Raw genomic sequence first — 144179 nt, forward strand, 5'->3', positions numbered from 1 at the left:
CAGATCCTAGGGCTTTTGTCTGAGCTAATTTTGTCAACCTTTTGTTTGTTGCTTATCTGAGTTTCTGTCTTGATTCAGTCTTTCTGAACTGAAGCTAGCCTCAGTTTCTGCTTGGGGCAGGGAAACTGGGACTGGTTTCTAAATAGACTGGCCCAATCTTTCTTAACCGGCACAAAATATCTGCTGGGGGCTATTAAGAAAGACTTGGGGGCTTCTTTCTGTCTTCAAGAGGACATTTCTCCTTTAGGGAAATATAATATTCTGCCTTTTTAATACGCCCCAAAATACTTCGTTCTTCTAGGTGTGGGACGTTATCACCCAGCCCTCTCCCAGAAAAAAATGAATATCCTAGGAAATATTGAAAAGGCAGAATGTTTCTTTGAATGTGAAAAGAAACATGTTTTAAAAGACAGAATAGTTGCCTGTAGCTTCCTGTCCACCCCCACTTTGTCAATAGGCCCATTAAGACTAGCCAGGCTAGCCCCACTTTACATAATAAAGACTTCAGCAGCAGCTACAGAAAGGCATGATAATATTGGCCTTTTACTCAACTCTCCACATGGCATCTGAGAACTCATACCTGGATTCAACATCCTAGAGAGTAGCCCCCTGCATGGCACCATGGGAGTCTGACAACCAATCAGAATACATTTCTTACACAGGAACAGGAAACAGAGAGGTGGGACTGAACAGGTTATAAAAAGCCTAGCAAGCCCTTCCCTCAGCCCTTCTCTTCTTCTCCACCAACATTGAAGCATGTGATCACCTTTTCTGTACAGGGTTCAAGCCATGTGGCCCTGTCCAACAATAAACCATCTTTCCAAGCAGCCTCCATGTCTCCAGTGTCTTCTTCCCCACTTGGAGCTGAACCCAGAAGGACATTTCTTTCAACACTAGGAGGGTGTGTGCTGACTTTCTACAAAAATCAATAAAAATAATTATCATATTATATCAGAATCGATATAAAGCCACTCTCAATGCATAAAAGTAAGAATTAGTTTTAACCTCAATTGAAATGCTCAGTTTTGATTGCTATAAGAGAAGGCAACAATGAGATCTGACGATAAACTATTTAAAAGGAATAGAGCACCATGTTTCTTACCTCCTTTCTGGTTTTATGCTATTGAGATAAACAACAATAATAATTCTGCAATAATAAATACTACAGCAATAGAATAAAATCAGTGAGTAATAGTATTTGTTTAAGAAAATATCTCTGAGCCAAACATTGGGTATGAAATGTATTATATTACCCTAAGTGGATGGTAAGAGATCCAGTTTGGTGTAACTAGGACACCATGCGTTCTAGCTCCATTTCAGGTAACTAGCTGGATGACTTTGGACCAGATATTTATATGTTACTTTCATAAGTGACTCTGAATGGCTCATAATATACTATTGCTTATCCTTTCCTCCCTTCCTAACTATACTCTACTATCTTATAAACATGCATTTATAAAATAAAAAATAAATACTTATTTCCTGAAATTATAGCAACACCTTTGTAAAAAGTGTGTGTACATTTTAGTTTAGCAGGGCTAACTTCACTCAATTCTACTAATTGATGTTTATTTTATGTGTGTGTGTATTTACATACATACATATTCGTAGGTTTTGTTTTCATAGATTTTGTATACACACACACACAGAGTACTGAATTTGTTAAATATGGATTTAAATTCCAGCTTAAACATTTCCAGTGCAAATTTTATTTATCAAATCAGCTTCATGGCAGAATCAGTAATCATTTCATAAACTGAGTATGTTCTTAAAGATCAACAAAGGCATCAGAAATATATTTGCCACATCTCCCTTTAAGTCTCTTATTAGAATGCAAATTATTATTTGCATTTTGGTAATATAAGTGTTCTGTGTTTGAAATAAAATTAGTTTTTTAAAAAAATCTTATAGGTTTAGGATGCCTCAAAGAACACCTTTGTATTTTTGATCATTGTTGAAAAGGTAAAGTTTAACCATAAAATTTATATAGTCCTTGACTTACACAATTGAGCCCAAAATTTCTGTTGTTAAGTGAGACATTTGTTAAGTGAGTTTTTCCCCATTTTATGACCTTTCTTGCCACAGTTGTTAAGTGAATCACAGCACTTGATAAGTTAGTAACTCGGTTAAGTGAATCTGGTTCCCGATTGACTTTGCCAAAAGGGTGCAAAAGGTAATCACATGACCTTGGGACATACCAGTGGTCATAACTATAAACCAGTTGTCAAGCACCTCAATTTTGAACACCTGTTCACGGGGAATGCTACAAAGCTTGTATTTGTACTTTGAACCTTCACTACGCCAAGTGTTGCAAGTCAACTGTATTGAACGATTCACGTAGTGGTGGTAATTGTACATCTAAGAATCCTTTCCGATATTTTCTGTATTTTTGCTGACTAAGATACTTATATAGAGGAACAACTCCGGTTTTAACTTGGCGGTGCGTAATGCGACTGTGAACAGGGTGAATCGGGATTGTATTGCTGGCGCCGCAACGCTTGTGAATTCATTGAAGTCGCTGCAAGAAAGGCGCGCGAGACCCAACTCCTCGCGCCCCTGCTCCAAGATAGGAGCGGCAGCCTAGAAACGGGCGGCGCGCCCACCGTCTCGCGCCTCCCTTGTCCCCGCCCCGTTAAGCTCAGCCTGTCAGCTGGCTCTACTGCAATCATAGTGGCGGCGGCGGCGGTGGCGGCTGCGGGGCCGGGAAGAGCGTGAGCGAAAGCGGCTGCGCTGCTTCTCTCGGGCATGGAGGAGTCCCGCGCGGGGATGGGCCAAGCAATCACCTCCCTTTGCTTTCCCTGAAGAACCGGGCGACGAACTGAGAACCATGGCGGGCATTATCAAAAAGCAGATCCTCAAGCACCTTTCCAGGTCGGTACCCTCTGGCGCTTTTCCTCAGAAGGGGCGGATTTCGGTATTCCCCCCTCCCCCTCTCAGTGCTTGGCAGGACGACTCGGCAACGGAACAAGCGGAAGGGGAGCATCCATTTTCTTCAGTCGCGAGGTTCAAAGTCCTGGGAAACGTCTGAAGGGGCCCTGCCTGGGTCACTCTTCACTCGTTTCTCGGTGGCTTTGGGAATGCTAGAAAATACAACGCTGGTTTTGAATTCGCGGGGGCGAGAGCAATGGCGCTTGGTACCAGAGAGCTGAGGGGAGAAATAATCCCGGGGGCGGGGAAGATGCCTTTCCATAAAAGTACCCACCCGTGGCTTTTCTTGCCGCAAGTCTAGAAGGCCTTCGCGGCTATTTCTACCGGCGCAGAGAGGAGGTCGAAATAAAGCTTTGGTTGCCCGAGTTATGTATCCGTAACCTGCCATTGCGACGGGGCGCCGCAATTGGAACAGCTTGTCTCTAGGACACTGTGGGTCCAGGGAAGTGCACGGGGGAGAGTGGGTGGATCGTAAATTATACTTGACACGTTGTCTGTAGGAGGAGCGAGGGCGACTTAGCTGATGTCACCATGAATATTGTCTCTTTAAGGAGAGCCTGGAGATGCCAGATTAATGTTGAGATGACCGCTAGCTAGCCGCCTGGAAAACGCGATGCCTGCTATGGGTTATGATTCAGCACTGAGCTCCCTCCCTGCTCCCTTAGTTGTAGCTGAAAGGAGGAGAATTGCTGAGCAGTTTTTATAAACCTTTAATGCTGGCTAGGCGTTTGAAGCGATCATGTTTGTTTATTAGATTTATGTGCCGTCCATCTCAATGTAGGGGTTAGCTGAGCAATGTCTCTTTACAGCAGTATAACAGTAGTGTAAGGTTCAGAGGTAGGCATGGTAGTGAGTGAGGTAATTTGAAGGTGCTTTTCGAAATACTAGGAACAGTGAGATGTACAATTATATAGCTATTTCTGCAAATTTGAAGGTGCTTTTCGAAATATTAGGAACAGTGAGATGTACAATTATATAGCTATTTCTGCAAAACTAAAATTTACCAACAAGAACTAGGTATTTCTACATTTGGTCAATTGATTTGTACTTTTGTCTTGGTTTGGTTTTTACAGAAATTTTTTGACTAAAAAACTAAAGATGGAAGTTTTGAATATGTTGTTGGTGTAGAATAGAATCCTGTATATCTGCTTAAAGATAAACCTCATGCAATTCAGAGGGACTCTTCATTTATAGAAAGAATAGCTGGTAAAATTAGAGAAAACTGAAGAATGTGCATGTGGCATAACATGGGAAGAATGATCTATTTTACTGACAAATAGTGAAATTAAGTATATTAATAGCCAATCAATATTTTGATGGGTTCATATAAACTAAACATCTGGAGAAAATAAAATAGATTTTCATTTCTGACTGAATGACTCTTTTTCCTGAATGCATCAGGTTTTTGATAAAGCAAATATCAGTATTTGAAATATCAATAAAATTATATAAATAATAGAGGTTATGATTATTTCCTAAGCATACATGCCTTTCTTAAACTGAAGCAAGATTCAGTTTCAATTCCAAGATGATCAAATGTCTTTTTCCCATGAATTATGAGTTTGGCTTGATGTATTGTACACCTAAAGACACATAGCAAAAATAAACGCATTGTCCTTATTAAATTGTTTTCAACTCAAACTTTTAAAATGAGGTTCTTTTAAAACTAATCCAAAACAGCAGTATTTTAAGAAGCATTTTTAATAAAAAGAAAACACTGAAAATTTGAAATAATTATATGTAATTGTGAAGAAGCTATATTTTTACTGTGTTTAAGGCAAAGCTGTTTAAAATATTTGGCTTCTGGGTTTGTTGAGCTTCATTGGCTTTGTCATTCTGACTATCTTAGATTAGATCATGAATTTAGTGGAGAGTTTTGCATGATCCAAGGAACTGGATGTGATGATTTTTGTTCATTCTGTTTGTTTTCCTGTGAACAATTATTTAAATAATAAAGTGAACACTATTGTAATGTTTTACTACCATGCAGGTTAAATTAAGTATTAAATGATGCTTAATAAAAAGTAACCTTTGTTCTTATGCTAAGGGTTATGCAGACTCTTACGTCATGATTTCCATAGTGAAATCAGGCAGTGACAGTTCCAAAAATGGTGTGACTACTGACCTTTACCTTTCAAGGCAGTTATAGGAATTGTTATAAATTTATTTGACTCATGATAAAGTCAAAATGTCAGTTCCCCACACCAAACACTGTACCATTTCACAGAGTTAGCCTAACTATTGCCATCTTCAAAAAATCTCTTGATATTTAAGAATGATTCTAACTTGGCATTTTTTGAGTTAAATTCTCAGGCAAGTCTTCCCCATTTTCAAATTCTGATCCTCTTGTGCAGAATTCTATAATTTATGTGGCATTTAATTTTAAAATATGGAATTATTTTCATCTTTTCCATCAACATGTTCTACTTAAAAGTGTAGCAGTACAAATATGTATCTGCTCAAATATAACGAAGATGTTCTATTTAAATTATTTTAATCTATGTCATCTACTTAGAATCACATTTGTGAGATGGGTAGCCTTATAAATTGACATAAAGATTTGCAGTGACAGCCCCAGTTAAAGGAAAAGACAAGTATGCTCTTAAGGGACTGAATATAACTAAACTATTATTGAATTTCCCAAATTACTGTTCTGCAACTGTTCAAAATAGAAAAATGAAGAACTGAGAGGACTGATATAAGGATCTATGGAAGATGTTTATGTTTGATAATGTAAGATGAATATTTTAAACACTTTTTGGAAGTCTCTGTCATTCAGTGATTAAGAATTTTTTTTCTACTTAGATGTTGACAGAAGATCTGATAACATTTAATTCAGAAAGTGCTTTTTGTTCAAATAAGCCGCTTGAATTACTATAGCTTATTTTCTTTTGGCCAATACAGCATACAAACATGCTATTTCTGAGTAAGCAGCTTTATGCAAAATGTAGATAATGAGTGATAAGTAATGAGCAGAAGAGATTGAAGATGGGAATTAGGAAAAAAAGAAATTTAACTCAATATACGGTAGTTTCATGCAACACTGTTCACCATATCTGTTAATACTTTTTATTCTTGTAAACACTAGTTTTTACAATTCCTTCACTCATTCATGCAATTTTTTGTTCATTAAACTTCTTAATTTGCTCATCTTAAAAATCACATCCGTTCCATTCAAACATGAGCCGTGGTGGCACAATGGCTAGAATTCAGTACTGCAGGCTAACTCTGCTGACTGACATCTTCCAGCACTTTGGGAGTTCATTTCTCACTGGCTCCAGGTTGACTCAGCCTTCCATACTTTCAAGGTCAGTAAAATGAGGACCCAGATTGTTGGGGGCAATATACTGACTCTGTAACAATAGCAGTAGCACTTAGATTTATATATCGCTTCAACAGTGCTTTACAGCCCTCTCTAAGCAGTTTTACAAAGTCAGCCTATTGCCCCCAATTAAGCAGTTTACTGCACTCAGTAAACTGCTTAGAGAGGGCTGTAAAGTACTATGAAGTGGTATATAGGTCTATTGCTATATCTGTATTCAGCTTTCTGTTCATCCTTTTTCAGATATTTGTTTTATGATTTGATCTTCATTCATTATTTGTAATAAAATAATAAAAAATAAAGGATTTTCCATGTGCAACAAAAAATGAATTAGGTGAAATGGTTTTGAAATGTATATCTGTTTAAAATACTAATGTAAATGTTCAATAATCATCATAATTATTTTCAATACTGTTTCAGAATGCTTATTTATAATATTCATTTGTTTGCTTGTTTACATGAATTTTCAATTCAGTACATTATTTAGGAAAGTAACTTTGGTGTCTATGTTTATTTTTAGGTTCACCAAAAATCTATCACCTGATAAAATCAACTTGAGCACATTGAAAGGTGAAGGTCAGCTAACCAATATAGAGCTTGATGAAGAAGTACTTCAGAATATGCTAGATCTTCCCACTTGGCTTGCCATCAACAAAGTATTTTGTAATAAAGCTTCTATTAGGGTGAGTAAATTACTATTCCAGTTAAGAAATTTGGACAATTTTCATTCATGTTGCTCTTAAAATACTTAGAATCCAGTATTTGAAATGATTTAAAATCTTTTTTAAGCTCAATAGGCTGTAATAAAGGAAACTCTTTTTGAAGCCTTCAATTTTGAGATATAGTCCGGGATTCTTTCAAAAGAATCAAACTACATTCTTTCTACTGTTGAAAGGAAAGGGTTCCCGGTCCGTTCCCAGCCAGGAGTCACCACCGATGCTGAAAGAAAGTTTTGTGAAGACAGCTGCCTGGAAGTTATGAGTTTTATTGAGGAAAGAAAAAAAACGGGAAGGATGAGACACAGCTCCGATGCCTTACACATTTTGGTTCTCCCTCTTATACAGTTTTTTCCCTTTCAGGCTTTTGTGTGAAATTCGGATTTACAAAGGTTCTTTTATTTTCCAGAGCAAGGAATAGGAGGATCTAGTGGATGGTATTGACACGCCCATTTGGCCACGAGACTGGGATGAAGCTGAAGACACGCCTCTGTGCTCCACCCTTCCTTCTCCACTTCATCTCAGTCCGGCTAAAGAATGAATTATATTTTTAACTTCTCCTGCGATTTCTATCTCTACTGGAACCTCCTTGCCTCTGCAGCCACCGTAGCTAGCTCTCTGCTCTAGACTGTAAGTAGCTCTACATGGTTTTCCTTTCTAACCACCAGGGAGTGTTACTTTGTATCCTTGGGATCGGAGAGACCGCTGAGGTCGCGGCAGCCATTTCTGGCTTTGCCAAGCACTTGGCGCCAATCCCTGGGGTTTTTTATGCGATCGGGAGGCTAGAAGCTAGGGATTCCCAGCCCAGAGCGCCCCCCCCCCAATCACACCAATCTACTGGAAACGGCTTCGGCGGCTGGATTCAAGCCGTGGAGAGCATGGAGCACTGGGAAGAGGTGAAGAAGTTTTTGCCTTGCAAGGTAGGCTTAGTGCCTCCCCCCCCCCCCGTTCCAGATCCCCATTGGGGGGGGTGAGTTCCAGCCTGGACTCCCTCCAGATTCCCCACACAGATTTTTTTGGGGAAAGGTCTTCTTCTCCTTCCCTTTCCCTGGAGGACCAGGATTTGGACTTGGAAGATTCCTGTGCCCACAGGTATCCTAGGGAGGATCAGGCTCTGCCCAAGTCCAGTCTAGCTCCCCAAACGGGGGTAGCTCAGAACCAGAGAATTCCGGCTGGGATTCTCTGGATGTAGATGAAAGTTTTGCAGCCAAGGGGGCTGCAAAATTTCATTGAAAGAGCAATTACCTCTGGAGTTGCGCATGGATTGCAGGAGCAGACTGCTCGGTCCTTAGCACGAGATCAAGGTGGAAATCCTAGGGCCAGCTCATCCCAGGCTTAGCCTCCATCCAATCCCATGAGCCGCCCTACCTCTCCTTCCCTCATTAGTGAAGGTTCAGTAACAGCCACAATCCTCCCAGGCGAGGGCCCGGTTCCTCTCACCCAACTTCTTGTTGTGAAGAGGTTCCTTCGCGGGGGGAGTCTCCAATCTGCACCCCCCAGTGGTGCATAGATTCCCCACGTGGAATCTTCCCACCGTGCTACAGGCTCTCATGGAGGAGCCCTTTGAGCCGTTGAGAGTTTAGCCTGAAACACTTAACCCTTAAGATGGTATTCCTAGTCGCCATCAAGTCGGCTAGAAGGGTGTCAGAGCTAGGAGCACTCTCCTATAGGGAGGACTTGTGCATGTTCCACAACAACAGGGTCGTGTTGAGATTGGACCCAGCCTTTCTTCCTAAGGTGAATTCCATATTCCACCGTTCCCAGGAACTTGTTCTCTCTGATTTCTGCCCTAATCCGGCTAGGGAACGGGAACAGCAGTGGCACTGGTTAGACGTCAGCCGGCCCTATGTATTTACCTGAAGCGGATGGCCCCCTTTCGGAGGTCAGAGGCATTCTTCCTATCTTTCCAACCGTCGTCTCTGGGTAGGGGGGTAACCCCTTCCACCATTAGCCTGTGGATGGGCTTAGCCATATCCCTAGCATACGAATCCCAGAGGTTGCCGGTGCAACACTAGACGAGGAGCGCTGCCACCTCGGTGGCTTGAGCTTCCCAGGCCCCCATAGAGAACATTTGCAGAGTGGCTACATGGGCATCCCCATCGCCGTTTATCCGACATTACAGGTTGGATGCGTTCACATTGGCTGATGCAGAGTTTGGGCGCAGGGTGCTACAACTGGTTATTGCAGAGCATGAGTTCCCCGCCCATGGCACTTAGCTTTGGTAGGTCCCATCCATTGGAGCCGGAAAATGGCAGTTGGTCTTACCTGAACTGCTATTTTCGGGGCTTGGACAGGAGGCTCCAGTTCCCTCCCTAGGTAGTATGATAGCTGGGGTGGTGGGAGTTCTCCTTTGTGCCTTGTTTTCAGGTCTGAGGGGAGCTCACTTCGATGAAGTGGAGAAGGAAGGGTGGAGCACAGAGGCGTGTCTTCAGCTTCATCCCAGTCTCGTGGCCAAATGGACGTGTCAGTACCATCCACTGGAGCCTCCTGTCCTAGTCCCGAAAATAGCAGTTCAGGTAAGACCAACTGCCATTCTGGATGATTGCTCTGATCTTGATTCTCTTATCTTCGGCTAATCCTATCATAAAGGGAGGAGAAAAGGGTTTCCTGTGCGGGTGCTCATAAGTAGGTGTCAGCTCTATGCAAATAGTTATGATGTTTGTGTTATCTTAGATTAGATTCTGTGTTTTTGTTATTCTGACCGATCATTGTTAGATTTGGGGTTTTTCCTGAGCTTTGTTATTTTTTTAATCCTTTTATACTATGTTTCCTTTGTGACCGAGTGTAAATCTTTTCCTGGCTACGTGTGTGGCTTTCTCTGGCTATGGCTCTTACCTGTGTGTGCTTATCAATTTTTGTACATGCTTTTGGGTTATATTTTCTGGTATCTTACTACACTACTTTTACCACATTTTTCTTCTTCTTTCTCTGGTAGCTTTTTATCTGCCATTTCCTTTCTCAGTCACTCAATATATCCATTGTAGACACCAAACATTTATAGAAGGAGGGCATTTAGGAACTGGAAAATGAACTATGTAATAACAGAGATATTATTGCATAGAATAAAATGAAAGCCATTTTGGTCTAGTGCAGGGTTCCCCAACCTCCGGGCCATGGCCCACTACTGGACTGCAGCCCATTCAGAACTGGTGTCCCAGTTTATTTGAAGAAAGAGTTATCTCTCTGATGGATTTTTGAATCCATTTCCCCTCACAGATCCATGAATAATATGAATATCAGCAGGTATGAAATCCCAGAAATTAGCTGAAGAGGATTTTTCCCTATTTTGTCCAAATAGAATATGTTGTTCCCAGAGATCAGATAGATTCCTTCCTTCCATGTTCCTTTTACCTCATTTTCTTTCTTTTCTGGAGGGAAAGTTCATTACTGCTTAAAATATTTTCGCTTGTATTTGTTTCCCATTATAGATACCATGGACAAAATTGAAAACACATCCAATCTGTTTGGTGAGTTTTGAATACAGCCACTGACTTTTAAAGTTCTATCTATCTATCTATCTATCTATCTATCTATCTATCTATCTATCTATCTATCTATCTAATCATTTTCTGGAAGTCACAAAAATAATTAAATGAACATTTGTGTTACAATAGCACTCTTGACCATACATTCAGCAACTGTTCAAAGTTAACAGTGGTGCTGAACAAAGGGTGGTTATGACTGGTCCTCACAGATCTGACTATCTCAGCACCCTCACCATTTGTGACCTTCCCAACCAGTCTCTCCAGAAAGGTAATGTGGAAGCCAATAGGGAAGATTGTAAAGTCGATGAGGTTAATGTCCCCCACCCACGCACTCTCACCCAGTCTCTCCTTTCATGCTACACTGGCCACTTGTGCCTTGCCATGCCTCTCTTGCATCCTCATACATGCACCCCTTTCTACCCATGCGCACCTCCTCAGATCTTGCTATATCTTGCTTGCATACACACATAGACAACTTTACCTTGCTTCTCTCGCAATTTCACACACCGTCATGCACCCGTGTGCCCTCTTCCCAACCCTTCTTGTATCTATTAGAGCCAAGGTGGCGCAGTGGTTAAATGCAGCACTGCAGGCTACTGCTAGATTAGCAGGTCAGCGGTTCAAATCTCACCGGCTCAGGGTTGACTCAGCCTTCCATCCTTCCGAGGTGGGTAAAATGAGGACCCAGATTGTTGGGGGCAATATGCTGACTCTCTGTAAACCGCTTAGAGAGGCCTGAAAGGCCTATGAAGCGGTATATAAGTCTACTGCTATTGCTATTGCTATTGCTATTGCTCCCCCACATCCTCTGCATGCTTGCACATTCCCGTGCACCCTCCGTAAGCCTTTCCACATCTCCCTCACACCTTTGCAGACCCTCTACAAGTTTTGTTACATTGTCCCTGTAGCAAGGGACAGTTACTCAATTACTGTTGTAAATCGGGGATTGCCTGTATAATTACACTAAGAAGGGAATTGTGGTCAAAATAGCTGAATAGCAGCAGTACAGATAGTCTTTAACATACAACCATGATTGGGACTGGAATTTCTCTCAATAAGTGATATGGTTGTAAAGTGCAGCTACATTGCTTAGTGATGGTAATGCAATTGCAGTTGCCACCATTTAGTGAATCCCACAGTATTAGATGGGGCAACTTCCTGTTGACATTCCACAACCAATTCAGTGGGGAAGCTGGCAAGAAATTGCAAATCCCAGTGTCTTACAAGCAGGCTGGCAAGGTAAGTGGCTGCTGCTGAGTGGGAGAAAGTGCAACAGGTTAGATGAGGGTGTAAGACTGGCACAGCAAGGTTCAGGAAAGACGCATAGGGATGTAAGAGTGTGTGACTGTGTGAGGGAGAGTAATGAAGTGTACACAAAGAATATGTGAGTGTCTAGTTTGGCATAAATGCAAAGAGGTCTGGGGAGGGTGTGCAGGCTGAGGAAACTTACACAGCAATTTGTAGCCTTCCCTGCTGGTTTCCCTACTGACTTTGCATGTGGGAGGCCAGATCAATTTTACATGAAGCTTCTCCTTTAGTATTTAAAATCACTTATTAATGCATGCAGTAGCTAAATTTTCTGTTGCTGAGACGAAAGTAAAACATAATTGGTTAAAGGCATTAATAAATGGTTTTAAATACTACTTTTGGTTTGATACATATTAACTTACAAATTGTTAGAGTGTGTATGTATATATGGGGGGAAGTGTGTATGTGTTGATATATATATATATATACACACATATATGTACACACACACACACATATATATACACACATACACACACACACACACACTTATTAATGTTTTAGATTTATCATCTGGATAACAAATGTATTAATGTAGTAATAGAAGAGTGAATGTTATTCTATGTGATTTATTTTGCTAGATGTTATTTGTTTCACTCTGTTTTCATTCTATTATATTTTGCTGATCGTTAACTGAATAAATATTATTTATTTAATTTGACTTTGCTTGTGGCAAATGGGTAGGGAAGGCCATAAATGGCAATTATGTGATCACGGGGCACTGCATCCAATCATAAGTGTGAACTGGTGGCTAAATGCCAAGATCATCATCATGGAGATACTAGAATGGCTGTAACTCCCAGGACTGGTCATAACCATCATTTGCTCAGAAATTATAAAAGTATATCTTTGTATTTGCAATTTTCTCCTTTTAGCTTGCTTCTCATTCACCTGTGTGGAAGGAAGTTGAGCCTAAATGTTTGGGGAGGGTTTCTTTTTAAACTGTAGTCTGATAAATTCCTAGATATTGCCTATTGCAATATTCTTTCTTAAAAATTAGAGTAGCTTAATGTAGTCTTACCACAGTATAGCTGCCAGATTGATGAATAGTTTGACTATACTTAGTTGCCTTAAAGTATATGTTATGACAGACTCTCAATGGCTATATGCTGAATTAGGCTTTAATTAAGATGAACAATACAATACTATTTTGGTTCATGGAATTACCATTTTATGTATCTTATATATTTTATGTATTTTTAGAAGACAAACTTTGTACCTGGTATTGCTATCAGAAATAAATTATTATAAGTGATAATATAACAGGACCCAGATAACCATTGTGTGTTTTAATGTTTCCATTCTGTATGGCATTGGCTGCATAGATGACATGCATGGAATGCAGTTTGAAACATATTTCAACTGTGGCTATTGAGCATTTCTTTAACAGAATTAATTTAACTGAAGTTAGTTTACATACAATTATTAAAAACCTAGCATGTTACTATTATAGATGGGCATACTATTGTATAAAATTTGCATGATCATGATAACCAAGTTGAAAAATTGCTATAATTAGGTTTTTTTCTTAAAATCTATTAGGTACAGTATTACATTTTTCTTGACAACCTGCTATAGTTTTATGATATAAACTTTACCCAGCCATTATACATAAATAGATTAGGTAAATTGATTAAAAAATCAAAACAATTAAATTGTTATCCCCCCCCCCCGTATTTCTCAGTCATTGGATAAAGTAATAATGGAAATGAGTACATGTGATGAACCCCGTGCCCCTAATGGACCATCACCTATAGCAACTGCATCAGGACAAAGGTAAATTATTATTAACCATTTAAGTGATTAAGGTCTAATGTATACAATATGTATGAGAAACAAACTGGTTATAATTTAAATATTATAATAGCATTTGGTCATTAAAATAGAAAAAGTTGATTATGCCTTTGAAAAAGACTGCATCAAAATTAACTAAGAAAAGATAAAAAAACAGATCATACATGCAATTGTAAGTGTTCTTGATGTGATTGCTACACATGAAGAAATCTCCAGTGTGAAGATATTGTTGTCTTCTGAGAATAGTAAATGTTTGTACTAGCTATCAGGACCATAAGGTATTTGAAAACCAATCTGTATAGAATGACTGAAAGGACTGGGTATGTTTAGTTTGTGAAAGAGAAGACTGGGGGCCCAGGGGATATGATAGTTGTCTACAAATAACTAAAAGACTGTTCCATGCAAGAGAAGACAGATTTATTCTCTGAAATAGAGTCATACCTTAGTATCTCACTGCTTTAAAACTCATAGAATTTGGTAATCAACTCATTTTGATGCAAAAAGTTTATCCCAGCACTTGTCATTTGTTTGCTACTTGGCACACAAGCTAGAACTTGTCGCTGTTGGCTGTCTTGTTAATTTCTACCCTTTCCAGGTGAAACAAAGGATCACATATTAATTCACATGGTTTGTTTGGTACTTGTAGTTTTTATTACTTATCACACTTCTTGAAACCAATTAATGATAAGTACCGAGGTACCACTTTAGAGAGGAATAAAACCAAACTAAGACTGGAATTGAAAGACTCGGGCCGAATATTATGAGGAATTTCCTTACAGTAAGATCTTAACCGACGGAATAATTTGTTCAAAGCAGAAATAGACTAGTAGTGTTCTACAGATCTAAGGGGAAAGGTGCAGCAGAGAGCTTAATAATATGCATGTAACACCTGTCTGCATTCCTTGAACCAAGCATATATTTTTCTTAGTTCACTCAGCAGCTATTAATATAGCCATGTGTAATTGGGGAAAAACACTGTTGCTTTAAGGATGGCAGACATATGGTATGTGAATAGGCCTATATATTCCCAAGCATCCTTTTGTTTTTAAACTAAAGGGATGCCTGATCCTAGTAACTGTCTTATTGTTGGACGTTTTCAAATGGGAACTTGTAGCAACCTATCAGAGATCATTTAGATCATTCTAAGCAATAGCCGTGGACAACCATTTAAATATGAGCCAGCAGTGTGCAGCAGCTGCCAAAAAAGCCAACACAGTTCTAGGCTACATAAATAGAGGGATAGAATCAAGATCACGTGAAGTGTTAATACTAATTTATAATGCCTTGGTAAGGCCACACTTGGAATACTGCATTCAGTTTTGGTCACCACAATGTAGAAAAGATGTGGAGACTCTAGAAAGAGTGCAGAGAAGAGCAACAAAGATGATTAGGGGACTGGAGACTAAAACATATGAAGAACGGTTGCAGGAACTGGGTATGTCTAGTTTTATAGAAAGAAGGCCTAGGGGAGACATGATAGCAGTGTTCCAATATCTCAGGGGTTGCCACAAAGAAGAGGGAGTCAAACTATTTCCCCAGGCACCTGAGGGTAGAACAAGAAGCAATGGGTGGAAACTAATCAAGGAGAGAAGCAACAGGACTGACGAGAAATTTCCTTGACAGTTAGAACAATCAATCAGTGGAACAGCTTGCCTCCAGAAGTTGTGAATGCCCCAACGCTGAAAGTTTTAAGAAGATGTTGGATAGCCATTTGTCTGAAATGGAATAGGGTTTCCTACCTAGGCAGGGGGTTGGACTAGAAGACCTCGAAGGTCCCTTCCAACTCTGCTATTGTATTATATTGTATTGTATTATTCTACTTCCATGAAACACAAGAAAATGCAATTCATTATTTTAGTTACTGGACTCCTTTGAATTGGATTCTTTAGCAATCTTGAATCTGTTCTGGATTTTGTGAGGATCTGAACTCTTATCTACACCAGTACATATATTGTCTTCATTTTGACCAATTGCTAAATGTTTCATTCATATACACTAAAGTCTAATTTAAATCCCTGCATTTTATTTTGGCAGCGAATATGGTTTTGCTGAGAAAGTTGTAGAAGGCATATCTGTTTCTGTAAACTCCATTATAATCAGAATTGGAGCAAAAGCTTTTAATGCTTCATTTGAACTTTCTCAGTTGAGAATATATAGTGTGAATGCAAAGTGGGAACACGATGATCTAAGATTTACTCGATTACAACTATCACGTGGAGAGGTAAATTTTATTTTTCTTCTTCCCCTCTTGTACAATGAGACTTTATTTTTCACATATCTATTTCACAGATAGAAAAATAATTGTAGCATAATCCACTTTCTTTATTTAGTATTATATAAATACTAGCATTTAAATAATGTCTTTATAATTTTGTTTAGCAGCTGTACATTATCATAATTGACTTCTGGGATTTTTTTAGGATTTGCCAGTTAGCCTATAACCCTAGTATTCCTGATGACCTCTCTTACAGCCCTTCTTAGTTTGTGAGTCTAACCAAGACTGGTTATTTTGATATTAAAATTATTTTGTAGTGGCTAACCATTTTAACTCAGTTGCTACCATTTATATATGAGCACAGCTTTGAATCATACACTTGCTACTAATTCAGTTATCTCATGCCATTTGCAATTTGTGAAAAAAGTTCTGATGCAGTTACAGTATAATTATGCTATTCAAATTCCTGATTCAAGAGAGGACTATCATTTATTGGTTTATGAAATTCGTTGCTTGGGAAATTATGCTTGTGAAAGCCTTTAATGGGCCTCGACAAGTATGTAGGAAACAAAATACGTTGTAAATAAATCTCAGTGTCATAGAAATCAGGATTGTAGAGCATTTAAATTCTACATATAGTATTCTCCATGGATGGCATTTAGGGAAATCTGTTGGTATTCTGGAGAAAATAGTAAACGTGAAGAATGAATCTTGCACCAAATTCAGGAACCCAAACTTTTGGAGTCAGTGGGCTCATTTAGATTTGGAGCAGATTAGGGATACTCCTAGAAAGTCATTGTGGTGGTAAAACCATTCATCAAAGAAACTAAATGCAGTCCTCGATAAGAAACTTTGATCACAAGGCCAAAATGCAAAAAAATAAAATAAAAAATGTTTCAAGTTCTAAATAGTTTTAAAGGAGAAAATGGGAACAACCTATTCCTGGAATGTTTCAAACTATTTCCTATCTTCATCCTTAACATTTCCATTTTTTTAAAAATGGGATGAAAAAAATTGAGCCATTCGACTTCCAGTGATACTGCTGTGTCATTTTAGCTCTGATTAGGTGTGGTGTCCATTTGAAGTTTTGTGCTGCCATTTTTGTTCAGGTGCATGCCCAGTATTTTGTTTAGGATGAGTTACAAATACTGTTAAATATACAAATTCTAGGTTTTCAGAAGGTGAGGAGGCTGATATGCAGCTCCTAAACCCTCAACGTTGGTTATCCTGATTTATCAGAATTCACTATTTTATTTTCTAAGATTCTCTGGCAAATATGTGAGTTCCAGAAGCATTGTTGGAAATCCAGGTTACGCTGGAAATTACTGGATTGCTTTGCAACTTTGATTTCTGCTTTTGATAAAATAATCTTTAAAAGGATGGGCCAATTTTCTTGATAAGGGTCAAAGGCTATGTCAGCAGCACATTATTACTTTTGTTGCCACTGTGGGAACATACTATACATTTAAATCCTGACATAAATTATTTTATTGAAGAAAAGTAAGCGTAAACATCTGGAATTGCAATTTTCAGATATATGACCTTGTAATCATAGATTTTTAAAAATTGGTAGGCACCTTAGAGGTCATCTGATCCAAGCTACTGCTCATTGCAGAATACACTATAGCATCTTTTGAAAATAATCATTCAATCTCTGTTTGAAAACTTTAGTGAAAGAAAATTCACTACTTTATTTGTCAGTCTGCATGATCAAACATCAAACTCCTGTATGATAATGTCTGGTCTGAACTTATTTTCTTGCAGTTTTTACAAACTCATTCTGCTTTCTGGGACAATAGCAAATAAACCTGCTCCCTGTTTCTCCCTCAGTTACATTTTCTACACGTTAAATAGACCCAAATCAGTCTCACAGGGCTTGGTTTCAAACCCCTTATCATCTTCCTATACCTCTTCCGACTGTGCTTGAGTATGGCATTGTACTTTCTGAATTGTGATGCCCAGAACTGAACACAGTACATCCAATAACCTTTGACTAGAACAGTGTAGAATGAATTATTACTTCCCATGATCTGTGGAGTTATTGGTGTTCTCTGAGCTCTCCCGTGACCTAGACTGTTTGTTTTGCATAGTTCATTCAATACTTCCTTTCAAGCTCAAATGAAGCCAATAATGAACACTCTTTGGGTGCAGTTGTTCAGCTGATTGTGAGTTCATGTATCAGTGGTACCTTTTAGCCCAAATTTTATCATTTATTAAGAAGAAAATATTGAAGGATTACACTTAAGGCTTTGCTAAGGTCTGGGTATACTAAATCTCTGTTATTCCTGTGATCTTCTAAGCTAATAATTCTGTCAAAGGAGATATGGTTAATCTGGCATGATTTGTTTGTGACAAACACACGTTGGTTCCTGCTAAATGCAGCTTACCTACCTACAAATAGTCTGCTCAACAAGTTATTCAAGGATGTTTCTTACTATAGATATCAAACTGACAGATCTGTAGTTTCCTACATTCTCTTCCTTCACATTTAGTGATGACATCTGTTTTTTTTCCCAATTTTCTGGAACCTCATCAGCTCTAAAGGAATTCTCAAAGATTAATGAGAGTAGTTCTATGATTTCTTCTGCTAGTGTGAAGGAATATAAGAGCTGACCTTGAGAATAGGGAAGAAATGAGCCAGCTGTTGGGAGGGGGGACTTTCAAAATAATTACACATTCCAGAAAAAGAGGAAAGCTGAGAAAGAAACTGAAAATGTATTTATCCATCCATCCATCCATCCATCCAATTTCTATAGCCCACCCAACTCAACCAATCAGTCGTAGCAGTTGTTTTTATTTTATTTTTGGTAAAGATGGCAAAGCAAGAAATGTGGACAGCTTTAATGATTTCATTAGTCTATACTATAATAAAGAGCGTTCCTTGTGTGATGGTTTCATGATCTTTTATGATCCCTTCAGCACCATACAGTGTAATCTACCTCACACTGAAGACTTGAATTCATTTAAATTAGTTGTCATTTACCATATTTTGATATGAGTTTGCATGTTTGCAGATCATATTATTCATCTTAATTAAATTAAAAGTGATTATGAAGAGCTTTAGAACAATTTCTTTAACCTTTAGTAAGCATAAAATGATTCATTTTGGTGCAAATTTCACATATAGATTGATAGAATCAGAATTGTCTGAAACTAACCAAGAATAAAATTTGGGTCATAGAGGATAATTTAGTGAAAATGGTGACTCGGCGACTGTGAAAAAGTCAAAAGAGGTATTAGGAATTTTTGTGAAAAAGACTGAAAGTAAAACTGCCAATGTACATTAGTACAACAGATCAAGATTAGCTAATGAAATTGTTTGGAAGAAGATTTATAAAGATTAAAGAAAATATTTATTCACTTGGTATATAATTAACCTGTGAAATTCATTACCACAATTTGTGATAATCGCTAAGATGGTTTTAAATACTGGTTGGACAAGTCTCATTGTTGAACAAAATTTGATGTTAAGTGTTGGAATTATTTCAGTTACAAGAATATTACAAAAGAGTAACATTCATGCTCACTGACTTCAAAGATTACAAACATGGTTCACTTAGGTAAGATCTAAATAGAAAAAAAGGGTGTAGATTCCTTTTGCTTTGTCATATGTACATATATGTGAATTATTAATTGATGTTCAAAGATCTATCACACACAGTTTCAAATAAAAAAATATTACTGTAGTATGTGTCTATTGTACCGTGCCATAATCATGCATAGTCTCTTGGCAACCCACAACATAAAAGAAAAATAATAATAACCGTTAAATTATTATAAAATAAATCCAAAAGTCAAAATACACAAACCTACACATTACATTCTTAAACTTGCTTTTTGTTGACTTGATTTGGGATGTGATTTTTTTTTTTAGTTACAAATAACAAATTTGAGATTTTAATCTTAATGAATTAAAATTAACAAATTTAAACTAAATTTGAGTTGCCAGTCTTTTGGAATCAAAAAGAGAAGCAGCTATGCCTGCTTTATACATAGACAAACACACACACATACATAAACCTAGACAAACGCTACTTAATGTTTAATTAAAGTATGTATGTTTTATTATAGGTATTGACATTTAAAGAAATCAACTGGCAGATGATCAGAATAGAAGCCGATGCAATCCAAAGCTCTCAGCATGAAATCATGAGTGCTCCAGTTCGTCTGATTACCAACCAGTCTAAAATTAGAATCATACTTAAAAGAAGGGTAATTCTCAAACTGAGTTGAAATCAGTTTGATTAGTTTATTCAAATAAAAATAATGTTAATAATTAACACAAATATGTTAATTTGATTTATGAGCATTTTGATAGCAGTGGATAAAATGTTATGTAGTAATATAATATATTAGTTAGAAGGGACCTAACAAGTCTTATTTCTGGTCAATGTGGAAATCCACTGAACATTCTGTGGCAGATTTCCAGTTTCATATTATTATAGTAACTCTTCTCTGAAAATTTCACTAGTTTTTCTCTTTTAAGGTACCTATATAAAACTGAATAAAATACTCCCAATGACAGTCAGCCTAGTGCAGAGTACAGTGCAACTGTTATTTCCTGGATCTGTATGCTATTTTTCTGTTTATATGACACACACAATTATATTGGCCTTTTTAACTACTTAACTGTACTGCTTCCTCATGCTTAACTCTTTGACCCTTTCCAAATATGTTGTATAAAAAGCTGCAAATTCTCTGAATCCACTTCTCCACATTTATTCCCCTTGTTCACAAGGATATTTTGAAAAACTTGGTGAAACCCTTTGCTTGTTGCTATAAAGGACATTTTTAACTTTCAGTTTAGTCTAGAAGTAGATTTTAAAATCTCCTTTTCTCATAATGAGTATTGGAGAGAAAAGCAGTGAGAATCTTGCTTCTTTTTTCATTTCCAAGGTTCTGTTTGGTAGTCCCCATCCCTCTATTCAGATACTATGTTGGATCTCTGATCTGCCCTCAATCAAGTCTCTTTGAAGCACCATACCCATTGATATTTATTTACTTAGCTAATTTTATATGGACATCCACCTCATAGAATGGCATGGTCCATGATGCAAAAGGTAAATGATATGTTCCGATTCTAAAACCAGGTCTATAACAGTGTTTGCTTAACCTGACCTGAACACCTTGGAAAATAGTCAAGTCTTCAGAGCCTTACAAAAAACTAATAGAGTCGAACCCACCTGGAATGCTATCCCATAAGGCAGATCTGCCACAGGGAAAGCACATCTTTTCCTTTTGATGAAATAGAAGAAACTCGCTCAGTTGACATGTTTAAAAGTTGGCCTTATTTTTTAAAAAAATGTCTTCAGTACAAGAAGCTAGTTCCTTCTATAAAGAAATTGGGGACAAACCCAGTTCACCATTCATCATCCCTGCTTTGACCATTTGACATCTGTTGGGCAAGGCTATTAATGCCATTTAAATTAGATTATGGCATAGCCTAAATTTTATATTTTACCTATTGTATATTTATTCAGTACATTCCTATACGCATGTTTCATTTTGTTAATTGATTATAAAGGAGAGATAAGTAAGGAATACTATTTTATTTCTGAATGAAACATTTTTTTTTGTAAAAACTGTACCAAAATGGACAAACTAATTCTTAAAGAAAACACCTGTGAACCTCCTACTTGTTGGGATAGAATAAATAATAATTTAGACTTGAAACAGACAAGTATCTTCCATATAACATCCAAGACTTAACAATTATCAATAAGAAAGGCAAAAACAGGCTGGATAGTGAATGTAGCAAGACCTGGCACACACATAGAAGAGAAACAACTGGAGAAGATCACAAAATACAAAGGCCTGCAGATCGAAATAAAACAACTATGGTAAAAAAAAAAGCAAAGGCACTACCAATAATCATATGGGTGTAATTCCCAGACAACTGGAGCACCATTTGAACACCATCGGCATTGACAAATTTACCATCAGTCAATAGCAGAAGGCAGCTTTACTCAGAACAGTTTACATCCTGCAGATGATACCACTAACATCATCAAACATCCACATGTGCCTATCCCAGGCCCTTGGGAAGGACTCAATAGGCGGACAAAATGCCAAACGAGTCTGTACATCTGGCTGACTGTGACAACTACCCCTACCAATAATAAGCTTGCGGATTACTGGAGAGACCAAATTAGCCTACAAGAAAGACCAAATGAAGACCAGAAGGTTAGAAGGGTTAGAAATGAATACATCAAGAGAGTGAGGATGATACTCAAAACTTAGTAGAGGAAATACCAACAAGGCAATCAACACCTGGGCAATTCCAGTCATTAGGTACATTAGGCTGAAATAGTGGCGTGGACTGAAGCAGAACTAAAGGCCCGGGATAGGAAAACCAGAAAAATAGTGTCAATGAATCATGCCCTACATCCACACATCGATGTTGAAAGACTCTACTTACCAAGGAAAGTGGGTGAGTGTTGAGTGTTACAAGTAAATAAGATGTAAGATGGTTGAAGAAGGAAAAATGGCATTGGAAGAATATCTAAAGGATAGTGAAGGAGATGTATTGAAGCTAGTATTCAAGGAAAGCCTAGTGAGGAAGATGCCCTACAAGAAGGCCCAAATGAAGAACAGAATGGAGCCATGGGAAGACAAAGCATTACATTGCCAGTACTTTAAAAATATAACAGGGGAAGCAGATAATAACCTGGCAATGGCTAAGAGCAAGAAAGTTGAAAAAAGAGGGAAGGCTAAGTCTGGCTGTACGAGACCAAACCTTAAGAACAAATATATGCAAAAGCCAGAATTGAGAAGACATCACCAAATGCCAATGCCTGCAAAGAAAGTGAAGAAACGGTGGATCACTTAGCTGTTGCAAGAAGATCACACAGGCTGACTACAAACAACTGCATGACAAAGTAGTAACAATGGAAGATCTGTAAGAAATATAATTTGCCTGCAAGCAAGAACTGGCATGACCATAAAATAAAGAAAGACATAAGAAAATGAAGAAGCTAAATTGCTCTGGGACTTTAGCATTCAAATAAACAGGTCACATAACACCCCAGATTTAAAAATTGTTGATAAGAAAAACAAAGTCTGGATAGTAGATGTGGCAGCACCTGGAGACAGCAGAACAGAAGAGAAAGAACTGGAGAAGATAACAAACTATGAGACCTGTAAATAGAAGTGAAACAACTGTGGTAAAAGATAGTACAATAGCAATAGGTATCTTGGGTGCAATCCAGAATAACTTAAACACTTAAACATCATCAGCATTGACAAAATCACCATTAGTCAATTGCAAAAGCAGCTTTACTTGGAACAACTTACATCCTGCTATGATACCTTTAACACATCAAATAATATCTGCCTATCCAGGTTCCTTGGGAAGGAGTCTATAGATCAGGGGTGTCAAACTCAATTTCATTGAGGGCCGTGTCAGGGCTGTGGTTGATCTCGGGGAGGGGGTGTCGGGGAAGCTTGGTTGACTGGGTGGGTGTGGCCAACTGGGTGGATATGGTCAGCTTGACGGCACTCCCCAAACTGCTGGCATGTTTCTGCTTAATATTGGGTAGACCAGGCTGAAGCTATGCTGGCCTGATCTTTCCTCTTCACACTGGGCAGATCGGGTCGAAACTACACTGGTCTGATCTTTCCTCTTCACACTAGGTAGACCGGGCCGAATATGAACTGGATGCCGTATTTTTCTGGGTGTCCCATTACATGTCCAAAATATTCTAACTTTTGCTTTTTTATGTTTTTGATGATTTCCCTTGCCTATCCCAGGCGGCTTGTCACCTCCTCATTCCTGATTTTGTCAATCCAACATATACGTAAAAGCCACCTGTAAATCTACATTTCAAACTTTGCTGTTAATTACCTTTTTTATAAATAGTGGCGAGATAACAGGTCAGTTGGTAGCAAATAGAAATTTATAAATTGTGGGCCTGCTTTGCAACTGGGAAAAATATTATTGCTATAATATAGTTATTAGTATTTAACTGGGATATATATATCAACAATATTTAAAATTGACATTTTTTCTTTTGACAGTTAAAAGATTGCAATGTGGTGGCATCCAAACTAATTTTAATACTGGATGATTTATTGTGGGTTTTGACTGATTCCCAGTTGAAAGCTATGGTACAATATGCTAAATCTCTTAGTGAAGCAATAGAGAAATCAGCTGAACAGAGAAAAAGCCTTGCTTCTGAACCTATGCAGGTAAGCTAATCAGATATTTTGTGACTTAATATTATTGATATAAATTTGTTTAGAAAACTCTACAGTATGTGCTTCTATAGGATTTCAAACATTAGGGGTTTTTTCCCCCTCGAAATTGGTAGCATCAGTTTGAATTATTTAAGAAATAACATAACAAGGGTTAAAATATTTTCTTAGCTTGCTGTGTAATCTTTTTCCTCTAAGAGGGAAGAACCAGTTGTTATGAACGTTTATTATTAGAATAGAGAGTGTAATAACTAGTGTATCATAGGGAACAAAGTTAGAATTAAATTAGTTTTGCATATTTTAGTATTATTTTCTGCTTTGAATCTCTTCATAACTTAATTGCATTAGGTGACAGAGACTTATTGACTAGACTGCCATCTTGTTATTTATTTTTATTTTTCTTGTTCTTAATTTATTTTATATTCATTATTCATATTGTATTTTATTGTAGTTATATTTTGAGTTGTCTAGTGTTGACTGGAGTCAGGTGACCAAATTGAATAAATTTAATAAAATAAAATAAATTCTAGAAACATTTTGAATACTACTTTGGGGAAAAAATCTGTTAAACTGCTACATTTCAGCAATGCCACTCCTGTCATTCAGTTTAGTAGCAATAACTGCCAAATAACTTTGAAGATTAAAATATAATTTATATTCCATTTGAAAGTATTTTTAATATAAAAGCATGTTTCAGTGAAGTTTATTTGTGCTTAAATTGTTTCAGAGTTCCATGCCAGCATACAATTCTCAGGAGATGAAAACTCAACAGTCTTCAGCAGCTTCTGATCAAAATGATGCAATTGAAAGACTATTCAATGATTTTGATGTTAAGGAAACATCTTATCATCTAGAAATTTCTCATTTGGATCTGCATATCTGTGATGATATTTACACCAAGGAAAAGGGCAAGAGTTTTATTTATTATCTTTATGATTGACTAAAACTGTATTACTCTGTGTTAAATTACTATATATTTCCAGTTTATTTTGTTGAAACATTTTTAGGTCTATGCACTAGTTCTTAAATATCAATTGGTGCATAGAAGTATCTTATTTGTTTATTAATCAAACTTAGTTTTTTGCCCTCTCCCTGAAGACCACTCTGAACAGAGCACAACAAATGGATAAAATCACATATGAAACTACAGATAGAGAAGATAAAAATAGTCATGAAGCTATTTAAACATGTCTTTGTTCCCTGGGAGTCCCAGGCATGATAATATAACCAGATTCTGATAGTCTTTTGGTATATCAAAAGGATTGAAAGCTAATCTAATGGGTGGCGGTGGTGGTAGTAAGAGAATATGGTGGGTTGCATAGCTAAGAAAGCATGCTTGGGATGAATAGAATAGGGCAGGGCAGGACAAACAAAACAGTGTGATTGCACACACAAAAGGCAGCTTACATCCTGTGGCTATATCTGTAACACCATCAAACATACGCATCTGCCTATCCCAGATCCTTGGAAATGACTCAATAGGTAGACAAAATGCTAAATCCAGTATGAACATCTGGTTGATTGTGTGACAAACAACAACAATAATAATAACACCAAACGGGCATAGTAAAAAAGACAAAGATAACAACAACAACAATAATACAGTCATACTACATGTGTAAATATACATAGACATTACATATCATTCTGAGAATTAGGTGATCAGCAGAGTGATGGTCCAAGGGGGAAATTGTCTCTGTGTCTAGTTGTTTTGGCTTGCACTGCTCTGTATCTCCGTCCTGAAGGGAGGATTTGAAATAATATGTCCAGAATGTGAGCAATCTGCAGATATCTTCTTAGCTGCCTTCTGGCCCACACAATGTACAAGTCTTCTATGGAAGGCAGGCTGGTTGCAATTATTCTTTGTGCAGTCTTAATTATCCATTGGAGTCTGTACCTGTCCTGTTTGGTTCCTGTACCAAACCAGGCAGTTATAGAAGTACATATGACAAACTCAATAATTCCTCTATAAAACTGTATCAACAGCTCTTGGGGCAATCTGAATTTCCTGTGTTGATGCAGGAAGAACATTCTTTATTGTGCCTTTTTAATGATAGTTCAAATGTTAAGTGTTCATTTCAAGTTCTGGGAGATTATAGAACCCCAAAATTTGAAGGACTCTACTGCTGATAACGTGTTGTCAAATATCGTAAGAGATAGTAGAATAAAAGGGTAAATTCTCCTGTGTGCTGCTCAGGGAATCCAATCATGGGTTAACTTTGTCCTTTAGCCTTGAGACTAAGTATGTAAATTTTGACCACGCCTCCTCTGGCTGAACTGACCCAGTTTTCTTTACTCAGTCCAGCCTACGAGACGTCTTTCAATTCTCTCTCTGACTAATTGACAAACTTCTCATGGATTATTGGATTTTGCAGTAGTAATTCGCTCTTCTGTGGATTTCTATCTAAATTGGGGTGGAGGCGGCAGTCTCTGCCAGCCCAATTCCTCATCGTTGCTGTTTTCCCACGTTATGGGATTTGTAACTCGGCAGCTTGGGGCGCCGGACAATCCAGCCGGCTTTCAGAAGCGGCTTTGCTGTCTGCCCTCTGTTTCACTTCGGCGCATTGGGTTAGTGAGCCTCCCAGCGCCGGTTTCGTGCCGGATAGCACCCTCCTGCGGGCGAGGTCGAATCCTGGGCTGTTGCCTGATCAGGCTGTCCCCTTCCCTCCCTTGTTCAGTCACCGGAGCGGCTGCCGGGCGGGCTTCGTGGATCGGCAGATGGTTTTCCCTGCCGTTCGCAATTCAAAATTCGCGCTCTTGCTGCCAGTCGCCATTTTGGAGGGCGATTTCGCGCATGTGTGGGAATGCCCGAAGGAGATGAGGCGAGCGTTTTCGTGCGTTGGAGTCTGCGCAGTTCTGGCGATCCTCCTCTTTCCCTCACTCGAGGCTGCTGTCTCAGAGAGGAGATCGCTTTGTCTCAGCCTCTGCTTCCACGTGGCGACTTGGCGGTGGTGCGCAATTTGGATTCCTTTGTTTCAGTGATTGAGCTCTTTCAAATATCTCATATCATGGCTGATCAATCAGTAGCTAAAGGTACTGTAGAGCCAGTTTCAGAGCCCCGTTCCCCTGGCGAGGGGGGGGCTAGCCCTAGGCCCGGCAGGGCCGCCACCAGGGCCTCCAGTAGTAGGCCTCGAGCCTCATCCGCTGCCCAGGACAAGTCGCATAAGCGCAAAGACAAGGCCAAAGTTCCACCAAAAGCTTCTGGGGCTCCCATTTGTCCACCCCCGGTTCTGATTCCACAAAGTGTCTCTCCGGTGTAAATGAGCAGGGTTGGTCCCCTGATATTCAGCTGCCCCAGGCTCCACTCCCTGAGGTGGGGGTTTTGGGGCCTCGCTCTCCCCCCATTATTTCTGAGGCTAGTGGGGCTTCTCTTCGTTCGCCCCCGCGTGCTGGGCCCTCTGCCACATTCACGCCCACAGCTGCAGGCCTCAGGCCTATGGAGGGCCAGGATTTGGGCCTTTCTACTGATTTATATCTCATGATATCTGAGGCTATTTCTAAAGGGGTGGATGCAGAGTTAACGCGTAGGGCCCAGGCTCCTAGGCCCATTGTGGCTCACTCGGGCCTAGTTCCGCAGGCAGTGCTGGGGGATTCTTCCCTTCTGCAAACAGATCCTCCTTCACCTCTACCCTCGGTATTCAGTGAGGAATTTGCCTTAGTGGAGGAAGGTGAACTTATTGATAGGGAATTTTCCGATGACGAAGGCCTACCTAGAGACCAGCCTACTGCCCCAGGGCTATTCCGGCATGCTCTTTTCAAATCTTTACTGTATAAGGCCAAGACCACCACCCACATGGGGGAGGCGGCTTCTAAAGAGAGTACAGCTGTGGGTTTGGATGCCACCGAGCACCTCTTTGCTAAACAGGTGGCCTTGCAGGATGTTATTCCATCTCCCAAGCTCTTTCTTGATCTGATTCACAAGCAGTGGGAGCAACTGACTGCGGTTAATCCTCCCGGAAAAGGGGATAGGAAGCTATACACGTCTACTCCAGAATTGGAGGGTCTCCTTCAGTTTCCCACAGTGGATGCCCCTATTGCTGCTCTTGCTTCGCCAGCATTAATTCCTTCTGAAATTTCAGAGGATTTGAAGGCTGAGGATCGCAAGGCCGAGACGGTCATTCGCAAGACCCATCAGGCTGCGGCTTGGGCTTTACGCTCAGCTACTGCGGCTTCCTTCTTTAATAGGACCTCTTTGGTTTGGCTTAAGCAGTTACAGGGTAGGCTTGCCCCAGAGGAAATGCGCCTTCATTAGGATATCACCAAGCTGATGGCGGCATTGGAGTTTTCAGCGGATGCCACCCTTAGTGCAGCAAAGTTTGCATCCCGGGCCGTAGTTTCTAATGTGGCATCTCGGCGTTTGCTGTGGCTTCGCCATTGGCAGGCTGATGTCAAGTCCAAGTGGCGCCTAGCGTCTACGCCCTTCAAGGGCAGAGCCTTGTTTGGTTCAGTCCTGGATCCCATCCTCATTGAGACACGGGATAAACGCAAGGTCCTCCCTTCTACCAGTGGTCGTGCCAACAGAAGGCAGCAGCCTTACAATAGGCGACAGCCCTTTTGGACTGGGGACTCGGGATTCGCCCCTGCTCTCTATGTCCCCTATTACACCAGGGGGTTTTCCCAGGTGCAGGATCGCGGCCAGGACCGCACCGGAACCAGGGATAGGGGTCGCCAACAGAATCAGGCGCAGTCCCAGAATAGGAGGTCCTTCCGTGGAGCAGGCAACCGGTCCTTTCGAAGGTACCGGTGACTCGCAGGGGGTAGGTCCCATAGGGGGGCGTCTCCTGGCCTTCGCTCATCAGTGGGCGGAGCTCACGTCAGACGCCTGGGCCCTTCAGGTCGTGAGACTGGGCCTCACTCTAGAATTTCTCTCCATCCCCCCGAGAAGGTTCATCAGGTGCCCCGTGCCCAGGTGCCCGTCAAAGCGGCGCCTCATGGACGCCGAGATACACCATCTTCTCACCATCAGGGCCATAGAACAAGTACCCAAGGGGCAGGAAGGCCTAGGGTTCTATTCCATCTTGTTCCTAGTACCAAAGAACTCTGGGGGATGGAGGGCTATCCTAGATTTGAAACGGCTCAATCGTTACATCAAATACCAAAAATTCAAAATGCAGTCTCTCAAGAGCATATTGGCCTCCATCCGCCAAGGCGACATGATGACTTCAGTAGATATCAAGGAAGCGTACCTCCATGTGCCCATACATCCGGCGCATCGGAAGTTCCTGCGGTTTCACTTCAACGGCCGCCATTTTCAATATCGGGCCTTGCCTTTTGGCCTGTCCTCGGCTCCGCGCACGTTCACCAAGCTCCTGGCCGTGGTGGCAGCCTCCCTTCGCTCGATTCCAATATGCGTCAACTGCTATTTAGACGACATATTGGTGCTGTCGCCTTCTCGAGACCAGGCCCTGCGGGATCTGCAAGTCACGATGGACTCACTGCGCAGTCATGGTTTTGTCCTCAACCTGCCCAAAAGCCATTTGCGACCGACCACGTCCCTACTTCACCTAGGGACCATCAATTCCGTGACGTGCGAGGTTTCCCTGTCTCCGGAGAGACGGCAGAGCATACAACGCCTGGCGCATCAAGTGCGGTCCCAGAGGCTGTTACCGCTCGCGATGTTGTCCAAGCTGCTGGGGAAGATGATCTCCTGCATCAGTGTGGTTCCCTGGGCCAGGTTTCATGCGCGTCCGCTCCAGTGGTTTCTTCTACCCTTCCAGAGAGCGCACACCAGTCATTTCCAGATCAAGGTGCGGCTTCCGAGCAAGGCCCGAAGGTCCCTACTTTGGTGGATGTCCTCCAGACTTCTCCGGGGATGCCCCTTCAAGGAGCCGGAACGCATCCAGGTCACGACGAATGCCAGCCTGTTTGGATGGGGAGCCCACATCTTGGACAGGGTGGCTCAGGGACGCTGGTCGGATCAGGAGTTGACGAACAGCATAACTTGGCTAGAACTATGTGCCATCCGCCTAGCCCTTCCGGAGTTTTGGGACATTGTATCACACAACCACATGTTGGTCTTGACTGACAATGTGGCCTCCAAGGCCCACATCAACCGTCAAGGGGGCACCCATTCCAGGGCTCTGATGCTGGAGGCGGAGAAGTTGCACCATTGGGCGGAATCCAGACTCTTATCGATTCGGGCGGAGCACATCTCGGGCGTGGCCAACATGCAGGCGGATTGACTGAGCAGAGCCACTGTGGATCAAGGGGAGTGGCAGCTCCACCCCGTTCTCTTCCAGGAGGTCTCTCGTCGGTTCGGCCGACCCGAGGTGGACCTGTTTGCACATCCGCACAACGCTCAACTGCCACGCTTTTACACCAGGTATCAGACCCCTGGAGCGGAGAGGGTGGATGCTCTGCGCAGCCCATGGCCGGCCGGCCTTCTCTACGCCTTTCCTCCTCTTCCGATCCTTCCATCGGTCATTCAGAAGATCTTGACAGAGCAGGCGGAAGTGCTGCTGGTCGCTCCGATGTGGTCCAGACGGCCCTGGTACACAGACCTCACCATCTATCTGTTTCGTGTCCTTGGAGGATCCCGGACGATCAGATCCAGCTCAACCAGGGAGCTCTCGTCCACCCGAACCCCCAGTTGCTGCAGTTAGCTGTGTGGCACGTGAGCGGGCTATTCTAGCGGCCCTTCACTATTCCAACGATGTTATTGACACTATTCAAGCGGCCCGTCGTCCATCCACTACCCATATTTACGAGGCCACATGGCAGGTGTTCTGTCGGTGGTGCCGCCGCACCGGGGTCAACCCCGTCACGGCCTCGGTGCCTCAAGTTTTGGACTTCTTGCAATCCGGTCTCAACAAAGGTCTGGCACCGAACACTCTCCGTCGGCAGGTCACAGCCTTGTCTACGGTGATTGGAGGAGGTCAAGGTCGCTCCTTGTCTCAGCACTCGCGGGTCCGAACCTTTTTGAAAGGTGCTTCTAACTTACGACCACCGACGGTGCACCGCTACCCCACATGGGACTTGACCTTAGTTCTCAGAGCTCTCACATCTGCTGCCTTTGAGCCCATCCACTCCATCAGTCTCCGGTTGTTGACACTCAAGACTGTGTTTCTGGTGCCATTACATCGGCCAGGAGAGTGTCGGAGTTGGCGGCGCTCTCTGTTCATGCAGATCTTTGCATCTTCCATCCGAACAGAGTGGTGCTTCGTTTGGACCCGACCTTCCTTCCTAAGATCAACTCATTATTCCACAGGACTCAGGAACTCGTCCTGCCGGACTTTTGTCCACATCCCTCCCATCCCCAAGAACGCCAGTGGCACCATCTGGATGTTCGTAGGACTCTCCGGCGCTATGTGAAGCGCACGGCGTTGTTCAGGAGGTCGGAGGCACTGTTCGTTTCCTTCCAGCCTTCGTCAATGGGACAGAAAGTGTCTTCCCACACCATCGGCCGATGGTTGAAGGCGTGTATTGCATTGGTGTACGACAGTCACTCGCGACTGGTTCCCAGGCGTATTACTCCTCATTCTACCAGGAGTGCGGCCACTACAGCGGCCTGGGCTATGCAAGCGTCAGTGGAAGAAATATGTAGGGCGGCCACCTGGGCGTCCCCCTCACCATTTATTTGACACTACAAGATTGATGTCTATGCCTCGGCTGAGGCCTCCTTCGGGCGGAGAGTGTTGCAAAGGGTCCTTCCTTCTGCGGAGGAGCCTGACCAGCCTAGCTCCCGCCCTGGGAATTAATTGCTTTGGCATATCCCATGATTGGATTCCCTGAGCAGCACACAGGAGAATGACCGTTGTCTTACCTGAACGGTCCTTCTATGGGTGCTGCGAAGGGAATCCAAACCCGCCCGCAGTTTCGGCTGGTCAGGGCTCCACCTTGATTGTGACTCTGACTAACCTTTCACTTTTTCTGACTGGACTTTTCTGACCGTGCCTTAGTACCGGAATTGCCTACGGCATGATTGACATTGGCATACTTCTTCTTCGGCGGACTTCGTGCGAAAACTGAATCGGTCCAGCCAGAGGAGGCGTGGTCAAAATTTACATACTCAGTCTCAAGGCTAAAGGACAAAGTTAACCCATGATTGGATTCCCTTCGTAGCACCCATAGAAGGACCGTTCAGGTAAGACAACGGTCATTCCCTCTCATCTCTACAGTTTGAAGTGTACTAAGCTCCAGATGAATAAGTGTATTCATCTGGATCACAGGGCTAGTTGTTCAACCTCCCATCTATATGCAGCCTCATGACCGTCTGAAATGAAGCCAATGACCGTTGTATCATCTAAAAACTTCAGAACTTTAACTGAGGGTTCCCTTGAGGTTCAGTCATTGGTATAGAGGGAAAAGAGCAATGGAGAGAGCACACGGCCCTGAGGGGGTGCCTGTGCTCATTGCTTGTAGGTTCCTGTCTGATACCTGCAGCATACTTTTTATAGCAGATCTAATGGGGTTGGCTAATGTAACTGGTGAGAAGCATTTCCTCAGCTAGTCTATCCCATGCCATAAAGAGCTTTAAAGGTCAAATCCAGCACCTGGAATTGGACTCAGAAGCAAACTGACAACCAGTGCAGCTTGCAGAATAGAAATAGTAACACGTGCTGTTCTAGGAGCACACATAATTGTCTGCATCGCTGCATTTTCTATCAGCTGAAACTTCTGGATACTCTTCACCTAATTACTCTGCTCTTTTTCTATAATAATGTATGTAATAAGATATAAAAGGGATTGAAAATGTTAACAAGTTATGGAGTTTAAACTATTAGCCTAATTAAGCAATAAATAATGCACCATTATTTCTATTATGTGTTTATATACCATATATATTTCTAAATTTGTATTTCTATCTATTGTGCTTTTAGATCATTATATAGTACAAATAACTATAGGCTTCAAGTTAATTGATGAAAAAGAAAAGATGCAGATTTATTCGAAGATGTTTCATAAATGCTTCTGAAGTTGGTTGTGTCATTAACAATTCTAGCTAAGTAGTTTACTATTGCAAAAATTGAAAGGCAGAGGTGCCTATTCAAGGGAACCATTGATCCTGTGTCTGACAATTCTGAAAATGCTGTTTTTTTCTATTTTCTATTTATCAATTAATAATAATAGTTCTAAGAATTAACAGTTCTTAAAGAACAGGAGGACAACTTCAGCAAGAATAAGTATAAGTATAATCTTTATTGTCATTGTACTTAAATACAACGAAATTGGTTTTAACCTCACTGGTGCAAAATTATAACAGAAACGAAAAAAGAAAAAGAAAAAAAACCCTACCCTGTGCATGGAGTGATTATGGTTGTATTTAAAAGTCTCACAGCCCAATGATAGAAACTATCTTTAAACCTGTTTGTTTGGCTGGCTATACTTTGATCTCTTCTGCCTGATGGTAGAAGTGCAAAGAGACACTGACCAGAGTGCGAATCATCTCTGAATATCTTCCTTACTCTGCTAAAGCAGCGAGATCTGGCGATGTCATCCATTGGTGTCAGAGGGCAACCAATGGTTTCTTGTGCCGAATTGATCACTCTCTGTAGTGCCTTCCTGTCCGCAGCTGTTAAACCAGCATACCATACTGTGATACAATATGTGAGGACACTTTTTATGGTGGACCGATAGAAAGAGGTCATCAGCCGTTGTTCCACCTGATTTTTTTGCAGGACTCTAAGTCTCTGTTGGGCCTTTCCAATCACCAGAGATGTGTTGTTTTTCCAGGTGAGATCTTGACTAATAAGCACTCCCAAGAATTTAAAAGAGGAAACCCTCACCACACAGCCCTCCTCGATATACAGAGGGGCAGGTTCCTCTCTGTGCTTCCGGAAATCTAGCACATCTCCTTTGTCTTACTAGTATTTAGATGTAAGTTGTTTCTTGAGCACCACGCGGATACCTTCTGGACTTCTTTCTTGTATGCTGATTCGTCCACTCCAGTTATGAGACCCAGCACTGTTGTGTCGTCTGCAAACTTTATTATGATGTTGGATGGATCAGATGATATGCAGTCATATGTATACAGCGAGTACAGGTATGGGCTGAGCACACAGCCATGAGGGGAGCCTATGCTGAGCTTCAGCGTAGAAGATGTAAAGGACCCAACCCTTACTGTTTGTGGACGATCCGTCAGAAAGTCTTTGATCCATTCACAAGTGAGGGGAGGGAAATCCAGGTCAGTCAACTTTTCAATGAGAATTCCTGGCAAGATAGTGTTAAAGGCCGAGCTATAGTCTATAAAAAGCATTCTGACATAATTCTCAGATTTCTCAAGGTGGCTCAGTGCAATATGTAGAGCAGTTCTGATGGCTTCCCCTGTCGACCTGTTGCTTCTATAAGCAAACTGGTGTTGATCAAAATTTGGTGGAAGACGGGATCTGAGGTAGGACCAGTCTCTCAAAGCACTTCATCACTATAGACGTCAGTGCAATGGGTCTATAGTCATTCAAGCTTTTTATGGCTGCTTTCTTTGGAACTGGGATAATTGTGGCTGCTTTCAAGCGTGATGGGACTCTAGCCCTGTTGCAGGGAGAGGTTAAAAATCCTTGTCAGGACCCCTGTTAATTGGTTAGCACAGGTTTTTACCACTTTCCCCAATACCCCGTCTGGACCTGCAGCTTTGTTGGGATTTGCAGCCTTCAGCTCAGCTCTCACTTGATGTTCAACCAGGGTGAGTGGCTGGAGGTCAGAGGGCCTTTGGGCTGGAGCTATAGAGACTGATTTTTTGACATCAAAGCAGGTGAAGAAGCTATTTAGCTCCTCTACTAGCAGGGATTTAGCATTCGCTATTTTTTTCGTATTGCCCTTATAGTTGGTTAGGTGTTGCAGCCCCTGCCACACCTGTCTTGAGTTATTATCTTCTAGATACTTCTATATCTTTTGTTTGTATTTCTGTTTAGCTGCCTTAATGCCTCTTCTCAAGTTTGCCCTGGCTTCATTGTATTTGTCTTCGTTTCCTGCCTTGAAGGTGGAGTTTCGGGCTCTCAGAAGTGATTGTACCTCTGCTGACATCCAGGGTTTATGATTACTGTAAACTCTGATGCGCTTATTCACTATTACATTGCCTGCATGTTTTAATGTATGAGAGTATAGTGTCAGTGAATTCTTGCAGCGCCAAATGTTCAAATATACTCCACTCGGTAGTCTCAAAGCAATCCTGCAACTGGCAGAGTGTTCCCTCCAGCCAGATTTTGACAGTTTTCAAGACTGGTGGTATCCTTTTCCTAGGGGAGATATACTTTGGGCACAGTAGCAGAGAGATGTGGTCAAACATACCCAGATGGGGTTGCTCTATATGCCTGTCTTAAGTTTGAGTACATATGATCTAGAGCAGTGTTTTTCAACCACTGTGCCGTGGCACACTAGTGTGCCGTGACATAGTGTAAGGTGTGCCGTGGGAAAAACACTTTATATATAGTCAATATAGGCACAGAGTTAAAAAATTTTAACATTTTCTAATGGTGGTGTGCCTCGTGATTTTTTTCATGAAAAAAGTGTGCCTTTGCACAAAAAAGGTTGAAAAACACTGATCTAGAGTATTCCTACCTCTGGTGATACACTGCACATACTGCATAAACTTAGGGAGAACAGACTTTAGACTGGCTTGATTAAAATCCCCAGCCACGATAAAAGCGCCCTCAGGGTAAGTTTGCTGCTGCCTCTTGATGGTATCATGTAACTTAGAGAGCGCTGCACTAACATTTGCATCAGGTGGAATATAGACAGCAGTGATAACTATAACAGAAATCTCTCTAGATAAATAAAATGGCCGACAAATGACAGTTAAGAATTTCACATCTGCAGAACAGTGAATATAAGCAACTCTACTCTTAGTACACCAGTTATTATGTGTGTAAATACAAGATCCTCCACCTTTGCTTTTACCAGAGTTGCTGTTTCTGTCAAAGTGGTATGTGGTGTGGTTAGTTGTTAGCTCCACTGACGCATCCGGTACAAGTGAATGAAGCCAGGTCTCTGTGATGATCATCACACAGCAGTCACGAATGAGTTTAATCGCTGCCATCCATAGCTCTAATTCATCAGTTTTGTGGACAAAGATCTAGAGTTGGTTAGAAAAATGCTTGGTAATGCTGGTCTGTGAGGCTGCTTCCGTAACTGAACTAGCAAACCAGCTCTGCATCCCCGCTTCTGCTTCCACTCTCTTTGCCGCCTCCTAGGCCCAACAACAATCCATGGCAGTCTTACTATGTCACTCAGTATATTATGAGACTGCTGGAAGTCGCTGGTAATATCTAATCGACTAGAAGATCCAATCTTTAATAACTCCCTGCTAGTTTTTGCCTAACTCTACTGTGGTACCAGGAGCTCAAAATCGCAGCGTCTAAGCACGCTGCCATCTTGGAGGGGAAGATACATTTTTCCCCACAATGCTCATCTGTGTATATAGGCTAATGAGGGCTAGTACTGTAGAAATTGGATATCTCTCTTTAGTGATACTCAGGCTGTTCTTAATGGACTGTGTGTTATACCTTATGTTACAGGTTCAGATTTGCTCTGACTGTGGTGGTACTCAATTTTTCTTAAATGTAAAGAATTTTCACAATTCTGGAAAAGAAAAGGCCACAATATAAATTTACTTAATCTTGCTGAGTTGCTATTGTTTTCCTAGCAAAATTACAATGCAGCAGATTTGAGAGACACCAAGAAGAGAAGCATGTTGCTTCAAATGAACCACAATACTTTCTTTCCAGATGAAATAAATATGAACGATGACATGTAATATTATGCATTGTATTATTTTACAGATGCAAACAGGCGTGTTTCAGGAGGTGCTATGCAGCTGTCCTTTAGTCAGTTAACTATAGACTACTATCCATTTCACAAAGCAGGTAAAAGTTCAGTTCTGTTTTCTGGTTGCAAAACTCCTTGATCAGCACTTAATTTTCCACAGTAAATCTTACATATAATATGTTATTGATCAAAGTGACCAAAGAGGATGCTGCAGATATGAAACTTTGCACAATAAGTTATATTGTATTTTATCCCAATTCAAAAAGATACTTAAATGTTTGGAAATAGTTATTTATACTATTCTGAGAATTTCAGTTAGTCTTAGCGGTTCTTAAAAACAGTCTTTCCCAGTCTGTTGGCATCTAGATGTTTTCAGTCAATACACCCATCATCTCAGCAGCAACTCCAAGATGGAAAGGATTTAAAAAGAATAAAATAATCTTTAGGCTTGAAAATAATTCCTATGAAGAAAGGCTTTGATGTTTGGGTCTTTCTTGTTAAACAAGGGTAATTATGATGGAGTAGTGATAGTTGTGGTCATTACAGTGATGCATAAAATTATATATAGAATGGAGAAAATTCTACAGAGGATTTTTCCTATCTAAATACTAGAGTTTAAAGTTATTCAATAGGGATATAAGGATATGGATAAAGTTATCCAGCAAGAGAGTCATTTAAAAAGTATTTCTTTACACAACATGCACAGGTAGTACTTGACCACAGTTGGGACCAGAATCTTGGTCACCATTGAGCAAAGCAATCATTAAGTGAGATGTCACATGACTGCTTCACTCAATGGCCACAATCCCAGCATTCCCAGTAACGATAGCTAAGTGACAAATGCTGGATTAGATGAATCTTTGAAATGATACAGTAAGGCTTTCCTTAAATTCATTACATTTTTACGGCCTTAATACTGATGTTAGGCAATTACAAACTGGAATCTAAACAAATAATTTAACTAATTTCAAATATTTTAAAATACATCAAATAATAATGAATAAAATATTAAAATATTATAAATGGATTTAAGTAGGTGCTTAAATTCCTTTTCATTTTTATTAAATATATGTAATTGTAGATGAGAGCTGCAGCCATTGGATGCATTACAGTGATGCTACAAAAACCAGAAGTGAATGGGCAGAAGAACTGCTGCAAGAGTTCAAAGGAAATGTTGAATTGCTTAAGCAGGCTGTGAGGGATCACAAATTAGATTCTCCACTTAAATCTCCATTCCAGGACTCTCCACAGCATATACAGATAGGTATTTAAGATTTTTCATTTACATTTACAATCTGTTTGTGGACACAGATCCTATTGATTTGAATTGATTTGATTAGAAATACCAATACATTTGCTTTGAATAAATTTGGTGTCTTTCATTATATTTTAGTAATCTTTATTCATACTATATTGTAGTCTCCCATGTAAGTATAAAATTAATTTGGGAGATAGATGCTTATAATATAAATAATATTTATTAGTGAAGATAAATAATGGATTAGGTTTCCAATGGTATATGAATTGTGCAATTTATGAGTCCATTTATAGTTTCCTTTCATTGCATTATCTTATAGAAATTTTAGTTTATTTTAATTATTTTTACATTACCCAGCAACATGAATAGAGGGGATTTTAGAAGGTAGCCTACACTGTACATGCTCTTATGTTTTTTGTTTCTTGTAGGCAAGGATCAAATGTCAAAAGGAATTTCTAAGACTTTTGTGTCATCACAGCAGCCAAAGGAGAAATTGATGTCTAGCCCAGTGGTAGTTAGACTTGCCGATGTCAATTTTTATCAGGTACATTTAAATAATGACTGCTACAACAAATTAATATTACTTTTCTTTTATGTCCCAAATTATTAGGTTCTTTGATTTTCAATCAAAGTGACACAGATTTTGCCAACTAATTGTTGGCATAAAGGGATCTTCTGTGAAACTATTTCTGTTAGTTTTTAGTCTTATAATTGGCAGAAAAAAATATTTGATTACATTAAGTGGACATTCTGTCATATGCCATTACTTTTGCCTTTCCAGTTTATAACCTATCAGTGAAAATCAGGAAGTATTTGCTGTTATTTTTTTTTTAGTTTTTTCCCCATTGCAATTTAATTGGAGAGTTGGCCCATTTCTTAAGTTTGATTTAGATTTGTCCACTACTGTTCATAGGCATTGATGCATACCAAGGTTGGGTTCCAGATCCCGTTCCAACCGTACAGTTGGAACGGGCCCATCGGCGTCCACATGGATGAGCGCAGTGTGTGCATGCGTCTTAGTGCCTCTGTGATGCTGCAGCTGCTCATCGGAGAATCGCATAGGCACTGTATGCACCGTGCGCATGTGCAGAAGCACCAAAGGCTTAAAAGACCAGTAAGGAGCTCAAGTGGGCGGGTGGGCCCTCCGGAGCACTGTACCGGAATGGTATCCGGTGCTCCTGGCAGGCTCTGGTACGCCCGTACTGGGGCGTACCGCCTGCAAGGCTGCAACCCACCACTGATGCATACCTATGCTGGTAGGGGGTTGATGGGTTTGCAGATGATTGCAGATGGACTGATGTACACACCATCCAAATCTCAATTATATATTGTATGGAGATGCATGTTTGCATCCTGATTGCCTGATCCAAAATCCTGTTGGAAGGCAGGCAGAAGGCAAGGCACACTCAAATAACAAAATGGAGGGTATAAATTGAAATGCAACAGCTAGGCAACCATCTTCAAATGACAGGTGCATATATTCCCTGAGGTGCAGTATAGCAGGTTTGCTCCAGACTTCATACAATGCTCAGCATGCCTCTTTAAAGATTTCTGAGGTCAGGAGAGGTTTTTTTAAAAAAAATATTACGATTGACTGTATCTTGAGCTTAAGTTATAATTATTTATATTCTAAGCCACCTGTAGAACTTTTATGAATAATACATACCACTCCATATCTGATTATAATAAGCAAGCATTTCTTTATGATATGTTTTTTTAAATGATGAAAAGTATCACAATTTATACACAAAGGCATAAATTTGGTTGTTAATATAAATATGTTCTATCTTTCTACCTAATGCTTTAAATGATTTCTAGAACCTTTGTATCTATTTCAGGCAATTTAATTTATTTTTCTTATTTGATTTGATTAAATATATAACCTGTATCACAAAACAGTAAGCTTAAAGACATGTTAGCTTAAAGTAAATATGGTACATATAGAAATTATTAACATTAATTTTAAGGTATTATATTTTGTAGCATAATAACAAATTTTTAAAACTCTGTTTTTAACATTATTGGAACCAAACTAGGCAAAGGGCTGTTATATAACTGTTTACAATTAATAAATAATTTTTGAAATGTTGCAGCATATTAAGAATGACATTTCCTGGTATGTTGTCTACAAATCCAGTACCATGCACCAAGTGTCATAAATGGCCACAAAAATGATGTACTTGGTTTTTTTTGGGGGGGGGGGGTATTAAAATGAAACTCTTTTTCCTAATAACTGTGAAAAGTGATAGGTGAGAAGTTGTTCACACTTGTACTTCACAAAACCTAAATGCTGAATTTCTTATTTTCAGGTCTCTACAGCAGACCAGTGTCGCCGTTCTCCTAAAACTCTTATTTCTTGCAATAAAAAATCTCTCTATCTCCCACAAGAAATGCCAGCCATTCATATTGAATTCACTGAATACTACTATCCAGATGGCAAAGACTTTCCTAGTAAAATGTTTTCTTATTTTTTCCCCTTTGTTAAAATATTGTAGCTGTTTTGAAAGTAGAATGGATCAGTTTAATGGATTCATATTTAGGGGTCTGCAGATACAGTGAACCATATTCCTATTTGGAAATTTCCTTCAAATAATGGCAATCCCTTTGAATCCAAAGTAGTCTGAATAAGACATACCTATTTGTATACTCATAAATTTTGCAGCAATATAACATAACACAGATTATGGTCTTTTACATAATTATGTTGGTATATAAAAGATGCAGGTATTACTGAAATGTATTTGTTAATTACTTTCAAATTAACAGACATTTGGGAGTAATGGATACTTCCACCTCCCACTCAAACCATTAAAAGTTTCTCCAATATTCTGGGCAGATACATCTGAGAGAGAAAAAATAAGATTAGGTAGATATTGATAAATCAGATGTAGATTTTTTTTTCTAGATTTGAAAAACATTAAAAATATCTAGTGTTAGATAAACTGACTTTTTACTGCTTTGCTATATCTAATCCCAGCATATCACAATTGGAATTCCTACTTATATGGAATGTGCCAATATTTTTTTTCAATGAAATTGTAATAGACATGTTCTATCCATTGCAACATAAGAAAGGAAGAGAAATTGGAAGATTATATCATATGGCAGGTTTGACAAAACATTTCAGAAGCAAAGCTTAAGACTATTTACTTAGCACCGGATATAATATATTTATCTTGTTTAAAACAAGATTCTCCAACCCCCAGTCCACGGATTGATAGTGAAACACAGTATGTTGGGAACCAGGCTGCATAAGCCATGTGTGAGCACATGAACCTCCATTTGCACATGCATGGGATTAGTTTGTGTGTGTGTGTTATTATCCACTGCCACCCTAGGTGGCCTTTACTGCTGCTAGTCCTCGGAGCCAGAAAGATTGGGGACCACTGGTTTAAAATATTTGATATATGATTTAAAATTCAGTATAAAGATAATGCTTAATTTTTTCACTTTAATATTGTCAGGGCTCTTTAAAACTTATATTATTGCCCAATGTGTGGTAATATGAAGAATGCTTTTATTGTAGAGAAATACTTATGAGATCATGAAGGGAAAATAACCCTACTTTTATAATATTCTTTGTCCAAAGATGCAACTCTGTTTACCACATTAATCAAATACTTAAATGCTGACACAGAAAAATGAACTGTTTCATTTTCCACACATGCACACACACACACCACACACACATCAAGTAGATGTTTGTATAAATGATTTCTCACTAGTAACAGGCATTTGAAGCAGAAGGAGTTATCTAAGTGGTGGTTAAATAATTACCAGACTTTTCCTCTTCATGGTTGCTGCCGCCTTGTTGTTAGTTGCGAAATTGTATCCCACCCATAGCAACCCCATGAACAATGTTCCTCCGGGCCTTCCTGTCCTCTACCATCCTCTGGAATCCATTTAAGTTCATGCCTACTGCTTTGATGACTCTATCCAGCCACCCCATTCTCTGTCCCCTTCTTCTTTTGCCCTCAATCTTTCCCAGTATTAGGCTCTTCTCCAGTCCTTCCTTCTCATTAGATAGCCAAAGTATTTAAGTTTCATCTTCAGGATCTGGCCTTCTAAAGAGCCGTCAGGGTTGATCTCTAGGACTGACCAGTTTGATCACATTGCAGACCGAGGGATTTACAGGAGTCTTCTCCAGCACTATAGTTCAAAGGCCTCAATTCTTTGGCGCTCAGCCTTTCTTATGGTCCAACTTTCACAGCCATACATTGCAACTGGGAAAACCATAGCCTTGATTATACACACTTTTGTTGGTAGGATGATGTCTCTGCTTTTTAGTATACTGTCTAGATTCACCATAGCTTTTCTCCCCAGGAGCAAGCGTCTTTTAATTTCTTGGCTGCAGTTCCCATCTGCGGTGATCTTGAAGCCCAGGAAAATAAAATCTGTCACTACCTCCATTTCTTCCCCATCTGTTTGCCAGGAATTGTGAGGGCTGGATGCCGTGATCTTACTTTTCTTAATGTTGAGTTTCAAGTCATCTTTTACACTCTACTCCTTCATCCGCATCAAGAGGGTCTTTAGTTCCTCTTCACTTTCTGCCATTAGAGTGCTATCATCTGCATATCTGAGGTTGTTGATATTTCTCCCGGCAATCTTAATTCCAACTTTTGATTCATCTAGCCCTGCCTTTCTCTTGACAAAATTCTATCAGCCTGTGTCCTGCTTCCTTTTGTACTCCAAACATGCCTGTTATACCAGTTATCTTTTGGCCTCCTACTTTAGCATTCCAATCTCCCATGATGATAAGAACATCATTTTTTGATGTTAATTCTATAAGGTGTGGTAGGGCTTCGTAGAACCAGTCAATTTCATCCTCTTCAGCACCAGGCATAGACTTGGATTGCTGTGATATTGAATGGGTTGCTTTGGATTCGAACTGAGATCATTCTGTCATTTTGGGGATTGTGTTCCAGTATTGCTTTTCCTATTTTATTGACTACTCCATTTCTTCTGAGGGATCCTTGCCCATAGTATTATACCTGATGGTCACCTGATTTAAATTCACCCATTCCTGTCCATTTTAATTTGCTGATTCCTAAGATTTTGATGTTCAGTCTTGTCATCTCTTGTTTGACCATGTCCAGCTTGCCTTGATTCATGGATCTTACATTCCATGTTCCTAAGGAGTATAGATCTTTACAGCATCGGGCTTTCCTTTCACCACCAGATATATCCACAGCTGAGTGTCCTTTTGGTTTTGGCCCAGCCACTCACTCTTTTTTGCACTACTAGTACCAGCCCTCTGCTCTTCCCCAGTAGCATATTGGACACTTTCTGACCTGAGGGGCTCATTTTCTGGCATCATATCTTTTTGCCTTTTGGTACTGTCCATGGGGTTTTCATGGCACAGATACTGGCATGGGTTGCCATTTCCTTCTCCAGTGGATCATGTTTTGTCAGAACTCTGCTATGACCTGTCCGTCTTGGGTGGCCCTGTACGGCATAGCTAATAGCTTCATTGAGCTATGCAAGCCGCTTTGCCATGACAAGACAGTAATCCATGAAGCGTTGCTGCCTTATTGTTTGTTTATTATTCATATCATAAAGAACGGTAAGTATTTAGGTGACAATTCATTGTTGTAAAGGAAGATTATACTGCTCAGGAGAGGACTGTGTTTAAGGACTGTCTTCCTGAATATAATAAAGTCAGAATGTGCTCAGCATCACAAGATTTTTAACACCATTAAAGCGGATGGTAGAATAATTACAAAGGATCTGAAACTAGAATTGGAATGGAATATCCTAAAAGGGCTAATATCTATATAAAAAGCTATGTATTGAAATTTTTTGTTGTAAATTTTTTTTTTCAAATCTCATTTCTACTATAGCAGTTATCAAAATATTATTGGAAGATAAGATCTAGTGCCACACTAAGGAAACCACTGCCATACTAATAACAGCACTGTTTTCGTTGGTACTAATATTCTTCAAGCACCTAGCTTATTATAGTCATAGTGACTCTACTTTTAAAACATTTTAATATAATAATTTTGTTTTCATTTCCTTTAGTTCCAAATGCAAACTTGTATATTCAACTAAATGCACTACAGTTCACTTTGGACGAGAGAAGTATTCTTTGGATAAATCAATTTGTATTGGATATGAAACAGAGTCTCAGTCAGTTTATGGCCATGTACAAGTTAAATGACAATTCAAAATCAGAAGAACATGTTGATGTTCGAGTTGATGGATTAATGATAAAGGTACAGTTTGCAAAAGCATAACACAACATTGCTAAGTGTTTCTTTCCTATATAGAATGATGCATGCCAACAGTCCTTGTTTTGAAACTCTTTGAAACTGGAGCCATTTTTAAATGACAGATCATGGACAATGTGCTAGTGATTGCCTTGGTTTCTAACTTTTATGGGATATTTGGACCTTTCAGATTTTTTAATTTTCAAATTTCTAACATAGCTGAAAGAACCTGCATGTTTTTGAATATATTTCTCAATATAACACTGATACTACAGTGGGGCAAAAAAATATTTAGTTAGCCACCAATTGTGCAAGTTCTCCCACTTAAAAAGATGAGAGAGGCCTGTAATGGACATCATAGGTAGACCTCAACTATGAGAGACAAAATGAGAAAACAAATCCAGACAATCACATTGTCTGATTTGGAAAGAGTTTATTTGCAAATTATGGTGGAAAATAAGTATTTGGTCAATATCAAAAGTTCATCTCAATACTTTGTTATATATCCTTTGTTGGCAATGACAGAGGTCAAATGTTGTCTGTAAGTCTTCACAAGGTTGGCACACACTGTGTCTGGTATGTTGGCCCATTCCTCCATGCAGATGTTTTGGGGCTGTCGCTGGGCAACACGGACTTTCAACTCCCTCCAAAGGTTTTCTATGGGGTTGAGATCTGGAGACTGGCTAGGCCACTCCAGGACCTTGAAATGCTTCTTACGAAGCCACTCCTTTGTTGCCCGGGCAGTGTGTTTGGGATCATTGTCCTGCTGAAAGACCCAGCCACATTTCATCTTCAATGCCCTTGCTGATAGAAGGAGGTTTGCACTCAAAATCTCACGATACATGGCCCCATTCATTCTTTCCTGTACACGGATCAGTTGTCCTGGTCCCTTTGCAGAGAAACAGCCCCAAAGCATGATGTTGCCACACAACAAGTTGTGTTTCAATCAAACAGTTCTACTTTGGTTTCATCTGACCATATGACATTCTCCCAATCCTCTTCTGGATCATCCAAATGCTCTCTAGCAAACTTCAGATGGGCCTGGACATATACTGGCTTAAGCAGGGGGACACGTCTGGCACTGCAGGATCTGAGTCCCTGGCGGCATAGTGTGTTACTGATGGTAGTCTTTGTTATGTTGGCCCCAGCTCTCTGCAGGTAATTCACCCGTGTAGTTCTGGGATTTTTGCTCACCATTCTTGTGATCATTTTGACCCCACGGGGTGAGATCTTGTGTGGAGCCCCAGATCGAGGGAGATTATTAGTGGTCTTGTATGTCTTCCATTTTCTAATTATTGCTCCCACAGTTGATTTCTTCACACCAAGTTGCTTGCCTATTGCAGATTCAGTCTTCCCAGCCTGGTGCAGGTCTACAATTTTGTTTCTGGTATCCTTCAACAGCTCTTTGGTCTTCACCATAGTGGAGTTTGGAGTGTGACTGTTTGAGGTTGTGGACAGGTGTCTTTTATACTGCTAACAAGTTCAAACAGGTGCCATTAATACAGGTAATGAGTGGAGGACAGAGGAGCCTCTTAAAGAAGAAGTTACAGGTCTGTGAGAGCCAGAAATCTTGCTTGTTTGTAGGTGACCAAATGCTTATTTTCCACCATAATTTGCAAATAAATTCTTTCCAAATCAGACAATGTGATTGTCTGGATTTGTTTTCTCATTTTGTCTCTCACAGTTGAGGTCTACCTATGATGTCAATTACAGGCCTCTCTCATCTTTTTAAGTGGGAGAACTTGCACAATTGGTGGCTGACTAAATACTTTTTTGCCCCACTGTATATAATATTTCCAGTGCCTGTGATTGTATATTATAGATAACATCGACTATTAGCTTTTTATGAAAAGTTCTAACAGTTGTGGGAGAATACACAACATTTAAGTATATGTATTCTATGTTCATAAATAAATGGTAATTTATAAATTAATCTCCATGCTATGGGATTGGAAGTTTTAAACTTCCCCCACTCATACACAACTATGGGCAGCTTCTAAGTATTAAAGCAACAATATGTTTGCCTGGGACAAACAAATCAAATAGCTGGACTGTTTGAACCTAAAAAGAATGACAGTATGATAGGCACATCAGAAAAGAAATATTTAGTGAATCAGTGATGTACATGTAGCCGTGGAGATCAATTTATTAATAAATAACATATTGGGGATAGTAGTTGTTTGATAGTCAAGGGTATATGAATTCCTTGGGCATAGAAATCTTTAAAAGGAATACATTCCTCTGCAGAATTACAGCAAGCTGAGATTTATTACTACTTTGATTTAAAACTTGACCAAAAATAATAAAACAGGGCAGGTTATAAGTAGTCAAAATATAATAATAAAAGCAGTAAGATAAAAAAGAAAAAACATTTACATAAATCAAAATACTTGTGCAAACAAAAAGTATTTAACCAGTACTAAAAAAATATATGCAGCGATAGTATTACTCATGCTTACATGAGAAGATCCATATTTGGAGACTACAACAGAGGACTCGCTGCTATGCAATGTATCCAAGCTTTAAGAAAAAATACTTTCTGACCATATTAAACATGGACTGGATATTATAGCCAGAAATGATCCTTCAACTATTTGACATCACTCTGGGTTTTAAAGATAGGCAGATCCAATTTCTTTAGACTTAAGCCAGATCTACAATTTCTGTTTGTCTAATAATCAGTTTGTCATTCACCTTATCCTGAGTGCAAGAACAATACTTCACCTAGTCCAAGTCTACTGAAAATGCACTCCCAACTTCTCTTTTGAAAAGTACTTCAGAAGTATTGTTTTACATTTGAAGCCATGTTAAGCCATTTTGAGTATTTAATCAACTGTACTTTATTCCTGTTTAATGACATCTGCAACTCCAATTGCCTGTAGTACTTGACTTGCTCATTGTCTCTAGTAGCTGATGATTTTTTCACAATGAGTTGCTATGGTCTTAGCTAGTCAGATTCCTTTTTCCCCTTCCAGTTGATCCAATGGTTCATAAACATCCTGGAGTCTAGTACATTCATTCCATTCCATTCTGTGGACAACCTTGTATGTCCTAGCCATCCTGTCCTTTCTTTCTTACATTGTGCCCACTGTTCTGCAATAGTCCTCCTTCCCTTAATGTTTGAACAATGTTACAAAACATCAATGAATGGTACTGTCTTGCTTCCTTGAATTTCAACTATCAGTTCTTTATTGATACAAAATTTCTACCCACCACAGTGGAACAAAGGAACAATTTGTTCCCTCTGCTTTAACAATGGTAGCATTGAAGCTATGGTTTTAGTAGCTTCAAAGGAGAAACATGGGAAAGATGTGTGAAGCCATTCATGTATGTAACATCTGAGAAGCAAATGAACAGGAACTGGTAAAAAAGTGACAATATTTAAAAGGAGAAGGCAGGAACTTGTAACACCACCAACATAGGAGCCAGGTAGCAAGGGTTGCCTTCCCTGTTTGTAGCCAGGCAACAAGAATTGCTTTCCCTTCTTGGATGGAAAGAGCAGGATAATGGAATGATCAATCAGATACTGTGGTAGCACCATGCCTCTTTTAAATCCTGTTTTTAGGAACAAGTGGGAGAAGCATGAGAGACAAGCAATATAGGTTTCTAGGTAGAATTTCTCCTAAAGGAAATGAGTAGCCAATGCAGTTCCTTCAGAATGGATATGTTATTCCATTTGACTACATTATTCACAGTACTAGCTGTTTCAATCTGAACTAGCTGTAACTCACACATTATCTTTAAGGCTCTTTTTTATATACTGCTTGTTAAAACTAATCTGGTCAGAAAGTTATTAGAGTATAAACTACCATAGCAGGTTTTTTCAACAGTGGCTCCTCTTCTATGGAACATTTTCCTTTGGGAGATTAGAATGGGGCTGGCCCTATTAGCCTTTTGAAACACTGGCTATGTTCCAGTGCCTAGGATGCTGACTTGTTAAGTAGCCAAGTATCTTAGCTGATATGTGTATTTAATTCAGAAGTTTCTACTGGGTTTTATTGTTTCAAAATGGTTTTAGTATTTTAATACATTTTTGAACTTTAAGCCTCAAAGAGTCATTGACTGAGATAAATAGCTATAGAATTCATTGAATAAATGTAAAAAAAAATTAGCTTGCCTATTTTATTAAGCCACAAGGCATTTCTGCCTTTATTAGCCATATATCCTAATTCTTTCTCAGGAAATTATTATTTAATGTTGTACAACAATACTCAATTAGTAAATTCATCTTTTCCTTTGCGTCATCAACTTGACACTCAGTTGTCTTATACTTTAGATTTAAGACCAAATCCAGTACTAGCCATTGCAGACGGCTATTTTTCTCATTCTCTTGTTTAGCCATTTTGGGGATTGTACAACCCACATTTTGTGGAGCTACATATATTAATAACTTTTATGTGTATTGGTCAGATACTCATTGGACAATTTACTTTTCTTTCTTCTTCCTAACATTTGAAGAATATTTATTCAATGAATTCTGTTTGATCCTCATATATAGTTTTCTAACTAAGTTTACCTTTTTATCATTGTAGCTCATCATTCCTTCTGAAAGGAAGCAAAAACATAAAGATGATCCATATGCAATTTCCATTCAAAGTTCTGAAATGATTGCTACAAATTCTAGACATTCAGCAAACTGTAGACACTCTGATTTGGAAGCAGCATTCCAAAACTTCAAAGACTCTACATTCTTCAGTAGAACTTTCACAGAATTTCCCAAATCTTCTGACAATTTTAATCTTTTACATCCTATTTTTCAAAGACATGCTCATGAACAAGATACAAAACTGCGTGACATCTATAAAGGTATTATTACTCCTCAAATGAATAAATGTGCACTTAAAACTTCAGCTGCATCAGATGTTTGGGCAGTGCATTTTTCTCAATTTTGGATGGACTATGAAGGAATGAAGAGTGGGAAAGGACGGCCGATAAGCTTTGTGGATTCATTCCCACTTACACTTTGGATTTGTCAACCTATGAGGTGTGAACAATCACACAAAGAGCCTTTTTGCAGTCAGGACTCTCTCAACATTCTGAAAAGTGAGTCTTGTGACCTTGCTAATCGCCTGCAGCATAAAAAACGTCTGAAAGAGTATTATAGTACTGAGATGGATGCCTTCCTCACTGGTACTGAAAATTTGTGCTCCACTAAAAGCACTTCGGAGTCTCAGTCTGCATATGTTGCAGACATTCATGTTTTACTTCATATTCAAAAACATGTAAGCATGCAGATAAATCATTACCAATATCTTTTCTTACTTTACCTACAAGAATCCCTTGCGTTACTCCTGGACAACTTGAGGAAGGATGTAGAGACTGTGACAGGGAATCCAGCAAAAGAGGCAAATGTCTGTATTGGGATCTTATTGAAAAGTGCTGACATAGCTTTGTTGCTTCATCCACTAGTGCAAGGAAGCATGTGCAACCCTTCCATTTTAGAACAAGGAGATCCAGGGACATCAGATCCCTTACCCATGGAAAACAGAGAAGCTTATGAATCAGAAAGCAAGCTAGTTTCTACTTCTACTACACAGATGAACAATCTAGATATTAATATTGTAACCAACTGTGGGTCTCTGAATACTAATCTTAATCTTCTGATAGATCCAGTTTTAAAATCAAATACTGACATGGATTTGCCAAGTGAAAGTTCATTTTTGAATGATGCAGCAGAAAAACTTTGGAGGAAAATGAATGAAGAAAGCAATAGTGGGCTTTTCAGTCGTAGTGATTCAGGAGAAATTTGTGAGTCATTAAGTGACAATTCCTTTCCTAGAGAATTGGCTGATATGTCAAACTGCAGAGAAGACCCTATCAAAATGCTGGTGGGCAAGGAAGAAGAGAAAAGTGGTTTCTCAAATAACAAAAGTAAAGCAGAATGCTCAACTGTTAGAGTCATAGAAACTGAAACTGATTCTGCAGGACAGTCTGAGAAGTTTGAAAATGGCAAAGAAAAATTGAACACAGCAAAAATGCTTGCATTTCAGTCTTCATTAAGGTACAGAAAATATTCTACAAATTAACTTGGTTTAGATTCGGGACTTAAGGGTCAGTAGAGTAAAATTAGAGAGATTAAGGATGTTCTGAGTCTTTAGATTATTTGTTGATACTACAAAGCTGGAAATTGGCTGTCAAAATTTTAATGTGTTTTTTTTTAGTATATTGCATCTGTTCTGTACTGTAGTCATAACTTACCAGATTAATCATTTAAATCCTGTTTTCCATACATTTCTTTTGGCAGAAGCCAGTACACCTATAGGAATGCTCCATGTAGTTCTGATACAATATATTGGAACAATAATCAGTATGCAATTGGAGCTGGAGAAAAGTCCCTTGTGGTTGAAATGAATCAGAAGGCATCATTATTTTTTCATATTACCACCTATTACATTCTTATGTTACAAATTCATTTATAAAATGGTGGTGGTTGTGAACATTGCATGGATTTCCTACAATACTTACAATTTATAAAAAAATGCATTTGTCTGCTAAATAAGGGATTTTCTCTTTATCCAGGATCACAAAATCCTAAATCTATCATCCTTTAATATGTATATACACTGTTGGTGTTAACTAGCTACAGGATTATAATATGACTACTGAATGCCAGTGTGAACATATTACTGGGTATAATTACTACTTGTGATTTCAGAATATAATTTCATAATATTTCAGAATATATTTTCAACAACATTTCTTTTAATTATATTTTTAAAGGATTTTATTTTATTTTGTAATTTTTTCTACCTTAAGTAATTATTTCCTAATATCTTTATATCAAAAAGTGGAAAGCCTAAGGAATCGTGCCAGTCCAATCTCCCTGCATTCTCTGTTTCTTATAAGAACATGAAGAAAAGTCCATCACAAGCCTCTTTGGATACCATTTCTACTGACAGTATCTTTGAGGAGCACTACTTGGAAAGTGATGGAAGTGACAGCCAAAGCTTTTTGGAAAAAGGTGTTCAAACTTTCTGACACACTCTTGAATATAAACAAATATCTCTCTTCTTCATAAGAACAAGAACTAACTTTAGTTAATGTTTTAAAAAATATTTCATAAATTTCAGATGTATCATTTTGGCCCACAGTACAATAAACAAATTACCATAATTAGAAAATATGATATATTGATGGCTCTTTCATTTGATTGGTTTAATATATCACCAAAGAGTCTGAGTTTCAGATAACTGAATATGATTGCACGCCTATAATTTGCAAAGTTGTGGGTACTTGTTTATTTACTGTTACATTTTCAAAACTTTAAAGACGTTTTAGATAAAATGCAAGAAAGAATTCAAACAAAGATTTCTTTGTAGCTTTATAGCAGGAATCTGCATCCTATTTTGTTTAAATTTGCTGAATCTTCCTGTCTAGCTGCAGTCGCTCGACCTATCAACTAACTAGATCAGAATGTGATATCCTTTTTATCTCCATTCCATCTTAAATGGCAAAATTTAATCAAATTAAATTGTTTAAAATCAGTTTATTTAATGTAGTTTGATATGCAACTAGATTAAACTAACTTAATGTTTGCATGTGAATATTCAATCTTTATTCACAAAACGTCTCTTTTTTTCATAATGTGAATGTGTCAGCTATCTTATCCACTAAACCAGTGGAAAATATGCGTGATGAAGGCACAGAGAATGAGAATTATGGTGAATCATCTCCAGATGTCCTCAGTGCCAATTCAGAGTGTACTCAGGATGCTAGTGAAGAAATGGTAATGCTCGACAAATAAAGAATACTTTTATATATCTAAACAACTCTTTGGAAAACTAAAATACTTTTTTTAATTGTAGAAGGGGGGGATTTAATGCATAGTCTTGATAAAAAAAAAAGATGCTTGCCAACAAAAATGCAACACAATTTACTACTTTACTGGTGTCATAAAAGTTAAATAAACTTCTAATTTGTACCTTAAACTCTACTAGATTATTAGTTTCAAAATGCTTTAGTAACAAAAAATAGAATAAAACATTGCCTTGTTCTGTTATAATTTTCAGGAAATCGCACCTGAAATCCTAAATCTCTAGAGAAGAGGAGGTGTAGGGGCTAGCAGATTTAATTAGTTCACAAATAGTCCCCTGTCTTATCTCCAGACAAGATGGATATATTTGGTTGGTAGAAGGGCTATTTGGAAAAATTGGCTTAGTTTTAGTTTACTTTATTGTTATTGCACCTCGTACAATGAAATTAAATGCCATCTTCAGTGTACATTATAACTATAAAAATAAAACACAAACACACATCCTTCACATTCTATACAATTGAATTGAAAACCCTTGATATTGTATTAATATGGGGCACTTATATGGGGCAGTCCTATTCTTCAAGAGTTACAGTGGTGCTTTAACATAGCAGTAGACTTATATACCGCTTCATAGGGCTTTCAGCCCTCTAAGCGGTTTACAGAGAGTCAACATATTGCCCCCAACAATCTGGGTCCTCATTTTACCCACCTCGGAAGGATGGAAGGCTGAGTCAACCCTGAGCCGGTGGGATTTGAACCGCTGAACTGCTGATCTAGCAGTAGCCTGCAGTGCTGCATTTAACCACTGCGCCACCAACATTGGTGAACCCTTTTTGATTTTCAATGTCATCTGTTGTCTACACATGTTCTAAAACTAGATAAAGAGAATCCAATTAAAACAAAGAAATAAAAAAAACATTTATTCATTTATTTATTGAGCAAAATGATCCAAAGCTACATATTTGTGCGTGGCACAAATATGTGAGCCTTTGCTTTTAATAACTGATGTGCCTTGCTTGAGCAACAGTAACCAACTAAACATTTCTGACTTTGGATCAGTTCTACGCATGGGCTTGGAGGAATTTTAGTTGATTCCTCCGTATAGAACCGCTTCAGTTTAAGGAGGCTGGTGGACTTCCTCTTGTGGATTACTTCAGGTTCTTCCACAACAACGTTTCTATAGGATTAAAGTCAGTCAGGACTCTGACTTGATCATTTCAAAACATTGACTTTTTTCAACTTACCTACCGGTAGTCTTTGGTGATAAGACTTGTATGTTTTGGGTCATTGTAAGATAGTCAGCAGAACTTTCTAGGAGCCATATTTAAATTCTGGATTTCTATTACAAGTAATCATTGATTTATGACCATAATTGAATCCAAATTTTTTGTTGCTAAGTGACGCAGTTGTTAAGTGGGTTTTACCCCATTTTATGACCTTTGTTGCCACAGTTGTTAGGTGAATGACTGCAGTTGTTAAGTTAGTATTGCAGTTGTAAAGTGAATCTGGCTTTCCCATTGACTTCAGTTGTCAGAAGATCGCAAAAGGTGATCACATGACCCCAGGACACTGCCACCGTCATAAATATGAGCCAGTTACCAAGGGTCTGAATTTGATCATATGTCCATGGGGTTGCTGCAGCGGTCGCAAGTGAGAAAAATGGCCCTGTCACTTTTTTCAGTGTTGTAACTTCAAATGGCCACAGAATGAAAGGTTGTAAACCAAGGACTACCTATACTAAACTTCCAGTTGCATTGACTCTGTTTGAGGTACTATATTGCCTGTAACAAATGTTTCTATAGGAGATCATTAGAATGTATAACACATCTATATATAGATATATATTTGTAATTTGATGAATATATAATTAGCATATTTGATTTAGCAAAGCATCTTTTCAGTATATTGTAGCTAGAAATATTAAAAATCCAAACAAATGTGAAACACAGACTATAGTGATTGCTATTAGCATCTATTATACTTCTAACTTAGATCAGATATAAACAACATTTTGAGATCAAAATGTTTTGCCTAAAACCCCCCAAAAATGTCTCAAGCTATTTCACCCATCCTGTTTTGTTTCAAACTTGAAACATTTATGGAATGGTGGGAACAACACATGTTAAACTTGAAATGAAGTATTTCAAGTTAAAAACATTTTGAATGTGAAACATTTTGTACAACCCTAATTCACAGAGTGAGCATCAAAATTTCCTAAAACTACTAAATTATGCAAACAAAGTATTTGAAAAGGAAAAAACCCTGTCTGAATCTTACTGGATTATCTGCTTTTTGTTTTGGTGACAGATGTCAGTGGTAGTTTTTAAAATATTTGGTATTAATGGTGAAATCGACATCAGAGGTGAAGACACAGAAGTTTGCCTTCAGATAAATCATGTTTTACCAAATCAGCTGGGCAATATCAGTGTTCGGCATTATCTCTGCAACCGAACAGCAGGTAAGAAACAACACAAAAAGGCACTAAGAGTATTTTCATTTTAATCTTGAACAACTTCTCTTTTTGGTAATGGATTATGAAAAATACATTATCATGTTAGACACATACAGTTTAGAGGCCTATAAATATGTATACATACTTTTTTTTAAAAAAATCTGAAAACTGACATGCTCTTTTTTAAACTTCAGAAATTGAAACTACCATTTATCTTATTGAGCACTTGCATCAGCTATATATAGTTTTTTAAATAAAAATTTTATTTTCAGAGAAACAAACACACAACACATATAACATCAAAGCCTCTTCAATTACACACAGTGTGTCGATTGGTTACAAAGTCTTTCTGTGTCCTTTCCGTGGTCCTCACTTGAATTTTATCAATATTCACATATTGAAAATCAAGATATCTTTGTATACATTGTTATTATGCTTCCTCCTATTCTAAGTAATTCAATCATTTTAACATTGATAATATTCTCTAATAGTTTCCAATTCCATGTTTTTCCCCATTATTAGTATCATCAATCTAATATTCATGTATACAAAGTGTTACATTATCCTGAAATCATCCAATGATATTACGTCTTTCTAATTATTTTATATAGAATTGTCTATTTTTTATAAAAAGGCTTTTCAACATCTCCATAATCTTTGCTTACAGTATTGTATAAAATTTCATACTATCAATCCAGTATATATACATGCTTTATCATTATTAATCATTTATTTGACTATAGCTATTATAACATTGTACATAGCACTCAAAATTTAACTACATTTAAGTAAAAATCATTGTGACATTTCATTTCATCATCCTGACTCCTTCCAGAGACAGTGTAGTCCAATATCTCTTGCCATTTGTAAAGTCTGTATTCTAAATGTTTCTTGATAAGACTTATGTGGACTTCTCTTAAGAACTTGTTGTTCATTATAAGAATTCAAAACCCTTTATCTGCTCTGTTTATCAGCTTCACTTTTGTTATCAATAGTGCTTTTGCCGAGATTACTTTCATTATTTCTGCCAAATTTTCTCTCCTTTCTTCATCTATTTTCTGACATCTGAAATGAAGATCCAGTTCATCCAAAACAGACAAGACCTGTTTCCTCTATGCTGAAAAAAATGCAAGGAAATTGATAGTACTTTTGCGGCAATTGATTGCCCCACCTCTCCCTCTTTCTCTACACACACACTCTCACACACACCATCATTTGAAAATACAGTACGTGCTGGAATTCTTGTATTATAATCTTAAACTTCTTTTTGGAGTTACTACTTTAATCTAAATTGCAAAGACGGAAGATTGACAGTATTGTCAATATCTAATACTATTCAATACATCTTAACATGAAGAGATTCTGTGAAGTTTGCAACATCAGCATTGGGAGAAATGACTTTAGACAAATAAGAATGCATGAAAGTGTTAGAGGAAGAACATGCTGTATCTTATTGATCTTTTGAATTTCTATAGGGGTTAACTATTTCTACTTATAATATAAAATTATGGAGACAACCACTTATCAAAATATAGATCCCTTTATTTGGACTGCTTTTATTTCATATTAAAATTTTTATAACAGGTTCAGATCCTAAATGTGCAGCTGGGCCAATTAAACCAACTCCTGAAGTAAGACTAAGGTGGGAAGGTGGACCCAGTGCTTTAATACATTCATTGCAATCTGAAAAAACTGGGTTTCTACAATGTCATGTAGAAGATTTTACTGGTGACTTCCTAACTTCTTCACTTATGAACATTCAACGTTTCTTTGAAGACGAAATGCTTGCAGAAGTGATGCCTATGAATGTAAAAATTTCTAACACAAAAATCAACATAAAAGTAAGTCATTTTTAGTGAGCTTGATACTGGTTTTGTTCAGAGTTTGTATTCACTATATGAATATGCTAACTTTTATAGAAACTATTTCTTTAAAAAATTACTTAATAGTTCCTATAATTGAAGCCAATATGTGTATATTTTTAAAAAGTATTATTGGATATAAGATGGCTTTTGTATAGGGCTTTCTTGGATTTGTACTGAATATGGAGTACACTTTCTCCAGATATATAGTACAATGGTGATTCAGTTATGGAACTTTTTCCAAATAATAATATTTTTTTCCAAAATATAATATTTTATAATAATTATAATAATATTTTCCAAACTTATTCCAAATAATGAACAATATCAGAACTTGACATTTGTTGATTTTGAACTCATTTATAAATGACTTTAAAAAAAACAAACCAAAGGAAATAATCAGTTGTAATAATCTTAGTTCTTGAAACTGAAAGGTTGTCAGCATATATAGTAGTTTCCAGATCCTTACAACTCCAATAAACTCTATATAGGGATATTCTTGAAAAGTGTAGAGTATTTGAAATTGTGTAAAATAAAACAGGTAGGCTATTAAATGGTACAAGGTCAGGACTGACATGTGCATACTAAAAGATCTGCACAGTTGCTAGTTGCTATCCAAGTGTATTTTAAGGTATCAGTATTTAAAACTGCAAGTAGCTTAAAAGTTTACATAATACTTATTAAGATCATGTAAAGGATTGTCTGCCCTGTTGTGAATCTATCTAGCTGTTAATATCTTTAGGAGAAGCTTTGTTGAAGAGGTTTCCATTATAAATGGCCCACCTTGATCCATCTTTTTGGCAAGTAACTGTAATGCTCCAAGGTTATGGAAGACAGTTCATTAAGAGTTAGGTTTACTCCCCTTTTAGTTTAGAAAATCTGTAATTACAAATCTGTCTTGCCAGGCTTTCAATTGTTTATTAATCTGATTGTTCATTTTAATATGATTTTTGTTAACATTTATACTGTTCAGTTTTTCAAAAGGTTCAGTACTTAGATTAGATTAGATTAGATTAGAAAGCAGGGTATTAGCTTAAGACTGATTGGATGAACAAATGAATACAAGATTCTCCTGTGCGCTGCTTGGAGAGTCCAAGCATGGGTTAAATTAGTCTGGTTGCCCAAGGACTGAGGTAATATTTTTCTTTAGCCACGCCTCCTGGTCCTCCTCATTGCCACATTTTTTCCTCAGTCTGGCCCATTAAGGACTATTTTTGTGAGCTCCAGCTTCTAGTTTTAACACAGGTTTGGACTCTCCTCTCTTAGGTTTTTTTCCTTTTTCCTTTTTTGTGTTTCCTTTGTTATTTCTTAGCCTTTACACATTTTCTTGTTTTCTCCCTGAATTTTACTTTGTCTGTCAGTGGACTGCTCAATTGAGGTAGGAACGGACATGTGGGGTGCTCCACCTACTGTGCCTCTTGCGGACGGTGGCGGAGATCCTTCTGGGGATCTTTACCTCCCAGAAGGGTGGTGGAGCTCTCGGCGGTTGCCGGGAGTAGGCAGCGGCTAATTTTTGGACCTTCTGATTGCCGCTAAGCCGCAGGGACATTTGCGGTCGATTTTAAAAGTCGCAGTGGCCATTTTCTCCATCCTCGCACCGGTGCAACAACCATTTTGGAAGCTCATTTTTCATGCGCTTTCTAGGCTTGATTTGCTGCTCGTCCGTCTCTGTGCAGATCGCCACTGAGTGGCCAGCTGATTTTTTTCAGGGCTCCGGCAGGGTCGCTGCCACTGACTCTTTAGCATCAGGCGGCACTGGTGTCTTTGGCTGCCTCGCTGTCATAAACCGGCACAGGGAGTGTTGATTTCATTTTTGCCCCTCCCTGAGTGATCTGCTAGGCGGCTCAACCTCCCTGGTTCGCGATCCCTTAGGACCTGCTTCCCTCAATTGATTGAGGGCTCCAGCTGCAGCAAGAGGTCTCCACAGTTAATACCACCTGCTGACTTACATCATTGACTGCTTTGTGTCCAGATCGAAATGGCTTACATCATTGACTGCTTTGTGTCCAGATCGGCACATATGGAACAGCCAGGCCCATCTTCCTGCTATCATGGTATACCAAGTCCCTCCCAAGCCCCTAGTCAGGCCAAGGCCTCAAGCAAAGACAAGAAGACTAGGCAGGGCAGGGTGGTAGGAAAGGACAGTCATCCCTACCAATCATCCGTGGCTGCAGATAGGGATGCTGAGCACCAGCAGCGGGCTCTCAAAAAACAATTTGTAAAGGCCCAATGTCAGGCAACAAAGGCCAACCCACAGATCACTGCGTGGATTGAGTTGGCCCTTCCCCCCTCTCCTATTGGGAACGCTGTGGGTCATTGAGGAGGAGGTAGAGTCACAAGATTTGTCACCTGATATTTCCCTGCCGGATCCCGGTTCCCCCGCACCTTCTTCTGTATCTAAACTTGATTGAAGGATCAGGGCGTAGCCTCATGGGGGGGAGTCCCACCTTCATCTTCTGAGGGCCAGGCACATTCTTCCTCCAGTACCAAGGGCGGGGTTAGGCTCAGGGAAGATCAGGGGCCCAAACTGTCCACCCAAATGCAAGCGGTTATCGCCAGTGCCATCTCCCAGGGCATAGCCAAGGGGCTTCAGAAGGGGGATCAAATACCAGATAAACCAGCCCCCTCCGGATCCAGGAAGGTAGCGACTGGTGCCAGTCACAGGGTACGTCATCCTTCTCTGGAATTTTCTGTGGTCAGTGAGGTCTCTGTCTGGGAGGACCCAGAGCGGGAGGAGCAGGAGCTCTTGGAGGATAAAGACCTTCCTCCAGATGCTCCTGCCTTCTCCGGGTTCTTCAAGCGCACTTTATTTAAATCCATCTTGCACAAGGCCAAGACCATTACCCAGCTGGGTACTAAACCCCAAGCAGGGCAGAGTTCCTCGGACTCGACCGTCTCCAACCCTAACAATATCATGTTTAAGATGCAGGCTCCTCCACAGGACATTGTTCCTGTTCCCAGTCTCTTCATGATGTAGTTCAGTGGCAATGGGTCCAACCTGGTTCCCTAGCCGCGTCCAATGGTGGGGACAAGAAGCTATATTCAGTGGAATTAAATCTAGAGGACATATTGACCTTACTCTCGGTAGATCCCCCGATAGCAGCCCTCACTTCTAATTCTGTTCTTCCGGCAGACCTAATGGAAGGCCTCAAGGTGGATGATAAAAAGGCAGAGTAGGCCTGCCACAAAACTCATCAAGTGGCAGCCTGGGCCATTAAGGCGTCTTCCTCAGCCTCTTTCTTTAACTGGGCATCCATTATTTGGTTACGCGAACTACAGACTAAACTCCTAGCAGGCAATGCACGTCTCTGTCAGGACATGACCAAAATCATAGCAGCAGCTCAGTACTCAGCCGATACCTCACTTAATGTGGAGAAGTTTGCCTCTAGGGCGCTAGCTTCTAAAGTAATACCTAGGCACCTTCTTTGGTTTTGTCACAGGCAGGCCGATCTGAACGCTAAATGGAAGCTCGCCTCTGCTCCCTTAAAGGGGACCAAACTATTTGGAGAGGTCTTAGACCCCATCGTAATTGAATCTAAGGATAAACGGAAGATCCTTCCTACCCTGAATAAAAAGCAGGATCACAAATATACTCCCTACTTTAGGAGGCAGTCCTTTCATGCAACGAGTCCTCGTTCAACTCCTCCATGTGCCACAGACCGTTCAATCAATCAGCTGACAGGTTCTAGGACAAGCAATCCTTTTGGGACGGGTAGGCAGCAGTATAACTACCTCAGACCCAATCGCGGCAGGGCCTCTCACAGGCCCTTCCGCAAAACCAAGTGACCACTAGGGAACTCCTCCCATTGGGGGACGACTCCAACTTTTCGTCTCTCAATGGGAACAAACCTCAGAAGACTTCTGGGTCTTGCAGACCATGAGGTAAGGACTCTCCCTAGAGTTCATCTCACGTCCCCCAAAAAATTTCATCCGATGCCCCACCCCCTCTTGCCCAATCAAGAGAGAGCTCATGTGCCAGGAGATCATCTCCATCATCTCCTGGAGATAGCATAGAGCAGGTACCATCCAATCAGAAGCAGAAGGGATTTTATTCCATTCTTTTCCTGATACTCAAGAGCTGAGGGGGATGGAGGGCAATACTGGACCTGAAGAACCTCAATTACCATCTTGCAAACAAGAGGTTCAAAATACAATCCCTGCAAACCATCCTACCAGCAATTTGCCAGGGGGACCTGCTCACGTCCATAGAGGCATATCTACACATCCCAATTGGGCCACAACATTGAAGGTTCCTGTGGTTCTTCTACGTGGGCCAACATTTTCAGTACAGAACCCTATCATTCAGCCTCTCGTTGGTCCCCAGAACCTTCACCAAATTTTGTCAGTAGTCGCAGCTCACCTCAGGCACAGACCCGTAAGGCTCCAGTATTACCTGGATGACATATAATCCAGTTGTCCAGGAAAAAAGACTTGCGAGATCTCCAGGTTACCATGAGGTCCCTCCAGAACCACGGGTTCTCCATGAACCTGGAAAAAAGTCATCTCACACCGACCACCAAGCTCCTCCCCCTGGGGGCAGTGATCGACACCTCAATCTGCAAGGTGTTTCTCTCACAGGACAGGATAGACAGCCTAGGCACCCTAGTCCAAAAGATTCAGGGTTGAGGCAGGTCCCTGTGCTGCTCCTCTCGCAATTATTAGGGAAGATGATCTCGTGCATCTCAGTAGTTCCGTGGGCACAACTCCACTTGCGGGAGTTGCAATGGTTCCTCCTGTCTCATCAGAGAGCCAACGGAAGCAACTCCACAACAAAGGTTCGCTTCCACTGAGCGTGAAGAGGTCCTTCAGGTGGTGGCAATCAGTAGCCGTGCTAAAAGGACACCTCTTCAAAGAACCAATGCGAGTACTCATCACAACTGATACCAGCCTTTTTGGCTGGGGTGCTCACATAGGACAACACATGACACAGGGCAGGTGGTCTCCAGCCGAAGCAGCTTGCAACATTAACTGGCTAAAGATGAGAGCAGGGAGACTCATCCTACGTCATTTCCAGCAGGACATTCTACACCAACATGTATTATTGATGACGGACAATGTGGCCACCATGGCACACATAAACTGGGGAGCACAAGATCCAGGAAGCTCATGGCAGAAGCAGAGGCCCTGGGCAGGTGGGCAGAGTGTCACGTCGAATCCAGGTCGAGCTGATCACATCTTGGGGGTGTACAACACCCAGGTGGACTGATTGAGCAGGACCATCATAGACAATGCAGAATGGCGCCTGCACGTAGTCCTGTTCCCACAGTTGGCCCACAGATTTGGCACCCCCGTGATCGACCTGTTTGCCACCCAGGAGAACACACAGCTACATCACTTCTTCTCCTGCTTTCACTCGCCCTGGACGGAAGGGACAGATGCCCTCTGCTGCAAATGGCCTTGGGAACTTTTGTACCCTTTCCCACCTCTTCCCCTTCTACTGCAAGTGATCCACAAAATCATTGCTGAGGGGGTGGAGGTGCTTCTGGTGGCGCCTCACTGGCCCCGGAAGTCCTGGTACGCCAACCTCGTCAGCCTCTCAGTGTCCAGCCCATGGAGAATCCATCAGGGTCAGGTCTCCCTCAGCCAGGGGCTATCGTCCATCCGGAACCCCAGTGGCTCCAGTTGGTCATCTGACACTTGAGGGGGACCTCCTGAGAAGGGACAGCCTCTTGGAGGAGGTGATACGTACCATCCAGGCGTCCAGTTGACCCTTGATGACCAGAATTTACAACGCCACTTGGACCACCTCTGCCAAGTGGTGCGACACCAGCCATATTGATCTGGTCATAGCACCAGTTCCACGTATATTGGACTTTCTATAGGAGGGCCTCGATAGGGGGCTCGCTCCCAATACCCTCCGCCATCAGCTTGCTGCACTATCCATTGTCTGGTCTGGAGATTCAGCTCAGCCCCTCAGCAGACTACTTAAGGTCCAGTGTTTTCTCAAGGGTGCCTCCAATCTGCACCCTCCGGTGGTCGGTTCCACCACAAAATCGCGGAGGACAAAATCGCGCTCGACGAAAGCGCGCATTTGACGTCATCACAGTGCGACGAAAACATCACGCTGTGATCGAAAAATGTAAAAATAAAGCTAAACCGTTCCCCTAACCCCCCCAAACCTAACCCTAAATCTAACCCTAAACCTAACCCTTAACCTAACCCTAAATCTAACCCTAAACCTAACCGTTAACGTAATGAAAAACCTAATGCTAACCCTTAACCTAACGCTAAACCTAACGCTAACGCTCTAAACCTGACCCTAACCCTTAACCTAACCCTTACCTTTATGTGAATCGGCTTGCTTTAATTTTAATTTTATTTCAATTTTTAATTTTTTTCGTCGCGCTGTGATGATGTCACATGCACGCTTTCGTCGAGCGCGATTTTGCCCTCCGCGCTTTTGACGGGTCACGCCGGTGGTCCACCGTTACCCGACCTGGCAGTTATCGGTTGTTCTTTAGGCTCTAACGTCAGCTCCCTTTGAACCTCTTGGTGAGGCTTCCCTCCGACACTTCACATTTAAGACGGTCGTTCTTATTGCTATAACATCTGCAATGAGAATATCGGAGCTGGTGGCCCTGTCTGTCTGAGAGGACCTATGTATTATACATCCGGACAGATTGTGCTTCGCCCGGCCTTCATTCCAAAAATTAACACATGGTTAAGGGTGCAAGAGGTAATTTTACCAAACTTTGGTCTGCGTCCCAGACACATGAGGGAACGGGTCTGTCATACTATGGACGTCAGATGGGCCCTGCATAGATATATTAAATGGACAGCAGAATTCCTCAGGTCCAAGGCCCTTTTCGTGTCATTCCAGCCAGGATCCATGGAGTGAAAGGTAACATCTTCGACTGTTGGCAGATGGCTGAGGGTGTGCATCACGGCTGCATATGAGCACCAGTCTAAAGCAGTTCTTCGACATATCACCACTCACTCTCTACAAGGAGCACAGCCGCCACCCCTGCCTGGGCAATCTAGGCTACAATAGACGAAATCTGCAGAGCGTAGTCATCCCCATCGCCCTTTGTCAGAAACTATAAATTGGACATGTTTGCCTCTGCCAAGGCATCATTCGGCATCATTCAGCAGGCGGGTCCGGCAGGGGGTTGTTTCCACGACCAACTCCATGGACAGACCTCCTTCCCGCCCTAGTGACAATTAACTTGGGTATGTCCCATGCTTGGACTCTCCAAGCAGCGCACAGGAGAATGACCATTGGCTTACCTGAAGGGTCCTTTTCTGTGCACTGCAGGAGAGTCCAACCCTGCCCAGGGTCTTCGGGTCCAGGGATTCGGGGGCATCAGATCGACTCCGTTTTTTTTCATCGCATAATCAGTCTTCTTCGGTTCCAGAACTTGTCAAAAATCTGGCATTAAGTAGTACCAGGAAGCGTGGCTAAAGAAAAATATTACCTCAGTCCTTGGACAATCAGACTAATTTAACCCATGCTTGGACTCTCATGCAGCACACAGAGAAGGACCATTCAGGTAAGCCAATGTTAATTTTCTTTTAGCTGGAATTTTTCTTGTACACCTGTTCTGTTTTTAAACTCTAAAAGGTAGCAAATGTAATATTGAGAGATATAAAGTACACTGATAAATGTAGGGTATACATATAAAATAAACTGAAAAAGATGAAGATAGAAAAAAACCAAACTGGATTGCAGAACAAATCATGGAAATAGGGGAAGGGGGGAAAGAGAAGCCAAAGCAAAGAAAGACAGAAATCTCAGGAAGGAACTTAACAAAGAATTTCGCAGAGCTGTCAGAAAAGACATGAAGGAGAATTACAAGATCTGTAAAGACACTGAACATGAAAATATAGATGGAAAAATAAAAAATAAAGTCTTTCAAAAATCTCTCAGGAGTCTTCTAAAAAGTGGTAGGGAATTTTTTTCTCTGCAAACAGATAGCTGATTTCACTGCCAAAGCCAGCTGGCATCAAACTCCCCTGATTCGAGCGGGAGCTATGAGGAATGACCCAGGATGACTCTCAGATGACTATATACTTACCTGGGAAGAATAATACTGATGGTTGCAAATCACAGTAAGAATGGCTAGAAAGTCAGCTGTCTATCTTCTCAGCTGTTCAGTTTTTAAAGTGCACCTTCATTTTAACATCACTTTTTGAATTTCTTTTTTTTAATTTACATTTTAATTGTTAATTATCTCCTTGAATGCTGAACTATCCTAAATTCCCTTACTGTATTATAATTATTTATTATTGTATATTTCTGGAGTTACAAAACACTTTTTCTCCATGGAAGTCAATGGCACAAAGACTTTTTTCTTGGAAATGAAAGTGATCTAATTTGATCCACATTTACATTGGACTCGTATACTAAGGATTTTGATAATTTAATAGTTTTGAAAAGAACTAAAAGTTTTCTTAAAACTTTTGCTTGTATCCTTGATCTTTTCTCCTCTTAAAAAGGCAGGAATTTTTTCCCCCTGTCTTATCTCTTGATTTTCTATGATGGGAAAAATTATCTCAATTTCTCTTGTATAGAACAGTTACATCTTCTGTATTTGACAGGAATTGCCTGCTTTTGTTATGAAAGTCCAGCTACAGTTAAGTTTGCAGTATATTAAAAAGGAAAGCAATCAGAAATTAAGGATTTGAACATTATACATTTTCTACAATGCCTATAAAAAGAGATACAAAAGAAATGCATATGCCAGATCAAGTTAATATTAAGGTGTTTTTAGAAGCCTTTGAAAAAGGGATGCTTTTTAACTTACAAGCAGTGTTTGAAAATTTAAATAAAAAATCCAATGAAGTAATAACAGATAAATCAACCTAAGGAAGATGTCCAACTACAGGTAACAGTATCAGTATCCGTATTCAACTAGGGTAGGCAATATATGTGTATTGTTGTTTTTTTCTTTCTTATTGCACATTTCTTTTATTTGTCCTGTTCAGTTTAGTTTTTGTTTTTTAATTTGTATTTTAACCTTTGAATAAAATAAAATTTGATGAAACAAAGATCTCTGAACTCAGAAGGAAGTACCAATTTTGAATTGTTAAAGACATCATTGGACAGAAAGTAACCGATTCAAAGAGATCAAATGAAGATGGAAAGAGTAGACTAAAATACTTTACAATAGAGATGTAAACATTCAAGATATCTTAGAAGACATTTTCTACTTATAAGAACGCCTAGATATAGAAGAGGTTAGCCCAGCACTCTGGTCATTACCAGGAAGGATACAGGAATTGTTGGAATATCACAAAAATATGACAAGCAGCAGCAGAAGAATCAGAAAAGATCTTACCCAACCTATGTTAACAAATCTGGAGAATGGCACAGTGGCGAACAGATTGGAAGAGATCAATCTATATTCCAATACTCCAAAGGTGACTTAATAGAGAGAGTGAATTATCATACAATGTCCTTAATTTTTCTGTTATCCTGTAATCTGACTATTCTGTTAATAATCCTCAAGATGCTAGCAAAATAATGCATAGGATCATCCAATCCAGAAAGAGATACAAAGAGATATTAGCTGTTCATGATGGCTTTAGTAAAAGCTAAGGAACACAACAACCTGCACTATGCTGATGACACTACTCTAATAGTGGAAGTAGAAAGTATCTGCAAGGTTTACTAATAATTCAAGGAGCATATGAAAAAATGAGACTAAAATATAAAGACCAAACTAATGACAAAAGGTACAACAACCATCATTAGAAATGACAGTGAAGATCATTCACTATCATTCATTGAAGATAGTGAAGTGGTAGACAGCTTCTTTAGGGATCAACTATTAGCAATAGCAATAGCAATAGCAGTAGACTTATATACCGCTTCATAGGGCTTTAAGCCCTCTCTAAGCGGTTTACAGAGAGTCAGCATATTGCCCCCAACAACAATCCGGGTCCTCATTTTACCCACCTCGGAAGGATGGAAGGCTGAGTCAACCCTGAGCCGGTGAGATTTGAACCGCTGAACTGCTGCTCTAGCAGTCAGCTGAAGTAGCCTGCAGTGCTGCATTTAACCACTGCGCCACCTCAGCTCCTCAATAAAGGAACAAGAAGTCAAGAAATATGTGGTAGAAGATATTCAGATGATATACTGTCTCCATTCCTATAAGGATCAGAATGGTGCAGACAATTGTACTCCTTGTGGCTCACTATAGATGTGAATGGACAATGAAGAAAATAAATAAATAGATTATCAAATAAATCAAAATTTGATCACACGGACATATTTATCCCATGTTTAAAACATTAAACAGCAGTGGGTTGATTGTGGTCCATATGTCTGATGTATTTAATTTAGACTGGTTTATCACTCTTCAAATGTAACCATTTAACCTGATCCTATAGTCACTCTCAATAGCTAAATAATAGCTACAGTAGCTAGCTAGACAGATAGATATATCTACTAAATAAGCTATAGTATTTATCCTTACCTTCTTTACCCTTTTATTGGTACTATTATTGTTCTGCTGCTTTGCATGTACAGAGTGCTTCTGTACCAAATTATTTGTTATCTAATCACACTTTTAATGATTGCAAGTTCTTACTTATCTTGTCACCTGAAATTTACTTTATTGCATGAAAATACTTCTGCATAAAAAACTTAGCCTTAGCACGTTAACAGTTTTTATATCTTTTGTATTTTCTAGGATGATAGTCCTCGTGATAGTTTGTCTGCTCCTGAATCAGTCCCAGTAACTGTGTATATTGATCTGCTTATGATAGAGAGGAAAGATGATGGCTCGTTTTACATTACAGGTAGAACTTTTCTTCCCTTCCCCATATTTAATACTGGCAACATTCAAAGTAAATGTTCTGAAAAATTTCATGTTTCTTCTGAAATTTTTAAGTTATCTCTATTTTATAATAGATTTTGTCTTGTTAAATGTATTAGCATTAACAGTTAATGAATAACTGCTAGTTGCAGAGTAAGTGTAGTTGTCTACTGATTACTTGCACAAAATAATTTTCTATCTATGTTAAAGTTGCATGTTTGTGCATTTATATAATTCCCATTGTATAACTGGACTTACTTTAAGAAATCAAATTAAAGTTGCATTAGATTAACCAATAACTTTAGAAAAATGTAGTTCCAGTTCCCATGTTTTTGTCAACATCATTTGGCAAAGACAGCATTACTGAATCTTATTTTTTCCTGTTTTTATTATATTACTGTAAATCTTAGTATATTATTATGTTGTTTATATTAATTAAAATTGACATTTTATCACTAAGATAACTTAGAATATTTTTTATTTTTACTTTCTAATATTCTGTTGATATTAATTGCAATTTAGAAAAGTGGTTCCCAAAGTGGGCGATACCACCTCCTAGGGGGCTGTGGGACGACTTAGGGGGTGCTAAGAGGCAAGTGGGACGCTAAGAGGCCAGGGAGGTGGCAGAGGAGTGCTGGAGGTGTTCTGCTATACTGTACTCCCGACTCGCCTAGCTTAGCGCGCAGGCATGGAAGGGAATGCGATGGGACCGAAAGCAAGAGTCCTTCCCCGCGTGACTTGTGTGGAGGTGGCGGCTCAGTCTCACCTCACCAGGAACCAGCGACACCGTACCTTTGGGAAGGCTTGGGTCTCTCGCGTGCCTTCAATGGGTGGAAGGGCTGGGTTCTTCTTCACCACGCGAGACTGCCAGTTAAATCTACTCCTCCAGCTGCGGGGCGGTGTCCGTGAACCCCTACACGTAGCAGTCTGAATTTTCATCTCATGGGCATGGGAATGATGCAACAGTTATAAGTGTAAAAGAACAATCATAACTCAATTCTTTCAGTGCCATTGTAACTTCATACTGTCACTAAACTAATAATTGTAAGGACCACCTGTATTTCACAAATTGCTAGGGAAGATACAAACTTGCTCTCTTCCTGCCTACATTCCAAACTCTGCTATCACTTTTCTCTCTGAAAAGCCTTTTTCCTCCTCCTGCAGCCTACAGGTAGTTCTCAGATTATAACTATAATTGAGCCCAAATTTTTTTTTGTTAAGTGAATTTTGCCCTATTTTATTATCTTTCTTGCCATTTGTTAAATGAATTACTGCACTTGTTACAAATGTTGTTAAGTGAATCTGGCTTCTCCATTGACTTTGCCTTGTCAGAAGGTTGCAAAAGATGATCATATGACCTCGGGACACTGCAACCATCAAAAATACAGTATGAGTCAGTTGCCAAGAATTCAAATTTTGATCTTACGACCATGGGGATGCTACAATGGTCATAGCTGTCAAAAATGGTCATAAGTCACTTTTTCAATACCTTTTCAATGATGAAGATTTTGATCATTTGCTGCTTCATACAGAAGTTTGTTGGCTATCAAAAGGCAACTGTGTGAGACGCTTTTACAATCTTTTTGACACTGTTGTGGAGTTTTTTGAAGACAAGAATGCCTTGCTCAGTGGTGAACTCAAAGAAATCAGGCATGACATTGCTTATTTATCAGAACTATTTGCAAAGTTCAATGAAGTGAATTTGCAGTTGCAAGGAAAGTAGGTCAATTCTTATTAAAGCCAAATCTGTCATCTCTACATTTATTTCAAAGTTAACACTATTCAAATGCAATATAGGCCGTCGTGAGCTATACCAACTTCCGAGCTTCTCTGAGCTAGAAGAGAAAGGTGGGATACAAGATGATGATCTTCAAGTTTTTTGTGACCATTTGGACATGCTGCATAAAGATATGTCTGAGCGATATCAGGATCTTCTTTTGATGGAAATTCCAGATTGGGTGATAAATCCATTTTCAGATACTGAGGAAGATGGGCTAGTGGAGGAACAACTCATAAAGCTGCACAATGACATTGAGCTGAAGCCAAAGTTTAAGAAATCGTACCAAGAATTTTGGTTACAGAAAGAAATTTCTTCACTCAATGCTATCCTGCACTATGGATAGTGGTTAAGAAGTTCCTTGTTGCATTTCCAACATCATATTTGGTGGAACATGGCTTCAGTGTGGTCATCCAACTTCTCTCCAAGCAAAGAAATCGACTCCAGATTACTGAACGTGGTGATTTAAGACTCCTGCTAAGTAACTTAAAACCAGACATTGGGAAACTGGTATCACTTCATCAAGCCCATCCATCACATTAAGAATTTACTGAACAGTGAAGTGGTTACTAAATTTTACTGAGTTTACTAAGTTACTAGTCAATAAGGTTCTTGATAAATGACTATCAGACTTTGAAAACCTGGTATCACTGGATCATGTTCAACAATTTTGTTGAATTAGCATTAACTAAAAGGGTTTTTAAATTGGATTTTGAATAAATGTGCAATTAATTGTTACAGTTTTGAATTTTACTGTTACTATCTTCCTTCCGTCGTGCAAACAGCCCAGTCACATGAACCCAACCCCCAGCCATGCCCACAGAAGCAGTAGAATTTTTTTTTGAATTCCACCACTGGGTGGGGGGCACTGAGGATCAGTTTGTAGAACCAAGGGGACAGTGGACTGAAAAACCACTGATTTAGAATATTAGTCTTGCAAGCATAAAATTCCTTAATTTCTTCATACAAATTTAAACATGTCAGGAAAAAAAGGCTGCAGATTACATCAAAGTATTAGTTATGTATTAAAGATTTTGATCTTGAGTTAGCTTGTTAGTATAGAAACCTCCACTGTATAATTGCTTTGTTCAAACATGCACGTGCGCACACCCACCCACCATGATAATAAAAAGAAAAAAGTACAAGCAAAAACCAATTTAACAAGAACAATGCAAATAAGTCATTTAAAATAAGGAAAAAGAACTATTGGGTTTCCAATTTCTCCTATTTTATATATCTGCTGTTTTAACAAATTTATTATTTTAAGCCCCTTTAGAAGCCAGACTGAAATTAATGATATTTTACATGCAGTTTGTTATATTGTATCTATGGGAACCATTCTTGCTTAAATTTGGTTAAACTTCTATTATGTGCATACTAAATCTGTTAAAGTTTTAGATGTACACAATATCAGATTCAAAACCTGATTCAAGAGTTTAGAAGATGATTGCTTTAAATCAATTGAAAAGGCATATAGGCCAATTCAGAACTAAATATGAAGTAATTTTTGGCTTTTGATTTCCATTGACTGTAAGTGATAATTTAAAATTTTTTGCAGTGACAAAACCATCAAGTGGAATAAAGCTTGGCAGCTTTAAACCAATTAATGAAGGGAAGCCATTGCCTTTCTTTTTTTTAAAAAAAAATTAAGCGCTAGATTTAATAAAAAGTATAGTAGAGTAAGCAAAACATTACTGTATACAAAATTAAGTATCTTATCCAAAGCGATCCAATTAAAATGTATGGTGACATTTTTTCTTGTAAGTAGAAGTTAGATTTCTCATTCGCATTGTCTCTTATTTCCATATTTTGAAAAATAAAAGCAACTTTTTTATTTTTTGCCAATACATAGGTCAGCTTTTTTTGCAGACCACTGAAGTGTCAGAATACTCATAAACTCTTATTAGATAGCTTACAAATTATTGTAAATACTTAATTGGGGAATTTTAATTTGGTTCTGTTAATTTCAGACCTAATTGTGTTTTGTCTTGAAAACCCAATAAATCCAGATGAAACAGACAAATTGATCAGTTTGTGAAATGAATGTACATCATTAAAACACATTTGTGGATTTTTTTGAGAATATATTCAAATAAAATGCACTGCGAATAACATTCAGAAGTTTAAAATCATTTCAATGTAAAAATATCTAGGTGATTCATGTGTTTATGAGAAGTAATAGTCCATTTAGATTATCTATATAGTTAAGAAAAGAGTTGAGGGTTAGAGTACATTTTAAAAAGGTAGATTTTGGGGGAACATTTCTTTCCTTTTAAAATACTTGGAATAATATGTTTTGAGAAATAGGTTTGATCCCAGCTCTAACTACTTGGATTGATACTATGTTGATGTTACACTATATTGCCAAAAGTATTTGCTCACCCATCCACATAATCAGAAGCAGTTGTGAGCAAATACTTTTGGCAATATATTGTATATACATTTAACAACAATATTGGTAAGAGAGAATTGAAAGTGTTTTGTGCCATATCTTTATCAATTTTTGCTTGATATAGTTCATAATAATGTGATACATTTTACTGAGTTATTGATATCAGTATCTTTATATAATCCTCTTAATTCTCTGATTTGTCTTAACAGATCATCAAACAGTTAGTAATGATTCATCAAAGACACAAAGCAGAATAGACAATCCGGATGTTGAAGCTGGTACGCCCAAGAAAAAAACTTTTCATTCCCGGTCCACACAAACATTTCCAGAAATTAGCACTCCCCAAGAATTTATGACTTCACCCATAGTAATCAAAGAACAGGTAATGAAAAATCTGCTATATTTTTTCTTTCTTTCTTTCCTTCCTTCCTTTTGTAAAATTTATTTTATAATGGCAGTTAAAGATTTTATATTGTAAAGGACAGCATATTCTTTTGAAGGAAACTGAAAGCCAAATTTGGTTTTCCTCAAGTATTTTACAGTGTTGTGGAGGATACATTATTTAGAGTGTGATGTTATAAACAATAAACAAAAAAAACCTGTACATAAATGTATGAAAAAATGGATATAATTTTAATATATCAGGTGAAATAAACTGCTTTTTAAAATGCATTTATAGAAATTGTAAAAAATTAGGTTAATATGTAACACTAAAATACGAACCATGGCTCAAAGCAAAACAGTAGATTTATAACATATAAATTCAGCCATGATATTTTTAAAGCCTTGCAGTAGAATACTTTTTCCCCAATACTAAGTTTAATTCAATAATAATAATAATAATCTTTATTGTCATTGTACTTAAATACAACAAAATTGGTTTTAACCTCACTGGTACAAAATTATAGCAGAAACGAAGAAAAGAAAAACAATATGTGTTTGTGTTAACTGAAGTCATAACATAGTGGTCAGCTGATAGTTCCTGCCGAATAGGTTTATGCATATGCAGTATACCTATCCTGTAAAAAGGAGTGTTGAGTTGAAGCTTAATCATAATAGGCAGCAGGGCCTTAAATGGTTTCTGGCAAATCTATTCTACACTTCACAAACATGCTGATGTGACTTTTTACATGTCTTAGAAGTGATTTTTTAATGTGTGTTATAAAGCTGTGATGTTATCAAACTTAATTTAGCATTTTAAGATTAAAATTATTTATTTACTTATTTATTACAGCTTATAGAAGAAAATGAATGTCTAAAACAGGAATTAGCCAAAGCCAAGATGGCCCTTGCTGAAGCTCATTTGGAAAAAGATACCTTGCTTCACCATATTAAAAAAATGAATAATGAAAAATGTTAGCAGACCCTATACATTAATGTGAAAGAAGAAGGGACACATTTTATATTAATTTTTGTTTATGGAACTGAACTCAGAGCAACATTTCTGCAAAAAATGCACTTGTAAAAAGGGATAAGAAATTTAGATTTTTTTCTTTTTAAACTCTTTTAAGTTGCACTGATGTGAAGAAGAACAATTGCTATTATACATCATTAACTTGTGAAATAACAGGTAAATGAATAAAATATTCCTTTGTCACTGATAGGATAATTTCATTTTCATTTGTGAAGATAAAAAATCTTTGTTACAACAAAAGGACTGTTCAAAAGATATTAAATTTACACTACACATAAAATGATCTATTATGAAAATGTGTAATTGTCTTGCAGAAATAGTTCAGGCGCCAACAAGATGTTCTTAAAAATTAGCACCTTCAAATCTCAAAATGTATAACTATAGCATGGGAAAGGATAATATGGTGATGTATGTTGGGAAAAATTGGAAATTGCACAATCAGTTGGACAACGATTTCTTATTAGTTCACAGAATAATAGGGTTGTTAGATCTGAGCTCTTTTCGAGGATCATTAATCATTTTTTTTGCTTTGACTATGAATCTCAGCCATTTTTAGAAACTTTTACATTTTTAACAGTTGAATGTTCTTTTGTAAATTAACATCGCTGTATATTAATATGCTTGAAAACAGTTATTTGAATTTGTAACACTTTAACAAAATGTAAAGTTGCATTTTTTATCACAGATTATGTGTAAAAATTAAACTTTAAATTTTTAGTTTAAAAATTGCTGTAAATAAGTAAAGTACACCAATCTGTGCAAAAGATTCCTAAATTTTTAAAATAACAACTAAATCCCTGACAGAACACATATCAGGATGATAATAGTATATAGGCTATTCAGTGATCTTTCTCGATCATTACTTGAAAATATTGTGAGGGGTATGTATTTGCTATACTTGAACTGTAAAATAATTCAGGGAATGATTGATTTCTTTTTTAAAGTAAAAATAAGAGACCAAACAATTAAAATCTGATGACTGAGTTTTGCAAAGAGGACACATCAAGATGTCCAACTTATGTAAAACAATTATATATGCCTTTATTTTAAAACATAAGTCTTGATTTTATGAAGATCAGCATATTTTTCATCTCCTATTCCTTTCAATTGAAATTATAATTTATCTTTATTTCTTCCTAAATATTATCTCACTATTTCTCTATGCTTTCTTCTGCCACTTTAATTAGTTTATCAGAAACAAAGTTATATTTCTCCAAATCTACAAAATACTTGACTAAATGGTAAGTTATTTTCCAGATTACTTTTGGACAGGTTATTTATGCACAGTCCATTTTAAAAGACTATACATAACTAACTACCATTTAACTTGATATTAAGATTCATTTAGCTTCCTGCAGCTTTATTTCTAAGTAGGCTATATGTAAAATTATATTACAAAATAAATATATACAGGTAGTCCTTGGTCAATAATAACAATTGGGACTAGAATTTCTAAAGCTAGCCAATGCAGTCATAAAGTGTGTTGTGACTATACCGCTTAGAGATAGCAGCACTGGCACTTCCTGTTGCCAATGTTAAGCAAATTCCACAATGTCACATATTTGTGACTTGAGGGCTTCCCCATTCACTGTGCTCGTAAGAAGCCAAGAAAGAAACTGAACAATCAGATCAAATGACATGACTGTGGGTACACTGCTGAGCTGGAATTTGAAGGACTAGTTGTAAGTACCATTTGTTTAGCACCATTGTAAGATGTGTAAGCACTGTAAGGTGGAAATTGCTTGAAATTGATACTGTTGTTCCCTTATTTCATGCTTGTCATACTACCATACTAACGGTTTGGTCAAAAAATAATAGAATTTGGTTTTGTTCTTGTTTGAATTCACTGAACAAATCCAGTATTGTAAGCCTTGCCAGGTAGACCAGACAGCAAACATAACCAGATCAACTAATTCTACTTTACTGTAAAGCTACATGAACAGAAACTTGTAAATCTGAAAGTACAATTCGGCCACTGTCTCCTTTATAGTCCAAGAACTTAGATTTCCTTCTGAGTTTCTTGCTCCACCCCACTTTGCAACTGTGGGCTATATTGTCTCTTATCTAATTGTTCCCTAAGCTGCATCTCTTCACCCAGTCTCCCGAAGATCTTTTCCACAGAACATTAGAAGCTACTATTTTACTCACTTTGCTGTTCTTTATAAGAAAAAGATTTTTGAGTTAACAATTTTTAAAGCACAGAATTGTCATTTTAAAGCAAATAATAATTTCATTTTCTGATTCAGTTTTTAAAAAAAACCAATTATTGGTGCTGTGAAAAAGAATCCTTCAAATACTAAAATTAAAAACTGTTATTAAGAGATTCCTATGAATGAATTAAGGCCTCTTACTTCATGCTTCCCAGTTGGTATGGAAGAAGTGGGTTGGACTTTGCATGAGCATATCATCTTTCTGTCATTTATTGCAACATGCATTTTTTCAGGTTTTAGTACATGCCTGAAAAAGAAATGTTGCTGCTGAAATGAATCACATAATTAAAGCAGTATGTATTTAATGAGATTCTTAATGTGGCTGCATCTTTTTTCAACTTGTGTGAAAACCTAAAAAAAGAGAAATGTAATAAATTGCGCTGTGGTCTGAACCACATTCCATAAATTATTTTGAATTGTACATATTCTTATTTGTAATGATGAGGCAACTTGAATAGAATTTCATTGCATTTAGAAAATGAATTAAATGTTAATTTTAGTAAACAATAGTTCTTTCAGTTAAAAAAAGACCTGTGTGAAGGTCACAGAATAGTGAAAGTAAGTTGTGCTCCTATTTATTGGTAAAATATCAATTTGGTAAATTGAAGAAAGGAATCTAATTATTATTATTATGTTTGGGCTGTTAGTCTGAGCTCCGAGCTTGACAATTTGGTAGAAAATATTTTGTCACCATTCGAGGAGACATCATAAGTGTGGTTTGAATTGTGCTCATCTTGTCAGAGCATTGGCTTTTAAATACCATTTTATGTGATGCAAATTAGTGTGGATGTTATTTGTTTGGCTACTTCTGAGTCAGGGTTTGACTTCCGACTGTTAAATTTTTATATTTAGTGTACTACCCAATATACAGAAACCATGCATCTCCTTGGAAGACATTCCAAGACTCACATTCTAGCCACCATGAATGTTTATGACCTATACACCAACATCCTCTACAAGAAAGTATTGCAAACCATCAGAAATTCCATCTCTGGTGGCACCACAGGACATCTGCCAAACATTTCATACATATAAATTATATAATTATGAAAACTTGCAAGAACCTGTGGTGGCGCACTGGTTAAAATGCAGTACTGCAGGCTACTTCTGCTGAGTGCCAGCTTCCATCCTTCCAAGATCGGTAAAATGCGGACCCAGATTGTTGGGGATAATATGCTGAAGCGGTATATAAGTGTTATTGCTATTTCCATTTTAATTGAAGTAATGTGGGCATTTAACAGTCTTTAATTTAGAACAATGCTCCCCCAGCTCCTACTTCCAAAAGTCTCTGGATAAAATTCATCAATGACAAATGTACTGTCTTGATTCACAAGCAAAAGTAGAGGTCATCAAGATTTAAATCAGAGAAATTGCACATTAAGTAAAACCTGCTCCCATTCAGAATACAACACAAATTCATTATATTAAAGTAACAATGTTCATCTCTTCAGATCTATCGGATAAACACATGGTGAGTATAACTCAAGCATGTATCAAATATCTACAGAACTTTGCAATCAATAGATCATCAGGCCTTCTATAAGACGTCAAATTCACATTATGATAAAACAGAATACCACTTATTAAAAGCCAATTCTGGACAGTATTTCCTTTCATAGGCCTTTACTTGCATGATGATCAATAAATAGGTATTGTTTAGTGGTCAACCACAGTTGCTTAGTCATTCAAGTTAAATCATCTGTTAAGCAGCAGGAACAGCAGCATATCAGATCACAATGGACTAAATGGATCCAGATGCCAGTTCTGCAGAAATTGTTCTTCGGTGCCCAAATTACAATGGAGGCTATGTTTGCAGCAATCTGCATAAGTTTTCTTGTATATGTAGAGCCATATTACATGCGAGAAAAATATCTCAGCAGTCTCTTAACATGCTTCAATTTCAAGTAAAGTCAGATTAAAATTACCTACTGTAATTGCAACATTCTCCATACCACATTATTTGGGAAATGATTAACATTCTCTCCCTGCCATTGCAAGTTTTAAGATTATGGGATTTTTCTCTCTGTGTTGGGGTGATCCTATTTATGTATGTCAATTAGGGACAATAATGTGGATTCATTGGTTAAAACCACTGAAAAGGAGGAACAGACTTTTCTTTTTTTAAAAATAGCGAGCATAGATTTTACTTCATATCTCAACTTTGATAAATAGCTTATTTAAAATGAAAACTGGAAATTATGAATAGATTTGTTTATTTATTTATTTGCATTCCATTCTTATTGTTGAAGCCAGCAGCAGAAATTAAAATTCTTCAAAACAGATACAGCGTTCTACATTATGACTCCATAGTGGATATTTAGGTATGACTATGTAGTATATTTATTTATTTAATTGTAAACAATTAGGACTGTGCTGTTAAAAAGATAATGTAATTTTTGGTTAAATATAAAAACTTTGGATTCTTTGTATCTCGTTCAGATTTAGATAAACACAACCATATGGGTTTCTTGACTCCAGTACAGGAAATAATTCATCATTCTCTTCTTCCAGGGTGTTTTTTTAACAAGCTTACAGATCTGGAATTCTGTATGTATCCTGGCTTGATGTTGCTTGCCATGCGAGCTCAGAGAAAGTTGATCAAGTACTGCCAGCCGCTGTTACCATATTAAAAATTATCATCAAAAATGACCATCAAATTGTTTCTAGTGAAATTGGTGTCAAGCTCACAAAAAAGAATTTAGTGGTAATTCCCAAACACTCTACAGTTTTACTAGGCTTAGGTTCAACTCAATTGTGAAGACACAAGATGGGTCCAGCTAAGTTAACACTAAACAACAGCCTAATCAAGGAACAACCAAAAACCATCCCACCATACTGACAGGGCAAGTCTATATTATATAAAATGAGACCAAACCCCACTCCCTACTAGCACTGATGACGTTACCTAGTCTGGTAATGAAATATAGGTGAAACGCAAAAAATTAGAATATTGTGCAAAAGTTCATTTATTTCAGTCATGCAACTTAAAAGGTGAAACTAATATATGAGATAAGACTCGTTACATGCAAAGCAAGATAGTTCAAGCCGTGATTTGTCATAATTGTGATGATTATGGCATATAGTTCATGAAAACCCCAAATCCACCATCTCAGAAAATTAGAATATTACATGCAATCAATAAAACAAGGATTGTACATAGAACAATATTGGACCTCTGAAAAGTATAAGCATGCATATGTACTCAGTACTTGGTTTGGGCCCCTTTTGCAGCAATTACTGCCCCAATGCGGCGTGGCATGGAAGCTATCAGCCTTTGGCACTGCTGAGGTATTATGGAAGACCAGGATGCTTCAATAGCGGCCTTCAGCTCTTCTGCATTGTTCGGTCTCATGTCTCTCTTCTTTCTCTTGGCAATGCCCCATAGATTCTCTATGGGGTTCAGGTCAGACGAGTTTGCTGGCCAATCAAGCACAGTAATCCCACGATCATTGAATCAGGTTTTGGTGCTTTTGGCAGTGTGGGCAGCTGGAAAATGAAGTCAGCATACCCATAAAGCTTATCTGCGGAAGGAAGCATGAAGTGTTCCAAAATGTCCTGGTAGATGGCTGTGTTGACCCTTGTCTTAATGAAGCACAATGGTCCAAAGTCTTGTTGCTCAGTGGTCCAAAGTCCTCTTTTCTGATGAGAGCAACTTTTGCCAAAAGCACCAAAACCTAGTTCAATGACTGTGGGATTACTGTGCTTGATTGGCCTCTCCATTCTTCCTCTATACTCTGGGTCCTTGGTTTCCAAATGAGATGCAAAAGTTGCTCTCATCAGAAAAAAGGACTTGGACCACTGAGCAACAAGACTTTGAAGCACTTCGTGCTTCCTTCTGCATTCTAATCTATCTATCTTCCTTCTAATTTTTCGAGTTTCACCTGTATATGCAAGAAAACCACCAAACTTGGAGAACACCAGGGACTCCACAGTTCAACTCTGAGCTACAAATATTATCTTCTATCATTGTGCTTAAACATTCCATACATTTTACCTCTTCCTGAGAAGCAAATCATTTTGTGCCAGCAGTTCACATTTAGTTATCTCTAATTATGATCTCATATATCAAATTTCTCCCTTTGAATCTATTCAGCCAGTCAATTATTTCTAATATTATTTTCTTTGAACTCTGGGTTAGATGGATACATGTAAAGATCATTTGAGATCACCAGTATCTGAGCTGCTTTCCTAGATTTTCAAAGTCCGTAGTGATAAGTTGTAGCTTTTCATCCATCTGTTGAATAGCTGGAATGGTGAACTGCTAGTGAATTTGATATATGCTGTTCATAGTATACTTTAAAAGGCAATGGGTCTAATAATCACACATCTCTTTTACTGCAGCTTCTTGTAATAGCAAATTACAAACCATTATGAGTCTTCTCTTTGTTTCCTGTAGGGCGAAGATGCATCTGCTCTGCATTCACTATTTTATCATCTATTTTTCTTTCTTTACTCACAATCTGTTTCTTTTATGAGGACTGGAATGTCTTAATTTCAAGAGTGCAGAATAGCTTTTATGTCTCCTATTTCCAGCTGGTACTCTAAAACTGGTTTATTTCTTTCCTTGTCTTAGCTCTGGACAGTTGATTCCTTTGACAGGCTCTGCTTTAGTCCTACTTTGTTTAATCTGATATATCTTCATTCTTTTGAAGTATGGTCAATTATTGTTGCAACCTTCTGACTTTTTCTTCAAGTACAATTCCAAATTTGTACATACAGTACTGCGAATATGTCAATTTGTTTTTATGTAGGAACACAAACATCCTATAAATCATTGCAAGTTACAAGTGATGTATCTTGTCCCTGTATCTTTACTTTTATTTCCTAAAGAAACATCTATTTAAAGACTTTTTTTTTTTGGGTTCTCTTCTCAAACTCTCAACTTGTCAAATGCATATTGCTGATAGAAAATGTGCTAGGAATTCCCTTTTAAAGTCTTCCACTATCAAACCCTCATTTTCCCAGTTCACTCAATAAACTTGCACCCTGGGATCCGGGTATTTTTCTTCTCCTACTGTCTTTGCTTACTCAGCAATAACACATTGATTTCCATTCTGCAGTCAGTAGCTTTCAGGCCACATCTTTTGCAGTAAGAGATTCTGCTGAGACTGAAAGACAAGGTGCTGTATCTCTAGATACAGATATTCAACAGATTGGAGAGGTAGTTTTAGGCTTATAAAGAAACCAATTCTTAGCCCATCAGGCAAAAAGACTGAAAGAAAAAAAAATCAAAAGCTTCAAAGAAACCCAGGATTAATGAACTCACTAATAAAGGAGGCTGTAGGGTTCCTATCTCTCTTCTCAAGATTTTTTATTCTAACTCCTAATTCTGGGTATAAAAATCATTAAAGGAAATCCATGTGAATCTTGTTTCTTTGATTGTGCTTTTCTTTTAAGGAGCTTGATGCTTGCAAGGCGCAGATATAGAAGGATAACCTTTTCATTCTTACAGCTGAACACAGTCCTTCGGTACATGCAGTTTCTCTAGTCATTCTCTTCCCTCTACTGTTACCATTTTTGTTTGCTTCACTATTTGTTTACTCAAAATTTGATCTTGGATGAACCTGATAGAGGTAGCTTTACACCAAAATTAATGACACCAGTTACCTTTCTTCCATATTACAGAAAGGTAAAATCAGGACACAATAATAAATTCCACTTTTCATCAGCCTAGTGACCATAATCAATGGATGAGATAAAATCAGCTATATTTTTTTGATAAGGATGCAATATATTGGTATATGGTATACCATAATGTGCCTCAAAAACAAAATCATAAAATGACTCAGAATTGTGTGCTTTAAAAGAAAATATTAAAATTATAAGCTCTGCAGTACAATAAAATAAGTAACACAAAATTCAGTGTGGAAAAAAATAAATATGACAAATTTAGGGCTCTTCCCAACACATTCATTGGTATTCTTTTCTCCCATCCTTTACAATCATTATGGCCCTTCTATTCTTCCCACCCAGGGATTCTGGTCCTGATATCAAGGGAAGAAGGATGACAGAAGCCACCTCTTTCTCTTCCCTGCTAGCCTTCTCCTGTGGCTCAGATCCTTTGCTACTTCATACTGAGGAGCTATTTGCCCTTACCTCTGTGCTTGCTGCAGGGTGTTGCTGGTAATAGTGTCCTTGGTGATGATGGTGGAAGCAGTGCTTTCCAGGAAGTGTGGAGCGAGGCAAAGGCATTGGCTGCCTTCACTCTGGTAGTCAAATCCTAAAATGGCTATGGAGGCAAAAAGCCCCATAGCTGAATGAGAGAGGGTGATCCTGCAGTGAGTCAATTGGAACCCTGCAGGTGACTGACCTCCTTCAGTCTTCCTCAACAGAGAGCATTTGTATAGAGGATGGCTTAATCCATTTTCTTCTGAAAAATATGAATTTCTTACATCATCTCTTCAGCCTGCCTCAGTGGCAGCTTGGCCTTGAAATGGAGGTTCCAGCTGGAGGAGAGGACATGTCATTAAGGATTGGTAAGTAGCCCATCTCAAAGCAATAGTCCTTTAATGTAAAAAGAGTCATCTTAATGAAACCTGGTGTTTAACATAAAGACAGACAATTTAATGAACATTTTTGAAATAACATTATTGTGATTGGTTATTGTGTAAAGTTCAAAGTATGAAGAATAATCCAGAAATGATAGAGGCCTATTGAGGAAAATAAAGAGAAGTTCCGACTAGTTCTATTTGTTAGCACCCTAACAACTCCTAAGAAGTATAAAATTAGCATCTTGTATATGGTCAATCTGACATTTTGCTGCTGAAAGAATGATTTATCTGACATTTAACTGAACACAATATAGTTGTGTTCAATTGAATGTGAATCCTTGAATTTAGCCAGCTTCTCAGTTAGTAGAAGAGTTACTTGTGATATAATTTCTAACTAGTTAAATTGAGAGATTTATTAAATTAATTATATGAATAAAATATTTTAATGATTTTTTCCACCAAAAAATAAACTGTAAATATATATCAATAAAAGAGAATGTATGTAATTGTAAATATCTATTTTTAAACTAGTTATACCATAACCCACAGCCTGGTATAATTATGTACCAATACTACTGTTAATAAAATATTAAGTCATAACAATATAAAGACACTCTTAGGGGCAAATGTTTTGGACATTATATATAGCATGACCCTGCCAAATGACTGGGGGTGGGGGGAAACTGTTAACAGAAAACAGATTGTCACTTTTTTCTTGGTGTGAAAATATACATTATATGGGTATAATATGAGCCAATTTGATGCAGTAACTAAAGGCACTGGGATAGAAAATGAAAAACTATGAGTTTTAGTCATGCCCTGGTCACATTGTTTATGTTACATAGTGCTAATATCAGTAAAAAGAGGTGGGCTTTGATGCTTTGTAGGGCTGTGGAATTTAGATGCACTGGTCTAATCACAGTAAGGTCAGACCTTACAGTGTGGCTATAAAGGTCATATTATGATTTATATTGCTTTATTTATCACTCCTATGTAACATTTCTGGGGTATATAATCCATAACCTTGCTTAGTTCAGGGCTCTTTGGCATTATTTTGGCCTGAAGCCCAGGGATATCTTAATTTATTAGTTTTATTTATTATTCTATTTATTTAATTGTGCATACCAATAAAAAATACTTTGTTGCATCTATCTCAAAATGCTATGGTTCCTGATTTAAAATGAATATTTTCCCACAACAGACATCTGGATCAGATATAATGCTCTTTTAAACCAAAAATATCTGTCCCTCAGTTGAACTCCAGATGACATTTTGATATATTCTCTGTGTGATTTTATGTCAAGGGTTTTGTTTAAGAAGTACGATCGCCTGATCCTGTCCCAGCTTTATCAGCATCTTACTTGAGAACCTCCGTTTATGTAATTTGTCATTTATTAGGAATTTCCAGGAGAAATAATATTTATCTGATAAAGTAAGATATACCAGACTTTGGGATGAAAAATAGCTTTTAAGAAATATCTGAATACATACAACCATGCCCTTCTTTTCATTTGTTATAAATCTTGCATCCAAACATACAGCAGAGTTAAGTGCATATTTTGCTATCTGAAATTCTTTGGAAACTAATTTGAGACGTCTCCAATTTCTAGTTGACACCTGGATTTAATTGTACTCCATAGAAAACCTATGCCAATGTATTGGCTTCAAAAGCTTCACAGAAGCTAGTACATATTGGGCTTTTCTAGTGAAAAAGAGAGGATTGCCAGGAAACCTCTCTGAATGTTCAGAGCTATTTGGATAATAGGAGTATGTTGCTTTGCTGAAGAATGCAGTACAAATCCCAAGTACTTAAAATGAAGCATTTGTTCAATAATATAATCTTTGACATTCCATCAGAATTTTACAAAATGCATAGTATTTGTTTTCTCATGATTAATCTGTAATGAGTATTCTTAGAAAAATGGACTATTGCTCCCATGGCTCTTCTAAGACCTAGCAGTGTCTGCAATAGTACTGCAATAGTGTAAAGTGGTATAATTATGTTTAGCCTGGTTTAGGGAATTACTTAAGGCATCTATCAATATACTCTTGTTTAATCTCTAGTTGGAATTTTAGAGGAGTTCAGTTACAGGATATATGTTACACTCAAGCTTGTATTCTTATGAGGTTCATTTAATAGGGTAAGCAACTGTTTATCAATTGTAGATGCTTTGAGTGTTTCTAAAGATGAAATCCAAGGCCTGCTTTAGATCCACAAACAAGGGAGAAAGGGCTGACTTAGGTGGTTGAGTATATTTTTCTTGAGCATATCTAGTCTTGAGCTATCACCAGTCTCTCTGAAACCTTACCTGTAAAACCTTACCTTACGCCACCAGAGTTGAAATTTTCAGCTTGGACACCCTGGAACTACGCCGCCTATGGTCTGACCTAAGCATAGTACACAACATTGTCTGCTACAATATCCTACCTGTCAACGACCATTTCAGCTTCAACCTCAATAATACATGGGCAAACAATAGATACGAACTCAAGGTAAATCGCTCCAAACTCAATTGCAGAAAATATGACTTCAGCAACAGAATGGTCAACGCTTGGAATGCTCTTCCTGACTCTTTTGTTACATCCTCAAACCCCCACAGCTTCAACCTTAAACTGTATACCGTGGACCTCACCCCATTCCTAAGAGGTCTGTAAAGGCGTGCATAAGTGCACCAGTGTGCCTACCAGCCCTGTCTTACTGTCCCTATTTATTTGTATTCATTTTGTTTGTTCATGTACATGTTTATACTTACACCTGTTATCTTGTACAAGTTTGACAAAATCAATCAATCAATCAATCAATCTGCCAGGAGGTTCTTGTCTAGCCAGTCTCCGAGTTTCTTATAAATATGGCACAGATCTTACTCATTAGATTAAAGATGCTCACTGGGCACCGTGACTGGATATCTTTCATTGTCTTCTTCTAGTTAGGAATAATTATGGCTGTTCCCATGTTCTGTTAAATGTGCTTTGTGTTACAGTATTAAATCCTGCCTTTGTAATAATGTATGCAAATAACATCACATTTGGAGGTAAATATATTGGGTCGTGATTTTTCTTTCCTCAAATGTCTTATGTTTTTAGCCATTCTTAGTATATTTTAAGCAATAAAACAACTCTGAAATGTCATGCATTACAAGCAATTTGGAGGAATAATTAGAAGCAATCTGGTTTTAATGATAAACAGGAAGGTTGTAAAAGTACATGTATTTAAAGCACAGTCCTTCAAGAACTACTTATGGATTTTAAATTTTAATTTGCTAGGAGTAAGTTATGATTACTGTACATGTATTCATTATATTAACTGGTTTACTTAATTTAAATGAAATATAAATATATTTCAGAGCAGCCTCATTAGTTTTTTAGATTGGCCTTATTTTCTGGAGTGCACTCTCTAAAATACCATTCATATGACAATTTGGGCCCTTCACCCAAGAAAAATACATAATCCTGCAATGTGGTTTCATATTTATAGAAGGGATGTTATATGCCATGATGTTTAACTGGCCAATTTCCCCCTCTAATCCTTGCCTTCCTCATATGTCCCAAATGCAATCTTTAAAAACAATTGTCCCCCTAAGACGGTTCAGAAGGCTCATCTTGGTGGTCACCAATTACCAAAAAAAAAAAAAAAGGGGGGGGGGGAGAGGAGGGAAAAAATCTGGAAGACTGGGGTAGTTTTTAAGATGTAATCCTTTAAAAGAAAAAAAAAGCAGGGTTGCAGCCAAAGGATCTTCGTTCAACTGTATAGATGTGCCTTAAAATTCCAACTAATTTTATAACAACTGAAAAATCGGAGTGGTCCTCACTTCCTTTTTCCAACCGCAGTCAATGCTGCCTTTCCTCGCCACTCCCGTCACAACGTTAAGTCGTCGCAACAGCACATCGATTCTTCGTTGAATCGTTTTTGTTTACTTTCCGGAGTGATTCCCCCCGTCAGAGAAACGCTACCGACTCCCATCAGAGACTCTGCCGGCGCCACTTCCTTCCACCGTTCTCCCTTCCTCTCCATCACCCCGCTTCCTAAGGTGAAGCAGCCTTGCGGGGAGGGAGAGGGAGCGCGCGCAGCTCGCCACTCGGCAGCAGCTGTTCTCTTTCAGCGCGCGCCGCCAGGCCCATAGAAGCGCAAGCGCGCGCGCGACACCGCAGTAGAGCGCGAGGCGAGCTGCCCGCCGGTGCCACCGCCGCTCTTTAGGGAGAGCTGGCAACCTCAGGCCGGGCAGCAGAATCCCCGTTGCGTCAGGATCGAGGGCAAGGGCACGCCAATGGGAGGGGAATAGGGGAGGGGGCGCAGTAGGCCGGCCAGCCATTCAGAAGCGGAGAACTCTTGTCTCCTCAGCAACCGGCCTAGATAGCCAAGGCTGCGCCTCCCACATCACGCCCTGCTGGTCTTCCATCCCTTCTTCATTCTTAACCAGCTTCAGCCTGGCGGAGGAGCTGAGTTCTCCATTCCTCTTCGCTGAGCTAACGTGTCGGCGGGAGGCTCCCGTAGCTTCTTTTTCCTTCTTCCACACTCCACCCAGAAATTGTCTAGCGAGGAGTGCTTCCCCCCCTCTCTCCCTTCCTTTTCTTTCTTTCCCCTCCCTCCGCTTTCCGCTAGTCGCTGAAGACTGTGGGAAATACCCTCATTGCTCAGTTCGCTTGAATGGAGAGCGGGGAAGATTGTTTTTCTGGCCAGGGTCGCTGAAATGGGGAGAGGGGGGTAACCGCACAGCATTTCTGGAAGGGTTGCGGGGTGGGCAAATAAGATTCGCTGATGATTCCCGGCCATGGGCAAGGACCAGGAACTGCTGGAAGCGGCTCGCACTGGGAATGTGGCTTTGGTGGAGAAACTCTTGGCTGGCAGAAAAGGAGGGCTCCTGGGCAGTGGATCTGGACCTATTCCTTTATCCAACTTGCTGAGGTAGGGATACCTTTCCCACCAGGACTGGGATAGTAACCTTCTCATTGTCATCATCTTCATCACCTTCCACTTCATTCTCGGTCTCTTTATTATTCATAGTAACCAAAAATACCCTGTTTGTCTTCTGAGCATGTTCAGGTGTGGAAAGAGGTTTGTGTCATTACCTATGATGACATTAAGGCAAGAGTCTTTGGGTTTCTTTCTGCCAATGCGTCAGAAAGTATTTGATTTGGTGGGTTTCTTTCACTGGTACAGAACTTTGGCATGTATTGGGCACTCTAATGTACACATTGGTATTATTCCTTTCTTTTTTTTAATGACCATCCCTCCTCTCCTCCTAAAAATTACTCAATCTCCCTATTCGTGTAAGACTGTCAGATCTGGGCTGCAAAACTCTGGTTGACTTCTAGATGTCAGAAAAAACATAAAAGGTTTTCTGTATCTCCTTTCTGCCATCTAGAGGTCATCCAGATTTTTGCCGGCCTGATATGTAGACTTAGTAGTTGTACCTGTAGCAAATTCTATGGGGATGTCATTTCCAGGATAAATCAGGCATATGATGTGGCATATTGTGAAAACATTTGAACTGCGAGGCTGTCTCTAAAAAATGGTGTATGTTGTGTGCAGCAGGTGATCAAGGTTTCTAGAGCTATGCAGAACTGGATTAGTAAGCATTTTTTAGAAAGATACAACAAACTTTTAATTCAGAAAGACTTTGTGTAACATGAAGGGTTATGTTAATATCACACATTAATAATATAATGCTAAATATACTGTTGGTAAATCATTTTTCATAGATGTTTAACTAGCCAAAATATTTCAACATACTTTAAAAAAAAATTACACTAACGTCATGATATATTAACCTAAAGTTTTAACTTCAGGTGCATCCTCACAATAAATAAAAATATTTTGAAGTAATGAAAATTGTTTCAATAATAGGTAAAAAGAGCATTTAATTTTCAAGGATTCTTTGCATTTTGTCAACCTGTCCCTATGAATACATTGTTTAAAATGGTTTTTAATTGTTTAAAATGGTTTTAATTGTTTTTAATTATAAGCAGTAATGGTTTAGTTATCTATGCAATTTTTCAGAGTGGCAATAGCAGAATTTTTCTTAGCATACATGTAATATGTTATAGAGTAACTTTAATACAATATATAACCTAAGTAAAAAGGGTAATATAATGTGAGCAATTTAAATAAATTTTGAATTTATTCTTAGATTTTATTTTTTATGTACACATCTACAATTTTTATATTAATGTTCCTCATTTCATAGTAACTCATCTATGTTTACTGTAATTATTTTTGCATAAGATCTGCTTGAATATAGTAGTAGAATGATAACTATACAAATCTTTTTGTTCACATGTTGAAAGATTGAAGAAATATATTTTTACAAACTTTCTGTAACTTGCTATTATAGAAAAGTGATGATTAATAAATTTAGAAAAATACTTTACTTGCTATAGGCTTCTTTAATTAAACCCACAAAAAAGTTTTGTTAAATTAAACAATTATATGTTCTCTCCTTTAGCATTTCAAAACAAAGTTTACCTAAACTTCACAAATTTATATTTCTAAATATGTATGTTTATTTTAAAAAAAACTATTTCTAATCTCTAAGTATTCAGATAATAGTATAGCAAATATATATTCCAAAATCAACATTTTAGGGGGTGTAATAATTTTTCCTATGTATAACTTATACATTAATTAAAATATGTATTGTTATATAAAAGTGAATTATATTACACATTGATTTAAATAAACTTAAATGATTTTAACTTTCTTTGGTAATATCACTATTTTAGCAGGTCTGTCTTTTCAAGATCAAAAAGCAATTTGCTTAAATGAAATGAAAGGATTTCAGCTGTGTTGATGAAGATTCTTAATCATCCAGGTGGAGTTGTCTGAAGGTTGTCTGAAGTTGTCCAAAGGTTGAATCATTGCAACTGAACTAATTTTTTGTTGTTAGTTTGAGAGATGTTTCACTGCCCATTTAGGCAGCTTCCTCAGTCAGAGCAAGGTAGTTGGGCAGCAAATTGATGGAATGTACTAACTCCTGCTACACCAAATTCAGGGGTTTCTTTCCCCAAGGGAATGTAAAGAAATGTTTCAACGCACTTTGGGGAGGAAATCCCTGAGTTTGGTGGGCAGGAGTTGGTACATTCCAATGGCTCTTTGCCAGTGGTGGGATTCAGCCAGTTCGCACCACTTCGGGAAAACCAGTTGTTAACTTTCTGAGCAGTTTGGTGAACTGGTTGTTGGAAGAAATCATTAGGGCAGAGAACCGGTTGTTAAATTATTTGAATCCCACCACGGCTCTCTGCCCAACTACCTTGCTCTGACTAAGGAAGCTGCCTGGATGGGCAGTGAAACATCTCTCAAACTAACAACAAAAAATTAGTCCAGTTGCAATGATTCGAACTTCAGACAACCTTCAGATTTCAGCTATGTATTTGAATATTGACATCCATGGAAAAACCAAGAGGGTATATAATATATTTCCTTTTATACTGAATTTTGGAACCTATAAAACATTAGGAACTATTGATCTATTGAATACAGATTATATCACTGGAAGAATGGGACAGAAAATTAAAAGCTGATCAAATTGGCTTGCTCAGATAACTAGCAGCTGATTGTATAAATCCTGGAAGTGGGAATGATAATAATATCTGGAACCGGTGGTGGGATTCAGCCAGTTTGCACTTATTCAATAGAACCGGTTGTTAACTTTCTAAGCAGTTCGGAGAGCCAGCTGATCAGAGCAGAGGCAGAGAACAAGTTGTTAAATTATTTGAATCCCACTACTGCTTGGAACCTTTCTGAAGGTTACTGAATTTTAAGCAGGGTATAATTAAAAGGGAGGCACTATTCCTTTCCTTTCTCAAGACTCTAGGTACTTTTTGCTATACATAGAACGATTCCTAGCTGTTATTTAGTTTACCACAGGTAGACTTCAGTCAGTTGAGGTTTCCTGCCTTTGGATGAAAAAAAAGTAGAGGTTTCTGCATCTCATGGATTTAGCAAAAATTACTGTTGTGCACTCTTAAGTGGTGCATATCAATCCCATAGCATAGCCTATAAAAGTTAAGAAAAATGTTAATTTATTCCAAGTACTATCATCTTACTTTTCAATTAAAGAAAATTACAAAATCCCTGCCCATGGAAATAACTGATGTGAGAAATATTACACATGAAAGTGTATAGGTAACTATATGTCTCCTGTATTTTAATAGACAATTCAACCATCCACTTTCTTCTTTATAATCATTTGTTAGATATGTTGTATACAAAATATGTTACATGAAGCATTAAAGTTTTCAGGTGGCACAGAAACAACCCAGATTATTTTGAGGATTACATTCCTGGTCCTGCTTGAATCTCCCTTGAAATTTGAAGACTTTTATAATATATTCCTTAAATTAATAGTATATTCCATTGCTATAAAATAGCTTCTTGGACATGTGTGTACAGTATGGCAAGGTCCAACAGCATTATTCTTAAGGTTGTTGATTCTTTTAAAGTTAGAATGCTGATCAGTTCCCAAGGCCTCCTGAAAAAGTGAAGTTATTAGTAGCCTTTAGAGTTAGGGGAGAGGGACAAAGAAGAGGAGGAAGAGGAGGAGGAGGAGGAGGAAGAAGAAGAAGAAGAAGAAGAAGAAGAAGAAGAAGAAGAAGAAGAAGAAGAAAGAAGAAGAAGAAGAAGAAGAAGAAGAAGAAGAAGAAATCCTACAGAGAACATTTTGTGTCATACCCTCTTTTTATATCTTGTCATAGGAGGGACTTTCAGCAGGCACTCCCAGATCATCCAAATTGGTTGGACTGAATCTATCTTTTTAAATACCCTGATTCAACACCATATAATATAGGGCTTTATGGTAATGACAATACTTTGTGCTGTACTTAAAAATACTAATAACCATTGCAATTTCTGAATGTTATAATGTAGGCATACCAAGACTGCTCAGTATGCACTTGGGCTGCTGCATTGTAGACTAGCTGAAGTCTCTGGTGGTCCTCAAGGGAAGTCCCAGAGATTATAAATATATTTGTGAGTAACCTCAATGTATCCTGTTCAAATTAGATCAGAATGGATGTACCAGTATTACAGGGAGACAAAGGCCCTCTGGGTCAAAGCTTCTGTTTGCTCTTTCTGAGAGAGCACAATCCCATTGAAAGCCAGTTGGTATTATTACAGTATGGAATCAACAGGCTTCAGAATTAACAGTCATTCCATTTTACTTGAGTACAAACCTGTATCTCTTTGCATTCTAACAGTGTCCAGGCACTGAGAAAGGATTTCTATTGCATCCTCTATTTTTTTGGTGACATACACCAATGGTACAACGTTTTATAAACATCTTAAAGATTATAACAATGTACATTTAAGTTCTTTCAACCAAATATAGCTGTATATTATAACCAAACTTTTTATCCCACTTTATCATACTTCACTTGGAATGGTATGTGAGAAAGACCTTGAGAAACAAGGAGAAAGATGCTGCTCAGTGAACAATCTGATTAGAAAGGATACAGCCTGCAGCAGCCTAATGGGTGGAGAAAGAGGCTCAGAACCCTAACTTTTCAGACTGTAAAGGAAATGGCAAGATATTTGTACTGTCAGATTTGCAAGATTCTGTCTTATAATAAAGTAAAGTATCTCGAATGGTCTATTTCCTGTCTAGTTAGGAAGCTGACACTTGTTTTTCTGTTTCAAATTTCAATGGAAGTTTATACATTTTAGAAATTACATGTTCCCCATTTGTATATAATTGCATTTCAGACTCAGTCTTACAATGTTCAAAACCATAAACTCTAGTCTATTTTAAATCTTTCTAATAACTGTAAATAGAACCAATCGCAAGTACACAATCAGATTTTTTCTTGATTCTATGTTGTATTTCCATATGTGTTTGCCTATTGTCTATAAAATACTTCTTGTTCTGAGAGCTACAATGGTGTTTTTAAATACCACCTGCATGTGTATTTATTCCATATTCTCAATATGTCATGTCTAACAATGATTTTTTACTAAAATAAAAAATAGAAAAGAAATGATTGTAAAGAAATAAATAAAGAGAATTGATTTTCCTCTTCATAACAACAAGCATACACAATTTTACCTCCTCTTAAAATACAACAAATGAAGTCTTCTTTTCATATCTTTTACTTATAAATAAATCAATAAAACCTTGTTCAGTCCTGGTCAGCAGAATTCAAATAATATTCTAGAACTAGATTTCTTCTAATTTTTTCTTTGCCTTGTCTCATAAAATTCTTCAAAACTGTAAGAAATCTCTTTTGTAAATTCAGTATAAGAAAGTTATTCAGATCACTTTTTTTGGTTTGTACCTAGTGTATTATATCCTTCCACATCATTTCTGTATTTCATCAGTTTTAAATCTACTTTCATATCAGTTTCAGTCCTATCCAGTAAAATGTGCTCCTTCATAGCATTTTCCAATTATATAATGGCAGACACTCTTAAAATTAACTTTTCGATCATTTATTCACAAATATATTTCAATATGTCCAATACACTCAGTCATTCTAGACCTGGTCATCTTATGGTTGGACTACATGGAGCTATCCTTAAAGAGTATCTGGAAGCTTCAGTTGTTACAGAACACATCTGTGTGGACAATGTTACACCACTATTCCGCAAGCTGCATTGCTTTCTGGGTCCAGTTTATCACCTTTAAAGCTCTTCATGGCATGGGCTAAGATTATTTGAGGAACCTTTCCCAGGCCAGCAGAAGAGCTGTGCTGTGGATCCCATTGGTCAACTGGCAGAGTTCAGGAGAAGAGCCTTTTTTGCTGTGGCATCCATCTTCGGGAATGTTGTGCTCCCCAAGATGATATCTACACCCACCCTTTTGGCCTGATTCTGCCAACTAACCTGGGACCACAAAAGGGGAGTGGCATCCTGGAGTTGATTAATAAATTAGCAATAGCAAAAGGACTTAGACTTATATAATGCTCCAGAGTGCTTTACAGCACCCTCTGAAAAGTTTACATCAGTAATCTGGGTCCCCATTTTACTGACCTTGGAAGGCTGAGCCAACCTTGAGCCAGTGAAGGTCAAATTTCTGGCAGTGAGTGGAGTTAACTTTTGAAAATTAGTGTTCCAACTGTCCTTTTGCAGTTTATTCCAAAAAGATAGATTTTTTGAAATCCTTAAAATTGTATAATGTCCTTTTTTCACTGAGGACTGAAATGTAGTAAAACTTGCTGTTATGGAGTTTCCTGATATCTGAAAAATAGTTAACAGGCAATTTCTGAAATGATTAAGAAAGTATGTGGACTCAGAGTTTATAAAGGTGCTGACTACATTTTGGTCAAAGATGACAATTGCTTGTCTTCCAGAGCAATAAACCTGCTAGAGATCAGTGTTTTACAGTCTTCTTATTGGAAATAACTGTCTGGGGCACTTGTGGGTGATCCCAAGTCTTTTTCTTGTCCAGAGAAGAATCCCAAACATTATTCTTGTCTATTTAGGCCCAAGTACTTAATTTCTTTACAAACTAATCCCAACAGTTTATATTATCATGTTTGTTATCAGTACTATGATACCACAGTGTCTTAAAATTATGGTTGCATTTGTGTGTGTTAGAAAAATTGTTATTACTTTCTGCTTTTCATGACTGTGAGGTCTAAGGTTTATGAACAATTCATATTTTATTTAAGTGATAAAGAGGAGAGGTAGAGGTCTGATAAATTTAGAAAAATGTAACAAAATAAAGTCTTATGAAGAAATATTGAAGGGGTGGGTATATTTAATCTTGAGAAAAGGTAAGTGAGACAGATTGCAACAGTGCTTTCAAATGCTTTAAAACTATCCATACTGTCCATCATTCCAGAGACTTTTAAAAAATATCTTTATTACAGATTATGGTGAGGGTGACAGTTATATGGTAGTTATATACAGTATATCTAAGGTAGTCCTTTAAGATATTATTAAATCTGGACTATATAGAGACATACTTCTCCATCTTCCCATTTTTAAAATATAATGATATTTCAAAAAGCAACTCAACTGTTGTACACATTCTTTGACAGTTCAAGCTTGTTTTCTTTATATCTATGTTGTTTAATTACCTTTGCAGAGTTCTGGGGTCAAATAAGGTATTGATTCTATATTTCTGGAATTTAATTCAGCATCCATTTACAACTTTAATTTTTATTTCCCAAGGAGAAATAGAACTTTAGTGTTGTTTTATTAGATAAGATTACCCGATGCTAGATGTAACCCTTAACACAGGGGTGTCAAACTTGCATTGTCATGATGTCGTCATGTGATGTATCACAACTTTTCCTCCCTTCGCTAAAATGGTAGCCAGTGTGTGACACATCTGGCCTGCGGGCCATGAGTTTGACACCCCTGCCTTAACAGATCAGGGCTAGATACAATGAGTCAGGGCACCATTAAATCTTCTACAATATGTCCCCTCCAAATTGATAGCCATTTTTAAAACATTATTTGGGGGGTGGGAATAGACACAGAGCAAAACCTGATGAAATTACTTCATCCTTTGCTCATAAAAAGTATATTTAACATCTCTTAAAACTTGTTTCACACAATACACACACCATGCCTGTGAAGCGCTGGAGCATCTGAATCATGTTCATACTGTCAGGGAAATAATTCTAAGTTACATTCAAAACTTACATTCTTAAATAACTACTACTAACCAATTGATTCAATGTATTAATCATTTCATTGGCCCAGAAGTTCCAATGTCCATTTTCTGTGACCTTCAAATTATATTTACTTTACAGTGTTAGTTTCTCATGTAAATCTAGCTGAAAGTTTAACTGCTTCCTAATTCATGCCCGGTTATGTCTAGCTGGAGGAATCAGACTTTGTTCATTATAAATTGACCCAAGAATTTCAGACATGTTTATTCTTAAAATGAGCCCTAAAGGGGTAATAATAGCTTTTAAAATTCATTGCGCATCAATTCAAGGGGCTGCCCTTGAAGAGCATCCGGCGACTGCAGCTAGTGCAGAACGCAGCCGCGCGAGTGATTGCGGGTGCACCTCGATTCACCCGCATAACACCTATCCTCCGCGAGCTGCGCTGGCTGCCTGTCGATCTCCGGATGCGCTTCAAGGTGCTATTAACCACCCATAAAGCCCTACATGGCAGTGGATCTGGATACTTGAGAGACCGCCTTCTGCCAATTACATCCCTGCGACCAATAAGATCCCATAGAGTAGGCCTCCTCCGTATACCATCGGCCAGCCAGTGTCGGCTGGCAACCACAAGGAGGAGGGCCTTCTCAGCAGTAGCCCCAGCCCTTTGGAACGAGCTCCCCGTGGAGATTCGTACCCTCTCCACCGTCCAAGCCTTCCGCATAGCCTTGAAGAACTGGCTCGCCCGTCAGGCCTGGGGATAAGGATAGTTACCCCTCCCGAATGATGAATGTATGTTGCCTACCATTTTATTATATGTTTCTATCTTGATGTTTGTATTCCCCCCTTCCCAGTTTTATGTGAGCCGCCCTGAGTCCCCTCAGGGAAAAGGGCGGCCTACAAATTCTAATAAAACTATAAAACTATAAAAAAAAATATATATATAAATGTTAAAATAAAAGCCAAATGATAAAGTTGAAAATCTGGTGAATTTAATTCATCATCCTCATAAGACAACTTCTCTTTAGCTGGAAAAGATTGGGAACGTATTCTGACATAAAAAAATCTTTAATACTTTAGCAATCTGTGCCAAATTGAAATCATAAAAACTTTCTAATAATTGTTTTTAAAAGAGTGAATAAGTAAAAATAAAAAAGCCACAGATATATAATATCTATAAATTGACAGTTATTACTAAAATTGTACAGTTGGTATTCAGAGTATTTTAGATATTAATCATATAAAACATTAAATTATTTTAACAATGTATTTAAGCTAAGTGCTTGAGTTCTTCACTATTGTTTAAAAATGTAAAAAGAAAACCTCCCACTGAGAAAATATATTTAGATAAATATTATTCAGTGCTTCTTACAATTCAGAACAATGTAGAGGCTCAAGATAATTTTGACCAATGGTTTAATCCAGCATGTAAGCAATGGTTTAAATCCGTATAAGTATTTAGACAATTTAAATTCAACATTTTGAGGTATTTGAGGGGAAATATCAAGTGTAATGAAAGAGAATATATGTAGCTCAAAACTGAACAGTGGATTGTTGATACTCTCTGAGCTCAGAGGGCACCAAGGACCCCATAATCTGAGGTTATTTATAATCCCAGTGGAAGCAAATTATATTTTGTCCAATTAATGATATATCCTAGTTATTGTACAATTTTACTACTTAGTTTCTATACTATGGCATATTTGTGTTTTTGTGCAAGGATAAGAATTACAAGTCAAAATAGATGAGGAATTGGTAAGGGAACACATATTTGTTTTGAATGAATTTAAATCCCTGGGACTGATGGTTTGCATTCTAGAATGCTAAATAGATGTGATCTTAGAATCACTGGCTGTAATTTTTAAAAATTCATGGGAACAATTATGTGCCAAAAGATTGGAGAAGGTGTAGTAACTATTTTTAAAAAGAAGAAAAAGTGGAGCTAGGAAACTAGACTAATTCCCTTGAGATCAGTACCTGGAAAAATCATAGAAAAGAATAACAAGGGAACAAAGTGATTACTAGAAGCCAGCAGAATTAGCAGTTCAATGGAGATCCATTACCAGAAATAAAATATTTAGGGAAGTACTATAGAAGAGATTCAGAAAAAAATATGAACACAGAAGACCCCAAAATAATAGTAGAACAGTAGGTGAAACACATATAATAATAATTGGAAAGAAGGAAACATCTTATATTAACAACAAACTGACAACTTAGAAGAAATACAAACAGAAAACAAGCCAGCACTGAAGCAACCTATGAATTGACTCACCATCAAGGAGAACTAAGAGAAAATTATGGCATATACAGAATTACCAGTAGAAAGACAAAGACTGCCAGCATTGAAAGTAGCGATAGATAGATAGATAGATAGATAGATAGATAGATAGATAGATAGATAGATAGATAGATAGATAGATAGATATAGATAGATAGACAAGTGTGATTGATTACACAAGGAATTTGTCTTTGGTGCATATGCTTTCAGTGTACATAAAAAAATACACAACACTTTGTGATAGTCAGGTTACTAATAAGCAATCAAATCATACTAGGAAGCAAACAGAACAATATAATTCAGAAAAATACAAGCAACATGGTTATAGTCCTAAATGGGAGGATATAGGTAATAGAAAGTATGAGAAGATTTCAGATTATATAATATATTATATATTATTTATATGTCATATATAATATTTATATATTCATATATATACTCATATTTATATATTCTTTACATATTCTTCATCTAGACAAAAAAAAATCTGGTATATTATCCAGTTGGTTTCTTAGACTTAAACCTGGTACAAGGAAGAGAGTTTAATATTTTGTGTATCGGTGGATGTTTAGTAATTGATAGCCTGTTTATCTTATTCCCCTCTCGAAATATTTGTTGTTGTCACCTAAGATCAAGAGGGAAAGAGAAAAAAAAGAACATGGAGCCATGAGAGTGGTGTGGATTTAAGGATTTCAGATTATATTCTCACTGGGTTATATTAAGATGAAAATCAATCTTGTTGGTATGACATCTTCTTTCCCATACAGGTGTGCAGTGTTTGGTGACAGAGTATACTAATAATTGTGCCACTATACACAATATTTTGAACTCCCCAGGCTGTTCCTGCAATTTTCCTAATCAAGTTATTTCCCATTTTCAATTTTTGTCTGATTAATTTAAGGTGTTTTCCAAATATAAGGGATCAGTCAAAGATTATTCCAAGATATTTTGGGTGGCAGTTGTGTTTTTTCCTCTTGCCAAAGCAATATACGTTTAACACTTTCTTTGCCATACAATTGCTTAGATGGAAGGCACATACTTAGATTTAATTTATGTTAGGGCACAATCCCCAGTTTTCATAATGTTGGCTTAGGGTTTTAATGCAAGGATTAAAATAGTGTCTATCAAACAGACCAATCAGCTTGCCTGCAGTACAACAGTATGGTTTTAGAAGAACTGGCTGTCAAAATTAAAAAATCAAAACCAAAATCATATTCAACCCCAAAGTGAAATATCAAACTAGAGGCCAGGACAAAAAAATTAAGATCAGATTGTCAGAGTATGAATATTCATAGACTGGAATAGATCAGCTAATGAAAAGGCATAGCAACTGAGTAAGCCAATGAAGGCTGTTTTGGAAACAGAAATTTGGAGTCGAGCGTGGCTTATCTGAGAATTAAAACTGAAATTAGTCTGTAAACTCTGAGCTCTGAGTCTGCTGCTCTGAGAAGTAAACTAATCTAAACTTGTATGTCTGCTCTGAACTCTGAGATGAAGCTGTTCTCTCCTGCTTGTGTTCTGCTTGTAACTTCTACCAGACTGAGGCTGGTGTCAGTGCATCAAGAGTCACCACACACAGATGGATCCTGGACATGGGCTTCAAATGTCGTCTTGTCAAGCCACTCCTGAACAAAAAACAATGTCAGAAGTATCTTACCTGGGCTAAAGAAAAACAGACCTAGTCTGTTGCTCAGTGGTGCAAAGTCCTCTTTTCTGATGAGAGCAACTTTTGCATCTCATTTGGAAACCAAGGACTCAGAGTATGGGTGAAGAATGGAGAGGCACACACTGCAAGATGCTTGAAGTCCAGTGTGAAGTTTCCACAGTCTGTGTTGATTTGGGGAGCCATGTCACCTGCTGGTGTTGGTCCACTGTGCTTCATTAAGTCCAGGGTCAACACAGCCATCTACCAGGAGATTTTGGAGCACTTCATGCTTCCTTCCGCAGATGAGCTTTATGGGGATGCTGACTTCATTTTCCAGCAGGACTTGGCACCTGCCCACACTGCCAAAAGCACCAAGACCTGGTTCAGTAACCATGGGATTACTGTGCTTGATTAGCCAGCAAACTCGCCTGACCTGAACCCCATAGTGAATCTATGGGGCATTGCCAAGAGAAAGATGAGAGACATGAAACCAAACAATGCAGAAGAGCTGAAGGCTGCTATTGAAGATCCTGGTCTTCCATAACACCTCAGCAGTGCCACAGGCTGGTAGCTTCCATGCCACTCCGCATTGAGGCAGTAATTGCTGCAACAGGGCCCAAACCAAGTACTGAGTACATATGCATGCTTATACTTTTCAGAGGTCTGATATTGTTCTATGTACAATCCTTGTTTTATTGATTGCGTGTAATATTCTAATTTTCTGAGATTGTGGATTGGGGTTTTTCATGAACTGTAAGCCATAATCATCACAATTATGGCAAAGTACAGCTTGAACTATCTTGCTTTGCATGTAATGAGTCTTATCTCATATATTAGTTTCACCTTTTAAGTTGCATTACTGAAATAAATGAACTTTTGCACCATAGTCTAATTTTTTGAGTTTCACCTGTATGATGGTTGCAGCATCCCTCTGTCATATGATCACCTTTTACGACCTTCTGATAAGCAAAGGCAATGGGGAAACTAGATTCACTTAACTGTGTTACTAATTTAACAATTACAGTGATTCACCTAACGTGGCAAGAATGTCACTTAACAAATTTCTCACTTTGCAACATAAATTTTGGGCTCGATTGTGATTGTAAATTGAGGACTATACTTTGGTAGAAATGCAATATAAATTTTGAAAATGGAAAATGAAACATAAAGGAAGCAATCTAATTTTGGAAAGATGTATGAAGAAATGAAACATTCTAATAAAGTGCTGGATGGATAAAGTAATTTGAAGATGAATTAACTAAAAATCAAATGGGAAACTAATAATAGCAGAAATAGTTAAAATGGAGTAAAAAGGATTAAAAACTGGACATCTGGAAATGATCAGTTGCATGGCTTTTTGTTCAAATAGCTTACCTCAAATTATAGTAAAACAGTTTAATGAAGTATTGTATAAAGGAGACATCAACAATTGTTTAATAACTGGCAAAACATATCTCATTCAAAATGACCTAGAGAAAGGGACAATACCAGGAAATTATGTTTGCCTACAATGCTTAAACTACTCACAGGCATCCAATATTGTATTAGAAGAAAATAACATCCTTCCACTAGAACAGAATTCGTGGTTGGACATGAAAATGTGAACATTAGGAGAGGGATGTCATCATTAGAAGATCTTCCAGGGTGACTGATTTTCACCCTTATTATTTGTCATTCTATGAAACCACTTTCAATGAGTTGGAGAACATAAATTTGGCTATCAAAAAGGGGAAAACTGTTAATAAAATCCCAAATTTGCTTTATACAAATTATCTGAAGTTTATGGAAAATCAGTAGTTAAAATGCAGTCATTGACAAATGTAGTGAGAATTTTTAGCACAGATACGGTACAATAGTGGAATTTGGCCTAGAGAAATGTGCTATAATAGCAATAAACTAGGGCCAAACTTTGGCCAAATGGTCAAACCAAAAGGAGCCATTAGAATGAAACATACAAGTATCTAGACATTTTACAGTTGGATAACAGCAAACGCTGACAAGTGAAAAATGTGACCAGTTAAAGAAAAAAAAATAGAAAAATTTGTTAAAGACAAAATTGAACAATGGAAAGCCATCAATACCTGGGCTGTAGCTGTTTTACAGTACTGGCAGTGCTTTCAGTCTATTCTGGTAAATCATGGAAAACATTCTTCCTATTAGGAATTGCAGTTGTTTACATTTAACTTTATTGTTGAGAAACTTGACTACTTAATATAGAAAAGTCATGGCAGAACATTTATGAGATAAAAGCCCTTCTAATTTCTCACCCGTCTTTTTTCTTTAAATAATTGATACATAATTCAGAATGGAATAGATTCCTTCAACTATTATCCCAATTCTCTGTCTTTTCTTTGGTTGCACCTGCTGCTTTTTATCTGTTAGACCCCAATCAGAAACTCTACATGAAAAATATTGGCTTTTCTCTCAATCATTACAGCATCAATGTTTAACACTTGGGACAATTTGCTAAAGTTTCATGTTAACTATAACACATACCACAAAATCCCATCCCTTCTCTTATTAGTTTTCTTTGACAGTAGATTTGGAGGTAAAAACTAATCAGCTATACAAACTTAATAATTTGTAGTGAGTTTCATATGCAGTATAAAGAGGGACATGCAAAAAGATAGGAAGTAAGCTGCAGGAAGAACTCTTAGTTCCAGCTGATGCAAAAAACCAAATGTAACAAGCTTGCCTTTAATAACTAAATAAATATGAACATTATATTATAATTACCTGTTTTACTAGCAATCTGTCCTCTGAATTGTTAACTCTTTTCTATTCAGAACCTTTCCCCCTATTCTTGGGTAAAGGAAAATAATAATAATTCCTTAGTAATTATAAATAAAGGAACACAGGAGTTTCTTCTATACTGTAAGGCAGAGCCTGGTATTCTTGAGAAAAGACTTTTATTCCTCTTTATTTATTCCTGATGAACAAATTCTTCAATTTGCACTCTGGGATACAAAGTATGTATTTCAGGTAGGAACTTGAAAATTAATCAGCTTTTCTGAAAACAGTAATTTTTTTACCTGGAATTGCCATCAGTATGAAAATTTAGATGTATAAACTAGTCAGTTTGTTTTTCAGAGTTAAAATTAAAACATTTCCCTTTATAACAAATCTAAAGTTTATTACTTGTTCCATATTAATATTTAATCATTTTAAAATGCTATACCTTTATAGTGTTACAGTGGAATTTTTGTATATAAAATATATCACTGTTAAAATTAAAATATAACTCTTTATAACATTTAAAATGTCATTGATTTGTTTCAAAGTAATATTTAATTCTTTATTAAATGTTAGTAACTTCATACTGTTATAATGGAATTTGTTTTTTATTTTCAGCATCTGGCGAGGACCAAATATAAATTGCACAGATAGTTCAGGATATACTGCTTTACATCATGCAGCTTTGAATGGTCACAAGTAAGTGCTATATTACTATTATGTTGGAATTAGTTTATATTGCATGTTTGTATTGATACTAGGCTGCATAAAGTTATCATATTTTTGTGTTTATGTTGATTTTAGCAGAATACTATTCCAGTTTTGCAGTTGAAGAAGCCTACTGTAGCAGGATCCAATCCAATGGTTACGTAGTAAAGTTCTATATAATGACTTTTTAATGAACAACACACGAATAACGTACAGATATGGACTAGGTTGTTGAATCAGTAAGTTTTTAGATTTTAAACACATTTTTATTAGATTTGACAGGATAGAGCATCTTTGAGACAAAATAGATTTCTAATTTATTTTAATTAGCAGTAAAAAGTCTTATTTATATAAAAATTGATCTCAATAATCTTCAGTTTTACATTGGCATTTTTATATAACCGTCTGCAATGGATAATAGTTAGAAAACACAGCTGTCATTGGAAAAAAATGATTTGTGAGAGCCATTCTTCAACCTAATGGATGGATTGTGCTAGTATGAAGGTGGAGACATTTCAATTTCAATTTCAATTTAATAACATTTGTATGCCGCCCACTCCCTTGGGACTCTGGGCGGCTTACAGACAGATAAAAAAGCATTTAAAAATTAAAAGTAAAAAAATACAATTGTTAAAATTACACACCATCCATTCAGTCTAAGTGGGGCTGGACATTGATCAACAGCCCCAGGCCTGCCGGAACAGCCAGGTCTTAGTGGCTTTACGGAAGGCCGGGAGAGTGGTAAGGGTCCGGATCTCTATGGGTTGATCGTTCCACAGGGCCGGCGCAGCTACGGAGAAGGCCCTCCCCCGGGGGACCACCAGCCGGCATTGTCCGGTCGACGGTACCCGGAGGAGACCCAACCTGTGAGATCTTGTTGGTCGTTGGGAGACATGTGGCAGGAGGCGGTCTCTCAGGTAGCCAGGTCCTAAACCATGTAGGGCTTTAAAAGTAACGACTAGCACCTTGAAGCGCATTCGGAGACCAATAGGGAGCCAGTACAGCTCGCGGAGGATGGGTGTAACATGGGTGTATCTAGGTACACCCCGTATCGCTCGCGCAGCTGCATTCTGGACCAACTGCAGTCTTTGAACACTCTTCAGGGGCAGCCCCATGTAGAGCGCATTACAGTAATCCAGTCTTGAGGTGACGAGGGCATGAGTGACCATTTGAAGTGCCTCCCGGTCCAGGTAGGGCCGCAACTGGTGCACCAGGCGAACCTGGGCAAAAGCCCCCCTGGTCACAGTTGACAGATGGTGTTCTAACGTCAGCTGCGGGTCCAGGAGGACACCCAAATTGCGGACCCTCTCTGAGGGGTGTATAATTTCACCCCCCAGGCTAAGAGGTGGAATGTCTGGACTATCCTTGGGAGGCAACATCAATAGCCACTCGGTCTTGTCATATGATATTGTTATATGATTTCTGGAATTTTGGGTGGCTTCCTAGTAGCTCTTGATACTATTAAGTATTTGTTGTCCTGGACTGATTTTTGTTTAAATATATTTCAACACTACTATTTTGTGATGATTGTTTTTTTGGTGGGTGATTATTAGGTTTCAGCAGCTAGTGTTAGGTGATCTTCCCATTATGATATTTCCTGAAGTACTTCTGGTCTTTTTTCATTATATCTGTGGATTTGCAAATATACTAGAACTGTATCACCCTCTATATTTTCTTATGCACTAGCAGCATAATTGGGAACATTGTCTTGCTCATTTGTTGAGGTGGTTAGTTGTCTTAGAATTTTGCTACTATTTTCAAGACCTCAGCAATTGCTCAGAATCAAGAAAGGAAGCTTTTCAGTGTCTTATTAACCCAAGCAATTGAAATAAAAAATAGGAATTATTTTACAGAAATCTTGTTGACCTCATACATTTATGATAGAATATTACAATAGGGATGCCTCAGTCTTTTTGCTAATCATGTGTTGAAACTGCTGGATTTTCTTTTCTTTTGATAAAGGAAGAATATGCAATATTTCCCAAAACTTCCAATCATTTCCAATCATTATTATTGCTTGTTGTCCTTCCTTATTTTCCAGTTGTTTCTTCTTTTGTTAATGCTTTTTTCTCATGCTAAGTTTGCATCTGATCCTTACTTGCTTCTGGTTTATAAGCCAAAGTGTTCAGAGTTTTCCAACTCTGGGAACATTCTATGAACATTAGCAGAATTAAACTTGATACAGTTGCCATAAATATATCTTCTTACTTGACAGTAATCTTGATAAGTAAACCAGTTGAGTGAGTGATAGTGTGGCTAAACAAGTACGACATTTTGTCTTCAGGCCACCATCTACTCAAAACTGATGACTTTGTTCCCTGGCTATATTCTAGGCTTGGAAAAACAAGATCTTGCATAAGAGTTTGGAACTGAGGAGACTTTTCAGATATCCAGCCTTGTACGTTTAACTATTCTATCACAGGCTTTGCTTTCAGCTCCATTATGAATTTCAACTTTGGTCATCCTTCTGGTACTATCTTCAGTATAAGTAATGCAACGTACGTTGTTAGGCTAACTTACAACAGTGCAGAGAAATTCATTTGTCTGCTTGTAGTCAGAGGCCAAGACTATTTCATTATTCTTCTGTAGTGCTTAATAATGAGGTAAACAAAACAAAAGGAAACAAATTGCATATAAACATGTGTACTAGAATGGACATTTTCTTAATGCCAACATTTTCAGCACTGACAACTTAAATTCCTCTTATAGCAATATTTAAAATGAAATTATTTTGCCATTAGTCCAACTCCATGGGTTTAATTTCAGTTCCCTTCATTAATTCCAGTGCTTGGTAGGATTTCTGCAGTCTTTGAACTTTCACATTTGAATGATGGTCAGCCTATGAAGGAGAAATAAAAATAATAATTGATTGCTTAGCAATTGCCCTCCATTTCTATTGTCTTGATTTGCTCACCCCTTTTGATAGTTCATTCTATTTTTATTTATTTTTGGATTAGAGATCATACTTGTACTTCCCTAGAATCTTACTGTTCATATTATTTAGATTACTAGATTCTGAATTTGGGGGGTGGGACAGGGGCAACATAGCAGGGACAAATGCAACTTTGCTTTTGTTGCTCTCTTCTCAGAGCTGCTTTTCTCATTCTCCTTCTCAGAGCTGGGGCTGAAGTTCTGCAGGCATTGAGAATTGAAGAGATACTGCCCTAGAGTGTACTATGAGTCCTATTCAAGATGTAGGTAAGGCTGGTAAAAGTTGTCATAATTGGGCTGACATTCAGCCATAGACATAAGGTGGCTTCACCTTTATCCAGATTGGTAGCATAGATCACTTTGATCAATCAATTATCTTTGTACTTGTCTCCAAAGGAGTTTACCCAGGAACTGTCACGGGTGTTTCATAATGATATCTGTGATTTAATATTTTGCCATGGTAAATTATTAATAGCAATTTCTGCCATTTGGAGAAAATGAACAGACAAATGAGATGAAAGTAAAACATGATAACTGAGTTCATTCCAAAATGAATCCCTGAAAATTGTGAGATAAAGCAGTACCTTCCCAGATTAGGTCTTTCCTAACGTTTACTTATGAGAATCTTTTAAATCTTATATAGTTAACCTGATTAATCATAACTCCAATTAACTAAATTTATATTCTAGATTTAGTTCTCTGCTGCTAACAGATACTGCTAACAGTACACACTAGAACAGGTGCTTAACCTTAAAATCTGGTTAGGGCAGACTGATCACAGATTTGAACTAAACTATACCAAAAGTATCTAAGCGCCTTGCAAGAAAAGGAACATGAGAGAGAATATTACTGTTTTGAGAGAATCTGATGTCCTTGGAAGTCTAGATTCCATTCCATCCTGTTTCCTGTCTCTCCCCTCAGATTTGTTGCTTGATTATTCAGTTCCTTGTCTTAACCTATACTAAATCTGTTGACTACATTTACAGTTGCTGTTCTAAGATACTGGTAAAGAGAACTTCTTGCTTCCAAAAGATTGTTTTGCCTGAGTTCCTTTATTGCTCAATCGTGGCAAGAATCCAGCCTGCTAGCTTATTGGCTGGTAGCCATCAAGACCAGCACAGAAAAGTAGGTTAAATGTATTTAAAATGTGAGTAGGTGTAAATTCCTATTCATGTAGTAACTGTCACTGCCTGGAATAGAATGGAAAAGAAGAGACTTCTCATTAAGTTCTGCCACCTGCTTCCTTACATATTAAAGCTATCTAGGTGTTGCCATTGTCTGTCTACTGTGATCGTTCTTATCGCCTTTGGAGAATGTCTGTTTATATATCACAATATCATGTGGAACAGCTTCTTCATAAATAATGGATATACTGTAAAGTTCACTTCAATTTTTCCTGCCAGAACATTTTGTTCTGGAATCTGGTATTTTTTTTGCTTCTTCAAGAATAAGCAATGTAATACAATGAATTCCATCCGGTGGTAGACCTGGACCGTTTGAATTCTAGCTACTTAACTATCCTAAAGAAGTTCAGTGTTAATATCCTCTCCTGGGTATAAGGGACGTGAACATTTTCCTATTTTCATGGACATTTCACAGGGTGAGTGTGGCAAGCAATTTAGATATATGTGGCATTATTTATATAGGTAATGCTAAAAAGTATTTATTTCGTTTACTTACAAATATATTCCCTGTAGGGTTTTTTTTTTCTTTTCTGTTTCATGGCAGTCCATCAGAATATATTAAAAATTACTAGTTTTTCCATTTCCTGGAGAAACCTGCATCTTGTCAGTTGTGCTTTTTCTATACCAATATTACATGAATGCAAAGAACTAATTTCAATCAAGCTTCTTAGCAAAGTATTATTCTTAGGCAACTTTCAACTTTCCTGTTCCTTGTGGATCAGTCTGTTTTTGTCTTTTCTGGCTTTCTTTTCAGCCATTGAATCTGCTCAGAGCTATCCATTTATTGCACAGCAATCCTCCTTCTCCTCCCTTCCACCACTCCCTCCCCCCATGACAATACTCCGTGATAGCGTTACTGACAGTCATAGTGTTTAGAAACATGCAAACTTAGAAAACTGACAGCAGAAAAAGATGTAGCGGTCCATCTATGCTCATCTGGATGTTGATTGCTGGTGGCAAGGTGTTTTAGTCTTTTTGTTCCCTTTTTGGCTTGTTAATTCTCTCTTTTGCACAGTATGTAGATGTTGTTTATTCTTTGTGTCTATTGATGGCCCATTTGTGGGAGTGCTTCCAGGAATTCTGTAATGTTTTTGGACTTGGCTTGATCTAGGGTAGCCACAGTTTCCCAACTGAAACTATGCTTAAGTCCGTCTATACGTTGTGACTTCATCAACACTTCACCAAAATGTGCCTGGCCACTCAACCCAACTTGCTGTCAGAAAATATTATGAAAATTCTTTAATTTCACAACATATGAATATAGATTAACATCAGTGCAACAGTTAAGAAGCATACAATACCCCAACCTGGAACTGCCCAAAAGCTAACAGTAAACAGCTCAACCAAAGAACGCCCAAGACCCCTCCCACCAACCATAACAGGGACAGCCTCTAGAATATAAATTGAGGGCAAACCCCACTCCTTACTAGCACTGATGTTACCTAGTTTGGGTTATAATTGTCTCCAAGAAAATAACCAAGCTCAGAAAGTACCAAGAATCCCTTGTTTCAACCATAAACTACAAATGTTCTCCTTTATTGCTAAGCCTAGAATATGGTCTCCTCTTGTTGGGCATTTTACTTACTGTTTTAGAGAGGCATCTTTTAATGCCTCCAACATATCCCTGATCCTGCTTGCAAGTGCAGTTAGAAGGTTCCAGATAAGGTTAGGCATGCTGAATTTGAAATGCTTGACTCCTCCATGATCAGACTGCTTAAATAATATTGCTACCATCTTTTATCTGAATGAACAATATTCAGACTTTTGATGGATTAAGACCAGGATTTCTAAAATGAGTGTTACCATGCAGTGGGTGCTTATCATAGTGCACTGAAAGAAAGAAAAACCTTTTAAGCTATACCCATATAATATTTTTTTGAATTTGTCAAACATGGGAAAATCAGAAGTCCAAGCAGTTCAAATGAATATAAGGTTTATTGCTTATGCTGTTTACAAGAATCTGACAGTAATAGTTAAAGCAAATTGGGGTAAATAAGAGTCAATGGAATTCAAGGTGGGCTGGACTTAGATCTCTTGCGGCATGAAGGAACTCAAGAATGATGTGTTTGACCCCTCCCTCAGGCTGAGCCTGCTCATCTCCTACATAATTATTGTAAATTATTGTTAATTATTGAATGATTGTAAAAGTAACTTCCTTGTCAGAATTCTTGCCATTCACAATAATGCAGTCTGCAGACTCAAATCTTTTCAATAGCCATTCCCATGAGGAAGAAATGTTCTTGTTACATACACCGTTTACCAGTGACATGCAGTGAGGTTTATGGCTGGTGAGGCACTGACACAATTTTTTTTAGACTTGTGGATTTCAACTCCCAGAATTCCACAGCCAGGCATGCTCAGTTCCAATTTAAAGCGACAGCATTTGTTTTTCTCCTTTGCAAAATAAGTTTCCTTCTTTCTTTTTCTTTTTCTTCTCCCTTCCTCTCCTTCCTCCCTCTCTCCCTCCCTCCCCCCTCAAACACACACACACACACACATATACATACACACAAGTTGGATTGGACTATCTCTCCTACCCCCTTCCCTCTCTCACTCAAACAAACTCTCTCTCAAACAAGCACACACACACACACACGCACGCACACACACACACACACACACACACACACACACACACAGAGTTGGACTGGAGGGAGTCAGGAAGACCACAGGAGGAGACAGGAAGCCAGTCAAAGAACCATACTGAAGCACACACACTTTCCCCCATCCCTGGAAGGATCCAGCCCAGCTTCACTGATTACAGGTTTGAAAAGACAATCTGGCTCTGCCTGCAATCAAACTACACTTGGGGAGGGAGAGCACTTCCCTCCAACCTTTGCCCAAAGCCCTGCCCCAGGAGGATGAAGTTTGAATTCCTCCCCCTCCCTCCGACCCACACGTACCTTTTCCAGCTGTTTCAGAGAGGATTTCAACTCTGCTCTTGCCTGTCATCCTGAAAAGAAAAAAAATGTAAAAGGAAAAAGGCAAGAGCTGAGGTCAGGCTGAGCTAGTTGCTGCCAGAGTCACCGTGGATGACTCTGGTTAACTGTTTAAAAAAGCCTCTTAAAAAGCGCCCTCTACAGGAGGAGGCAGGAGAACGACATGCCTCACCTATGTCAGGAATTTTTTGGCTTTTAACCCTTGCTTAACTCTGCTCGAGTGATCATAAAATGTCTAAAGTCAGACTAGATGAGGCACGTCGTTCTCCTGCCTCCTCCTGTAAGAGGGCGCTTTTTTAGAGGCTTTTTTAAACAGTTAAGCAGAGTCATCCACGGTGACTCTGGCAGCAACTAGCTCAGCCTGACCTCAGCTCTCGCCTTTTTCCTTTTACATTTTTTTTTTTTCATGGTGACAGTGGTAAGGTTCTGCCTCCCCTGCCTCCCCTGACTGCACGTCACTGCAGTTTACCATATTGCTTTGCTGAAAACCGAAAAGCTAATGCTCTTTTAGAATTACAAGTAAAATGCCAGAGAAATAACTGGATCAAAATTGGAAAAAAAACATGATGATCATTTCTTTGCAGCCTCTGATTCAAGCTTTGAACCACAGAAAAAGAAAAGTTCAAGTAAAAACAAATTCAAAAGAATTTTCTAGCTGTAGAAAAAGATACAACATTCTAACCAGGAATCTGCACTAGATTTGTGATTTGTATTTCTGTGTCATGCTAAAGTCTACACTTTTTTTATCCATAAGGGTTGACTGAAAACATAAAGGTATTCTTTTCTTTTCTTTTTGCTTCTAGGATATTCTCTAAATCTATAATACTTTGTAATAATCTTAGTAAAGAACATTTACTTTGTAGCAGACTAGTGCCATCTTGTGACCTACATGGAACACTGAATTTTCTTTTTTTGGGAAATTTGGTTTTACCAGTTGAAAAGCTAGTTCTAGTTAACTAGCTAGATAATGAATCATCTGCAAGAAAAGAACCAAGCTTGAATCTGTCTACTCAGTATGATCTAGTAAAAGAAGATTGCTACATTCCCCACATTTGGGAGAATGTCATCTACAATTATCCCTTGCTTGAACCTTCCTAGAGTTGTCATACATATAGGAAACTATTCTCAGGTACAGATGGTCATTGGTTAATGACTACTCATCCAGCAGTGGTTCAAACTTGCACCGGCACTGAACAAATGATATTTATGACTGATCCTCAGAGCTCCATCCATTTCAGCTTCCTTGCAGTCACTTGGTCAACATTTGCAACCTTCTCTGCTGGCTTCCAACAAGCAGATGTGGGAAAGCTGACAGGAGGTCACAAAATGATTGTGTGACATCCACACTAATGGCCTACAGTGATTCACTTACTGGCAATGTTGAGTGCTGGAATTGCTGTTGCAAAATGGTACAGTTATGTGATGCCATGTTTTAAGACCACATCGCTTAGTGATGGCAATTCTAATGGCAACTGGCATCGTTATTTGTATTTGTATTTAGATCATACCCTCCGCGTTATATTTTTGAACTGCTGACTGTTCATGGCTGCTCGGAGAAACATTTGGAGATGCTTGAAGATTCTTCTGCCAAACAGTAACATATCAGGGAGGCATATTATACTTATATAATAATTTTTATGTTTTAATTTTTGTTATTATCAATAAGCTGTTATTCTTAGAAATCGAGTAACATATAACTTGAATGAATGGACTGTAGTGGAATCACTGGTTAAAGTAGAGGGGGCTCCTCTAGGGAGAGTAAAGAGACATTCCAGTTTGGAATTGAGTTGGGAGAGGTAATATCTATGGTCAAGACATATAGTTTTTGTAATATAAGTGATCTACAATAAAATATCTATTTGGGTTATATCCTCAAACCCTCACAGCTTCAACCTTAAACTGTCCACCATGGACCTCAACCCATTCCTAAGAGGTCTGTAAAGGGGCGTGCATAAGCTCACCAGCATGCCTACCGTCACTGTCCTACTGTCCCCATTTATTTGTATTCATTTCCTTTGTTCATGTCCACGTTCATACTTATTTCTGCTATCTGGTACATGTTTGACAAACTAATAAATAAAATAAATAAATGGATGGATCAATGGATGAATATTGGTTTTTCAAAGACTCAGAAATGATTTTGAATGTTTTATTTATCATATTTTATTTGCAATGTGCTCTCTTTTGGTACATGCAATCTTTTTATCTGCTACTGCTCATATGAAATATTTTCAAAATAGAATTTCATAGAGAATCCAATATACTGTAGTTCTTGAAGGAAAAAAGATAGTGAAGAAAAATCCGGTACTTTAAAAGATCAAAGAAAGGGAATCAAAATGTGATTAGGAAATTAGGATCTTGAAAAAAAAGGAGATATATGCAATGAGGAACTAGAGTTGGAATATCAGGGTTGAATCATATGCAGTTTGTCAGCAAGAGATAACCATCAAGAATCAACAATTGTACCAAAAAGGACAAGACAAGAGATAAAACTAGTTTTCAGGGCCAGGGAAGTAGTGAGGAATAAAAAACAGATCAGAATTTATTACTATTACTGAACAATCAAAGAATATAGGAACACACCAAATCTGATAAAAATGATGTTGCTTAGGAGACATAGTTCAACAGGAGCAGGAACTTTTTCTGTAACCTTGCTTGTCCAAGAAGATCCAGTGGCCAGTAATAACATAGGGCAGCCATGCCTTCTGTATGTGATATCCAGAATTCCTAGTAATTACTTATGGCAGGGTGCCCAGCCCCCAGTCTATAGTCCAGTACTGGTCCATGACCTGTTGGGAACCAGTCCACAAAAGCTGTGGGCGCATGCACAAAACCATCCCTTTTCCATCCTCTCATCCTGCTACCATCGCTGCCAGTCTGTGGACCTGGAAAGGTTGGGGATGCTGGGTTATGGTGCCTAATTATAAACAACTACTTGAAATTCAGTGGTTGATGAAACAAAATTCCAGTCTTAGCAATTCTTTCTAGCTAGAGAGATAGTTTAAAGAACATATAAGAGTGACCGTTTTTTTTAACTATTATATGATTGAAGGAAGATAGGAGTTTTAAAATCTTTAACTGTGAACCTCTAATATGAATCATTTCTTCAATTCCTGTGATTTATATTTGTTTTGTAATATGAGATCTAGCCATTAACTAACAACTTCCAAATTAAAGCATGTCTCAAGAGAGTAAACCTTTTATGAATATATAATTTCTAATCTCTTATTCAGTGATGATTTAAAGAGTATGATGATTATAATAGTTATAATCATTTCTAAATTTCTTAAACACATCTGCTTTCTGCTTCTTAGCATTGATGACAGTGTCATAAGAATAATTTTGTGGTTGTTTTGGTATATTTTGTCAGTATGTGCTATAAATTCACAGTTTTGTAAAGGAATCTGTCAATCCTTAGTGCATTTTTAAAATATTTTTCAGGGATGTAGTTATCAAATTACTTCAATATGAAGCATCCACTAATGTGGCAGATAATAAAGGGTATTTTCCTATACACTTGGCTGCTTGGAAAGGAGATGTAGAGATTGTGAAGATTCTTATCCATCATGGGCCATCACATTCCAGAGTGAATGAACAGGTGATATTATTAAATTTATTTGTTTATATCTTCAGCAAACACAAGTAAGTATCCTTTTGTTCTTACAGAAATATGACTGGATTCATATGAAGTTCCTTCACGGCAAAGAATTATTTATCTGGGTAAGGGTTATATGGATGAGAGGTTTTATACAATATAGAACAATTTTGCAAACATCTGACATCAAAATAGATTTTTTTTGGTAATTACTATGATATTGTATTTAGTTCAGTCTTCTTTTTTAGCAGATCTTATTTTATCATTGAGATAATAAAAATAATATTTGAAACAAGTGCTATTGGTTTTTATAGGTTACAGAGAAGCATTGTAATTCCAGGCTGTAAATGAATAGCAAAATTATATTGTTATGCTAACAGTTTTGCATCTTAAAATCAAAAGAGTCTGAAGTAATGTTAAGAGCAGGTCTATTTAAATTAACAGTGGTATATTATTTCTGTAAATATTTTTATCAATTATTTTAAAAACTGGAAACTTGTTACAACCTTACTACTATCTTTAAAGATTTATAAGCTGTGCAAAACGTTAATTCCCCCCAACCATCTTATACACAACAATGTGGGCTATTAAACACTGGTAGCATTTCATAAAATGAGACATTAAGTTGATTTGAATTGTTTTGAATGGCTGCTTATTTCATCTAAGTGACCTGGACAACTAACAATAGGTTTAAAAAATCCAATAAAATAAATTAAGAACCAATCTAAAGATAGATATAAAAACAATCTACAATCAATTAAAAACATGATCAGCAGTATAATTCATCATCATATTATCTATTATTGGTCAAAAAGTCTTGATGATTATGTACAGTCTGATAGAATGGTCTATTAGATTGCATCAGATATAACCCTAGAAACGTACTACCACTTCCATGTACTCCCTTAGAGTGATTTTAAAACAGCAGAAATTATTTCTTTCAAAAGTCTTGGTATTATCAGACAATGTGTTCTAGAAATCCATACCATTACCATTACAGTATTGTTTTCTAAAGAGTTTGTGTCTAGAAAATATTATAGACATAATAGGATGGCAATGGGTAAGCTATTACTATTTTAAACTGGTGGAGGAAAAAGACTTGTTTTTTTGCATCTGTAGCTATTACTGTATAGGACCATTAAAAGGCAAAGAAACCGTTCTAGTCATCCTTCTTCCTTTCTCCTAAAATATATTTAGGAAAATCTAGAAAAAATAAATACACTGTGAATCTGAGGAATCTAGAGAACATTTCAAATATATTTAATATAAATGTATATTACAAAATGGAAAATTTGAGTATTTGGCTTGTTTGTCAGATTTCTAGTTGAAAAGAGTGTAGAATGTGTCGCTGTTTAAAACAAACTTTTGTTTCATTGTTAAATTGAAAAAAAATCAGAATACTACTTTTACATATTTTCTATAGTTTTGGTGTAAGATCATCTAATGTAGAGTTTCAGAATATTGAAAATAACATTTATTCCCAGGAATTGTAGCCATAGAATGTAATAGCTGATTTCTTTATAGGCATGTTTATGAAAAAGAAAGAAAGAAAAATGTATGAAAGTAAGTTACTGTATCTGAAGTTATAGTTTACTTCTGGTTGCTTTTAAAAAAAAATCCAATTGTTAAATTGCAAGTACTGGACAAATTATAAATTTAAAATCAGGAAACTGGAGTGATAAGTGTTACTTATGACAAGGAGTGTGATGTTAGAACAAAGAAATAACAGTATATTCATAAACAATAATTGGGTAGGTGACTGATGTTTACTACAAAAAATGTTATAGTATAATAATTAAACAACTATGAGAATTAGCAGAGAAAGAAAGTTGTGTGAAGTATAGAAGGATTCTCTTGGTTTATTATATGTAAATGAGGAATCGTTTAAAAGTAAACTTGTTAAACAAGTATTTAAAGTTGATATTTTAAACAATTGGTTAGAAATTATATTGAAATACAATTCCTGATTCACATATAATAAGCCAGGAATCTGCTAAACATATCAGGTTTTGTTACTTTTTTGGAAATATGGATGAAAAGCAATAAGATCCTTTTTGTTGTTTATTTTATTTAGTTTGTTTATATATTGCCAATAACATAAGGACTCACTGCATAAAAAATTATAAAGCTATTAAAGCTATAAAATTAGTAATGCAACTTGATAGAAATCAGCCTAGCATCCATATTAACTGACCATGCAAATTCTTAAAAATAATAAATCTTGCTAAATTGAGAGATCCATGGAAAAACTTGATTCTTAGGTCTTTCTAAATATTATCCAGGAAGGTCCAGTTTTCTGGGGACAAGATATAACATAGAAATGGAATGTAATTTTAAAAAACACAAGATTTTCTCCGCACTGCCATTTCATGGAAGGAGAGAACTTCAGTGGTCCTTTTAACAGTTTACATTTTATTTCTGAAATATTTTGGAGTTACTTACGTGAAAATCATGACACATTTTAATATACCCATTGAATAGTTTTAGCACAGACATTATCTTAAGAACACACACACACACACACACACACACACACACACACACACACACACACACACACACACAGATTATACAATATATAAGATAAATAATAAACAAATATAAAGTTTTTGAAAATGCTTTAAAATCAAAACAGCAATAACCACAATCCAATAATAGGAGAACATATGTTTACAGAGCACAGTAGGACATATCCAGGCTGAAATGATTACGGTAACTCTTAAGAATTTTCTATCTAGCTCTGAAAGGTATTTTAGCATTTCCAGTAAAAGTGCCACATCTTGTTTATTTTCTTGAACATAAAGAGAGGTAAGCAAGATCTTCAAGTAAAATAAATTTAAGATTTAAATTTATGTTTACTTGAGAAGAATTATTACTCTTTTTAATAAATAAATATTAGTGCAGAATAATATTCTGGCTTTAAGCCTTTTATAATCTCATTGACATATGTTTTATGTGAAGAATCACATAATAATCATAATAATCTTTATCATAATAATCTTTAATGTATGAAAATATCAAAAAGCCATATGGAAAGTAGAGAAGATTCAAAAACTGTTTCCTGTTTTCTATTCTTTTCTTGTCCTTTGTGTGTCTTACTCTGTAAATCTGTTGTTTTTCTATCTTCCTTATTTCTGTCTTTTTCCTTGCTTTCTACTTTCCCTCCCTTTTCCTTTTTCTCTTAGGGTCAACTCAGCAGTTGCAATAGAACTGCAACAGAGGGGTTTTATCAATGACATTGACACAAGATTGAAATTGACTAGACAATCTCAGTTTTAGTCAGTTTCAATCTGCATCTTGAGTCCCAGGTAAAGTCATCCTGAATTTTGCTGGAACATGCTCTTTGCAAGTACTTTTCATATACATTGAATTGGGTAAAATGTATAACCCAAGCTCAATGTGTGCTTTTCCAGATACATGTTTTATTCCTGTAATTTATATACATGAAGTATCAAAGTAACCATATATGAGAAATCGAATACTTCATTGCATATTTAAATTAAGCAATTATGCGTGCATGGCTTATAAAATATATTCATTATGCTTGTGGCTGAGACTGTTCTACTACATATTTTCTGGCAAAAATCTATATTGCAAAAATATAATTAAATGGGGAAACCCAATACTTGCATATAAACACAGTACTTTTTGTTACTTGTGTTAAATATAATATCTATCCAATGTAAACAATTGTAATAACACAGTTGAAATGATAGGACTAAAATAAAGTTTGTTAAGATACTAGTTGTCATGATTTGCAATTTTTGATATCTTTATATTGAAAAATGATTAGAAGTAGAATGAAAATTTGATATTGGTGTTCAGAGAATTGATGAAATTAAAGTAAAACTTATTTTAAAAATATTTCTAGGGATTAAAATATAAATCTGGATTGTTCTTTTCCTGGAAAATAATGGCTGATCAATGTGTGTATATTTGATTATATTTATAAGTGACCCCCAACACTACAGCTTCCCAACACTAAGGGATTATTTCAACATATGTGAAACTGAAAATATAATACTTTTCATATCTCTTTTTGTCAGTTCATCTATTTATCTACTCATCTAGACTTTTTTTTAAAAATATTGCTGCTACTAGTAATGCTCTGGAATGAAAGATGTTTCTGTCCACTCTAAATATTAAGCATTTTTTAAAAAAAAAAATGATATTCTAAAATAGAACTAGCATTAATAATGTACTATTTCAAGCAAATCATATCAAGATTTAATTATTTAGGAAATCTATATAGCCACCTATTTAACCAAAGTGGCTTTAGGCAGCGCATAGAAGGTTAAAATCAAAATCAAAACCAAACACTTAGAATTTTAAAAATCCAATATTAGAAAAACAGTGATACAATAGCATCAGAGGTGGGTTCCTACCAGTTCGCACCTATTCGGTAGAACCGGTTCGTCAAATCCACCAAACTGGTTAGAAGAGATTTCACCAGTGGACCCGGAAAGCAGGCCACACCTACAGAAGAGGTTCCAAAATAATTTTAAACCCACCACTGGCCCTTGGATATGATTATTCTACACTATCATGCTCATATTTATGAAATTCAGTGCCTCTGTAAAAGGTAAGGATGACTACTGCATTTGTGGTGCAATCAGAACTTTGTGTGTGTTGAAGTTGTTTTAACGCAAACCAAAGATTCCTTTTAAAAAACAAGTTTACATCATATTCTTATGCACGCCAGTGCTGTGTGTGAGGTAATTTAAGGTGGTTCTGACAAGTGTCATCGGCATCTTCATATCCGGTCAAATGGGCGGCAAGCCACTCCCATCTGGTCACATGGGTGGCAAGCCACTCCCACAAAGGAGGCCACACCCACAGAGTAGGTTCAAACAATTTTTGAAACCCACCACTGAATAGCATCCATGAAAAAGAAACCCCCTGCTTTGAATCACTAACACACCAGAAAACCAATCAAACTATACTCACTGAACCACCTGGAATAAATGCCTGTGGGTAAATCCAAGTTTTTGAATATCTTCCAAAAGGCCAACAGAATTGGGGCCATCCACACCTTGGGGGAGATGCTGTTCCATAGGACAGGTTCAATGATAAAGGAAATATGATTGCTAGGTCCCACAAGACGATGCTGTCTAAAAGACAGGGCCTGGAGAATAACAACAATGCTAATTCTGATAGAGCAGGCTGAAATAATCAGAGACAGGCGGTCCCACAAATAATCTGATTTTGTGCCATGTAGAACTTTACAGATGATAGCCAGCACCTTAAATTGTATGTCACCTTGTATTGTACCTAGAACCTAAATGGAAGACAGTGCAGCTCACAGAACAGGGGTATTAAATTGGCATATCATGGCACGCCCCAAACTGCCAGCTGTTGCACTTTGGACCGCTTCCAGTTTTTCAAGGGCAGACCATCTAAATCACATTAATATAAAACCCACCAAGAAGTACATAAGGTATTAATGACTGAAAATAGGGCATCCAAATCCAGAACTGGACTCAATTGGTTCGCAAGGTGAAGCTGTGTAAAGGCCTTCCTAGCCAGACTACCTTCAAGTCTGAGTGGTGAATCTGGGAAGACCCTCAAATTGTGCTCTACCTCTAAATATGGAACAGCTGTAGATCTGACTGTCAAGTCTTAAAATCCATAATCACCAGCTGAACTGAAGCCTGTTCTTCTCCATCCAGGCTTCCGTGGCTTCTGAGCACTGATAGCATCATTTAATCAATTCATGGCAAATATATATAGTTGAATATTATTGCTGTATTAATGACACTTCATCCAGTTTCAATGGATGGCCTCTCCAGGAGCTGATGGAGATGTTAAATAGGAACAGGGAATGAACAAGGCCCCAAGGAACCTTGCGAAGCAGGATATTCAGCCATGGAACTTTTCCCACCTACCAGAGTGATAGGAATCAGTTCTGAAGGAAGGAGAACTAGTGCAAGAGCATATTTCGAATCTTCTGAGCTTACCCAGAAGTATACCATGATTGATATTATCAAAGTCTGAGAGACTGAGGACCAGGATGGATACATTACCTCCATCCTGAGTCTAGCAAAAGTTGATCAATATTGTCTGTATGCTATTACCAGGATTGAATCCTGATTGAAAGGCGTGCAGTTAATTTGCTTCCTCCAGGACCATGCGGAGTTACAAGACAACAAACTTCTCAACAACCTTTGAGAAAATGGACATCATACATATTTAATAAATAAAATAAAACTTGAAAAGGGAAAGTTGGAAACTGGATGAGAATTGCCTAGTTCTGTTGGTGTCCAACAATGGCTTCTTTAAGAAAATGTGAATGATTGCCTCTTCTAAAGCACACCTTCCACAAAAAGACATTCACTACCACATGAATACAACCAATGTCACTTCCTGGGATGCCTTGACTAGACAAGATGAGAGTGCATCAGATTATTTAAACAAATGTTGTAAGCAATATTGGACATTGACATGAGATGGAAAAATATACCTGATAATATTTATTTATTATTTATTTAATCAGTTAACAGAATAACAGAGTTGGAAGGGACTTTGGAGGTCTTCTAGACCAACTACCTGCTTGAGCAGAAATCCCTATATCATTTCAGACAAATGGTTGGCCAGTCTCTTCTTAAAAACCTCCAGTGTTGGGGCACCCATAACTTCTGGAGGTATTCCACTGATCAGTTATTCTAGCTGTCAGGAGATTTCTCCTTAGGTCTAGGTTGGTTCTTTCCTTGATTAGTTTCCGTGCATTGTTTCTTGTCATGCCTTCTGGTGCTTCTTATCTGTCTTTTCCTTAATACTGAATTCCTGCAACAGTTCTTCATATGTTTTAGCCTTCACTACCCTAATCATCTTTGTTTCTGTTCTCCACACTCTTCCTAGATTTTTTTTAATATTGTGGCAACCAAAATTGGATGCCATAGTCCAAGAGTGGCCTTTCCAAGGCATTATAAATTGATATTAACACTTGTGATCATGATTGTATCTCTCTGTTAATGCAGCCTAGGACTGTGTTGGCATTTTTGGTAACTTCAGGACATTGCTGGGTCATTTTTAAATAATTGTCCACTAGGACTCCAAGTTACCTCTCATAATTACTACTATTGAGCCAGGTGCCACCTATTCTTTACCTCTGCATTGGTTTTTTTTGCCTAAATGTAGAAACTTACTTTTTTCATCATTGAATTTTGTTTTGTTATATAAGGCCAGGTGTTCAAGTCGGGCAAGATCCTTCTCTATCTTGAGCTTATCTTTTGGAGTGTTGGCTATTCCTGCCAGCTTGACGTCATCTGCAAATTTGATGTGTTCCCCTTCTATCTGCTCATCTAAATCATTGATGAGGACATTGAAGAGTACTGGACCTAAGATAGAGCCTTGGGTTACTCCACTGCACATTTCCTCCGTGTAGATGCTGTTATATTAAATACTAAACATTGGTTCCATTAAGGTCTACACATTGGCCTGTGGTCTCTTGGTCAGCCAGTTATGAATCCCATTTATTGGTGATGCTGTTTTAGACACATTTTCTATCTTATCAAGTAGTAGGTTGTGATTTACTTTATCAAATGCCTTATTAAAGTCCAAGTAAATTACAACATTTCTCTGGTTTATTTATTTTGTCACATCATCAAAGAATGCAATAAGATTTATCTGGTATGATCTGTTTTTACCAAACCCACTTTGGCTTCTGGTTATGACTTTGTTTGCCTCTAGGTGTTCACAGATTCATTGCTTATCTTTTCCAGACTCTTCCTAAGTATTGATGTCAGGCTGACAGGTCTCCTTGATCCATTTCCCCCCCTTTTTTGAAGATGGGAAATACATCAGTCCTTTTCCAGTCATCTGGTAGTTTCCTGGTGCTACAGGATCTTTGTAATATATGGTTCAATGCAGGGGTGGGTTTCTGCTGGCGTTACTGCCAGTTTAGTGCACATGTGATTTGTGCATGTATGTGCAGTTGCCTGTAAATAGGTCTGCGAGTGCGCAGAACATTGAAAATGTCAAAAAACATGCCACAGCGACCGGGGAACTGGTTCAGGGTCATGTGAGCCTGCTGTTCCTACCGATTCAGCGACCCAGTCACAATATTCACTACCAGTTCACCTACCTATGGTGGTAGCAACCCACCTCTGGTTCAATGGTTCTGAGATCACATCAGCCAGTTCCTTTAGAACTCGGGGTATAATCCATCTGATCCCAGTGATTCAAATTAGTACAGAATGGATAGGTGTTCCCCAACCATTTTCTTACTTATTTTGACTTTCATTCCTAATCTGTATTTTAATGGGGTTTTTTATAGGTTGGACTACTTCTTTCCTTTTGTGTAAAGACAGATGCAAAAAACGAGTTAAGCAGGTCTGCTTCCTCCTTACTGCTCTTCACCTCCTTGCCATTTTCTTCCATTTATGGATCAATCATTTGCTTTGCTTTTTTTGGCGGGGGGAGGGGTGTTACATGATGAAAGAAGTATTTATTGTTATATTTGACTTTTGTCAGAAACCTTAGTTCCTTTTGAGCCTTAGCTTTCCTGACTTTATCTTTGCAGGTTCAGGCTATTTGCTGATATTCTGCCTTCGTAATGTGCCCCTTTCCACTTTTTATACTTGTCCTTTTTGTCTTTCAGTTTATCATAGAGTTCTTTGCGTAGCCATGCTGGTTTCTTTTGAGACCTGTTATTTTCCTTTTTCATTGGAATGCTAGACCGGGCTTTTATAATCTCACTTTTCAAAGTTTCCCAAGCTTCTTGGGTTGTTTTGCTCTTGAGGATTTTTGTCCATGAAATCTTTCCCAAGGTCTCTCAAATTTCTTAAAATCAGCTCTCTTAAAGTCTAAAAATCTAGTTTAACTTTCTTCTATTGCTTGTGCTTGCATAATGATTAAATCCAATATTGCATGGTCACCCCCCCACTCAAGGTTCCTTCAACAGCATCTATCTTTTCATCTCTGTTAGTGAGAATTAAGTTCAGTATGGCTGACCCCTTAATTCCCTAGTCTACCTTTTGGGAGACAAAGGCATCTGCTAGGTTTGTCAGGAATCTGTTTGATTTTCCACTAGGTGCAGAGTTTGTCTCCCAATTGATGTCAGGGTAGCAAAAATCTGTTTGGTTGGGTGGCCTGTAGTGTACACCTATGGTAATGTCATTTTTTCCTCTTTTATACTGATCCAAATGCATTCAAGTCAGTTTTATCATTGTTCTATTGTATTTTTGCAGAGATGTAGTTATGTCTTATATACAGCTAGTCCTCGACTTGCAACAGTACATTTAGTGACCATTTGAAATTACAACAGCATTAAAAATGACTTATGACCATTTTTCACACTTATGACCATTGCAGCATCCTTATGGTTGCGTGATCAAAATTCAGACACTTAGCAACCAACTCATATTTATGACAGTTGCAATTTCCTGGAGTCATGTGATCAGCTTTTGTGATCTTCTGACAAGGAAAGTCAACGGGGAAGGTGGATTCATTTAACAACCATGATGTTAACAACTTAACAACTGCAGTTGTTCACAAATTCACAAATGTGGCAAGAAAAGTTGTAAAATGGGGCAAAACTCACTTAACAAATGTCTCACTTAGCAACAGAAATTTTGGGCTCAACTGTGGTTGCAAGTCAAGGACTACATCTATAGTACAATTCCACTTCCCTGCAATAGTGCATTCTAATCACTACACCACCAGGGCTCCTTTTAATATCGTTTAATAGATTTATTATTTGTAATATTTGTAAATTGTTATCTTGGGATGCAAGGTTTTATTGCCTGTCCTACAACCGAATCAGTATGAAATGATGTAATGCAGTTTTTCACACACAAAAATAATTCTTTTTATAATGTAAATATGAATTCCAATTAATAGGAGGGTAGGGTAATTCTAATGGGAAGGTGTGTAATTTTAACAAACAATTGTGCTATGATATGATGTATTTCTTAAAAAATACTATATACCTGTAAAACATGAGTATTGCTTAACTAATTAAGAAATATTTGCATGAGATTATACATTGTGTTTTGGTTGTATGCAAATGTTTTCTTTGAAATAAAAATGAAAAACTGTTATACTTCTTTCTATATATTTTATAGTAATCTGTAGGAATGAGATATATGAGATATATGGACAGTTCACATGAATGCATTTTAGATATTCTGTAGATGGACTTGTCTGATATAATAGTTTGGTTTCACTTTAAATATCCTGTTGTGTAATAGAAAGCAATTGAATTTACAATTGTATCTCCAATCCTTATTATCACTCAAAAACTGGCATCTAAAGATTTGCAGTCTGTCCAGTGTGAGTTTTAATGTACTTACGGAGAAAATTAATGAATCTTTGTGTAAGCAAAGAGATTCTGTTCAAGCAATGTAATTTTAAGATCCAAGCAGTAGAAGACAATATTCAAAATTGTATAATTAAGCTTTCTGTCAGTCAATGGGTATTGAATTGGCAAAAAAATAGCTTTCAATCAATTATGTTTTACCATTTTTAATTTTACAGTTGTGACAGAATATATAAGGATAGTATTGGAAATAGTTAAGGGGAAATTACATTTCAGCAAAATATGCAGATACATTTTCAAATGAGACTTTATATACAATCAAGATTTGTGTTCCTCTTTCTAATGAACCGATTGCATCATTTAGAGAACAAGAGAAACTGAGGTAACAGAACTAACTCATCTAAAAGCTATTAATAAAACTAATTTTTGATTTGCTGCTAGATCTGCTCAATGCATTAAAAACATGCCTCAGAAACAATTGTATTATATTATAGTGTTCTGGAGAAGGCATTGATTTTTTTTTCTCTTTTAACAGAACAATGAAAATGAAACAGCTCTGCACTGTGCTGCCCAGTATGGACACTCAGAAGTGGTTGCTCTTTTGCTTGAAGAACTTACAGATCCCACAATAAGAAACAACAAATTAGAAACTCCATTGGATTTGGCAGCTTTATATGGCCGACTGCGGGTGGTGAAGATGATAATCAATGCATATCCAAATCTGATGAGCTGTAACACAAGAAAGCATACTCCTTTACATCTTGCTGCTCGTAATGGTCATAAAGCTGTGGTACAAGAGCTGCTAGAAGCTGGAATGGATGTCAGCTGCCAAGTTAGTAATTTTTTTTAAAAAAATGTTGCACTATTTAAATAAAGCCAGGGAAATCATATGACCCTACAGTTTTACATTTAATACATTCATAATGGCAAATAATAAGGACAACTTATAACTTGTAGTTTAGGCATAACAACTGGTTTCTGCCCTCAACTAAATTATGTTTCCTAATATTTTTTTTTAGTGGGGCAAGCTCAGTAATATTTTTACTCCTGTAAAAAGTAGATTTGTGACTCAAATCTGATTTAGGAATGCACTATCCATCACTCCCTTAAAAGGTCTACAACAGCCACCTGGTGCTAGATAATTAAAGTTTCACAACTGGTACTAAAACTTGCAATCCTGATTAATCATTTTCCCAGCCATTTAGGGAAAGCTTCTAAAATTAATCTTTATGGTGACTTATTTCTCCCACAACATTGATAGGCAGGCCAGAATTTTATTAACAATGAGAACCATTCTCTGTTGCAGTCATACCTAGCTCTACAGTGTAAGACATTATTAAGGGCTCAGCTCTAGATTTTTTATAGCCTTTTTCAAATTGTTCACAGCAAAGAAGAAGCAGTATATTAGATGTTCTCTGTGATTCTGGCTCAGTGATAGTCAGCTTCCTTGGAACAGGATTGGCTAGACTTGGCTACCAAGGATTTCCTGCCAGTTATGACTAAACATCTTAGCTCTCTAAACCTTGAATCCTATATTCAAAACCTAGCTTCACAACTAGGGGTAAAACAGGATGTGACTAGATAATAACTTATTTGCTTATGATATACAACAGAAAAACTGCCTATTATAGTTCACAATAAAAGCATGTGGGTGTCTGAGGCACTAAGTTCATGGGTGAAATTCACAAACCTGAATAACTTCCAGATCCCAGTAGAGCTATAAGTTCCATTATTGACTGATCCAAATATATACAAACATCTGTTCTAGGCAGTGGTGAAATTCATTTTTTTACTATCGGTTCTGTAGGCATGGCTTGGTGGGCGTGGCAGGGGAAGGATACTGCAAAATCCCCATTCCATCCCCACTCTGGGGCCAGCCAGAGGTGGTATTTGCTGGTTCTCTGAACTACTCAAAATTTCTGCTACCGGTTCTTCAGAACCTGTCAGAACCTGCTGAATTTCACCCCTGGTTCTAGGGTATTTTGCAGCTTCATTAACATTGCCTTTATGGACCAGAACAGAATCCCTGTATGCATAGTCCTGTAGTATCAGTCAAAACTATTGATGGATTCTCCTTGCAACAGTGATTTTGCATAGGTAGCAGCACCGTGAGCAGTTCCAGCTCTTGGTCACATCAACTGTTGACTTACAGCTTATCTTTAAGCTTCTATGGTTGACCCAATGATTTCCTTGTCTACAAGCACATTAGTGTTCTCTGTCAAATGATGCCAAAAACATATGGAATCGTTGGGCTACTAAAAACAAAAAAAAAACCAGAGCCCCTGTTGGCCAAATATGTGGAGTTTCATGATGCTTTTGCCAAGGCAGTCAAGTATCTTCACTTTCACTGAGTTATTTACAGGATTGTCTCTCCCCAATTGTCTTTACCTGTTTACCTGATGTAGCAAGAGGAGCATGCTCTGGGTACCATCAGCTAAGGAGAATCAGTTTGCACAATATTTTGGCTAATCCAATGTTTCTTCTGTGCTCAAACATTTAATTAGATATAACATAATGATATGAAAGTAATGGATCAATCTGATAACCTTCATGATTAATATAAACTCATTACAGTAATTCAAATGATGTTTTATTATGATAGTTTGTCATGTTCTTCTGTATGCATTTCATCTACCTTTCAAATTTATATTAACTGATATTTATAGGCTATGTCTTTGTTTAACACAAAGCAATGCTTTTTCATCAATTTATTCTGATTCATATTAGTAAGTTTACTGTATACAAATTTTTGGAATACTTTTTGTATCACATTGATATATTTTTAGATTAACTTAGTGGAACAAGGCAAGGTTAATTTCCAAAATGGTCCCTTCCATTTCTGTGATGTTTGTAAATCTTCCACTAAACATTGCAGAATCTGGACTTATTGTAATACTGTGTTTCCCCTGAAATTTGACCCCCTGAAATAAGAGCTTGGCCTTATTTTCAGGGAGGTCTTATTATTTTTGAAGTGCAGGAGGTGAGTTGGTCACCTCATGGTTGCTGCTGTGTTACGCTGCTGCGGCAGCGAGGCATGAGGTGCGTTGCTATGTCTACCGCTCTTTTTGTGGCAGCCATTAGCGTGACAAAAGGGGTGTTGTGGAAAGGGTTGTGGGAGCAGCTGTTAGGTAAGAGCGTGTGGGGTGTGTGGGGCATGTTCCCCCTTCTTTTTCCCCCCTCAGGCCTCGCCTCCTCACCTCGTGTTGTTTGCGCAACAAGCAATCAGAGGAAATAGCAGGGACCGGCTGCACATGTATTTAAATATTTTTGGGGAGGGCTTATTTTTTTGGGAAGACTTCTTATGTGGGGAGGTCTTATTTTCGGGGAAATAGGGTAGTCACTTGTTTGGACTGTCTTGTGGACTATGCCTTATAACTACTGTGTCACGCATACCTATTTTGGGGTAGAGGGAGGAGTAAACATATTTGGTCTGTATATTCTAATGAGATAATAGCATATTTATTCTGCTATAGTTAATAGACACCTAATTTTATTAATATTTGGGTGCCTAACTAAATGATTTTGTACATATGTTTGGAAAAATGCATAATGAACAACTATTACTTTTGTTGTTTTGTTTACATGTACAGGGACTAAAATATTTTTTTTAAACCCACACAATTATTTTTATTCAGGATGAGAATAGTACTTCAATTTTACCATGGAAACAATTCCAAATTCCAAAAACATTGTACACTAAAAGTCAGAAAATGTTCAAATCTTGACATGCACTCAATTCTTTTTGGCCCTGCTTTGATTGGGGTGTTTTACTACCTGCTGCCACTGTTAATTGTCTTCCTGATATCGTAAGCATCATAAGGTTAAGATAATTTATATTACAAATAATAAAAAAGAAAATGTCTACAGTAGTTTGAGCAAAGAAGTGAACTACTGCATTAAAAAAAAAAATCTACAATAGAGCTTGATTAGATTCTGCTGCATGACCAGTGAGGAGAGGGAGCCATAGAAGGAAAGTTGATGGTGTAGAATATTTATGTACAATTTCTGTTCCAAGTTCAATTACTTCTGTTCCATTTTACTCACTATGGCAGAAAGTCTGATTGTTACTACAATCATAAAATTGCTGGCATACTGCTTTTCATGTCTTCCTTTTATTCCGGCAATTCTTCTCATTCAAAAATAGGAACATTATATTATAAAACTTTATTAAAATCATCCAAAAGTACTGTCTATCTCCACATTTGTCCACTCATACCCTTTCTCTATCTCACAAAGCTCTCAAAGTAAGCTTAAACATAGTTTTTAAAAAAGAAAGAAAATAATCATCTTTTTAAGAACCTGCCATTTTAACTATTTCGCATTCTATCCTATTATTAAATGTGGTGGTGGACATCAAAAAGTTGTTTACCATTGTTCTAAGTAAGTAGTATCAAAATCAGGTATCAGTGAAGCAGTTGATAATTCATGTTTTGAATGAGTATCATTCCATTATATTGATTCTCATGGCCATATTCCAGAGTTTGTATTATTATTTATTAAACTCCAGTCATTGATACCTCTGTAATTAATGTTGTCCATGACAGTTATTTCTGTTTAACATAATTAGATTATTTTTCATAATAATTTCTATTAACACTTTCTTTTTCTAGACAGAAAAGGGGAGTGCATTACATGAAGCAGCTTTATTTGGAAAAGTAGATGTTGTACGCCTTCTTTTAGAAACAGGTAAATAATGATTGCCCGACTGATTTTTAGTTATTTCTAAATGTTTAACAATGCTGAAAAAGTTTTCAGTTTGTATCCAGTTCCAAATGATCTCTGATACAATGACCTGACTCTCATACAGTTATGCAGGATTTTTTCTTATTCTTAAATCAAATAGGTATTAGATATCAGGAATAATCAGTTTGTTTATTAAATTTATATACCAACCAATTTTGTTTTATTTAAGTACAATGACAATAAAGATTATACATTTTACTTGACTTTCAGTGGCACTGGATGGCTTGACATTATTAAATATTATAACAAGAAAACAACACAAAACAAAAAAGAACAAAGATGGTAGAGATAACAAACCTGGATGGAAACAAAGAAAAAGAAGTAGAGAGCTTCAGTCACATTTGCCAGAGACTTGCATGAAGAGCTAGGTCTTCAGGCCCTTTGAAACTTTAGTAGGGTTGGTATCATTCAAATCTCCTGGGGAATCTCTTTCTATAAGGCAAGTGCTGCTATAGGGAAGCTGTGCTTTGGGTTTTGGTAGATGGTATTGTTTAAGAAATGACACTTGTCCAATTGGATGAGGCAGGCAGATACCATGGGAGACTGATGAACCTTTATATAATCAGGCCCTATGCCGTGTAAGTCTTTATAAGTAGCGACCAGCACTTTCAGTTATATCCAGAAGCAAACTGGCAACCAGTGCAGCTCATGAAGCAAACATATTACATGGCCAGTTTGGCATAACAGTTAGGGTGCTAACCTAGACTCCCTTAGACAGGAAAGCCAGTTGGGTAAATAAGAGGCAGGAGTATTGGTATGTCTGCTGACTATGCATACTGACTAAACAACAACAACAACAACAACAACAACAACAACAACAAGGCATGCCCATCACTGCCTGCACTGCCAGGGCAGCTCAAGTAGACCATGTTGCAGTCAAGTCCTGAGGTGATCAGGACATGAATGATTATGAAGAGTTGCTGATCTTAGAAGAGGTATAACTGCATATACCAAGACTGATGTTTAGTTACAATATGTTTTAGGTGACTTAAAATAATAAAATAATGAAGAGATTTGGAAAATATTTAAATAAATTAAATACATTAAAATATTATGGCTGGGGAATTCTGGGAGCTGAAGTCCTCCAGGCTTAAAGTTCCCAAGGTTTATTTCAGATTTATTTATTTCAGAATAATATGGCTCAATGGGGAAGGGTATTTATCTAATAATTCCAAAATCCTGCTAGTGTAGTTTGGGTAGAGCTGAATGATATATGTTTTTATCTGTGTTTGTGTTTCTGTGAATGCATATTAATAGTTTATGTTTCTTAAATTACTGACAGTACTGCTTGAATACCCAACTAGTTAATTTTAATGCAAGGGAAAATACTAAGAACAGTTCCCACATGATAGGACTGAATATAGAAAGTGGCTTATATCCAGAAGAGTTAAGTCATCTTTGTTCCCCAGGATATGCAAGGCCTGTTGCTGGCAAAAACACCAATGCCTGCCAACCACAGGTTTGGACTAACTGGAGAGATCTATCTGTCTGTTGGCTGAATTCCTCTCTGCTGATCTCATATTTTGTTCACCTTGACTTAATCCCCGCACTATCTAGGCAGAAAAAATGGGTTTTAGGATTGGAATCTTAAATGTTCCATATTACATCCCTTTCCCCCTATTTTATATTCTGTGTTTCAGGAATTGATGCCAATATAAAGGACAATTTAGGCAGAACAGTTTTAGATATTCTGAAAGAACATCCATCGCAACAGTCACTCCAAATTGCTGCATTGCTTCAAGGTCAGTCAGTTACATCATGTAAGTCATATAAAATGATTAAATTACAAAAATCTCAATTTTATTTGTATTATTTATATTTTCATATTGTATATTAAAATTACCACTTAAGCATATTCGGTACATGGTACTTTTAAACTCTTCGCTTTATATGGTTAACATTATAATAGAAATATGTTTGCTTGAGAGTCTATTTGGTTTCGTGGTTTTAAAGTTCCAGGCTAGAAACCAGGAGATCTTGAGTTCTAGTCCTGCATAAGGCGTGAAGCCAATTGGATGACTTTAGTCCAGTCCTTCTCTTTTGGCCCTAAGAAGAAGGCAATGGCAAATCCCCAAAATGTTTCCAAGAAAACATTATAGAATTGTCCAGGGATTTGCCAGGAGTCAAGATAAACCTAGAGGCACACATTCAATTTTTTTCAGTATAATTATTAAAGATATGTATAATTTCCCCAATGTTATCACTATGTGGGTTATGTGTTTTCTGTTGCTTTCTGAGGGTTAGACTTTGCAGGAGATGAAGATTTACGTTATGATTATTGTGGCTTCTGTGAGTATCTATTTATGCCTCTGCAAACTACTATTTCAATAGATTTCAAAGTCAGTTTTTGGGGCAGGACTACTTTATACTATCTACAGAATACTCTGAAATACTTCAGCTTCTCTTTTACTACCACAATATCATGAGAAACTCTCTAACTCTTCTTTCTTCAGGCACTGTTGGATTCTGTAGTTTCTTCATTCTTTTTTTGTTCATTTTCCTCTATCTTTTTTAATTGTTTCCCATCTATGACCTCTAACAGGCATGATCTGTGTTGCCTTTCTTTGGATTGGGATCAGCAGATATTGTGATTATTCCTAGAATTTTATTCTATAATTATATTGTCATTGTTCAACCAGGTCTTAAACCTTGCTTTGGGAGCACTATTGGTTGTAGATTGCTTTTCGTTTTTGAAACTGTGATATAAACACCATCACTTGGCTCCAGTTCTGAATGTTTCCTATTGAAATAGTGCTGGTTCATGCTAACATACCAATAAGGATATGTTTTCTTATTTCAACCGAATAACTACAACTCCCTTTCATTCTAGGCTCTGCATTCTCACATTTCCAGTGAGTGTTAATCCTCAGCTGCCCTTAACTGTGGTCTAAAAATTCAACTGTTTACGATAATATCCTAAGAAGTTTCATGCTAAGTTTGATTTGCGATTACCATGGGCTTCCTCTTCTATAATCTGCTAATCCCATTTGGGATAATCTCCCTTGGATTTGATCATTATCTCTGTCTGGTGGACTTTTTTTCCAGGATTATGAAATAAAATTTGAGTTACCTGATATCTTGTACTCTTAAATCTTCTGAAAAGGACTTCAATATCTAATTGATTAGAATTATGGCTGAAGGATTACCTGTGGGAGAACAAAGAACTGGTCCATGGCCCACAACTCTGTCAATTCTAGTCATGAGACTCATAGAAACTTGGACCAGTAGACATAGTAGGAAAAGAGAAAGGAGTTGTGTGCAAATCATGCAAATAGAAGCTTTTTTATGAGGCTGGAGAATCTCCGGCTGCTTCAGAATTATGAATAGCTGTGTCAGCATGTTGGCCTCAGTATATAAACATTTCCTTTCCAATTCCTTAATGCCACAAACAATTAAGGATTTCTGCTCTTTTATCTACTCTGTTGTGACTACAAACATGTAGAGTCCTAGGTACTTTCTGGCCTTAGTTGTTTGCTTGCAGATGTTTCATTACCTGCGTAGCTAACATCATGAGTACATGATGTTGAATTGATGATGCTATCTAATTGTATTGTAATGAAACATCTGCAAGCAAACAACCAAGCTAGAGAGCACTATTCACTCCACAATTCAATCCTGAACTATGTCTATTGGATCTAGAATGTATGATCTGGGATCTTTTTGCCTTTTTGACATTTTGTATTATTTCTTTGATATCTCTGTACATCAGTCCTTTTTGATTTGGTGAATTGATCTGTATTGCTTTCTCTGCTTTTGTGAACTCTACACTACATAGTTAACTTGTCTTTGCTTGTTTTATCCATTAAAATAACAATAATTTCTATAGCTCTTAGAGCCGTCAAGTAATATTGCATTTAGCCTGGCATCTGCCTTACTCTCTTCTCCAAGAAAACTGTACCAAAGGGTTCTAATCTAATTCCTAGTTATTTCATATTTAAAATTAAGTAGTTCTAGCAGGTTCTGAAAATTACTCAGTTTTTAGATCTAACACTCCATTTCTTTCATTGCTTGGTTATCATGAAACTGCAGATTGCCCATTACTGGATGACTTAATATGTGTTCTCCATTTAATTTTACTTTAAGAAAAAGCTTTCTATATGTGCATTCCAACATACAAATACAGAGATAGTGGGAAGAGACTGTGGACATTTAAATAAACCTACCTCCCTATATTTACATGTCTTGCTGCCTTTAGTCCTAATTTGATCCCCAGTAAGCATGGACAGACTTATAGAATCCTATCTTTACAACTCTGTGGGTTTGCAGAAAATAACCCAATAATCCTTCTTGCACCTTCCCCAATCTTCTCTCACATCCTTGTATAACCTTCATGACCCCTCCTGAGCCACAAGTGCCTCTCATGAACTCCCTCATGCTCCCACACACCCTCTTTTACCCAGGTGACACCATTCACACATACCTTTGAATATACACACCCCTCATGAACCATCTGTTCAGGGGTGGGTTCCAGCAGGCACTAGTGCCAGTTTGCTTGTGAAAAACAAGATGGTGGTGCCTATAACACTGCCCGGAGAACCAGTTTCGGGGCGTGGCAGGCCTAGGTCGCTGGCGGTTCCAGTGACCCAGGCCACCAAACCACTGTCAGTTTGGCCGAAACAGTCCGAACCCGTAGGAACCCACTGCTGCCTCTGTTGCACCCTTGCACAACTTCCCCAACTCCCGCATGCCTCTTTTGCACTTTCCTGCATCCTCCCTTGCTGTACCTGACCAATGTAGCACCTCACATGCACTCCTTCACATCCTCTTCATACCCTCTTGCTCCTTCCTCCACCCAGTAGCAGTCACTTACCTGCCTGTTGGCCTGTGACTTGCATTATCCACTGGCTTTCCCACTGATTTTTATTGTTGCAAGCTAACAGGAAGTTCCTCATTTAATGACAGAGGAAGTCAGTTAATGATGGCAGGTAGGACTGCTGGAATTGCCACTGCTGGGTGACATTGTCACACTTCACGTCCATATCTCTTAGTGACAGAAATTCCAATCTCAATTATTGTTGTACGTTAAGGACTAACCATAACATTTGTTTATAGAGACATAATACTATGATAGATCTTTGAAAATGTAACTATACTACTGAATGAAATTTTCTAAAATGAAGTTTTAGCACAGTAAGAATTTTAGTTGTAGATACATTTAATTGTAACTTATTACCATTAAAATCAGGAAATATCACAGAATTGGCTGTATGAGTTATGATTGCCCAATAGAATTTAAGTTACATAACTTAAATACAACATAAGAAGAATTCAAAAAATATTGTCAGATGAATTTTCAAATTTTATTTATGGGATGTATTTTTACCATAGATTACATAGAAAAAGGAAATTCAGAAGTTCCAGAGGAATCCATAGAGGAATATTTAGTATCAGATCACCATTCCAGTGTTTTATCCCCAGAAGATTCTCCTATACAAACAAGTAAAAGTAAATATTCTATTCTTAGTAGTTTGTTGTGTGTTAAATGTGTTAATTATTAAAGGTTAATAATTAAAAACATAATCAGTATGATATTGTACCGATTTTGCAAACTACTAGAGATTTAATAATAAAAAATTAAATATATCCGTCTTTGCTTATAAAATGTTAATTTTTGTAAAAATATTATATAATTGGGTTTTAAATATTCTAAGGTATATTTTAAGTTTTTAAATAATCACTACTAATTGCCAAGTACCATATTTTGTTAAGATGTAGACCTAATTTATCATACACTTCTACTAAAAACCTTTCTATATAGTCATTAAATGATGTTTCTACCACTACTGACTTTGCTTATGAGCTGTATCATTTTAACAATGGGTATGCTATGGCAACACACTTAGTGCACACTGCACATGTGCCAACCATCTTCTCAAAATCAAGTTCTAAGGAATGTGTTATAGTTTCTAAAGCTTGATTTAAAGTATTTCTCCCACTTCTTAGTGTTCTTATGGCTATGCCAATATCAATATAGCCTGTTTAAAAAATTAAAATATTGTAAATAGCAATGTCACTTATATACTGCTTCACAATGCTTTACAGCCCTCTCTAAGCAGTTTACAAAGTCAGCATATTGCTCCCAACAATCTGGATCCTCATTTTATTGACTTCAGAAGGATTGAAGGCTGAGTCAACCTTGAGCCTGGTGAGATTTGAACTGCCAAATTTCAGTCAGCCGTCAGTCAGTAGCCTGTAGTAATGCATTCTAAACACTGTGCCACCATGGCTAAATTATGTTTTTTTTAAAAATAGTAGAAAGCACCAAACCTCACCAAGCACCATTAATATCAACATTAAAGATACCTTAGAAAATATTCCCAACTTATATAAATATTTAGTACTAGAAAATAAACTTAGAATAGTACTTTGATAATTACCCAGTTGGAATGCTACAGGAATTGATGGAATACCCACAGAAATATAGTAAGCACAGAAGAAAAATCAGTAAAAGTTCAAATCAATCTATGCCAATAAATCTGGAGAAGAATACAATGGCCAATTGATTGGAAGAGGTCAATGTACATTTCAAAACCAAAAAAGGAAACTTAGCAGAGTATGTAAACTATAGTATAATATCCTTAATTTCACAGTAAAATAATGCTTAAGATCATCAAATATAGATTAGAGCCCTGGAGATGCCAAATATTCAAGATGGCTTTAGAAAAAGCTGAGGACATTAATGCTGATATATGCTGGATAATTGTGGAAGCCAAATAGCACAAAGGAGAAATCAGTATGTCTTTATTATAGAAAGGGCTTCAACTGATCATGTCAAGCTGGGGAATATGCTTAGATAAAATGAAAATCTTGGAACATTTCATTGTTCGGACGAGAAAGTTATATACGGGTCACATGGACAGAACATGGTAAAAAGACTGACTCCAGGTTGGCAAAAGAGCACAATGACGGTGTATATTCAACCCTTCTTTATTCAATCTAAATGCTGGATATACATTATGGGAAATTGAATTGAAAGAAGACAAGTGTGATTTTACCACTGGAAGAAGAAATATCAATAACTTTGGTTATGCTGAAGATACTGCTCTAATAGCTGAAAATGCAAAGGATCTGCAAGTGATAAAATATAGCAATGAAATGCAATGGACACAGTGAAAAATGGGACTAAAATTAAGTATAAATGAGTTCAAACTACTGACAATATGTACAAAAACCAGTCTTACAACTGACAATGAAGATATTGAAGTGGTGAATAGCCTGCTCAACCATCATCAGTAAAGTAACACACAGTTAAGATATACTCTACAGCCTAGTAGAGTATGCATTGGAAAAGATATGCATTGAAAAAGATATGTATATGCTTTGATGTGCCTAAACTTACAAAGATCTGAATAATGCAAGCAGTGCTGTTCCTTGTGACAGTTGATAAAAGCAAAATTTGGAGTTTGAAGAAGCAAGATAGGAAGAGTACTGATGCCTTTGAACTTTGGTGTTTGAGAAAACTCTTGCGAATACCATGGAAAACCAAGAAAAAGATCATATAACAAATATACTCAGAGTTCTCACTAGTGTTACTAGAGGAATAAATGACCAAGGTTAAATTATCTTACTTTGGATACATTATGAGAAGACCTAGCTTGGGGGAGAAGGGTCTAATGCTTGGAAAGGTGAAAGAAAGCCCTGCAGTAAGGTAAATGGACTCAGTTACAGTGGTGATGAATGCACCATTAAAGACCTCACAGAACAGGATAAGGAAAATCTGTCTATGTGGTTGCTAAGAGACATTGACTTGATAGCATCAATAATCAGTTTATACAAATCACACAAGATATATTTTAAATCCTAAGATTGTAATTGACTAAAGGGTGAGGATGAGCAAAGGAACACCCAATAGCTCATATCTGCCCCTGTTTGAACTTATAGTTAAATATATTTTTGAATATAATTCACATAACAAAACAATTGGTTTTTAAGAAAATAATTGATAACGAAACAATAAAAATCTACAGTATTATGATAAATGCACTATTTATATATTTGAAAAAAAAGCAGGAAATAGGCATTTCCGCCTGAAAGCTGTTGTAGTTCAATAGCTTCATTTTGGATTCCCAATTTACTTACTGATCCATACACTAATGGATAGATGTGTATGAGAACTTTGCTTTTGTGATTATTTGCAAATGATTCCCAAAATGCCAAATCGATATAGAAATACCAAATAATGATAATATAATAGTATGTTAATGAATTTTTTTTTAAATGGATTTCTGAAAATTTAATTACAGAAAAAGTGAACATTGATTTAAAATTTAGTATTTAGAATTAACAACTAAGCAGCATCCATATTACAATCAACCACCATAAACATGTATGATGGACTACCTGTATAACTCAAATGTATTCTACAGAATGACATTATTTAGTCATGTTAGTCTCCAAACTTTTGATGTGTGTAATATTACATCAAATGATAACATCCACATAAAAGAGAAAAAGGAACATGCTATTTATGAAATTAACTCTTCACCTGCTTCTGCTGTTTGATTACACCAAGAAGAACATACTTCGAATCTTAAATTGACTTATTTTCTTTTACTAGTGACTGATTATTATATTTTGGCTCTTGTAAAGGTGAAGCTGTGACTGGTGAATTATCAAAACTATTAGATGAAATCAAGCTGTGCCAAGAAAAAGATTATTTAGAAGATATGAGCCATACTATATCAGATGATTATCTGGATGATGCTAGCAAAGTATCAGAAGAAGAAACAGTAGCAAATGGAAACCGAGACAAGTCTAATATAGTAAGTGAGAAAGGGTATAGTTTAAATTCTAGCGGATAACAATAAGATTTAATTGTGTTTCATATGTTGTATGTTAAAATGTTTATATGCTGCAACACTTATTTCTTGCATAAAATATAATTAAAATTATATAATAAACTGAAGTGGCAGCTGCATAACAAGATTCTTTAATATCTCCCTGAAATCATTATATTGGTTTAGGATTATTTTTTTAGCTAATTACTGGGAATTTACTGCTCATTTGTTTTGTTCTTATAATTTTGTAAATTTTATCCATCTTTTTTTAAAAATTAAATTCCTATACTTACCATTTTCCTTCAACAAAGTTATTTCAAGCCATTCTCATAGGTCTAGAATTGACCCTATACACCTATTTTTTTCTGTTGAACAATTTATGGCATTCTAGTGAATTCTTCCTTGTCTAAATTTGACAACAAACCTCTGACTAAAACCTAATTCTTAATTAAAGTATTACAATAGTTAGATTTTGTTTTTAGGTATTCATCTTCCAGTAGATGGCAGTGTGGTTCAGTAAAGAAGAGCATCGGCCATTTTATACAATAGAAGGAACTTCCAAATGCATGTTTCTTGGTTAACTTAACTTAACTGGCAGGTTTTGGTGCAGTATGAATGCGAAAGGATCCCTGATGATTGAACTCCAAATACCATGCATTGACAGTCTCCTATGGGCTGTGTAATCTTTAGGATAGCCACTACCATAAATTATTAAATGCATTCCAAAAACCATAATCAATTTAGCTTTTAAAAAAATATGCTAATTATGTTTCAGATAATCAAAAAAGAATCAGTTAATGATTTAGGAAATTTTGGTACATTACAGTATTAAATTAAGTGGAAGAAATTCAAAGAGTTGAGAAAGTAGCATGTTAAATTCAATGATTAAAAATGAAGCAAGAATTCAAGAAGTGACAAGGAGAACATAGGAGTTTCCAGAAATGGTTTATTTAATGCAATAGTAACTTATTTAAAGGCAGCAATTTCTAAGTTATTGCAAATGCATAATAGCAATAACAACAGCACTTAGACTTATATACCACTTCAAAGTGCTTTACAGCCCTCTCTAAGTTTACAGAGTCAGCATATTGCCCCCAACAATCTGGGTCCTCATTTTACTGCTAGATCAGCAGTTCAGCGGTTCAAATCTCACCGGCTCAGGGTTGACTCAGCCTTCCATCCTTCCGAGGTGGGTAAAATGAGGACCCAGATTGTTGGGGGCAATATGCTGACTCTCTGTAAACCGCTTAGAGAGGCCTGAAAGGCCTATGAAGCGGTATATAAGTCTACTGCTATTACTGACCTCGGAAGGATGGAAGGCTGAGTCAACCTTGAGCTTGGCGAGATTTGAACTGCCAAATTGTAGGCAGCGGCAGTGAGCAGAAGTAGCCTGAAGTACCTCTAACCACTGCGCCACCATGGCTCTAACCCATGGTTAACCACCATGTTAACATATAACATCATTGAGAATAATTTTAGGTAAAATTATTTTGAATTTTAACATAATATGACCTATTTTAATTGATATATTTCCTTTAGATGTTATCTATCTATTATCAGCGTTCCAAATATCATCCACAGATGTGCCAACATGTCTCTGCCTTGGACTCTGATTTAATTCTGCATGATATTTGGAATGCTGACGTCTATCTATCTATCTATCTATCTATCTATCTATCTATCTATCTATCTATCTATCTATCTATCTATCTATCTATCTAAAATTCAGCTGTATTCATATTCACTTAAGCTTGGAAATACTGCTACTCTGTCCTCAGAGATCATCTTCCACAAATCTGGAACAAACAGAAGAGGAAGAAGAGGGTGGAACTGAAAATAGTTGTGGACCTACAGGTTTGTGGGAAGCACTGACACCTTGCAACGGATGTAGAAATCTTGGGTTCTCCAGTCTTACTCAGGTATTTATCACTTTAGATACAAATCATGCTTGAGTATTTTCCCGTTAATATGTTGGAAATTTTCACCATGAACCTTGTTCTCTAGAAAGTTAAGATAAGGACAATGGATACCATTGCTCCCAAGTGACCTCTGTCAGATTACAGATCCCAGTGGTGGGGTTCCATTTTGCACAAAAATACATCAATAAAAGAAATACACCCTCTTAATGCCCTTTTGAGATGTTAAACATTCCTTTGACTCAATTTCCAGAAATTAAAAAAATCAATGTCAAGGTCCTCAATCCTCACAGTTCTCTATGCAGATAATGCCATCACAATTTCCCAAACATATATGGCAGCAATATTTCGATACTGCAGCAAAATCACCTGGATTTAATTTTGAAAAATCTAAAATTGTAGTCTTTGCTAAGAGAGCAACACAATAATCCTGGACAATAGGAGGGAAAAAAATGGAGCAGATCGCTAACCAGAGATGGTTACCCACTCTAAAGCCACCTGGAATACACACCAGAATCACTAGTAGTGCAGATGCTGTTTAGATTTTCAAGTGTTGTTAAGTGTTTCTTCTATACAAGTGAAGAATCCCTGCAGCATTAAAACTTTGTGAGGTCAAGTCATTGGCCCAAACACTTTATGGTACACAAGTTGGAATTTATAGAAGAATATTGTAGAATGATGCACTGGAATCAGTGTAAACCAAAAATTGGAAATCAATCCTCACTGCACCCAATGGAACAGCAAATGCTCAGTTAAAGTTTGAGATAGGCATGCTTGCAATCCTGGCAAAGGCCTGGATGATGATGATAAACTATTGGCTGAAAATCTAACTCTTCCCTTTGGACTGACCCCTGTAGTTTTAACAGACAATTTTCCTTCTCCCTGGAAATAAGCTGTAAAGCAAAAGTTGACATATGAGTTTTCCTTACTACTCATTATTTCTTTAGAGAATGACTAAGCCAAACAACTGCTGACCAAAAAGATGTGGAGTTTCAGGCTACAGTTAAAAGGTTGGCCCAACATGGCAAAAAATGTATAAATAAAGACACTTGGGAATCAGAAAAATATCTTTAAAAAATCTAACTTTCCCCAAGTTCAAAGCCAGGGATAACATCTTACCCTCTGCATTGTTGCAAGTTAATTAATGGTACCTGCCCATGGGAGATTGAAACCATTCTGTATGTATTATTACAAGCTATATCGGGATATCAAGCGTGTTTATAGTCTTCCTTAATATGTACATTTCAAGGATGGCCAGACAATTTCTACATGAAACAGGAAAAAAAACACTTATGCATAGCTAAATTTTGTGTTGCTCCGATGAAGCCATAACTGGTCACAGAAATAACCACTTCTGTTTTATTCATCACTTCAGGTTTAATATGATAACAATCTTGTTTTAGGTGATATGTACAGTATTTTTCCTTTGTTGACAGTAATAATTCAGATTTATACTTGCACATGTAGTAGCTATATTGCATTTTATCATTTTATGGTAGTATTTTATTTTGGCTAGGTATTTAATTTTACGTTTGTGTTATATTTTTAGATGTTGCTGATCATTGATCCAATAAAGTACAGTAGTTCTCACCTTAAAACCATAACTGAACCTGACAAGGATACTATCAGACCTGTTTTTTATTATCTTTTCTTCAGCAGTTGTTAAGCAAATGCTGTGACTGTTAAGTGAATGTTGCATAGCAAACACACATTGTTTGCTATTGGGCAGTTTTTGCCAGAAATCAGAAGTAAATTGCTGTATTTTTCAGTGGTAGGGTTTCCGGAGCCTTTTTATTGATATAACATAGTCATGTTACTGTGATTCAAAAGCCATTTGGGCTACTAACAAAAGAAGACTGCTATGAGATTTTAATCACATTGCAACTCCCATCTGCCCACTTCTTTTATCATTGTATTTGTTTATAACATAGGTTCTAACTTGACTAACAAAACAAAACTGTCTGGTATAGGCTGTTGACAAAAATATTGAAATCATTTTCCAGATAAGTACCTCTCTAAAAGAAATTTCTCGTCTCCGTTAACAAAGTCTTGTCCATCTCTTTTGTATCTACTTAAATTGTATGGAAAATAAATTGTAGAATATATAACAAAAAATCTTCAAGATAGAAAACAAATTACAGATTAAAAACAAACAAACAAATGAGAACAAAAAAGAATAATGACATATGTCCATTGTATCTCTTATGACAATAGAGAGCCAGTTCAAAGGTTGAGAAAAAAAACACGTTTCTTCAGTTCAGGTTTTAATTCTGCTGTTGTAACTTCTTCCCACAATGGAAATTTATCTTTTCAGCACTTATCCCAACTCAATAAATTGATATATGGTAAGCAAGAAGCAATCTTGATGAATAAAAGAGAACTAGGAGATGTAGGCATAGTATAATAGACTTTGATTAAGTGCAGCATGCAAAAATAAGTGGAAAAACTTAAATGCCTTTATGTAGGAACAAGTGATATTGTCAAATTCATTCAGCTCTGCATTTAGACTTGTTCCCAAGCGATAAGTGCTCTTCTGGGAAAGAATAGAAAAACAGCATTGTACCTGGTGTTAGTGAGTGGGGCTTCTGAAAATAAGAAAAGGTAACTGCATATCATTGTACACATCAGGCATGTGACAAAGTTAAGTATGTCAGCATTTTCCTGATAAGGTGAATATAAATCATACCGTTTTCTCTTTGTAAACCATATTATTGCTGTATGCTAAAATAATAAATGCCCATTTTACCTCTAAACCTTCCTCCTACTAAATGTAGAGACTTGTCAGGTACAAACAACCAGATCCACCTATGTAGAGTCCAAACTAATTACTTTATTGTATTTTGCCTATAATACAGGAATCCTCCCAGACTGCTTGCCTTCACTTGGAAACAGATAACTATGGTTCCATGGGGCTTAGGGGGAATTAGTAGTAGATCTCTGGCAGCTGTGCAACAACTAATTCCTCACTTGACTCCTCCTCCTTGTCTGGTTGGCTGTTTCCCATCAAAACCCTAGGATTGGAAAAGCTGCCAGAACAATTAGATCCTGGTCATACTGCAGGGCAGGATGATCTTTTTCTCCTGCCAACTATCAGCTGATTTTGTTGCCTAAGCTGGCTTTTTGGTGGCTCTGCTCCCTGGATCCAAACAGGAGCACCTAGGAATGACCCAAGATGACTTTCAGATGATCGTGGGCACACTTGAGAAGAGGAATCTTGAAGATTGAAGTTTTCTAATAGGAGTGGCCAGAAAGTTGGGTCTTCATTTTTTCCTGTTAGCTTATTGCTTTTTTAAAGTATGCCTTGGTTTTAACTACATTTTCTTTTGTATTTTAAAAGTTATTCTTAAAGGTTAATGGTTAATACTGATGGGGCTCAAGGTTGACTATCAGCCTTCCCTCCTTCTGAAGTTGGTAAAATGAGGACTCAGTTTGTTGGGGTCAGTGACATGCAGTGAGGTTTATAGCTGGTGAGGCAAAAAGAAAGAAAGCAGCTTTTGCCTGTCCTGCGGCTTCTGTCGAACATAGCGGCAGGGCGGGCAAAAGCCGCTTTTTTTCTTTTAAGAAAGAAAGCGGCTTTTGCCCGCCCTACCCGCTTCTGTCCGACATAGAGGCGTCCCGCCATTATGTTGGAGTCGGACATAGTGGCAGGGCGGGCAAAAGCCGCTTTTTTCTTTTGCGGCAAAAGAAAGCAAGCGCCAGCCCGCCAGCAGAGGTGGGTAAAAGACCCACCTCTGCTGGCGGGCTGCCCCGACACAGAGAAAGAAAGCTGGCGGGCTGCCCTCCCTGCCTCTCCTACCCCCTTCCCTCTGAGTGAAGAAACAAACACATGCGCGCACACACACACACACATTACTTACAATTACTTACAAATTAAATTAATTTTGAATTCCTCCCCCTCCATCCGACCCACATACCTTTTCCAGCTGTTTCACAATCACAGAGGATTTCAATTCTGCTCTTGCCTGCCATCATGAAAATGTAAAAATATAAAAGGAAAAAGGCAAGAGTTGCTGAGATCAGGCTGGGTTAGCTGTTGCCAGAGTCCCCAATGGATGACTCTGCTTAACTGTTTAAAAAAGCCTCTTAAAAAAACGCCCTCTACAGGAGGAGGCAAGAGAACCATGTGTCTCATCTACATAAGGAATTTTTCAGCTTTTAATCCTTGCTTAACTCTGCTCAAGTGATCATAAAGTCAGACTAAATGAGGCACATGGTTCTCCCGCCTCCTCCTGTAGTGGGCACTTTTTAGAGACTTTTTTAAACAGTTAAGCACTAAGCAGAGTCATCCACTGTGACTCTGGCAGCAACTACCTCAGCCTTTTTCCTTTTACATTTTTTTTCCCTTTTCATGATGACAGTGGTGAGGCCCTGCCTCCCCTGCCTCCCCTGACTGCACGTCACTGGTTGGGATTATGCAAATAATGTTTCTGCATTGTAAACTGTCCAGAGAATCCTGTAAAGCTCTATGGGATGGTATATACGCCCAAAATGTTATTGCTATTGCCACTTAAGCGTATTCCTTATTTTTGAAATTATCTGTTTTTCTTTCACTTAAACAGTATATTGTCTTGTAGATTTATAATCTAGAATATTTTACAGATCTCTATTAAAATATACATAGAATATTGAAGTTTGCAAATTAACGACAACAAGCACAATAACCAGACTTAGAATTGACAGTACAGATATTGAAGTGCTTGACAACTTCCGATTTTGGTATTCTTCGTGATACCCTGTACAAGCCAAAGGTGGACTTGAAGAAGCAAAACAGGAATAGTACTGATGCTTTTAAACTGAAGTTGGAGAAGACTCTTGAGAATACTGTTGACAACCAAAAAAATGAACAAATCATCCCCATTTGTACTTAAGGAACAAATGACCAGGGTCAAATTATTCTACTTTAAACATGTGAACTCTTACCTTTCCATAAAGAGTCTAATTTTGGGAAAGGTGAAAGAAAAGAGAAAAGAGGGAGGATCAGCAGCAGGATGGATGGGTGACAGTGACTACACAACTAGAAGACCTCTAAGACCATCAGAGGGACAGATTATCATGGAAAAAATATGTTGTTTCCCTGAGTTGACATCAATTTGATGGCTCATAATCAATCAGTTAATGTATTTCAGACCGATATGGGAAGATCTTAGTGGCGAAAGTGGCATAATCTCTTTAATGAGATATTTGGACTCCTGGAGAAGGGACAGAAGTATCAGTAGCAGAAGCTGGTTAGTAGTCCTGTGAAAGAACTGGCCTGCTTCCTGCAGTTGCCATATGGCCAGCCATATGTGGCTTTGCTTTTCTTTCTGTTATTTTTTTTCTTGTCCTGCCCTATGAACTAGAAACTGTCCCTGGACAAGAACTAGCCATATCATGACTATAGTTTGTGGTAACTTTGTTGTCACAGCTGTTTTGTCTCTGAAACAGGAGAAAGATTCTGGACTGGCATTTTAGCAATAGCACTAGCGCTTAGACTTATATACCACTTCACAGTGCTTTATAGCACTCTCTAAGTGGTTTAAAGAATCAGCATATCACCCCCTACAATCTGGATCCTCATTTTACTGACTTCGTAAGGATGAGTCAATCTTGAGCTGGTCATAATTGAACTCCTGGCAATCAGCAGAATTAGCCTGCAATATTGCATTCTAACTACTGTGTCACCATGGCTCTTGGTGGCCATGGGAAAGATTGTGAAGGAATGTTGGGAGAGGTCTTGGGCATTTTGCCCTTTTTTAGATGAGAGACAGTAGGGTGGGAGTTTTGATTGGCCTGTCAAACTGGCGGCCCACAGGCTGGATATTTCACATGCAGGCAATGCCCATCCCAGCTCCGCAAAGGCAAAAAATATTGCAATATATAACTATCCAGCCTGTGATCGAGTTTGACACCCATGGAATAAGGAGATGTAAGAATGCACTATTTTTTTCTTTCTTCCTTACATGCCAAGAGCAGGGTGCTAATGGAAAGCTAGGTTGAAGTGTCAGCTAGATAAGCTACATGGCTGCTGAATGTTGAGTGTTAGAGCTGCCCTTCTTATTGGCTGGTAATGAGATGAGTATAGTGGGACCCCTGGCGAGGAGGGGCAAGGATTGAGGGTGATTGTTAGGGGGCAGGAGACAATAAGTGGCCTACTCCTGTCTCTTGCAATATTTCCCCATGCCTGTTATCACTGTGAGCTTACTATCAGGGAAAGCAGCCCTGTTGTTTGGTATCAATATCAGGTTCTAGCCCCCCAAAATTGATAATTTTATTATCAAACAGTCTACTACTGTTTTATTCATTATGTGCACTATTAATATGACACCTTTAATATTACCGTATTTTTTGGAGTATAAGACGCACTGGAGTATAAAACCCACCAGGTAGATAGAGGGATAGAGAGAGAGTGAAATACAGTAGGTAGGGAGAGAGAGAGTAGGTAGGTAGGTAGGTATGTAGAGGGCAGGAGAGAGAGAGAGAGAGAGAGAGAGAGAGAGAGAGAGAGAGAGAGAGAGAGAGAGAGAGAGAGAGAGAGAGAGAGAGAGAAGGTAAGTAGGGAGAGAGAGAGAGTAGGCAGGCAGGCAGGCAGGCAGGCAGGTAGGTAGGTAGGTAGGTAGGTAGGTAGGTAGATAAATGTTTCCAGGTGTATTTATCCATGTGCTGGAGAAGGAAATCACTGACAACCTGCAGCACCTTGTTT

The 144179-nt window shown here is 37.6% G+C and overlaps 2 protein-coding genes across 12 annotated transcripts in view; both read left to right on the plus strand.

Annotated features, from left to right (window-relative positions):
* The first annotated feature begins 2669 nt into the window (after window positions 1–2669).
* On the plus strand, window positions 2670–75060 carry BLTP3B (bridge-like lipid transfer protein family member 3B). Of its 2 annotated transcripts, none has more exons than XM_087723305.1 (21): window positions 2670–2871; window positions 6771–6933; window positions 10395–10433; window positions 13444–13535; window positions 15588–15774; window positions 19840–19980; window positions 23785–23955; window positions 24689–24869; window positions 36675–36758; window positions 37742–37924; window positions 38347–38462; window positions 40228–40369; window positions 43940–44133; window positions 48660–50128; window positions 50916–51088; window positions 51726–51853; window positions 54191–54341; window positions 55920–56176; window positions 66832–66940; window positions 71336–71508; window positions 72361–75060. In XM_087723305.1, the coding sequence occupies exons 1-21, from the start codon at window positions 2828–2830 to the stop codon at window positions 72484–72486; spliced, it is 4323 nt and encodes a 1440-aa protein (XP_087579431.1). In that variant the 5' UTR covers window positions 2670–2827; the 3' UTR covers window positions 72487–75060. The 2 variants fall into 2 exon arrangements, with proteins under 2 accessions (XP_087579431.1, XP_087579432.1); XM_087723306.1 differs by lacking the exon at window positions 2670–2871 and adding an exon at window positions 3590–3945.
* A 10482-nt stretch (window positions 75061–85542) lies between these two features.
* Window positions 85543–144179, plus strand: part of ANKS1B (ankyrin repeat and sterile alpha motif domain containing 1B) — a 286081-nt gene continuing 227444 nt past the window's right edge. For 4 of the 10 annotated variants that reach the window (XM_087723312.1, XM_087723311.1, XM_087723316.1 and 1 more), the window contains exons 1-9: window positions 85546–86144; window positions 101068–101148; window positions 111653–111809; window positions 122600–122896; window positions 126675–126750; window positions 128448–128549; window positions 132136–132252; window positions 135397–135569; window positions 137363–137503. In XM_087723312.1, coding sequence (XP_087579438.1) covers window positions 86011–86144; window positions 101068–101148; window positions 111653–111809; window positions 122600–122896; window positions 126675–126750; window positions 128448–128549; window positions 132136–132252; window positions 135397–135569; window positions 137363–137503 — 1278 coding nt within the window. In that variant the 5' untranslated portion in view covers window positions 85546–86010. Of the gene's footprint in view, window positions 86145–101067; window positions 101149–111652; window positions 111810–122599; window positions 122897–126674; window positions 126751–128447; window positions 128550–132135; window positions 132253–135396; window positions 135570–137362; window positions 137504–144179 lie in introns of all 10 variants that reach the window. The other 6 variants (XM_087723307.1, XM_087723309.1, XM_087723308.1 and 3 more) reach the window with 5 other exon arrangements.

Source organism: Thamnophis sirtalis, unplaced genomic scaffold (assembly GCF_051295495.1).
Source record: "Thamnophis sirtalis isolate CommonGarterSnake01/CBP01778 unplaced genomic scaffold, rThaSir2_p1.2 scaffold_9, whole genome shotgun sequence".
Taxonomy (NCBI): Eukaryota; Metazoa; Chordata; class Lepidosauria; order Squamata; family Natricidae; genus Thamnophis; species Thamnophis sirtalis.

Coding starts and splice junctions, on each gene's coding strand:
- BLTP3B (XM_087723305.1), top strand. CDS start 2,828: ATGGCGGGCATTATCAAAAAGCAGATCCTCAAGCACCTTTCCAG. Junction 37,925..38,346: donor TCCACAGCATATACAGATAG/GTATTTAAGATT, acceptor TGTTTCTTGTAG/GCAAGGATCAAATGTCAAAA. Junction 54,342..55,919: donor TCTCTGCAACCGAACAGCAG/GTAAGAAACAAC, acceptor TTTTTATAACAG/GTTCAGATCCTAAATGTGCA.